This window comes from Mesocricetus auratus, unplaced genomic scaffold, assembly GCF_017639785.1.
Source record: "Mesocricetus auratus isolate SY011 unplaced genomic scaffold, BCM_Maur_2.0 Super-Scaffold_100029, whole genome shotgun sequence".
NCBI classification, from domain to species: domain Eukaryota; kingdom Metazoa; phylum Chordata; class Mammalia; order Rodentia; family Cricetidae; genus Mesocricetus; species Mesocricetus auratus.
In genome coordinates, this window is record NW_024429210.1 from 158,399 (window position 1) to 302,577 (window position 144,179).

Here is a 144,179-nt window from a genome sequence, read left to right on the forward strand (position 1 = left end):
ATGGTGATATGCCTTGTTCAGTCTTGATGTGACAGGGAGGGAGGTCCTGCCTCAGCTTGATATACCATGCTTTATTGAATCCCATGGTAGGCCTTACCCCTTCTGAGATGGAAGAGGAGTGTATGTGGCTAGAAGGGAGGTAGTAGGAGGGAGCAGGAAGAGAAGAGGAAAGGAAAACTGGTTGGTATGTAAAATAAATTTTAAAATGATGGATTGGATTGTTCAACACATCCTGCCAGGCATCAGCAAAAATATCTTATAGTTAAGAACTTGGGGGGTTGGGGGAAGGGCATGGGAGAAGGGGAGGGACCTGGAACTGACTTGTGAAGCAACCTTGTTTCTAATTTAAATTTACATTTAAATAAATAAATAAAAAGAACTTGAACTAGCATTTCTAGTCATTAACTCCTCAGTTGGGTGTGGTGGTGCCTGCCTTTAATGCCAACACTCTGGAGATAGAGGAAGGCAGATGTCTGTGAATTCTACCAGTCTGAGAGGCACCCTCAGAAAAAGAAACAAAAAATGATTGTCTTCTAAATTCCTGTTTGGCAAAGCTTCTGTAAGGCAAATGTTAGCATCTGCAGGAGTTACTTATGAAGCACAATTCTCAGAGCTTCCTAATGATGTGAAAGATTCCTGAGGTGTAAAGTAAAGCCTTCCCTCCAGCCTGGTTTCAGAACCGCATCAGTCCCAAATAAACACACAGGAGACTATATTAATTATGAAGCTGTTGGCCTTGCTTTTTCTTACTGGCTAGCTCTGACTTAAGTATTTAGCCCATAATTGTTAATCTAAGCATTTCTCTTACCGGAGAACTTTCCGGGCTTCTTATCCCTATGGCAGTTACATCTTGACTCCCTGTGTTTCTGCTTCCCAGAGTCCTCCTCGACTCCTAGTCACACCTATCTTGCTTCCCTATTGGCCAACAGTGCTTTATTGACATATACACAGGACTTCCCCAACACTGAGGCCACAGAGGAAGCTTTGCCTGACTTTGTGTTGAGGAGGGGTCAGGATAAAGATAACCAGGCTCTTACTTCAAAGAGATACCAAGAAATGGATTCCAAATGAGTATGACTTCAACGAAGCTTTGATTGCTTACCTTAAAATAGAATATGCCCTACTACAGATTTCAGCAGTTTAGCCTTTAGAAAGTCCCAATCCCTAATTTTTGAAATGTTTGTTTGATAATTTCACAGGTTGCTATCCTTGTGGTTGAAATGTGGAACCACACTACTTGCTTTGTATTTCCTATACATACAGCAAAACAGAATTTGTTTGGATCTTATGGGTGGCAATACCTATCTCAATCACTGCTATCCCAACATGCCAAGTGGCCAGGACTCAGGTGTTCACAAAACTCCAGGGGTATTTCCTGCCTCTTCACACAGAAGACCTTCCTAAGGGTGGAAAACATGGCTGTGTCCACCCTTCTATCAGCTAGACTCTGTATCTTTACCTTGTAGGAACCTTTGAGCACTGAGCAAAGTCCAGCAAACAACACTGACATGTGCTGGTTCCAAAAGGAAAACTCTCCTGCTCAACCCCTCAAGCCCAGATAAAGCTATCTATGAAACAATCGTTGCCAAGCAACACAGGTGCAAGCAAGAATGCCTATTCTTACCTCACACATCACTGATAGGCCTTGTAGAAAACAGTGTCAGTGCAGATATGCAGTGCAGATCTGGTTGTCTTATTTGGCCTTACCTGGTTTTTATTTTGCAAGGTCTTTCTTTCTTAGTCAAATCTGAAGAAGTCAGACTGAACTGCCTAGGAAGATCATAACATAATGCGAGGAGGTTCTTTTCCAGCCATGCCTGTATTAATTCTCATTTCCTCCTCTACCAGTCTGCCTATATATTATGTGAATCTGCAGAAATTTCTATTATTCCATACAATGTGTTTTCTATACTCTGAGATTCTCCCTGTTCTTCAATGACAGAACTTATTTGGTCTCTGTGCTGCTTTTACAGGGAATGCTCCCCACATGCCCAGGAAGTAGAACACTTGCTCCCAAGGGTGTGGTGCCATTTGGGAAGTTGTGGAAGTTTTCAGAGATGGAGCCTTGACAGGTGCAACCCATCCCTGGAGGCCTGCTTGGAGGACATATAGTCTGGCCCCTTGCGGCACTGTTTCTGCCACTGGATTCTGCTTGAGATGGGAGCTATGGGCTTTCTTTTCCTTTTACCTACGCTGTTATGCCTCCCCACAATGACAGATTCATACACAGGAACTGGAAGACCAAATACACTCTTCCTTCTATAGCATGCTCCTGACCATGTTGTTTATCACAGAAACAGAAAAGTAACCCATATAATTTCTGAATGGCATCTAAGAGATCTTGAAAGATGTGGTCATTACTTATTTATTAGTGTGTGAATGTAATAATATAACTACCTTGATTTCCAGTCCTGATGAATCTGCTTCATTCTCTCTACTACTGAGGCTTTCTATAGAATTTTATATTTAATGTAAAGGGCTTTTCATGTAGAAAACTTCGGTAATGTTCACATTCTTTCTCATCCAAATTCTGTGTTGTTCTCATAAATTCAGCTGTTAATTTGTGTCCTCTTTGAAGCAGTAGATATTTTGAGTTCTAATAGGTCTCAATAATAAAAACCTGGAGTCAGATATTGGGGGGAGGGCTAAAGGATCAGAGAAGCAAAGCAACCAGCCACTAGGTTTTACCTCTACCTCAGATCAAAGGAGTGATCCTGTCTGTTGCACCCTTCCCCCATGGGAGTCTGCTGACCAGCTTGTGACTAGGAGCTTCTAACAAAATACCTCTTGTCCCCTCCTCCCAGTATAGCCTGAATGCAAGCTAAGGAAAAAGGTCAAGTAACATATAAAGGCAAACCTATCAGAATTACACCTGACTTCTCCATGGAAACTCTAAAAGTCAGAAGGTCCTGGATAGATATTCTAACAGCACTAAAAGACCATGGATGCCAGTCCAGACTACTATACCCAGCAAAGCTTTCAATCACTATAGATGGATAAAACAAGATATTCCATGACAAAACTAGATTCAAACAATACATATCCACTAACCCAGCCCTACAGAAAGTTCTGGAAGGAAAACTCCAACCCAAGGAAGTTAACTACAACCAGAAAAACATAGGCATTAGATAATCCCACCTTACCAACAGCCAAAAGAGAAAAGGGGTGGAATTCCACACATAATTCCAACAAAAACAACCATTCCAAATCAAAGAAGAATGAGCAATCAATGGTCATTATTATCCCTCAATATTTATGGTCTTAACTCGCCCATAAAAAGACACAGGGTAACAGAATGGATTCAAAGACAGAACCCAATCAAACGGACCCAAGAAACAAGCAGTGGTAGCAATCCTAATATCTAACAAATTAGAAGTAGGTATGAAGAAAGAGATTGCTAGCATTGGGGCACTTAGGGGTGGTATGGAAACATAGTACAGTAGAAACGCCCTGCAATTTATTAATATGGTCCTAATGAGAACTCCTAGTAATGGGGCTAAAGTCTCATCTGGTTATCTCTTGTAGCTAGGCAAAGCTTCCAATGATAGGGTTGTGTTGCATTCAATTGAGTCATTGGTCAAGAGGTCCCATGAAAATTGCCGAACAACACAACCTGTTGATAACACAAATACTTGCTCTTTATAAACTGGCAGTAAGGTTCTACTGCTGAGGACAACACCCACACAACTCACTGAACATGGAAAAATCAAGCTGGTGCCTTCTCCCCTAAGTTCTAATGTCTTTGATGCAGGAAGGTGCTCTGCAATCTACTGAAGAGAAAGATGAACACCATTCCAGCCACAAAACCTTTGACCTACACTTGATCCTGCCTGCAAAATATGCTAGGGAAACGATGGCACAGAACTTGTCAGAGTAGCTAACCAATGTCTGATTTTATCTAAAGCCTACTCCATGAGAAGGAACCTATACCTGACACTGCTTAGGTAACCAAGAACCAGAGCCTAGAAAGCCCAGAGACCCAGGGTAAAACTAAAGACTACTGGTCTAAAGAAACAACAATAAAAATAAAATAAGTAAAAATGTTTCCTAATGATATTCTGCTATACTCATAGATCAGTGCATTTTCCACTCATCATCAGAAAGGATTCCTCTGGCAGGAGATGGAATCAGATGCAGAGACCCACAGCTAGACATTATGTAGTAAAAAGTCTAAATTGGAGATCTCCATCAAATCTCTCACCTCAGAGCTGAGTCTGGGGGGGGGTGGAGGACATCAGGAGAATAAGGCCTTGTGCATTAACTAAGAAAGATGCATATGATTTCACAGAGACCAAAGCAGGAAGCACGGTGTCTATACCAGTCTGTACCTGGTCCTCTGCATATATATTACATCTGTTATCTTAGTATTTTTGTGAGGTTCCTGAGTGTGATAACAAACAAGTGGGTCTCTGATTCTTGTGACTGCTCTTTGGACTCCCTTTTTAAATTAAATTTATTTTCCATTCAATTGCTATTTTCCCCCTCCTCCCACTAGCTCCCCTTCCATTCTCCCCACCCCATTCACTGTTTCTATACAGAAAGGGACAGGCCTCCAATGAGTATCAACAAAGAATGGCATATCAAGTTGAGGTAGGACTAAGCTCCTCCCCTTGTATTAAGGCTGGGCAAGGCAACCATCTTGACTAAAGGTGACCACATAGAGTGGGCCCACCAAGAAGATGTCAGATCTCCAAGATATTTTGGATTAGAATAATTTCTGTCCTGTCCTAAAAACAATGTTTACGAAAGATAGGATTTAAAACAAGGCTGGTTTAATGAAGTATTAAAGCTGCACTTCCATGAGCTCATGTACAGGGACATAGCTTGCTGGCTGCCCAATTTTTTAACATGAGCAATTCCCTTTGTATATTGATTTTAGAAACACTAAATTGTTTATACTGCAAAAAAACTATGCTTTGCCTTCCAGAGATACTAAAGTGCTTATACCTAGCAGATAACAGCCCCGTGATCCTCAAATGCTACAGAGATCTGAGAATATGGAATTTAGCAAAACATAAAAAGCTTTTCATGATAGAGACATGTCAGCTCCTGGCAGCACCCCTATCTCCTCCAAGAAAGATGGATGGGTGCAGAAGAACCTCCACCTTGAGCTTGCTTTAAATGTAACAAATCCAGTCAAGGAGTGGAAAAACTGCTTTTCACCTTGACTGCTGCCAATATTCTGCTCATACTATAGAAAAGCAGGACACTGGGAAATTGTTTACCCAACTTTGCCAAGGCAAGATTGGACAGTCCCTCCAAATTTCTACTCCACACGAAAGCCTATTAGATCTTCTGGCCTGGCAGCTGAAGATTGATACTGCCCTGGGACCTCTGTCCCCAACAACCACAGAGGAACCTGGGGCAGATGTCTAGGTAGCTGGTAAGCTGCTTCACCTTGCTTACTCAGGTGAAATTTATCCTTCTCAGGTCTGATGGGGTTTGATGACTAGGTTACTGATAGATTTGCCAGTTTAACTGCTCTCACTGCTACATCCCAAGGCTACAACCACCTTGGTAGTTCATTAGTTAGATTTCTTGTTAAAAATACAGACAGGCTTGCCTTGTTCACAGGCTTCACAGTAAAGGATAAACATCCTTCAGATTTTTAGCATTGATAAATGGAATTTTGATAAGCTGATAGAGCATTGACTAAAGTTTTCAGAAATTCTTAAATTTCTGTGGAATTTACTGATCAGTTTAGGTTCTTTACGACACTGGCAGGACTTCAGAGAGATTTTTTCAGCATTACTATATTGTCTCCAGCCACATATGATAAAACTCTGCTGAAGTGTTGCTGAAAAGCATGGTGCTGGTAACAGTTCAACAATCCATGACTGCTCATTCTTGCCGACTCCCCCACCTCTGAAACAGGCTGGCACTGAAGATGGTGTGGAAACCTGCATGCATGTTGAACTCTGCTCTTCCTCCCTTGCTCCTCGGCCTCCTTCCCAACTCCTTCTTTGTTTGATCAACCTCTTTTGTTCAGTAAATTTCCTCTGCTTGTCTTCAAAGTACAGAATTAAAGGTATGTTTCATTGGGCTAAAACAAGGCCCTAGGAAAAATGTTCATGTTTTTTTAACCCAAAGCCATAACCTTTGCTATGACACCAACGTATAAATATGTTCCAGCTGTTTTACAGACACCTGCATGTTCCTATGAAAACTAGTATCAGTCTCTAGAGCCTCTCTTCAATCCCACTCATCTTCAAGCCCGTATTTTACAGGTCCACACCTCCTGACATATATGTGCCAAAGCCAACCCACAGGAGACCCTCCAGATACACCAGCCCTTGCAACAGTTCCAAAGACACCAAACCGGTGAGGAAGGCTGACTTTACCCACATGCCCATGCATAAAAAGCTCCTTTATCTCCTAACTCTTGTTAGGGGTGGAAGATGTTGTGGATGGAGACACTTCCCACCTCCAGGGAAACAGCAGATGTAATGGCTCAGGTACTCCTGGAACACAACATTCCCTCAATTTGGCATGCCATACCCCCAACCTCCTGGGTCATCAGTGCTGGTATCACCTATCCAGGCTCAAGTGGCCACATATCCAGGATAAATGGTCTGTCCAACAACTGGGACTGTCCACCAGTTTTTCAAAATGTCCCAATGAAGGGCATATCTGCTGCTGTGTCTTGCTCATTTCCCCTGTGTCATTCACCATTGCCTCTTCCATACAACCAGAGCACATCTCTGTCCTATTTTTTTTCAGGCAGTCTTCATTCTTCCCATGGCTAGTCTCATTCATAGGGCTGGTGTTAATAATCTATTTTTTCCTAGCAACTCACCTACTCTGGTTTCCTCAAGAAACAGATTTCTGAGGTTATGTCAGCTCTGGATGCTTCTTCACCCATACTTCCTGCTGAGCATGAACCCACTGACTCCTGACTCCCCCTCTCCAAGCTGTCCCATGCCAACAGGAAGTAACCAGACTTGAATCAGCACCCATATATCCAAGAAAGTTGGGATATTTGACTGGACCAGCTCACCCTAGCTGAGAAAGCCCCATTCCTGCCTCCCCAAAACCCACCCTCTCAGAGAAACTGCCAAAAGTCGAGTTCCACCCAATTTGTGGAGGACTCATCATTGTTCTGCATATACAACTCACCCCACTCCTCCCTCTCCAAATCCTGCCCTCTTGGAGAAACCATTAAATGCCCAGTTCCAAGGTGGTAGCTGACGGAAACTGATGATGGTAGTTTCTGTTCCACCTGGTCCCACAGCCGTTTAGTTCCAAATAAACACACAGAAGCTTCTATTAATTATAAACTGTTTGGCCAATGGCTCAGGCTTTTTATTCAATAACTCTCTCTTAATTATTAACCCTTATCTATTGGGCTTACCAGTGATGCCCAGTCCCCTTTCTTCCTCAGAAGCTACGTGGCATCTCTCTAGTGGCAAGATTCTTTCTTTCTCTGACCTTCAGACAGGCTTTATTTGTACAAGCAAGATACTACCGCACGCCGGGCGTGGTGGCACATGCCTTTAATTCCAGCACGAGGGAGGCAGAGTCAGGCGGATCTCTGTGAGTTCGAGGCCGGGCTGGACCGACAGCCTCCAAAACAATACAGAGAAACCCTGTCTCGTAAAAACCAAAAAAAAAAAAAAAAAAAAAAGATACCACCACACAAGACCCTGCTCAAAAGTTTACTATAGCGCAAACCCACCTTGGGGCATGTCATTACCTGACACCACTACAGGTACTTAAGCCACCCCCTTTAGAATGGCCATGTGCTCCCTTTTCCAAGAGTCACCTGGGAGTGCTTTGCTTAGATTAAACCTGGTCCTTTACCTGTTAATTCAGCTTCATTTGGCTTACTGCATCAGTAGAGAAACCAACTCTCAGGTTTCCTTCCAAAGCTGCTAACACTTGTAGGTACAGCATGACTTCCTGACAGGTCAGGATATCTTTCCTAACACATTCATTAACTCTAACCAAGCAAGTGAAAGGCCTATGTGTCAAGAACTTCAAGTCTTTGAAGAAACAATATCAGAAGACAGAAAGATCTCCCAGGCTCGTGGATAAGTAGGATTAACATAGTAAAAATGGCCATCTTACCGAAAGCACTCTTGGAACTCCCTGTCTCCTGTTGGGCTGCCTTTTCCAACTTTGATGTGCTAGGTTTTGGTTTATATTATTATATTTTTTGCTATGTTTGGTTGCTACCTCTTAGAAGCATGATCTGGGGGTCAGAGGATGTGGGTAAGTAGGAGGAGTAGAGGGAAGGGAAACTATTAACAAGATATATTGTATGAAAAAATCAAATTTCAATAAAAGAAAATTAATTCCACAGTTAGGTAAATAACCATTTTGGAAAAAGTAGTGAGTGATTAATCTAGATACCTAGTTCCATTATATATTTGTGTTTTAAAGGTTTCAGCTATAACTAGAACAAGCTAGCACTTTAGGTGGCTTGTGGAAATTTACAAAGCTCAACTTGGACTTGTATTTGTCATGACTTGTATGTTCTACCTTCTTCACTGTGTTCATCTTAAGATGGCCTTTGTTGAACACATTCATTTCCCCCTTCTAGCTATTTATAGAGCTTCAGAAGATTTCCAGTTGATTTTAATGTTTTGTAATTCTTAGATCTATACTAGAAACTGATTGGATTATGAAACAGTGGCATCAAAAATCTCCTTTTCAGTATGTAGCTGGATAATTTTATAACTGGAAAGTTCAGGATTCACTGTCTTAATGTTAGGAATACTTTATATATTGCTAAATCTTAATTTATTTTATAACCTGTATATAATAAATGATGTGTATAACAAGTTTAAGTGTCTTGGTTTCTAATTCAAAGCGCAGAACAGAATCCCAAGTCTGAAGTACATAACAAGTAAGTAAATCAAAAATCACTAAAGGAGAATTAATAAATATTTCTTCAGTACCATTGAAAATGTCTCAGGCTGGTTAGAAATTTTTAGGAAACACACTGAATAATAGTGTGATTTTTCTGTGGAATTAAATAAGTAATAAATAATAAATTCTCATTCAAGGGATTGAACATATCACCAGAGACACATCTTGAGTAAAAATGCAGGGTTGTTTTCTTTTTATGAGACTCCTTAGTAAACATTTTATATTTCTGAAAAAAAATCACAAGTTTCTTTGTAAGGATAACAGTCCAAAGTTGGAAAGTAACAGTTCTCATCCACTCAACCTACTCAAAACAGAAATCCTCACAAGATTAAATTCAATAATCAGTGACTAGCTGAGATCCTGGGGTGTGTCAAACAGTGAAATAGGCACTGAGAGGATGCTTATTAGCCCAGCCTGATTTTTACCTTTTATACACATGACACATGCTGACATTTTCTAGTTTATGTCATCAATCAATCAAACAAACAAATACCAAAAACCAGTAGTCTCCCTTACATGGATAAACTGCTCCTAGAACCCATATGTTATTGAATGGGAGTCCTAGTGCCAGGAATGAGCAACATTCCTTTGAGTTGTTGGCCAGAAAGGCCTCTGAGTCCTGCAAAGCAACACAGGAAATGGCCATCGCTATTGGCTGTCTTTAACAAACACATAGAATGCCTCTGGAGTTAAAGATATAACATGTGTTGGTCACAAGACATAGAGAAATCATGCCAGATGAGCTGAAAGTTTCCTTTCTGCTGGCTACCTTTCATAGTACTGGAAGATGGAAACAGAATTGTGAACTATCACAGTCAACTGTGCCTGCAACATCACTGGTGTAACAGTGACAAGTCTGTTATGGAGATAATGTAATTGCTTTCTGGTTGCTCTTGAGGTACACTCCATAAAAGGGAGCCCACATCTGGTAATGTATAACTAGACAAAATTCCATGATTGAGTAGATCATAGGTCCAGGTAAGGAAACTACTGCTCTTGTTCTGTTAAATGGTCATATTGAGTACAATGAATTTTTTTCTAAGGAACTATGCTTATGTTACTGCTGATGCCAGTTTAGGTTAAAGAACCTTCTTTTTTGCAATGGACAGTGGTTATTGCAGAGACACTATCAGAACAAAACTGAGAATAAATGACTGTTAAAGGCTCAGCCATAAAAGGGACATCATCTGCTCCAAGACATAGGGAACATCACAAAAGAAGAATGTTAATCCCAGTTCCTTGGGGTGGGGGGAGAAAAACCTCTAAATTATTGGTAAGAATTTTGTATAGACCCAGCTGAAGTACTCTTTGGGGATAAATTTATTGTTTATTTTCTAAGCAAGAAGAACAGGATAGGTACTTAGGGGTAGGGGAGGGTTCGCTGCTTTTACCATCTCGGGTTAAATGCAGCCACTAATGCCTACTGTGGTTCGACGAGAGGGAAGAGGATCTACTGAGCAAACACATGTGATTTACCTTGAAAGTCAGGTGTGGTAAGCACTTGACAGGCTGAGGAGTCTAAGATACAGAGCAAGCTCCAGACCCGCTGCAGCCACAGTGAGACCCCTGTCCTGTCTCTAAACCAACAAAATCGGCCCAATCATTCTTTAAAGTAACGTTTTTACAACATTGTTATGTAATGAAGAGGAAAATGCTGCTATCACCGCAGCCAACGTCTCTGGACCTTTTCTATCTCCGGTCTCTGAAGTCAAGCGCCAACTGTGCCCGCGCATGCTCACAAGCGGCTCAGGGTTCCTAGGGTTGGGCCGAACTCGGAGGGCGGAGTGCAGGCCACGTGTTGTGTGACGTCATCTCCAGGCGCCGAGGGTCACTGGCCTGGCGGTGGGCTGCAGGCGCTGCGGGTCGGGTTCTCTTTGCTTCGGAGGGCGGAAGTGCGCGCAGGGCTGGGCTCTGACCCCGGTGGCCGCGCTCTGCGGCTGCGCGGGCCCTGGGACTTCTGCTCCTGCGCCTCTGCAGAGCGCTGTGAGTCAGGCAGGCAGAGCGCGGCTGAGCGTCTTCCCCCTGTGGAAGCCGGAGCAGAGCGGGCACTTCAGGTAGGGCTCCTGTGTGTCTGGGGCGCGGAAGTGAGTGGCGGAGGGTGGTGGCCAGGGCTGCGGGCAAGCGGCAGGCAGAAGGAGCGCTCCCGGGGCGATGGCGGGGGAGGCGGTGACGATGGGCGGCGGTGGGGTTGACTAGGCACTGCCCCAGAGCCCTTGGATCAATCAGCCTTGCCTTTCTCTTTGAAGAATGTCAGTTCCTTGCTGAGATAGGAAGTATAATATCGATTCTGAAGCTCAAGTTAAGAACTTGCATTTTGCACGAGAGGTATTTAAATCGTAATTATTTCGATTATATCCAAACGTAGTATTTACTCTAGGCTATTTATCTTCGATGCCAGACTTTCAGTCTTAATTTAATAATAGTACTTAATACTAACAAAGGAATTGCTGTTAGTAAGACACTATCACTTATTTAGTTACTTTCTTTGACTTGCTCTCAAAGCATACTCAAACTTGAGGAATCTATGAAGTCTTGTAGATTTTTTTCCCCAAAGCAAATAGCATTTTCCTGTGGAAGCATAGCATGTCTTCACTAATCAGAACCCCGGGATTTGTCACACAACAGTTAACTATCCAAAGCCATATAAAAACTCACCTGATAAGTCTCTTGGGTCCTTGATACTGAATACTTTGGTCTGATGGGAATATTCTGACTTCATTAGACTTATTGTTTGAATTGAATTTGAGAACCGGGATGTTGGCCTTATGGTAGTAGTTGTGAGAATGTTACACTAAGTTTAAATGTACTTTGAGCCCACACCTTTAATCCCAGCACCGGGGAGGTGGAGGCAGGAGAATCAGGAGTTTAAGACCAGTTGTGGCTATTCAGTGAGTTTGCTGCCACCCTGGAGAGCTTGCAACTGTCAAATGCAAAGTCCCAATCAAGGTCATGCTCAAGGCCCTGCAGTGTATCCTGAGCAGCACAAAGCCAAACTAACTGGAAAACAGAACCTACTGTGGTGGCCCAAGCCTGTTATCATTATGCTTGGGAAGCTGAGGTAGGAAGATTGCCTTGAATTGGAGGCCAGCCTGGGCTACAGAGGGAGATCCTGTCTCAAATAAGAAAACACACACACACACACACACACACACACACACACACACACACAGTGCTCCTCTTTAATCCCAGTACTCAGAGGGCTAATCTGGTCTACATAGTGAGTTCCAGACCAGCCAGGGTGGCACAATGAGCTCCTGTCTCAGGGCACAAAAAGTATATGCCAGGTAATGGAAAGTTCCAGGGAAAGAAAAATCCAGTGAAATGGAATTGATAGGTAGGGTTGATGGTGTGCACACGAGATCTTAATGGTGGGTAGAGAAAGATAATTAAGTGAAGCTAAAAGTACTGAAGGTGCCACAGGGAAAGGCCATTGGGGCATAGTAGCTAGTTCCAGTGGAAAGGAGCAGGCAGAGCAAAAGAGGAGTACTCAAAGAGCTGAGGCAAGGTCCTTATGGGGCTTTGTAAAAGCTTTAGTGGTTGGTTTGGTTTTTTTAATGTGTTTGGGTGTTTTGCCTGCATGAATGTCTACCCACCATATTTATGCATAGTGTTCATTAAGGAATCCTATATGACTAGAATTACCAAAGGTTGTGAGCCACCATGTGGGACTAGAACCCAAACCCGGGTCTTCTGCAAGAGCAGCAGCGCTCTTAACCAGTGAACCATCTCTCCAAACCCACCCCCCTTCTCTTTTCCTTCCTTCCTTCCTTCCTTCCTTCCTTCCTTCCTTCCTTCCTTCCTTCCTTCCTTCCCTCCTTCCCTCCTTCCTGTCTTATCTGTAGCTCTGACTGGACTGGAAATCTCATTGTAGATCATACTTGACTTGAACTCACAGATATGCAACCTGCCACTGCCTTCTGTGGGCTGGGATTAAACATTCTAATTCCCTCCCTATACAGGGTTTCGATGTGTAACCCTGGCTATTCAGGGACTTGCTCTGTAGATCAGGCTAGACTTGAACTCAGAGATCCACTTCTGCCTCCCAAACTCTGGGATTAAAGGTGTTTGCCAACATCACCTTTGATTTTTTTTGTTTTGTTTTGTTTTTACTTTTAATGAAGTAAGCTTGAGTTTGGGGCAAATTGATCCAAGTTGAGTTTGGAAAAGATCTGCTTACCATGTTGACTGCAGAAATAAAGGCAGTGTAGTTTGGGTTTGATGTGGTTGGGAATGATTAGATTACAGATTTGCTTCTAAACTGGAGCAGGTAGAATGGTGAGGGATGATTGTAAGGTGTATGGGCAGAGCTACTTACTGTAACGGAGGAGACTGTTGCTGAGAATGAAGGCGTGAGGTCATTTTTAGTTGTGCAAATGTTAATGCCATTGTGTGGTAAAATACTTATGAAACAAGTTCAGAAGTCTGAGATGAAAATAGAAATGGAAATTGTAAGAAATACACCCGGTATTTAAAGTCCTTTGGAAGATGCATTTTCCTTTAGGAGGGAGAGGCACAGACAAGAGATACAGAGAGAAGATAAGGTAACACCCCAGAGTGGGCCAGCTCAGCAAATCTGCTTAGAATGACTGAACTCCAGAGTTTACACTAGCAACCGTGGTCATGAGCTGAGGAAGCGGAAGGAGTCTGGGAACTTTGATGGGGAAGACGTGGTTGAGTGATATAGGAAAATGGGGACCGGGAAGATACAGGCGAATTATACAGGAAAGCGGATTGGAGGAATTTAGGAGCACTAGCCATTACCTAAGACTCATGTTTGAAGCCATTTGTAAATTTCAGGAGAGACTAGACACTGTTCTTATTGTCTTTCTTTCCGTCCTTGGTAATGAAAACCAAGTCCTTTTATAGCCTCCTCAAGTATGTGCCCTTGTGGCGTACTCACCAGAGAAGACTGCTTGGAAATGAGTTCAAGCCAAAAGAAAGTCCCCATTAGCCAGCCGTGACTACACTGGGTGTTTGTGATCTCCCAAATCCCTGAGCCTTTTTCGGGTGAGCTTTTAAGCACAAAAAACTTGCCCTTGGTTGACACACTGAACATTGAAATACCTCCTAGTATGAGGCTCTGACGTAACTACTGGAGTTTGCTTTAGGGGAATGCTTCCCAAAGAGCATATATTAAGCTAACTCTTACAAGGATTAGAAATTGTCCTAGGATTCTTAGCCCAAAGAGGGTATGTTCAGCAGGGTGTCCATAGGAGCGTGAAAAAAGTACATATTAGGTAGACTGGTTGCAGAGTTGATAAACATGTTAAACTAAACACTTGTGTTGCCATCTGTGCCCTGTGAGTACTGAAGTTGCTTTCATTTTACAGATGGAAGATTCAGAGAGGAGGGGGTTTGTTTAGCCAAACAACTAATTGGTGGAAGTCAGAGTTTAAAATCATGTCTGTGCAAGCCTTGGGCTGAATCAATCAACAACAAAAAAGAGAATAAAGCACCCAAAGACAGTGTCTAGATTAGTTTATATTTTGACTGAACTCTAATGACTCTGGGACCCATAGTTAGTTCAAAACCTGTGATGGTTAACATAGATCAACTTGAAGGATCCAGAATCACCCAGGAAACCAATCTCTGGGCATACCTGCTTCTAAATTAGATTAATTTGGTGGGATACCCTCTGAATTTGAGTTCCATTCCATGGGCTGGGGTCCTGGACTGAATAAAAGGAAGACATGGGCCGAAAAAAGGAAGAAAAAAATCGTGTCTGTGATCTGAATCCCTTACCTGCTGGTATTTGAATGCTATTCAAACACTCCCTGCCCTTATCTTTTATTCCTTGGTCATTTTTTTTCCTATGGTTATTCTTCCTTGGGGAAGTATTTGTCTCCTACCAGCCCACTACAAATATTCTAGGTCTAACACTGCTTTGGTTGCTAAATTGCCTCCCAGTTAAACTCTTAACCTCCAGGTGTGCTCTCCATGCCCAGCTCTGAGATTCTTATTCCATTTCACCCTTCTCAAACTGCACAGGTTCTGTAGGGCTGCTGGATGGAATTGATACCCTCACTGCTTTTTATGGGGCGTGTTTCATGAGCTTGCACAGATTGACAGTAAAGGACTTGCTTGCATTTCCTAGTATTTCCCACATGTCTGTTACTGTATCAGATACCTTGGCTTTACCCTCTGGAACAACATTGTGACACCAGTGTTAATTTCATTCCATAGGAAAAGGAGATTGGGGCTCTTGAAGCACCTAGGATAGGAACATATATGGTTCTGAAACCCTTCCAGCATTAACTCTCACAGAGTATTCCCAGGCAGAAGTTTACTAAAATATTGGCACCTGTTGTTTCTGTAAACTCACTTATATTGTTGTGTTTTTCTTCTATTTGGAATATATACAGTCCCTAATGTCACTTATCAGAGGCAGCTTTAGGTTTGTGATAATTTTGTGATGAGCAGAAGCAAGGCACAATTAGCAGCTACCTGAGTGTTTTTTTTGTTTTTTTGAAATAGGCTCTTGCCATGTAACCCAGGCTGGTCTCATGCTCTTGTTTGTAGGGTACCTTTAGCTTCATCCTGCTGCTGTGATAAAACACCGTGACCAAAGCAACTTAAGGAGGAAAGGGTTATTTCAGCCATGTGTCCTGAAATCATCTTCTGTCTTGAAGGGAAGTCAGGGCAGGACCCCAGCCGGAGTCAGGAACTGAAGCAGAGGCCTTGGAGGAGTGCTGTTTCCTGGCTTACTCCTTTGCTTGTTCAGCCTGCTTTCTGAGATCACTCAGATACATCTGCTCAGGAGTGGCACTGCCTGCCCTAAGCAGAATGGGCCTTCTACTTCAGTTATTAATCTAGAAAATGTCCTATCGGCTTGCCTATAGGCCAGTCTTATGGAGACATTCTCGAAAATAAGATTCCTCCTTCCTAGATATGTCTAGGTTTGTGTCAGGTTGACAAAAACCAACCAGCATAATAACCTGAGTTGACCTCAACTGATCTTTGTGCTTCAGCAGAAGTGTCTGCTAAAGGTGAGGTGTATAGATGAACACCTTTAGTACAAGCTTGTCAGTTCTGTAGTAGAGAGGAAATAAAGGTGCATCCATGGAGAAAAAGGGATGATCTCCAGTTATGCCTAGGAGAAAGGCTCTTTAGAGCTGGTACTGAATGATACTCCAACTTGGAAGGCCAATTCGGAGTGCTGCTTAATAGGGAGGGGCACACTCGCATATGCAAAGGCACAGAAGTGACATTAAAGTGTGTGACACATTCAGTAGATCTACAAACAGTGACTACTGTTTGTGTTTTGTTTTCCTTTTTCTTTTTATGTGCCCGGGTCTCTATATAACTTTGACTGTCCTGGAACTAGATCTGCCTGCCTTTCCCCTCCCAGTTGCTGGGGTTAAAGGTGTCTGCCACCCTGCCCTGCCAATTGCTAATGTTTTAACAGTTGTTTTTTGCAATGCCACATACCTATCAAAGAATCAGGATTTATTGGCTGTATTTAATGTTTTCATTCAAACATGTTATTATGCTTAGTGATCATCTATCAATATGTGTGTATGAGCACTTGTGACCAAGGCCAAAGATGTCAGATCCCTGGGGCTAGAGTTGCAGGCAGTTGTCAGATACCTGATGTTGGTGCTAGGAACTGAACTTAGGTCTTCTCGAAGAGGGATATGTGCTCCTAACTGCAACCTTTTTTTTTTTAGCTCAACTATATTAAATATCATTTTAGCAGGGTTTGATGCACAGTTTTTAGAAGTTAGTTTTCTTTATTGTTATAATTCCTATTTGTTTCAATAGTGACTTTGATTGTTCTTAGTTCTTTAAGCTGTGTGTGTGTGTGTGTGTGTGTGTGTGTGTGTGTGTGTGTGTGTGTGTGTTGGTGCTTGAACCCAGAACCTCATGAATACTGATCAGGTGTTTCACCCCTGGGCCACAGCCCTACTTCCCCTGCTCCCTTACCCCTTGCTTTTGAGATACAATTTTTTTTGATGTAGCCCAGACTGGCTTGAAATTTGTCCTCCTCCTTGTTTCCCATTTGCTGAAATAACAGGTGTATGCTGTATATGCTAATTTGTTCATGGATAATGTGGTAGTGCTGTTTTCCATTTCACAGGTGAGAAAACAGACATGTTAACTAAAGGTCAATAGAAAATGACATCACCAATTTTGCTTATACAGTTAAAGTATATCTATTAGACCAGAGACAGAATTCAGTAGAGGTGAACCTTTTCCCTTTTACTATTACTGATTATGTTTTTGTCTGCATATGGGTATGTGTACCTGTTCCAGTGTCTGTGGAGGTCAGAGGTGTCAGATCTCTTGGAGCTGCAGTTGCAGATAGTTGTGATCTGCCTGATGTGGATGCTGAAATTGAACCTGGGTCCTCTGGAAGAGAGGCAGTGCTCTTAACCACTGAACCTTGCCACAGTCCCTAGATGAACATGTATTAATGTGGAATGTACATTTTGATATAGTAAGTAGTCTTGCTTACATTCCACTAATCTGTTAGGCAGTATGGTTTACAAAATGTGTGTTTCTCAATACCATGTTCTACCTGTCTGACCTTCCTGGACTCAGTTGATTTCTTCCCCTGAAGTATATATTGAACAGCCAAAACGTGGCCAGCAATGGGGAGGCTTCATGGAGACTATGTTCTTCAAATCTGTTAGTTAAGTAACTTACTGTTTTCTCTTGAGCAAGAGGCATAGCTATCAGTTGAATGGCTATATCAAGGTTATACAAACCACTGCTTTCAGATTTCAATATGCCTACTAAATGTCTTAGTTAGATTTTTATTGTTGTGATAAAACATGATGAGCATGCCGGGCGTTGGTGGCGCACGCCTTTAATCCCAGCACTCGGGGGAGGCAGAGACAGGCGGATCTCAGTGAGTTCAAGGCCAGCCTAGTCTGCAAGAGCTAGTTACGGGACAGCCTCCAAAACAATACAGAGAAACCCTATCTCGAAAAACCAAAAAAAAAAAAAAAAAAAAAAAACCATGATGAGCACAAACAGCTCGGAGGGGAAAGGGTTTACTTTATCTTACATTTCTTTCCAGATAACAGTTGATCAGGTAGAGGAAGTCAGGGCAGGAACCTGAAGGGAGGAACGGAAGCAGAGAACATGGAGGAGTGCTTTGTTCCTCCTGGCTTCCTCCATTTGCTTTCTTTTTTGGTTTTTCAAAAACAGGGTTTCTCTATACACCCGTGGCTGTTTTGGAACTCACTATGTAGACCAGACTGGTCTCAAACTCAGAAGTCTACCTGCCTCCGCCTCCCAAGTGCCCAGAATAAAGGCATGTGCCACCACCACCTGGCTTGGGACAACACTGTCCACAGTGGACTAGACCCTTCCATATTAAAAATCAAGAAAATGTCCTACAGACTTGCACATAGGCCAGTGTGATAGAAGCAGTTTTTCAGTTGAAGTTCCATTGTTCTCTTTTTTCATTTTTTTAAAATTTATTTTACATACCAACCACAGTTTCCCCTTCCTCCAGCTCCTCCCCCCACCTCCCCTCTATCCTCCCATCCACTTCTCCTCCTTCTCTACTCAAATGGGGTAAAGCCTCCCATGGGAATCAACAAAGCATGACACATCAAGCTGAGAAAGGACCAAGCCCCTCCCCCCTGCATCAAGGCTGAACAAGGCATCCCACCATAGGGAATAAGGTTCCAAAGAGCCAAGCCATTCATCAGGTACAGATCCTAGTCCCACTTCAAGGTGCCCCCAAAAGCCCAAACTACACAACTGTCACCCAGATGAAGAGAGCCTTGGCTGGTCTCATGCTGCCTTCCTAGCTGTCCCTCCAGAGTCAGTGAGCTCCCACAAGCTCAGGTCTGCTATCTCTGTGAATTTCTCTATCATGATCTTGAACCCCTCCCTGCCCATGCATCCCTCTTCCTCCTCTTCAACTGGATTCCCAGAGCTTGGCCCAGTGTTTGGCTGTGGATCTCTGCATCTGCTTCCATCAGGCACTGGATAAAGGCTCTATGATGACAACTAGGTCAGTCACCAGTCTGATTACAGGGGAAGGCCAGTACAGGCACCCTCTCCACGATTGTTAGGAGCCTTAGCTGGGTTATCCTTGCGGATTCCTAGGGGTTTCACTAGCACCAGGTTTCTCCTTAGCCCCACGATGGCCCCCTCAATCAAAATTATCCATCACTCCCTCTTTCCTATCCACAACTCTACCATCCTGATTCCATGTTCCCATCCCCCACCCCCTCCCCTCAACTTCCTCCCCACATCCAGTTTACCCAGGACATCCCATCTACTTCTTCCCTGGGAGATCCATGCATCCCTCTTAGGGTCCTCCCTGTTACCTAGCTTCTCTGGGCCTGGTTTTTCTTTGCTTTACATCTACTATCTACTTGATGAGTACATACTGTTTGTCTTTCTGGGTCAGGGTTACCTCACTCAGAATGATTTTTTTCTAATGCCATTTGCCTGAAAATTTCATGATGTCATTGTTTTTTCCCCACTGAGTAATACTCCATTGTGTAGATATATCACATTTTCTTATACCATGTCCTTGTGGTATGGTTTGAGCATCCTTTGGGTATATGCCCAAGAGTGCTATTGCTGGATCTTGAAGTAGATTGATTCCCGGTTTTCTGAGAAACTGAAGTACTGATTTCCAAAGTGGCTGTATAAGTTTGTACTTCCATCAGCAGTGGAGGAGTGTTACCCTTACTCCACATCCTCTCCAATATAGGCTGTCATTAACGTTTTTGAACTTTGCCATTCTGACAAGTGTAAGATGGTGTCTCAAAGTTGTTTTGATTTACATTTACATGATAACTAATGATGTTGAACACTTCTTTAAGTGTATCTTGCCATTCAAGATTCTTCTGATGAGAATTCTTTGTTAAAATCTGTACCCCAATTTTTAACTGAATTATGTGGTAATTTGATGTCTGGTTTCTTGGGTTCTTTACATATTTTGGATATCAGTCCTCTGTCAGATATGGAGTTGGTGAAGGTCTTTTCCCATTCTCTAGGCTGCCATTTTTGTCTTTCTTTTTTCTTTTTCTTTTTCTTTTTGTTTGTTTGTTTGTTTGTTTTTGGTTTTTCAAGATACGGTTTCTCTGTGGCTTTGGAAGCTGTCCTGGAACTAGCTCTTGTAGACCAAGCTGGACTCGAACTCACAGAGATCCGCCTGCCTCTGCCTCCCTAGTGCTGGGATTAAAGGCATGCGCCACCACTGCCTGGTGCCATTTTGTCTTATTGACAGTGTCCTTTGCCTTACAGAAGCTTTTCGGTTTCAGGAGGTCCCATTTATTAACTGTTGATCTCAGTGTCTATGCTACTGGTATTATATTCAGGAAGTAGTCTCCCATGACAATGTGTGTAAGGCTATTCCCCACTTCTCTTCTATTGGATTCAGTGTAACTGGATTTATATTGAGGTTTGAGGCACATGGACTTGAGTTTTGTGCATGTCGATAGATATGGATATATTTTCATTCTTCTACATGCCTACATCCAGTTATGTCAGCACCATTTGTTGAAGATGCTTCTTTTTTCCATTGTCTATTTTTTGGCTTCTTTTTCAGAAATCAGGTTTATGTCAGGTTCTTCCATTGATCCACATGTCTGTTTTTGTGACAGTACCTATTGTTTTCATTACTATAGCTTGAAGTTGGGAATGGTGATGCTTCCAGAAGTTCCATTATTGTACAGGGTTGTTTTGGCTATCCTGGATTTTTTTGTTTTTCCATATGAAGTTGAATCTGGGATTTGAGGTCTGGGATTTTGATGGGGATTGCATTGAGTCTGTAGATTGCCATTTTACTATGTTATCCTACCAATCCATGAACATGGGGTATCTTTCCATTTTCTGATCTCTTCCCCAATTTCTTTCTTCAAAGATTTGAAATTCTTGTCATATAGGTCCTTCACTTGTTTGGTTAAAGTTACCCCAAAATATTTTATATTATTTGTGGCTATTGTAAAGGGTGTTGTTTCCCTGATTTTTTTCTTCTCATCCCATTTATTATTTGTATGTAAGAGAGCTACTGATTTATTTATTTATTTTAGTTACTCTCGTATCCAACCACATAACTGAAGGTGTTTATCAGCTGTAGAATTTTTGGGGTCATTTATGTAAACTATCATATCACCTGCAAATAGTGAAAGTTTGGCTTCTTCCTTTCCAATTTGTATCCACTTGATCTCCTTTTGTTGCCTTGTTGCTCTAGCTGGAACCTTAAGTAGATTTATAAAGAGAGGACAGCCTTGTCTTGTGCATGATTTTAGTTTGAGTTTCTCTCCTTTTAATTTGATATTGTCTACTGGCTTGCTGTAGAGGTATGTTTCTTGTATCCCTAGTCTCTCCAGAATGTTTATTATGAAGGGGTGTTGAATTTTTTTCAAAGACTTTTTCAGTATCTAATGAGATGATCATGTAGGTTTTTTTTTTTTTCATTTTGCTTATATGGTGGATTACACTGACAGATTTTTTGTATGTTGAACCATCCCTGAATCTCTGGGGTGAAGCCTACTTTGTCATAGTGGATGATTTTTTTTTCATGTGACCTTGGAATCAGTTTGCCAGTTTTTTGTTAAGTCTTTTTGAATCACTGTTCATGAGAAGTTCCGTCTTTCCAATGACTCTACCTTGTGTCAAGTTGATGGAAAAAATACATAACAACAATAGTTTTTGTCAAGTTTATGAGGAAATACATACCAGCAACAATAATCCCAATTATCAAAACCTGCAAGGAGTCGGTGGTGATGCATGCCTTCAATCTCAGCACTTGGGATACAGAAGCAGGCAGATCTCTGAGTTCAAGGCCAGCCTGGTTTACACAGTGAGTTCCAGGACAGGCTACAGAGGAACCCTGACTTGAACCCCTCCCCCCTCAAAAAAAAAAACCTACAAGGAGGTATGCACATATTTTTAATTCCAGCAGAGATATAGTGATCTTTGTGAGTTCCAGACCAGCCTGATCTGAATATTGAGCTTTTGTCTCAAAATAAAATAAACCCAATAAGGAAATAATCATAACCCATTTTTTCATTAAAATTTATTTTAAACTTTATTATATTTTTAAATGTTGCAAATAAATTCTCCCAAAGATTGTGCAATTCAATGAACTTCTGTACTTTTAATGTAAAGTAGCCATTTGAAATGGAAACTTTGCAGCTTTAGTTTGGGTTTTATAGTTTCACTATTTTATACACCTACTACCACCAAGACCATAAATAATCCCTGACAAAAGTGAAAAACAGGTAACTTTATATCTTTGTGAGTGTGTGTTCATTGCCTGAACTCATTCCTTCTTCCTTTTAATGCCAGCCTGCCTTCTTTTCCTTTGTATGTTACTGTACCTACATCCTACATGTATGTGTATTTACACACACACACACACACACACACACACACACACACACACACACACACACACACAGAAGCCTTTTCCTTGCCAGCCACTTTGGTTTTTCCCCACCAGTCGCCTGGGCCCTGCCAAGTTGTAGTCCCCAAATAACTTACACGACGCTGTATTAATTATGAAGCTGTTGGCCTTGCTTGTTTCTTACTGGCTAGGTCTGACTTAAGTATTTAACCCATAATTGTTAATCTGAGTATTTCTCTTACCTGAGAAAAGTTTTTGGGCTTCTTACCCCTATGGCGGTTACATCTTGACTCCTTGTGTTTATCCTACCCAGAGTCCTCCTGGACTCCTAGTCCCACCTATCTTGCTTCCCTATTGGCCAACAGTGCTTTATTGATGTATACACAGGACTTCCCCATCACATACACACACACACACACACACACACACAGAGGCTACATTCTGCATATGAGACAGAACATGTTTTTTGTTTTCTTTCTGAGATTGTATGACCTCTGTTTATATTCTAAGCCCATCCATCTTCCAGCAAATTTTTTATCTTTTTTGTTTAGAGCTGAACAATATTCCACCTTATATTTACCAAATTTTCATTGTCCATTCATGTGTTGGTGGGCAGTGAGGTTGATTTCAATTTCTTGTTCTAGTGAATAAAGCAGCAATAAAAATGAGGGTGTAGATACTTCTATGAGAGAGTGTGCACAGAAATGAAATAGAAGGGTCATATGCTAATTCTGTTTTAAAGCTTTTGAGAAAAAATCTAAACTGATTTCCACAATATCTGTATTAATTTGCACCCCCACCAACAGTGGCTAAGGCTTCCAGTCCCTATACAGGCTCTCCAACATTTGTTGTCACATTAATAATGATAGCCATTCTAATTGGGTGAGGTGGTATCTGAAAAAAATTTTAATTTGTATTTCCCTGGTTCTTAGGACTATTGAACACTTTTAAAAATAGTTATTGACCATTTTTCATTTTTTAAAAGTGAATGTTCATTTATTATGTCCATTTATTAATTGGCAGTTGTGTTTCCTTAGTTTTTAATTTCCTGCAATTCTTTGTAAGTTCTGGATATTAGCCGCTTGTCTGCCATGTAGCTGGTAAAATTTTCTACCATTCTGTGGGCTGCCTGTTAACTCTACTGATGGTTTCTTTTGCTGTACAAGATCTTCTCATTTCCATGCAGCCCCGCCTGTTAATGCTTGAGGCTGGCCCCTGTGCTGTTGGTGCTCTGCTCAGAAACTTCTTGTCTGCGCTAAGAGTTTGAAAGGCATCCCTTGTATTTTCTTCTAGAAGCTGCAGTGTTTCAGGTTTTAAATTAAGGTCCTTGATCCATTTTGATTGATTTTTATACAAAGTGAAAGATAAGAACCTAATTTCAATCTTCTGCAGGTACAAATGCAGTTTGTCCAGCACTGTTTGCGGGATAGACTGTCTTTTTTCCCAGTGTATGTTTTTGCCTCCTTTCTCAAAGAGAAAGGGGACAGCTTTGCCATTTTATTTCTGGGTCCTCTGTTCTGTTCCATTGGTCTTCCTGTCTATTTTTCTGCCTGCACCAGGCTGTCTTTCTGACTCTAGCCCTGTAGTATAACTTGAGGTCCAGTATTGTGTTGTGACTCCTTGAGGTTGCTTTGGCTATTGGCGATCTTTTGTGTTACCATGTTAGTTCTTGTATTGTTTCTTGTGAACTGTGATAATGGAATTTTGACAAGTAAATCTGTGAAGTAATTTTAGTAGTATAAACATTTTTACAGTATTAATTCTGCCAACCCAGGATGGTGGAACATTTTCTATCATCTAGTGTCTTCTGTGATTCCCTTTCTTGGTGTCTTGAGTTTTTCATTGAGATCTTTTACTTCTTCAGTTAGGTATATTCCTAAACACTTAATTTTTGGGAAGTTATTATGAATGGAATGCCTTTCCTAATTTCTTTCTCTGAGAATACACTGTTGTGTTTAGATTTCTTTTTTTTACATGCTAGCAGTATTTATTGTTATTCATAAGTGATCAAAAGACATACAAGGCTCATAATCATATGTATGAAATATCACTTGGTGACAGAGTGAAAGAGACAGATATGCATTTATATTTAAAAAATACACACATGCACTCTCTCAAGTGTGTGCCACATGGTGTTATGAAGGTGAGGTGTCAGGTTATACAAGTTCTGATATACATAACACATTAAAGAATCAAGCATAAAAACCATACTCAAAGTTGCAAAAATAAAGTTTCCTTTTCTTCAAGCATTTTGATCTGGGCTCAAGCAAAGCAACACCGATGATTTTTATAGGATTCTACACACGCTGAAGCTATCAGTATACAAAAGTAAACAAATAAAACAAAACAACAACAAAAAAGAAAGTCATAGGAATGGACAGTGCATTTCTTTTTTTTTCTTTTTTTTAGTGTCTTTTTTAAATTATTTTAATTATAAATAGTTTGTTTTACATGTCAATCCCAGTTCCCTCTCCCTCCCCTCCTCCCGCACCCTCTCACCATCCCTGCCAGCCTCCCACCCTATCGCCATTTCCTTCAACATAGGGAATATTTCACTCAGGGTAGGGTCCAGGCACTCCCCTAAGAGTCCAGGCTGAGAGAGCATCCCTCTTTGTGTTATGGACACACGAAGTCCATTTGTATGCTAGGGATAAACACTGATCCACTGCCCAGGGCCCCATAGGTTGCCCCGGCCTCCTCACTGACTCTCACATTCAGGGGGTCTGGATCAGTCGCATGCTGGCCTCCCAGCTTGGACAGTGCATTTCATCCAAGGTCTAACAGTCTATTTCATCCCAGCTCTAGGACATTAGGAATCATTTACATAACTTCAACAGCAAGGTAAGCCAGGAAAAAAAAAAAGATCAACAGAAAGTCAAGACTGCAAACAAGGCATGGCTGCCCCCGGTCTGTCCTACGTTCCCCTAGTGCAACAGCATCATTTCCCTGAAAGTTCATGAGTCACAATTAAGGAATACTCATAGAAAACTATTTCCTTTATTCTTGAAAAAGTGCCACACACTATACTTTTCATTTAAAAAATAAACAACACATAAACTAATGTCTCCATCTCTTGTCAATGAGGAAAAGCCAGAGTGACTCTTTGATTCCAATTCGGAATGGCGTCTCCTGGCCAATGCCCAGAGTCTCCAATTTGGAGCAGTCGAGCTGAGCATATTTGGGGCGTTGTCAGTAATAGGTCTTAAGTGACTGCTCGGCAGGTTGAAGGCCTCTGCAATCGCACACGCCATTTTGTTTTTGGTCATCTGCTCATTGCCAGTCTAGTGAATGATCCCCTTAATGGATGGATCCAGCATCGTCTTCTCTGCCAGCTGCCGGCACACACCGGCTACATCCTTCACGTGTGTGGGAACCTCTGCTGCCAGTGGTCCATGATTGCTGACTTGTTGCTGAACTGCACCTTGTCAAACATGACAGTCATAGCACTTTCTTCAAGCTTCTCAACTTCCCCATACAGAACTGGAATTCTCAAAACAGCAGGCCTAAATTATTCTCCAGGACTGCCTTTTCTCCATCTAATTTTGTTTTGCCATAAAGGTTCAGGGGACTTGGTGTATCTTCGTCTGTGTAAGGGGGTTTGTCCCATCAAACATATAATCTGAGCTAATGTAGATGAGAAATGGTCCAGTTGAAGCTGTCTCCTCTGCTAAATTCTCAGAGGCACCCACATTCAGCTGGGAAGCAGCATCTGGCTGACTCTCAACAACATCTGGTCTTCACTACACAGTGCACTATGACGTGAGGCTGAAAATCATGGATGAGGCGATGAACTGCTTCAGAATCCAACAGGTTCACTTGTTCAAATTTTGGTCTTGTTTTTCAGAAGCCACAGCCAACAGTGTGCCAGTTACTTTGCTGAAATTCTTTGCAAAAAGCTCTGCCAAGAAGCCCTGTGTCACCGGTAACTAGAACATGCCTGCTAGGGATGTTTACTTCCTCCTCTACCAGCCAGCAGCTGCGGGGAAGGAAGTGGATAGAGAGCTCTTTCTCCTGGTCCACCATGCGAGCCGTCTTTGCGTTGCGACCACAGCCCACTCCTGCAACAGCATAGCTGGGGGCCACAGCACCCGCACCCTTGGCCCTCCTCCCCTAGGCCCTGGCCTGGACTTCTTTAATATTCATTTACTTAGTATGTGTATGTGTGCCGATATGTGCGTGCGTGCGTGCGTGCGTGCGTGTGTGTGTGTGTGTGTGTGTGTGTGTGTGTGTGTGTGTGTGTGTGTGTGTCAGTCAGGACAGCCAGTATAGTCTGTTCTCTACTTCCACTGTGTAGCTCCCAGTAATCTAACTGAAGTTATTAGGCTCAGCAGCAAGTGCCTTTACCCACTGAACCAGCTAACTAGTTCATAGTCAGCTAAATTGCATAATACTATTTACTTAAATTTTTTGTTTTGTTTTATTTTTGCTTTTTCGAGACAGGGTTTCTCTGTGGCTTTGGAGGCTGTCCTGGAACTAGCTCTTGTAGACCAGGCTGGTCTCGAACTCACAGAGATCTGCCTGCCTCTGCCTCCTGAGTGCTGGGATTAAAGGTGTGCACCACCACCACCTGGCTATTTACTTAAAATTTATTTTGCTTTTGACATTTATTTTATGTGTGTATTTCAGTGTGTGCCCGTGTGAATTTATGACTCGCTCACATTTGTTGGTACTGAAAAAGGCCAGAACAGGGGATTGGATCTCTGGAACTGGACTTACAGGTGCTTGTGAGAAACCCAGTCTGGGTGCTGAAAAGTGAGCTCTGGGCTCCTGAAAGAGCAGTAGGCATTCTGAACTGCTGAGCCATCCCGAAGCCTGGACATGGGTTTTGAAGATCAGATTCTTGGCCTAGTCAGGGAGTGGTGAGGACCTTCCCATTTTTAGCAAGTTTGTTTGAATGATCTGTGCATCCAGAAATTTTATGAGTGTAGAATTGAAGCATGCTTACATTTGAAGTCTTATTGTGGTACTAAGTGAAATTTGTAGGCATTTCAGACGGATCGGGTGGGACAGGTATTCTGACACTCAGGAGTCACAGAATGCTAAGTGTTAAGCTCAGATGGAAAGGTATCCTGGAGCTACCACAGGCCTCAGTAAGCATAGCAGCTTACAGCCCTGCCTGGGGAAGGCTTCCCCAGTGTATCGGCTCTGCTCTGGCAGGAGAGGGTCTTCCAGCTGGGGATGCTTGCCCTGTGTAGCAGTTTTGCTCCTGCAGGGGAGAGTTTCCCTGGCGAAGTTGCTACAGTTTAGCTGTGCTCCTGAGAGAGTGTGGAGAGCTGAGTGTAACAACTCGGCTCTGCCAGGGGAAGGTTTTCCAGGCAAGTGTTACAGCCCTGCTCACTCCCCTCTGCCCAGGGTCATCTCTGCTAGGCCGTATAAGAAGGTCTTCACCCAAAGCTCATCCAAGAGGTTTATTGGGAGGGAAGAATCCAGGAGAGTGGGTAGCACGAACAACCACAAGCTGAACAGACACAGGGTATATATAAGGCTTCCAGGATGGGATTGGTCAGATTTCAATGCTGAGCTCAGATTAGCGAGAGCTTCTGCTCGAGGATTGGTTAATTTTCTGCACAGGATTAGGGTCAGATTTGGCTCTGGTTTCAGGGCTAAAGTGTGTTTCTTTCTCTGGTCCTTTTTAGCCTTTTGGCTCTAGTTTTAGAGCCAGGGTGCATTTCCTTCACTGACTCTGATTCCAGGGACAAAGTGTTTTTTTTTTTTTTTGTTTTGTTTTGTTTTTTGGCACTGGTTTCAGGGTCAGGGTGCATTTCTTTGGTTCTGGTTGCAGGGCCAAAGGGTGTTTCTTTGGCTATGCTCGGGGTGTGTTCCTTTGGCTGGACCTTTTTCCCTACAGAATTTACATATGTGTATTACTTGCTTAAAACACTTGTATATATTTACTAAAAGTTGAGACCCTGCCAGGTACAGAGTCCTTACTCTGAGCTGGCTAGTACCCTTAAGCAGACCCTTTCCCACATCTTGTAGCATGCTGTGTGAGGATGGCTTGCATCTGATGACCTTTAACTTTTTGATTAATTGATAGCAATCCCACTGTATTTGGCACTGGTGGGGAAGAGAAGGATGAAACAAGCTTCTTGATGTTAATAATTGATGTCAGCGCTGGAGAGACAGCTCGGTGATAGGAACGCTCGTTGCTTTTGCTGAGGACCTGAGTTCAATTCCTAGCACTCACATTGTGGCTTACAACTCTAGTGTCAGGGGATCTGACATCCTCTTCTAGATTCTTAAGGGCACCAGGAATGCATGTGGTGCGCATACATACATGTAGACAAAACATTCATAAGCATAAAATAGTAAATCTAAGAAGAATTTTAAATTGATGCCTGTCTTGACCCAAAGTGTTTGGGGGTATCATACAATTATTTAGGCTTTTTCATTGTACATTACAATACATTATGAATTAGCTGCTCATGAAGCTGGTGCAAAAGTGGAACATTATTTTGGAAATATATTGAACCTTAATATGCAGATAGTACTTCTTAGGGTTACTCTAATAATGATCAGCAGTATGTATCTCAGCATGTATGCAGGTGGCCTAGAGTATGAGCAGTGGAAGATGCTGGGATAGCTTAGAGGTCATAGGAATTGTCCTTCCCTGATACTGAGACTGTTCTCATGTGCAGGGATAGTGTTAGCATGTGGAGAAGTATTTCACTGGGACAGCAGGCTGTTAGTTTACTTTACAGAATGGGTAAGAGGTGGAGAAAATAGCAGCATGCTAGGCAGGGTGGGTGAGAGAGACCACAGCAGCTAGACATTGGGGTTATAAAAAGAATTACAATATTGGAAATATCGGTGGAGTTACATTATGGATCTGATGAAATTTAGGAAGAATAGGCTTCCTGGAAGTTTTTCTCATGCGAACAGACATTTTTTTTGTCTTCAGACAAGGCTTAGTTTAGCATAGACTGGGCTGGTGAGGACCACAGGCGTGCACAACCACCCCAGGTCTTGCTTGGTGCACGCCACCAACTGAGCTCATCTGCAGCCCCAAACAAATGTTATGAAGGGCAGGAGAGGTAAAATATATTGGAGGGGGCAAGTGTAATTGTGTTAGTTATCTTTTGAAATTGGATTAAGATCATAGGACATAGGGACAGGGCTGTCCTTCAGGCGAATGATAGACTACTGGGCTTGAAAGGGTAACAGAAGTACAGTTTCTATCTTGATATGGCTCTCATTACATATGACTTGAATGTTTAATATTACAGACGCACGCGCGTGTACACACACACACACACACTGAATAGATCAAGCTTGTCTCTGCTCTTCTTCCTCAGCTTCTCTAGTGTAGATATTAGAGGGGTATACCACCACTCCTGGGGTTTGTCCTTTTGTTTTCTCTCTCTGTTGGAGACCAGGCTGGCCTCATACGTAGAGAAATCTGCCTGCCTCTCCCTCCTAAGTGCTGGAATTAAAGGTGTACCACCCCCACCCCACCTTTTCTTTAGGTGAAGTATTTTGGAGTTCATTTTCTGTCTACGAAGTCTTTTCATTGTAAGTCATTGTAGTCAGTTCTTGTAAGCGTCTGACTAATGCTGTTTATTTTATCTCCAGTTTGGCTTTGGTTGAAGACAGAACTTAGCATATATGTACTGCTTTACCCACTGGAAGAATGACAGATGACAAAGATGTGCTTCGAGATGTCTGGTTTGGACGAATTCCAACTTGCTTTACACTGTATCAGGATGAGATAACTGAAAGGGAAGCAGAGCCATACTATGTAAGTACGTTGGTTGTTGAAATGGCTCTTTAACTTGTCTGTTGTAAATGCGGTTGTTAGAGCCTGAAGGCTGTCACTCAGCCAGCATTTTATATGCAACGGTCCCATGCCATGGGAAAAGTTAGAAGACTGGGTGATCACTAGTAATCAAATGCTTAGTGGCAAGTGTCAGGCGTAAATCCGACTCTCTCGGACTCTCCTAGAAACTGTAGTGTCAGCTCTGGGGAGGCAGAGACAAATAGTCCCTAGGGCTTGCTGGCCAGCCAGGCTAGCCAAACCAGTGTTTCAGATGGAGAGTGTCTGTAAAAATGGCTCATTGCTGTAGAACAGTTGTAGAGGGCCCTGGTTCTACTCTTAAAACCCACATGATGGCTCAACCATCTGTAACTTGGGCTCCAGCGGCTCCGACCCCCTCCTCTGGCCTTGGACGCCAGGCGTTCTTGTCCTAGACATACATACATGCATGCAAAGCACTCATGCACATAAAAGGAATCTTAAAAAAGCAATGTGAGGAGTGATGGAAGAAGATAGCTGACATTGACCATTGGTTTCCACCTGTGTGCACAGGAGCCAGTCATAGCGTGAATAAATAAATACAAATAAATAGGGGCTGGAGAGACAGCGAGTAAGTGCACATGCGCCTCTTGCGAGGAGCCACATTGGCAGCCACAATGCCTGTAATTCTAGCTGCAGAAGGAACTGATGGCTCTGCCCTTCACAGGTACCTGCACAGACATAGACATAGATGCACGCACATAATTACTAATTAAAATAACCAGTCTTTAATTAATACCCTCTAATCATGCTACCCCCCCCCACACACACGAGTCACTGCAGACAGTCTGATACACGTTCTTTTGTGTGTGTATGTATTCATCTATATTATTAGAGTCAGGCTAGGACTGTATCGATGATTGAGCAAAGGCTTAGGATGTCAGTACCTAACACACACATAACAGTGGAATCATAAGTTATGTGCTGTGTTTTAGTAGGAAGCTATTTTTAATAATAGGTTCAGGTTGGACTTTTTAAGCTTTATTTATTTTTTATGTTTGGGTGTTTTCCCTCCTGTACTATGTGATTGCAGTACCTGAGGAAGCCACTAGAGGATGCCTTAACTTTCTGGAACTGCAGTTACAGACACTTGTGATCTGTCATGTGGGGCTGGGAACTGAACCCACATCCTCTGCTCTCAACCACATATTGGATTTTTTAAAAGTATTTAGATGGTTCCAAGCAACTAATCAGACAAATATGTTTATAGTTGCATGAACTTACGAATGCACATGCACAAATCTACATATATTCATTGATCTAAATGTTACATATGACCTAATGATGTAATGTATGATCATAATATAGTATGACCTGGCGTGTTTAATAAAATATAGGGGCTTAGAGTGAAGCAGAGTGGTATAATATCTTCTTAACATTTAGTGGCACTGCCATGGATTCAGTCCCCAGCTTCCAAATACCATATATATACACATATACAAGCATACACATACATACACACCAACCTCAGTCTCCTGAATTTTGGGATTAAAAGCATGTGCTACCACATTCAGTCTACATTCTTTGTTTTAAAAACAAATTTCAAGGTTCTTTTGGTTTTACTGTGCTTTTCTTTATCCATATTTATGTGTCTATCAATCGAGTGGTATTCTTCCTGTTTATCCAGTAGCCCCCAGAGGCAAAGTGAGTTGTTTTATAGCTGTTTCTAATAAAGTTGACAGTGACAAAATAATGGTGACACACATACATACCACAGACACCCCTCCACAGACACACCACAGATACACACACTGCAGACATACATGCATGCCCACAAACACACACACATCAGTCAATGTGCCGGTAAGATGGGTCAGCAGTTAAGAGTGCTTGCTGCTTTTCCAGAGGACCTCACTTCCATTTCTGGCACACATCAGATTGGACAACCACGTGACTCCAGCTCCCAGGAGTTCTACACCCTCTTCTAGCCTCTGGACACATGCACACGGATGACACTCACACATAAATACAAATAAAATGGTTAGTGTCTGTGTGATTGAATTCGTAATGATTTGCTTTGGCCTCACCAGTGCTGGGAATAAAGATGTATATATTCTTCACCACCATGCCCAGTGCTGGAATTTCTTTTTCTAAATTTTTATTTCATTTTATTTTGTGTGTCTGAGTGTATATGTGTGTGTCACTTGCATACAGGAAGCCTTGTAGGTTGGGAAATGGTGTCTTATACCCTGAAACACACAGTTGTGAGCCACCATGTAGGTGTTGGGAACCAAATCCAGGTCTGCAAGATCAATAAAGCACTCTTAACCTCTGGGCTGTTCTCTACTCCTTGGGGAAAAAAATTCTGTTGGCCTAGAGCATGCTGTGTAGCAGAGGGTGATGACTTCATGCAGCCTCTTGGTCCGTTTTCACTCACCTCCCAAGTTTTAGACCTGAGCCCCAACACCAGATGCTTTCCTTATTTCTCTCTCTCCTTCTCTTCTCTTCCCCTCTTCCTCTTTTTGGAGATAAGGTCTCACTGTAAAGTCTCAGGCTGGCTCTGACCTCAAAGAGATCCTCCTGAGTGCTAGGACTAAAGTTGAGTACCACCATGCCTGGCCCCTTTGTGAATTCTTGAGCCTGTTTGAGCCTTAGATGATCGTGTGTGCTCTCCAGAATCAGCAGCTGAGACCCTTGCTCTCTAGTTGTGTCTGTCTTCCTTCTTGCCATTTCTGTAGGTTAATACTGTTTTCTGTAGAATGAACTGTTACTGTGTGTAACAGTAGGTATTTTAAAAATCCCGTTCCCTCCCTCTCACTCTCTCTGTCTCTGTCTCTCTCCTGGATCTTGCTGTGTAGATCAGGAAGGCCTCAAACTCAGATATCCTCCTGTCTCTGCCTCCTGAATACTGGAACTAAAGGTGTACATCTGGTCCTCCAAAATTCTAATTTCCTTTTGGTGAAATAAAACTAAGGAAGAAAGGGTTTGTTTTTAAATAAATAATTTATAATTATTTATTTAATTTCAGGTTATAGTCTGTTATTGTTGGGAAGTCAAGGCATCGGGAAGATGAAGCGTGTGCTTGCACCATATCCACAGTCAAGACAGACAGACACGAATGCACGCATGCTCACTGTCACTTCCCCTTCCCCACTCTTAAGATAGTCCAGAGCCTAAACCCAGGGAATGGTGTCTCCCACAGTGAGCTGTGTTGTCCCACACTGGTTCACATCAAAGCAAAAATCACACATAACCTTACCACAGACCAACTGTGTAGACAGTGCCACATTGACACTCTCCTGCCAAGTGATTCTAGATTGTATGGAGTTGACAATTAAAGTCAATCATCACACAAATTTTTGAAAATGCTTAGTTTGCCATACCTTTTTGATTTCCTATATCCTTCTGTATGCCACCTGTATTGGCTCTATAATTTTTGAAAGAGTAATTTATCTTTGTTATTTATTAACTACATTATTAAAGAATTATAAATATATTTTAATATATTAAATGTTAATTTTTATGTAAAATGTTATACTAGTGTGAATAATTTAATATTTAAGACAAATTTGACAGAATTACTTAATATCTTAATTAATATGGCATGTATTATGTAGTCTATAAAATGGTAAAGAAAATTGTAGATTTGTGTCAGTTATAAGTATATACCCTAAACTCTACTTAGACGATATAATCCAGTTGGAAACATTCACTATTTTAAACTCTAGCTTTTAATTTTTTATACAAAGTAGATGGCTTGCGATTGAGGTAGTCAAAACAATGCAAGGAGTACCACTGTTTTCCTTAAAATTAATAGGCTTACTTAATATATCTTAGTTTTGAAACAATAATGTATAAGTAAATATGGCTTTACCACTTTTCATTTCAGCTGCTTTTACCAAGAGTCAGTTATCTGACGTTGGTAACTGATAAAGTGAAAAAGCACTTTCAGAAGGCTCTGAGACAGGAGGACGTCAGTGAGATATGGTTTGAGTACGAAGGCACACCCCTGAAATGGTGAGTGAAGTTTTCTTCATTGTTAGACAGCAAATATATGCTAGCTTTAAAAAGGTATACTGCCCTGGGTCGGTTGTAAAAAGTTCTACAAAGAAAGAAATGAAGCCAACATGGTAGCACACACCTGTAATCACTGATTCAGAGGCTGAAGCAGGAGATTACCACAATTTGAGGCTGCTCTGGTCGATATATCAAGTACCAGGAAAGCCAAGGCCATATAGCAGGACCTTCTCTCAAACAAAGCAAAACAGGAAAGACACAATTGAGTAGTCTAGCTTAGATGTGAAGGTTAAACCATTATACAATATTTTACAATGTTCTGCCTTGTCTAGCATCTTTCAAACCCTGGATTTAGTCTTTGACCCTTCAGAAACCAGGAGTGATGAGGCACACCTGTAATCCCAGATACCCTGAAGCAGGAGTTACAGGTTGTGAGCTACCCCATATAGGTGCTGGGAACTGATCTTGGGTCCTCTGCAACATCAACTTTGTTTTGTTAATTTTTTAGATGTATGAGTGTTTTGCTGCATGTATTTGTGTACCACATGTATGCCTGTTGTCCGCAGAGATCAGAACAGGGCATTAGATCCCATGGAACTAGAGTTTCAGATGGTTATGAGCCACCTTGTGGGTGTTGGAAATCGAACCTGTGTCTTCTGTAAGAACAACAAGTGGTTTATACTGCGGAGCCATCTTTCAAACGCCTAATGTGTGTCTTAACTGCTGAGCTAGCTCTCCAGTTCCACACCACCCTGGCTGTTATGAAAACAGTCCTAAATTTCAGTTTTTCCATGAGCAGATGAGGTTTTTGTATTTTCTGTTATTGAGAGTTTTATTTATTGTTCTTTCAAAGTATTTAAAGTAGTGAAGCTATGAGCCAAAAGCTATGAAATAGTTCAAGATAGCCCGGGTGCTGTATTAGAATACTCATGTGTGTGTAGTTGATTGCAGACAGATGCTGACTAAGATGACTAAATGGAACTTGAGAAATACAAATAGATTAAAATACTTGTTCTCAGTCTAGAAATATTAAAATGAAGAGGCTTAGAAAGAGAGTTAGGGGATTGGAGCTGGTTCAGCAGTTAAGAGCATTGGCTGTTCTTCCAGAGAGCCCAGCAACCACATGGCTCAAAACCCTCTATAGTGGGATCTGATGCCCTCTTCTGGCATAAAATTGTACATGCAGATAGAGCACTCACATCAAACAAACAAAAAATTTTTGAGAAGATAAAAGAAAGAGACTTAGGAAATAACAGAAAACTTCTTATGTGTAAATAACCTTATTGTGCAGATGACTTATATCTGGAAGGAGCAAACTTCTGCGATTCAGCTTATAAGGTTAATATGTTAATAAGATGTGTCTATTAGATATAACATCAATAATATTTGGACAATTTCTTCTTTACTGCAAAAGAGTGATTTGACTTGTGATTTGACTTAAATATACCATCTTCCTACATTTGACATTTATCCCTTGAGAAAGCCTCACACATCACTGGGGGCTGAACATCTCAGTCTTGAGCTTCCTAGGCAATTACTCTTCCACTCTGCTTCATTCTCAGCTCCCTGGAAAGTCTTTTTTTTTTTTTTTGCCTCCAAATAGGATCTTCCTCTGTAACCCAGGCCAGTGAGAGGCTCAATCTCTATTCCGGGCTGTGTCAAATCATGGCTGTTTCCTCCTGTGGTCTCTAAGCTATTGAGATACCAGGTGTGCTCTGGAATGCTTAGCAGGCAGGACCTGGGCATTGAGAGCTTCGGATCAGAGCCTTTTGTGCCATAACGGCTTACATTCTACTTAACATTTTCCCCTAGTCTTTTCTCTAATTTCCTAGTAACTTCTTAATTTGCCCAAATTACAATAAAAAACTATTTAAGAAAAGTAGTTGACACACTGAATCCCCAATAAGTTAATGATATAAGCCCAGCATGATGTCTCATGCCTTTAATTCCAGCACTCAGGAGGCAGAGGAAGGTGGATCTCTGTGAGTTTAAGGGCAGCCTGGTCTATACATAGTGAGTTCCAGGACAGTCAGAACTCTGTAGAAAGATCCAGACTCCAAAAGAAAAAATGTTATGGATGCACAGACAGATAGGTTCTAAGACACAGTCTCTTGTGGGCTACAAGTGCTTTGTCATGGGGCCCATTGCCAGCCCTAGTACATTGTGTTGCTAACTCTTAAAAATTATCTGAGAAACAGAAGTGTTCATGCACCTCAAAATCTTAAGACTTTTTGGAATGATTGGACTGGACAGTAGAGGGTGCTCCAACACTGTATGTTACTTAGTGAAGTTTCTTATTACTACTCCAGCTTAAGTACTCATCATTTGTATTTGATACTTTCATACTGTAACAGTTCAAGGCTTCTTTTGCAGTAAACCCTGTTAATGGTTAAAATCTGGCTGTGTTTCTTGTTTGGTAGGAGAATTCTTGCCTAGTCTATAAAAGGTCCTGGCTTTGATTCCCTACCACTGCAGAAAAAGATGGTAGAGAGAAGAAAGAAAAATTCATTAGAAATTAGATATTTGACCTTTGAGTGCACAATTACGAAAGGTCTTTTGTTTTGGTATTTTGGGATTTGGGATTCTTAAATGTTATGTAAACTATTTTCAGAGTGGACTATGGAAATAGGAAGTTAAAACTGACTTCTGAATTGAAAAACAAAGGAAATACTGCTGATCTTAAACTTGGATGGAGTACAATGCCTGAGCATCACATGCAATTTCAGAAGCACATTCCAGCAAGATGCCCAGTGCAGACTTTCATAATTCTCTTTAGAATGTAGGATGCTCTTCAGTCTGTAAATACTGTGTACATTTTTCTCTTCTCTTCAGTCATTTTTGAGGTTTTTATCTTTTCTATTCATCTTTTTGTAAGGTTATGGATTTTAAAAATTATTTTGTAAAATGCTTTTTCAGGGCAAGGGTAGTACTGAACATCAGACTCAGGCTTTTGTAACTAGGCAAGTGAGTTAAATTACTTGGGTTTGCAGTTGGAGTTGCCATTGTTTTACTCAATGAAAAATAACTTGTGAATATTCTGTGTGGTGATTTTTCTGGGCAAGAAGATGCATTTCCGTGAAATGACCTGGGCAGTAGTACTCCAGTAATGGATCACCCTTTTTTTGTTTTGGTTTTTTAATTATTATTATTATTTCATGTCTGTGTGTCTGGTGTGTAGGGATTGTTCAATGGAGTGCTTGTGGAGGATAGAGGATGATTTTTTTGGGAGTCTGTTCTCAGTTTAGGATCAGCAGGTTGAATTAAGTAGATAGGCTTGCTTGAACCACCTTTCTAGCATTTTCTTTCTTTTTATTTATATCATCATCATCATCATCATCATCATCATCATCATCATCATCATATGCAGGGTTTCACATAGCCCAGGCTGGTGTGTCAAACTTGCTATGTTGCTGAGGTTGATCATTGAATTCTGGATCCTGCCTTTCCTTCCTGAATGCTGGGATTATAGACATGTGCAACCATGCCCAGAGGGCATGATGTTTTTTGTTAAGGGTATTCTGAATCGGTATTAACATGCTTCATAGTTAAAAGGCTGGATATTTACATACATATGTAATATTCAGTGAAATTATCATAAAACGGGATTTGCATGCTCTTTAGGTATGTATCTTTACACTTAGAAATTTATAAATCTTGAAAATAAAAAGCAGGGCCTGGAGAGATGGCTTATTGATTGAGAACACTGGCTGCTGTTCTAGAGAACTCAGGTTTGATTTCCTGTACCACACAGTGGCTCACAACTGTCTACAATCCAGTCTCAAGAGTTCTGACCCCCCTTTCTGACCTTTGAGGACACTACATGCATATACTTGGAGACAAAGCACCCATGCAACATAAAACTAAATAAATATAAGTTTATTTACTTAGCCAGGCGGTAGGGGCACACACCTTTAGTCCCAGCAGAGGCAGGTGGACCTCTGTGAGTCCGAGGCCAGTCTAGTATACCGAGTGAGTTCCCGGACAGCCTCCAAAAAAAAAAAAGTTTATGTACTTATTTTAGTTTTAAAAAGAAAAAGATGAAAGTGTCTTTAGCAACACATGCTCTTGATGCACCTGGACCAGGAGTTCAAGGCCAGTCTGGGCTACATGAGATACTATCTCAAAAACAGAACAAAACAGTTGCAGTAAAAAGCCAGATGTGATTGTGTACATCTATAATCCCAGCATCCTCCAGGAGGTGGCGGTAGAAGGATTGATTTTGCTATGTGTTTAGGCCAGTCTGGTTAAGATAGTAGCAGGTCAGCCAGAGGTGCGTAATGGGTTCCTCTCAAGAACAAACAAGATATTTTAGTATTTTAATTAACTTACAAAGAATGGTTTCCTCTTATCAGTACCAGATGATAATCAACACTACACTATAGCACTGATGAGAATCCCCTAGAGTATATTAGGCTCTTGTGGGAAACGTAAAGAAGAAAACAGCTAGCAGCTGGATGGAGCACATGTATTAACCCAGGCATGCAGCTGTGCAAAGTTACTTTCCTGTGAGTAACCAGTAAAGCCTATGACAGTGGGTGGTAAAATGTACTGGAAATTTGTTTGGGGTTCTAGTTATAAATTTATGTATTTTCTCTCTTTAAGATATACCTTTCATTTTTAGGCATTATCCAATTGGTTTACTATTTGATCTTCTTGCCTCAAGTTCAGCCCTTCCTTGGAACATCACAGTACATTTCAAGGTATAGTTTAAATAGCAATTCCTATTTGTTTAATTTGTGGTTCCTAATAGTGTAGAGTTTTTTCAAATGAATTTTTTTATTGTTTCTATTATTTTGTTTGTTTCTAAGACATGGTCTCACTCTGTAGCCCATGCTGGCAAGGAACTTACTGTGTGGTCTAGGTTAGCCTCAAATTCAAAGTAGATCTCCTGCTCAGCCAGCTTAGTGCTGGAATCGCAGGCCTGTGCCTCCACAGCTGACTAATCGCCCACTGCAGGACAGTCACTGACTCCCTAGCTCTCCACTGCTGTTCTGTTTGCTCTGAGATACTCTTCAGTTTCTTCCAAATTTTTGGCAAAACCATTTAATATATACATATCTTTTCCTTTTTAGAGTTGAGTAAACCATGTTTTAGATTTACAACAGGTTATAGAGCTTGTTATATATAACATACATATAATATACAGAGTTATATTTCTAAGTTTATATAAAAATTAAATTCTCAGGTATAGAAGTGGCATGAGAGTAGCGATTAGAACAACTTAGTACTGTTGAAAAAGTTTCATAGCTACTTTCACAGAAGTCCAAAGATTTGGTGAGCCTGTTTTGAAACTTTCGTTCCTGTGGTTTTTGAAGCCAGGTCAATTTAATGTTGCCTGATTTGTAAAATATTGGTCATAGATGAGCATAGCAATGCACTGAGTGACCCTTGTGCTCAGGAGGTAGAGACAGAAAGGTTTTGAGTTCAAGCTCAGCTAGGGCTTGGGCTACATAAGGAGTTTGAGTCCAACTTTGACTATATCATAAAACCCTTAAGAAATAAAAATAACATACTGGTCTCCTCCCTCTTTACTTATGTAGTACCCCTCCTACTTCCAATTCATGAACGACTTTATAGGCTTCTGAAGAACATCTTGAGTTATCCCTAGCAAGAGGCTGTCAAATGGCAGTGGACGGTGGGGAAGCATAAGAGAGTCGTTATGTAAGGGCTGCTTATTCAGTCATCTCCTAAACACCACTCTCCATTCTTCTTATGATGCTTTTTCTTCATGCCTGTGCATCTATAGTAAGGTGCTTTGCAAAATAGTGTGTTACTGTAGATCTTACTTATCTCAGAACTGTACAGGTAAACCCTCAGTCCTAATATGCGTGAGTTTCAGTTGCCATAATGTATATGGAATGGGCTTCATATTCATATAACAATTGCAGTTTTCAGTGTCATGAAAATGAAACTACTTCAAACAGATATAGAGGATCAGTGTTGCTCAACAAGCCTTTCCTTTTAGTTTTTGAAATAAAAAATAGGTCTAGTAACTGGATGAAATTTTAAGTTTACTCTAATTTATTTAATCCAATGGTCTGGAAAGTTCATAGCCACCACCATTCCAGTGCACACTCTCATGTGCATATAGGCCATGGTGGATTTTGGTGCAGTTGTTATTGTAATCTCCTTGTAAAATCAGAAGAGGGTATGGGTTCCTTAGAGCCGAAGTTGTAGGATTCTGTGAGCTGTGTGGTGTGGTTGCTGAAATCTGATCTCTGGTCCTCTGACACTGCTCCTAACTGCTGAGCCATCCCTCCAGCCTGTAAGTCGGTTTCAGTCTCAGCAAACTGACCTGGGCTGCTCAACATGATATAAGTTTGGCACACACAGCACCAGCTTTTACAGCCATCATAGGTTTTGTTGTTGTTCCTTGTTGGTTTCCTTTCCATCCATTGTTCTAGTAAGTTTTATGTTGGCTCCGTAGCCACCTCAGTGGTTCTCATCAGCTTCACAGTCACTGCAGCCGTGTTCCTACACACACAGCCCTACAGTCCCTGCTTAGAGGCCTCTGCCTTCCTTCTTCCCTTTATGTTGTCTGAATGCCCCCATGGCTTGTTCAGCAACTGAAAGAAAGGCCTTAGTGGTGTCACCCAGGTACCTAGGTTGTTTAATTGTGTGTGAACATACACCAATTTTTTCTGAATTCTTAGTTAAAATATTACTATTAATTCAGTAAATACTGAGATCCTGCTGTGTGCTAGCCCAACACCGTTCTAGGAGTTTGGGATTTATGCTCAAAGGACACAAAGACACTCAAACACTGAAGACATTTCCCAAGCTGTTTTAGAACCTGCATAACTGATCCCAATACAATTAAGGAAATTGAAAGTAGATTACAGATCAATATCCTTTATGAACATGGATGTAAAAATCTTCAATAAAAGATTAGTAAGTTGAACCCAGCAGTGCCTAGAAAAAGCACAATACAGACTATGCTGAGTTTATCTCACAAATACAAGATTGATTCAAAACTCAGTTATCAGTCAGTATAATTTATTACAATGGCAAAATAAAATAGAAAAGTCACACAGCAAAATCAATAAACACAGAAAAAAATGGACAGAGTTCAATAACCAGTGCCATCAAAACCCTTAGCAAGCTTAGGAATAAAAGAAAATTTACTCAGTTTGACCAAGGGCATAGCAAAAATCATCCTAAGTGATATTTTAAAAATGATTAGATTTACTTTATTTTATGTGTATGAATATTTTGCCTGAATGAATGTATATGTGCCATATGTGTGCTTATTACCTGTGGAGGCCAGAAGAAGAGGTGTCTATCTTTTGGAACTAGACTTACAGGTGGTTGTGAGCTGCCATTGGGTGCTGAGAACCTAACCTTGGGATCACTGCAAGAGCAGCAAGTGCTCATAACCACTGAGCCTTCTCTGCAGACCCCTACATGATAGATTTGAGTCAGGAAGAAAACAAGGATGTCTGACCCTTCCATTCATATAAGCAGTTCTTCTGTAATCCAACATATTTTCCTTAAAACAAAACAAAAAAAAATGGCTTTTTAAGATTGTGTAGTTAAAAACCACAGGGACAAGTTTAAAAGCTTTGATGATGTAGCTAACAAGATAGGAATGTCATAATCCACAGCACAGTTTTACAGGGACAACTGGCTAAGAGGTATGCAAATACTGTACTAAGGATGGCATTTCAAGTTGAAAAAGACTAAAAGTTTGCTTGTGGAGATAGGTGACACATGCCAGCTGTGAAGCTGTGGAAAGGCTATTTGGAATCAGAAGTTGTAGTGGCTGGTGTTTGTGACTGTGACTGCTAACGTCAAGTGTTTCCAATGTGGAGGCTTCAGACTTTCTGCATTCTACTCAGATCTGTCTAGCTGGTACAGATTGGAGTGCACCTGCTGCTTCTCGTGGGCAATATTTGTATAAGTACACACAGAATCCACATTATACTTAGCCTCTTACCTCAGTTGCTTTGGAACAAATGCAAAAGATTAGAACAGAAAGTTTGCAGAGCATATGAAATTACCAATAAATACATGAAAAGGTGCCTACCATGTTTAGTCATCAGGGAAATGTAAATGAAAACCAGAGAGAGATATTACTTTACACTCACTAGAATGACTAAAATGAAAAAGGACTGATAAAAAGTTTAACATGAGTACCCAGAACTGTGAAATGTTGCTGATGAGAGTTTAAAACTGAATGTCACTTCAAGAAAATAGTTTGCCAGCTTTTAGAAGACTTTAATTGCTGTTTGCAGCTGTATATTTAGAAACTTGAAAAAGGTGTCTACTCAGACACTTGAATATTACTGTTCACAATGGCTTTATTAACCAGGTCAAGGTTGGAAATAATGGTGGTAACAACAGGTTTTCAGGATTAAACACATAATGATATATTCATTCACTACAACTAAGTAACAAAAGGAGTCAGTTCAAGAGTATGCTAAGTCAATGGAACACTATTTCATGTGAGATTTTACTATAGGCAAAACTGCTGCAACAGATCATATCAGTGACTGGTGGAGGTAGGAAAAAGAGAGCCTGCTGCCCAGGACACAAAGTAACTTGTGGTAAACTTTTAGTGGAGAATGAGGCTGGAGGGAGGGGTTGTGGTTAACTTTTGGTGAGGAATGAGGGGATGTGATTGTTTATGTGTTGTAATGTTCTCTATCTTGTTTGGTTGGTAGTTGTTCAAAGTCAGAATTCATCTAACTGAAACTTCCTAAGTTTCATTGTGTGTGAACTGCATCTTAGTAATTTGGCTTATTTAAGAAAGAGTTACTGATAGTTGAGGTCATTACCTCTGTTTTATGGACTTCAGAGTACTGTTACCTGTGAACATGTTAACAGCCATTGTAATATTGCCAGTATAACTACAACAGAATCCAGAGTAGGGCCAGAGTGAGCTTAACCTTGGCTTGGGAGAAAGGGAAAGTTTTCCTGGATGGTGTGCCATAGAAGCTGAACCTGAAGTTGAGGAGTCTTTGACCAAATGTATAAGTAGTTAGGCAAGGAGAAGGGAATGTTCTAGGTAGAGGAAAAGAGTGCTGCAAGAGTTGATGTGAAGACAGAGATGAGAGAGTGTTGCTGGAAGAACGGAACGCGCGTTGAGGATTGGAGCTACTCAAGTGCTTGAAGCAGTGAGGTGATGTGTGCAGGGAATAGATAGGGTAGGAGGGTTAGGTGGGTAAGTAAGCAGACCCTGAGGTAATTTAGAATCTTGATGGTTTGATTATGTCCTAAAAGAAGAAAAAGTTGAGGGAGAAGTGTAGGTCTTGGTGTTTGGAAGGTCACTGTGACTCTAAATGCAAAAACATCAAGAGTATAAAATTCTAGGCATGTGTCCTTGGTAGCTTAAACTATCAATTTGACACAGCCTGGAGTCACCTGAGAAGACGCCTCAATTGAAGAATTTGCCCAGATCAGAATGGACTGTGTGCAATTATGTTGGGGATTACCTTGATTGTTAACTAACATTGGAGGGGTCAGTCCCTGTGGGTGGCACCATACCTTGGGCAGGAAGTCCTCGACTGTATAAGAAAGCTGGCTGAGGATAAGCCTCCCAGTTAATGAGCCCACAACCATCATTCCTCATGGTTCCAGCTTCAAGTTCTTGTTTGAATTTCTACTCTGACTTTGCTCATTGATGGTTTGTTACCTAGAAGTGGGAACAGATAAGTCCTTACCTCCCTTGTAAACTTGTTTGGTCAATGTTTTATCACAGAAACAGAACACACTGCATGGGTGTTGTTGCAAGGTTTTTCAGAACTGTGAACAGTTCTTAGCCATTCTTAGCCTGGGGTGTTGCAAGCTGGGAAATTCCAGATCTATTTAGGATATAAAGTATCAGACTAGGTTTGCTCTGGAAAATTCGGAGGGGTGGTGGTAGCATTAGTTTGTTTATCTTTGGATTTGTTGAGTTGCTTATATCTCTAGGACACTTACTAGACTTGTGTGGGCTGAAGGTTCTAGGAAGGATCCTGGCAAGAAAGAATATTGATAATCTTTAGTTCCTAAGTGGTATGGAAATATGTAATCTCACTCAAGGTGAGGATATGGAATGAAAAAGAAAAGGGGTTCTAGGTTATGTACTTTAAACACAATCCACACCAATATTTAAGAATAGCTTTGGAAAAGCAAATAGTGTAGAGAAGGAAGAAAATGGGAAGTGTTGATAGCAGAAACTTGTGTTAGATTTTGGTGAATTCTTACAACAGCAATTTGAAAGATGTTTCTGTGACTAGCCCAAATGGTTAACTGATGGCAGGGAATTGATAAGAACTAAAAGGCCTGGGTGTGAATGTGTGGGGATGCACTTTGAGAGTTGAAGCCAAAGAGAAGCTGGGGATAAGGCTTGTGCTTGGCTCTGGGTAGTGTTTTCAATGGGAAGAATATATGTTAAACAGTACACCAAGGGAGAAATGAGCAAAGCTACTCTTATGGGAGAATCTAAAGATTCAACAAATAGAACCTAGGAGACACAATGAGAAATAAATACCCTATAGGTTGTAGGAAGGAGGACTGATAATTGGCTGTAGCTAAGCTTGTAGGTTACACATTGGTAGAAATACAATTTTTAAAAAATTGAGAAATGTTAGCATTATTTGGTGTCTGGTACACTTATTTTAGCATTGGTTTGTTTTTCCTTTTTTTTTTTTTTTATTTTAAGACAGGGTCTTACAGTTTTGGCTGGTCCCCGAACTGCACATGATTTTGATGCATGTCTTCAAATGATGGATTTTGTGGAATGTGCTACCACATTTGGCATTTAACTTCTGTCAGCTTTAGAATTATGGGTAGGGAGGGCACAGAAGGAGGTGGACTGTGAATCTGTAACCCATGCAGGCCTCAAATTTGTGTCCCTCTGGCCTCCACCTCCTGACTCTGGGAATATAGCAGGCACAGGATTGTTTTTCCCAATATGTTCTTTCTTTTCTTGAAAAATAATATATTAGAAGAAATATCTGGGGGGCTGGAATACCCTCCCTTCCCAACTTTTTGTGTGTGTGCACCAAAGTAATCTTGGGAAACTTTTTTAAGGATTTTTTAAAATTTAAATTTAAATTAGAAACAGGGTTGCTTCACCTGTCAATTCCAGGTCCCTCTCCCTTTCCCTCCCCTCCTCCCACACCCTCCCACCAACCCCTCTAATATCCCCTCATTCCCCCAGGGAAGGGGAGGCCCTCCATGGGGGTGTCCATAGTCTGTCATTTCATCCAGGGCAGGGCCTAGACCCTCCCCCGAGAGTCCAGGGTGAGAGAGCATCTCTCATTGTTGGATGGGCACCCAAAATCCATTTGTATACCCGGGATAAATACTGATCTACTACCCAAGGCCCAATAGATTACCTAGGCCTCCTCACTGACACCCACATTCAGGGGGTCTTTATCAGTCCCATGCTGGATTCCCAGCCATCAGTCTGGGATTCAAGAGCTAACCCTTGTCAGGTCAGCTGTTTCTGGGGGTTAAACCAGCCCAGTCTTAATCCCTTTGCTCATCAGTCCTCCCTCTCTGTCACAGGATTCCTTGAGTTCAAGTAAATTTATAAACTATGGCTTTATACTTTTCATTCCAAATGTGAGTCTAGTACTAGAGGTGAGTTGGTGATAAAACAGTGAAAGCTTATGTTTAATCAAATATTTGATTCCTTATGTATGAGATGAAAATGCATTTTAGAAATGTATTTTTTGATTTGCTTAATTGTTCTAATAAATTACCATCAGTTTTGTGGTATTTCCAATGGGCTCAGGTTTTTTTTCCCCTCATAAAGTAATGCTTTGATTTAATGTTATTAAATTACTTTTAATACATCTAGATACATTGCAGACAGTCGGTGAATATTCTAATTAAATAACAGTTATAATCTCTAGTGGGAGATAGGAGGATTTAGCTCAGTGATAGAACACAGAAAGTCCTGGGTTTGGTCCTTAGATTGTGGTGGGAAGTGTGTGTGCAAAATGACAAAAAAGACACCTCTAAGCAAACTGACACATAAAGGGAAATTTTCAGAGTATTCCTGTAAAAGCGAAGTAAAGTTTATTTTGTCATGCTTCTGATCTGAAAGATAGATGAGAGAGTAAACATTGCATCACACTCTTTATCTTTGAGAATTTGTTTAGATCAGAAAGATAAGCGTGTGTACACAATGGCTAATGCATACATACTGGGAAAAGTTAGAAATGTAATGAGTCAAGGATCTTTTGTAATTTCATTGTGAGGTTTGGAAAACAAATCTTTTTATTCTCACTTGGGTAGATGTGAAAGAGGTGCATTCACAGGTGGGAGCCAGGGGGCTGTGAGGAGGGACCTGTCACTTCTCTCAGCTGCTTTGACTGCATAAGCTCTCTCTTTTACATTACTGCCTCCCATTCCGTTTTTTCCTGAGTTCTTATCATGGAGGATTTCAGAACCTCCCTAGATTGAGGTGGGCCTTTTCTTTTTTTTTTTTAATTCATGTATCTTTATTTGTAAATATCCACTGCAAAGAGTTATTTGGTCTGGTTTGAGGCCTCTGGTTTCTCCTGTACTATCATTGTTGGGCCCTCACTGGGATTCCTCTTGTATATCTTCGTGTTACCCTGTGATCCTACAGTTTTGGGTCTGCAGGACCCGTACCTTTGCATGCTCCAGCAGATCTCAGATGGGGTGGATGTTGGAATGGGCCAACTCATAACCCTGGTTCTGGGCCTGGGTAGTTGCAGGGTTGTCAGCCCACCAGCTGTCCCCTATCCTCACCACCAGGGTGAGCCCTCCTGCCTTGCCCTGGCTCATTCACCCCTTGCTGCAATGAGCAAGGGGCAGGGCCAGTCCTCCTGTTTTCTTGCTCTCCCACACCTGTACCTTCAAAGGACTGTGTTGTCCAGGTGTGGCATTAGGGGCTACTCTCCCAAGTGCTGTGCTGATAAGGGACAGGGACAGCTCTCCTGCTCTTAAGACATCAGGCCAGCTCTTGTACCTGCCTCAGGAGTTGATGGGGGGGAGGGCAGAATCTCTCCCCCTGCCCATGCTGCCACAGAACAATGAGTGATGGGGACACCTCTCCCATGCTCACAGCTTTGGGGCTGGCTCACCCACATCACAAGTGGGGTTGGCTCTGTTGTGCTGCCCAGGTGAGGTGCAGGGCCTGCTCTCCCACCCACCTCAGACATTGATGGGGGAAGGCATCTTTCCTCAGCCCATGGCCATCATATGGCAGATGAGGGGTGGGGCCAGCTTGAGGTGGGCCTTTCTTTGAAGATAGGTGTAGAGGAATGTCAGTGTCCTCTTTTAGATCCCTCTGACTCCAAGGGCCACTCATTCACAAATGGATATTGGTATCAGTTATAGGGGTCATATATGTGTTATGCATAGGAACCTGAAAAAGACCTCACAGATGAGGATTATTTGGGAATAGTACAGATTGTGTCAGACTAGTAATGCTTTTTAAGTTAATTTTTAAAAAGTATTTTTAGTTACTGTGATAATAAAATATGGTATGCTGGGAACATCGGCAAATGGGCTAAGTTCTCTTTAGAAGCTCATTTGTCTCTGCATCCATGTTCTGTGTGTTTCCCTTTGATAGAGTTTTCCAGAAAAGGACCTTCTACACTGTCCATCCAAGGATGCAGTCGAAGCCCATTTTATGTCATGTATGAAAGAAGCTGACGCTCTAAAGCACAAAAGTCAAGTCATCAATGAGATGCAGAAAAAAGACCACAAGCAACTCTGGATGGGACTGCAGAATGGTAACTACATAGCCTGACTTCTGGGTGCTGCGGGCAGTAGCAGTGTAAGCTAGCTCTGGCCTCCAGGCCCATGTCTTGCATTTCATCTTGCTGGTATTGCTGTGTTCCTGGATCATCTCACAGGCCCATCCTTAGCCCATGATTTGAGACAGCATAAACCTTAAGTTCTTCTTCTGAAAAAAGAGTATGGTCCTCATTCCGTAGGTGTGGCCCTTTCTGATCATAGTTGGGAACTGCATGTGTCCTGAAGGGTCTCTGCTCAGATGAGGGCTGCTGCTCCAGCCTCTTCTTTCTCACAGTGGTAGATTGTTTCTGTGCACGAGTGCTCTCTTGCCTTGCTGTGATAGAAACTCCTCCTCCTGAGGATCTAGCTTGGTTGTTAAAGTGTTTGCCTATCACTCAGAAGCCCTGCTTTATCCTCAGCCCAAGCAGGCGTGCTGGTGCATGTACGTAGGAGGTGGAGGCAAGGGGATCAGAAGGGGGAGGTCATCAGCTGCACAGCAAGTTCTAAGCCAGCCTGGAGTACATGAGAGGGGGAGGGGGAGGAACAGAGGGGAAAGAGAGAGGGCTGATGAGGCAAGTGGAGTGAGAGAACAAATACTCCTGATGGAAAATGAGGTCATGTGCATTCCTATCTCTGGGAGACCTGTGGCTTCTTACTCCTGCGTGCATTGTTTGCCTTCTAATACACACAGAAATGTGATTTTAAAGTTCTGGCTTCTTGGGGTCCATTGTGCATGGCTAAGTAATACCTAGTTCTTAATTAAATTGCTCAAATTATAGCTACTGTGGCATATTACCATAAGTAATTAAGTGCAGTAGAATTTTATTGCTTGTTTTTTAAAAGTGTGTGTGTGTGCGCGCGTGCGCACGTGCACATGCCATCTATGTACATGCATTCACGTGTGTGTTGTGGAGGTCAAAGGAACGTGTCAGATCCCAGGAGCTGAAGTTATCAGCAGTTGGGAACTGCTGGGAACTGAGTTGTGGGTGCTGGGTATGAGCTTGGGTCCTTTGAAGTATCGCTCCAGCCTCTACTGCTAGCATGGTATGGACAGCATTCCATCTTGTGTCTACTGATTAATCGCTAAGCATTTGCCATTCTCGACACAAACAGCAAGACATGTGGGGCTGTAGCTTCCTTGTGTACTTTTAGTTGTTGAGTCCACTTAACATTTATGGATGGGGATAAAAGGGTATGGTCCAGAAACTGAAAGTGTAGAAGACAATGAGGACTGTTGACATGCAGCAGAAAAAAACATGTGCAGGTGAACTCATTAACGTAAGTGGAGATAGCAGACAAGATCCCAGGTTAAGTGAGCCTCTTGGTGTCATAGAAAAACAACTCTCAGAGGTATGCAGGAAATAAAAATGCAAATATGAAATATTTATGCTCATTACACAAATATTTTGGTTAGGTAGATATAGCAAAGATGGTTTCTCCTAACTTTGTTATGTTTTTCAAAGAAATTAAATTGTGTTGGGGTGTGTGTGCCAGGTGGCTGCTTGCCCCCTCATGCTTCTGCAGAGGCCAAAGGCTGACTTTGGCTATTGTTTCTGTTGCTTTTCATCTCACTTGCTCAGATAGGGCCTCACTGAATTTAGAGCTCTCCATTTTAGGCACATTGGCTGACTGGCAAGCCTTAGGAGCTGTCTGTCTTTGTGTCCTTAACAATGGAGTTGTAGGCATACATTGTGGGTGCCAGGAGCAGAACTCAGATCCTCATTCTTACATAGCAAGTACCAGAGAGCCATCTCCTGAATAGTTTTTCTCTTCCTCCCTCCCTCCCTCCCTTCCTTCTCACTGTCCTAAATGCATTTTGTGTTTTAAATTCCTTTTAGTTTTGCTGTATATGAAATAATAACAAATAGAATCTCTAATGTTTTGATGCGAAAGTTAGACAAATCATACAATAATGCCATCATGCTCCACCTCCATCCCAGATTGAATCTCTATATAGCCCCGGTCAGCCTTAAACTCATGGCCTTCCTACCTCTACCTCCTAAATGCCCAGATTACAGATGCAGGTGCTATGCCAGCCTTCCCTGTTACTAACATTACATCTTTTGAGCCATGTGTCACTTTTCCAATGCACATGGGCCATTATGACAGTCGCTTGTATTTATCTTTGTGTTTGCCCTTGTCTAAGAAGACATCCGGTATAAGTTCTTTCTCAGTGACACTGAACTGTTGCCCAGTCAGAGTGTGACTGTTTGGTATTTACTGAACTTTATGCAGAGTCAGCGACCTCAGCGTGTAAGGCACATATTTTATGATGTATATGATAATCACATTTCTCATTCTTCTGTTAGATTTGCATTTGATCTGGGTGACATGGAATTGTTCCATAGTTTCATATTTATACATCTGGAATTTTTCAAAACCTGGCAAGCACCACACATTTTTCCCTTCAAAAATTGTTATTCAAATAATTAAAATGTTTTGTAACCTAAAGAAAGTACACTGCGTGCTCAGTTGTGGTTAAATCCAGCACTTAGAAGAGGTGGAGACCTGTCACAAAGATGCTGGGGCTCATACAGAGAGAAGATATTTAAGAAAACGTTGACTTCAAGTCATCTTAGAACTTGAGGATGGATATAGGAAGACCAGGAGTTCAGGACTATCCTAGCTACATAGCTAAATTTCAAGCTAGATTGGACTACATAAGGTCTTGTTTCAATACCACAATCACTACCCACACTATTACACACATAAACACACACACACACACACACACACACACACAGTTGTGGAGTCAAGAAGCCTGACAACCAAAGCTCATTCCCTAAAGCGTGCGCGCACACACACACACACACACACACACACACACACACACACACACACACACACACACACACATGTGGGCTCGCCACCCCTTCCCCCCACACACACGCGTGTAGAGGAAGGAGAGAACCAACTCATGTAATTGTCCTCTGCTCTTCACATGAATGTCAGGATACACACACAGATAGTTGTAAATTGCACCTTAAAATGCTTAAAGTTAACTATGGCATGTTTGTGAAGATGGGTGCTTCATTGTTCTTTCTCTCTTTTTCTGAATGATTAACTTCTCATGTCTTTATACTTTGTCCATCACCCTTTGTGTGAAGCCTTCTATTTGTAGAGTTAACAATGTGTATCTAACTTGTATTGTCATTGTGTCGGAAGGTGTGATCCTCAAGCACCTGGGGACAAGACAGCCAGGCAGGGCTGTGACACTGCATGTTCTGAAACACTGCCATTCAGATGCATTTCTGTTCTTGAGTGTCACTGCACTGGTATGTTTTCTATATTGCACTATGTCATACCTGTGATTAGTGTATATCTTATATTTCTAATCCCCAAAACATAGTGTGATCTTAGAGAGTAAAAATGTTTTGAATTACTTTTTTTTCACATGATCAGGAAGTGATATTAAAGTGTTTTGTAACTAGTATAATAGTCTCTATATTTTTATATTTAAGGGTTTGTTGTTGTTGTTGTTGTTCTTTGACCCAAAGGCAAGGTCCTGATTATTTGTGAAGTCATAGACTTGTCGCCTTTTTGTCAGCGTGGTTGTAAATTTTTCCAGATTCTGACAAAGCAAGTGGTCTGTTTGTTCCATTCAGAGCTGCACCTGGAGAGCACCAAAGTTAAGCACAAGTTTCAACGATTTTTGAATACTTTCAAATGCTAATTTTAATTTTGAAGCCCTCTGAAGGAGAAATAAGAAAAGCTTTTGAAACCAAGAAAACTCATTTAAGGCATAATGTGCCTTTCGGTTTTTTTATAGGCTTTCATTTTAGATAGGATGTGCCACCTCTCTGAAGCAGAGCTAATGGTCACAAACAGAAAGAAAGTAGCATTTTTATTTATGAAGTAGTTGTCAGTCCCTGCAAAGGTTTTCTGTTCAATGTCAAATTGTGTGGGAGATTTGAGGAAGTTACTAAAAGATAACAAGAATAATATAAGACTCAGCTTTTAACAAGTCTTCCCTGAGTACATCTATTGTATCTATTTGGATTTTTGAAGCAGGGTTTCATGTAGTTCAAACTAGACAACCTTTTCATACCCCTCCTCACCTTCCAGGTGATGGGATTATAGGTGTGCATTACCACACTCAGACTGAGTCAGCAGTTTTAAAAAAGAAAATGATAAGAAGTTCCATACACTTACATAAAAGTGAGATTTGACTGGTAAATATGATTAAAATTTCCACTGCTTATAAAGTGTTAGACTTTTTAATTAATTTATGGCACACACACACACACACACACACACACACACACACACACACACACACACACCCTCCCTCTACCTCTGTACTGTTTTCTCCCTTTTTAAGACATGGTTGCAGTATGGTCTGGCTTCAACTTGGGATCCTTCTGCCTCAGTCTCTTGAATGCTGGGATTGTGTCCATATACCAACACACTCAGTCCCAGTTTGCGATTTTTAACATAAAACTGATTTTAGGAGGAAATAGACAGGGCTGGAAAGATGGCTCAGCAGTTAAGAGCACTTTTTGCTCTTCTGAGGACTCAGGCTCAATTCCCAGCACCCACATGGCAGCTCACCGTCTGTAACTCCAGTTCCAAAGTCTCTGGCACCCTCACACAGAACACCAGTGCACATAAAATAAAAATAGTGTGAGGCATATTAGAGACTGATGATAGAGAGATGGTATATTAAAGGCTTATGTGCTAGAGACAGATGTTTTATGTTTTCATCTTGCCGTTTTTGTTTGTCTGAACTGGACTGGGTCTATTCATTCCTGTTATGTAGTTCGTCTTTTACCTGTGAGTCAGTCAGATCACTTTCTCTCTGGAGTTCCTGTATGGATGCAAAGGCAGAATTCTAGCGACTGATTTTTCTTTTCTTTCCCCCATTGATTTGAAAACTGCCTGGATGAAGCAGAGAAAGGCCGTTTTAAATGAGTAAGATGTGAGGTTAGTAAGACCAAGGGGGTTGTAATGGAGTTAGAACTATAAAGTTTGAGGTCTAGGCATCAGAGGAGCTAGAGGAAGTGTTGAGAGCACATACCTGCACACCAGGACACAAGTTATAAGAGTCAACTCCTTAATGCCCTAGTGAAAGGGGGCTCCATTACCTTGGCTACATTGTTTTCTAGTAATTACTTTCACTTTCCAAATGGTCTTTGCTGGAGAGAGAAGACAAGCCTGTCAGGCAATGAAATGAACTCAGTTTCAGGTGAGTGTTTGCTCATCTTAAGACCTCAGTCACCTCCCCATTCATTGTTTCATAAAACTTATGATACTGATTTTATAATTCTACATTTCAGTTCTTTGCTTTTTAATATTTATTTTGCATTATATGTGAGTATATGTCCTGTACATGTCAAGAGTGCAGGTGCCCTTGGAGGCCAGCGATATTGGATCCTCTGGAGCTAGAATTACAGATGGTGGTGAGTGGCCTGATGTGCTTTCTGGGAACCAAGGGACTCATGCCCTCTGGAGGAGCAACAAGTACTCTTACTCACTGAGCCGGCACCACAGTCCATGGTTGTTTGCTTGTTTTTTTAAAGATTTATTTTGGTTTTGATAGTGTATGGGTGTTTGTATATGGGTTTGTGCACTTTAGTAGGGATGCCTACAGAGTACAGAAGAGGGCGTCAGATGGCCTGGAGCTGGAATTATAAGCATCAGTGGGTACCAGAAATTGAACTCTGGTTTTCCATTTGAACTCTGGTCCTCCAGAAGAGCAGTGAACAATCTTAACTCTTGAGCCATTTCTCTATCTTCATCTTTTAATGGGTCTTTCTTTTCTTAAAAAGTGTGCTTTTTATTTTGATTAAGAGACTATGTGCAAACATGTGGATGCTATTACTCTTGGTGGGGAAAGGTGCCAGATCCCTTGGGACCAGAGTTACAACAGTTATGAGCCACTCTTTGTGGGTGCTGGGAACCAAACTTGGATCCTCTGGAAGAGCAGTATGCTCTCTTAATTACTGAGGCATTTCTCCAGCTCTTCTGTAAGTATTAATTTATTTGTATTATTACATTGTGCGTGTGAGTGTGTGTATGGCCGGCACTGCAAGCATCACAGTGCATGCAGAGGTCAGAGGATAACTTGGGAGTTGGTTCTCTCCTTCTACCAAGTAATACAAGAATTAAACTCAGGTTGTCAGCTTGCATGGCAAGTGACTTTGTCCATGAGCTATCTCGCTGGCCCTCATTTTCTGTTTTAAATTCTTTTAGTTTTTTTTCTTCCTCTAATGAAATTCTTGTTTATCTGAAGATTTATGCAAATGTAAAACCATGTGTCTAACAATGGAGAGTGTATATCAGTGTGTCTGACCTCAGTGAAGCCTTGTTTTCATTTGAATTTTTCTTTTAAAGAATTTTCTCCTTTTGTTTTGGTTTTGGTTTTTCAAGACAGTGTTTCACTGTGTAGCCCTGGCTGTCCTGGAACTTGCTCTGTAGACCAGGCTAACCTTGAACTCACAGAGATCTGCCTGCCTCTACCTTCTTGGTGCTGAAATAAAAGGTATACCTGGCCCCTTTTCTATTGTATGACGTTGTCTTCACAATAATGTTGCCTATGTTCCTTTATTCACTGCCAAGTGTAGTTTGTAGAGTTCATTTTGTTTGCCATGTTTCTTTTTGCAAGATCTTCTTGGGTTTTGGCCTTCCTGCCACTCTACTTTGACATGCTTCTCTATAATTTGCTTCATCTTTTATGGGCATTATTTAATGTTGATCACTCAAAAAATAGTTATTGACTGCATATTGTGTGGTTTGTGCTTTAGAAGCTGGAAATAACTAGGGAACAAAACAGACAGAAATTCCCATCCTTGTGATGTTTGAATTCCAGTAGATGATGCAGACAGTCACTAGGCTCTGGTTGTATACATTAGCACGCGTGTGTAGGCAGGCCTGCAAATCTGCACTGATGGCATGCCATTAAATGAAGACCTGTGCAGTATTAATTTTTAAGTTGATTAAATTTTGAAACAGGCTCTCAAAAAATTATTTAGCTCTGACTGGCCTCAAACTCACAAGACCCACCTTCCTCTCTGCCTCCCAAGCACTGCAATTAAGGGATACACCCTCATGTCCAGCCCTCTCTTGATATGTTTTATTTATTTATCTCAAATTAATTTTATTCATGTATGGGTGGCTTACCTGTATGTTTATTTTGTACCATATGTGTACCTGGTGCTCATGGAGACCAGAAAAGTGTGCTGGATCCCCTGGGACTGGAGCTAAAGATAGTTGTGTGGGTACTAGGAATCAAACCCGGGCCATCTACAGGAGCAGCCCGTGCTGAGCCAAATTCTAACTCCTCTCTGTATGTTTTAAGACAGTCATTCGATGTTCTTTTCTGTAGTGCATGCTGAACACACAGGAGGACCAGAGTCCCTGTCCTGGGGCGGGGGGCACTGTGGGAGAGGCTGCCTGTAATAACAGCACCTAGGAGTGGGAAAGCAGAAGTGGTGGGTCTCTTGAGCAAGCTGGCCACCTAGAATAGCTAAATCAGTGTAGGCTTCTGGGCTCTTATTTAAGATACCGGTATATACCTCAGTAAGTAAAATGGAGGGTGTTTGAGAAGTCATCCAGTATGAACCTCTGTCCTCTGCAAGGATGTACATATGGGTACATATGCATATGACCATGCATCCATGCAGAAAGGATGATGTGAATTTTAAAAGTTAATGTATTTGTGTTTTAATGGAAAGAAGTTTGCTAGGCTCGGAAGAAAGAATGCTCATAAAATTTAAATGAATAAATACATGCAATATTTGGATCATAGCCTCTTAGAATACAAACATCATAAACTGAAAAAAAAAGCCTTGCGAAAACACTGAGACAGTTACTTAAGAATACCCAACATATTATACTAGTGTAAGTTTGCCAGAAGGTATCTTGATAGCAGTGGAAGTTTGTTCATCTTAGAGGTTATCTCTAGTTAATGTGTGTGTTTAGACTGATATTCTGATTACTACTGAAGATACATTTCATGGAAATAAAAAGGGTTAGTTTTATAGGAATATAAAGGTTTAGTTTTTGTCATAATCCCTTTGAAATATAGTTTCATACTTGTTATATATTTATCTTACATTTGGTTTGCTTAAAAAGTCTTAAACTTTTTTCGTAAGTTCTAAGATTGGTGTCTTTCATTTTAGTGACTTTGGGAAGGTACATGAAGCATTTTCTTATGAATATATAGATTGATCCATTGTGTAGAAAGGAAATCAGAACACATCTTTTTATTTTATATTGTAGTTTTGTCCCTTCCCTTTCCTCCCCTCCCTTCTCTTTCCCTCTCCTTCTTTCTTCTACCTGACACAGGGGTTTGCTATCTCCAAATATACCCCAGACTGACCTAAATTATTTGTACTAAAATTTCACAAGCTCAGGCCCCTGTGTCTTTATTTTCATTGCACTTTAGCCTTTGTGAGTCTTGATCAATGGCCATGGTGACAGTGAATTCTGATTTCAGAGTTCTACATGTTAAACTGAAGAAATGAACCCTAGTTTCTTGTTTCTCATTGAATCACTTTTCTCCTTTATTACTTTAAAAGCAACTGAAAATTCACAAATCTCTTTATGTATGAATCATATTTACGTATTATAAAGCTATCTATGGCTGTATCAAAGAATTGTCAGGTTTCTGAATACCAGAAATGACAAATATTCAATTATAAAAGATTAAATTTGTGAATCTGAGATGCAGCAGCCCATTGTGTACTAGTTTTGTGGGGTTTTTAAATTTCTGCAGCTCCTGCTACTAATTAAGTACATAATAACTTGAAAGACTACACTCTCCATACTTTGTACAAATTAAAAAACAAATCCAGCCTTCTGTCTCTTGTCTTTAATTCTTTCTGCAGTGGCTGTGTCAGATCTGGACCTGAGTGAGTCCCACGGGTTATCTTCCCCAGTACAGTCCTCTGGGATCCAGACTCTGAGTAAATGCTTGGGCTCTTGCCATTTTGCACATTTGTCATCGTTAGGATGTCAAAATATTCCTCCCTCTTTTGAATTGAATTTCTGCAATTCTAACTCTAAATTTTTGTCATGATTTTATGACAATTCTTACTGTCTTGTTTTTACTTGTTTTACTTAGATCTTGCTCTACAGCCTTTCTTGCCTACATTTACTTTTCACGCATTTTAATGTTGGTTTTTATGTAAAGTGTTAAGTACCTTATAATCTCATCTTTTACATAAGATGAAGCATAAAGATGTGATTGTCCATCTTCAGTAAGGATCAGGACAAAAGAGAGTTGAAGTGCAGGAAAGAGTGTCATCCCTGCCTATAGCTTACTGTTTATTTTCATATGTGCTGTGCTCAAGAGAAATACTATGAGATTCTGATATTTGAATTAGAAATGAATAATGTGGGAAGTAATGGATTTATTTGAGATTTTATTAGCCTAAGTCTTGCAATTAGGATTCTTAGAAGTTCTAATTAAAATATCTTACCTTTTAGGGTTTATTATGTATATCATTTACTAAGATTTACTGAATAGGAAACTAGAGAGATATCTCAGTGGTTTAGAGCACTTGTCGCTCTTGTAGAGGACCTGGGTTCGATTTCCAGCACCTACAGTGGTTTTGCACAACAATCTGTAACTCTGATTCCAGGAGATTTGATGCCCTCTTCTGACCTCCATGGACACCTAAGCATGTGTGTGCTGTACATACATATGTAAAACAAAACAGCTTTACACATGAAATAAGTAAATCTAAAAGAATTTACTGAATCAATTTTTAAGTGTGAGGTAGTGTGTGTGTGCACATGCACACACATGCTTACACAATTGCCTATTTGTATGTGTATCACATACATTCAGATGCCTGTGGAGGTCAGAGGACGTTGAACTCCTCTGGAGTTACAGATAGCTGTGAGCCATGCCACCTGACCTGCTTGTCTCCAGCCCCCATCTGATTTTCCTCTCTGGGGCCACCGTGGTGTGTTTGCTACTGCTTTCCACCATCAAAACATCTGGTGTGTTCTTTTAGTTCAGGACCACTTGACTGAGCATTCTCTGCCATTGGAGGAATGGGTTTGGGTGAGCAGAGAAGACTTGAACCACCAAGCACTACTAGTGAAAGCAGAAAGACGGATGGGACATTTTAGAAATTGTAATTTTATGCTGGTTGGACTTCTCCAGTTACATATGAAGTGAAGGAAAAAGCATATATATGTACTTGTTTATGTTCTTTTTAATTTTAAGTAGTTGTACAGTGTACAGATTGAGAAGCTGTTGAGCCCTACTCTTCCATTATTCTACTGTGTTCTTTCTTTCGTGTTTGTGAATGTAAGGGGTACTTTAAAGGGGTATTTCTTGTACAGCTACCGTTGATAGATTAATAAAATTATATAATGTCCCAGATTTGAATACTCTTACATGAATTTCTTGTGATTCCTTATAAGGGTTAAATAAATGTTATCTTTGCAAATGAGGAAATGAACTTAACCATTAAAGAGATGGGACCAGGAATTTCAGCCTAGATAGCCTCTGATTCCAAAGTGAAGGCATATTGCATCACATCTGGAGGTTGTTAACTCTGGGTACATATTGGAATCATCTGGAGAGCTTTGCAAAAGCACTGGTGCCAGTAAGTCAGGCACTGCCATTGATCTGGGGATGGTCCCCACACTGGTCCTTTTAACCACTTCCTAGGGAACCCAAGGAAGGACCTAACCGAGAAGCGTTCCAGTTCATTCTGTATTTTCACTGGCCACTAGTGTGTTCTTGCTTGGAAACATTTGCCAGTAGGCAGTCATCAGTGTTTCCTAACTGAAATATAAGGATTTTGTCTTAGATAAAGAGAAAATATTTTATATAATAAGCATTGTAAAGATTTTCTTGACCATGGCTATAGAGGTGGCTCAGAGGTTAAGAGTAGAGGTAGCTCTTCCAGAGGATCAGGGTTCATTCCCAGCACCACATGGTGACTCACAACCATCAATAATTCCTGTACTAGGGGACTTTATACTCTTCTGGCCTCTGTGGACATCCAACTTGCATATGGTGTCCAGGCACACATTCAGGCAGATGCCCATACACATAAAATGAAATAAAACAATTTTAAAAAGTTGCAGTGACACTAGCATGGGATTTTTTTGCCTTTAGTACTTATAAAACTTAGCGTAGATTTCTATTTTTGTCTGATTTGCTTCCTGAGTGAAGTGAACTAGGTTTGATTCGTTGTTCGGTTTGTTTCTGGAACTCTGAATCTCTGACAGTGATGCTCTGTCTAAGAGAAAGAACATTTTTCTCAATACACAGGGAATCCGGTTTTGAGATGAATCAGGTTTGAACAGGAACACAGTCAGATAATCAGTCTTGGCATATGCTGCGCTCTAGCTCTAGCTCTGTAAGTCTTTTTAAGAACCTCTAGTAATTTTTTTTTGGCTTGGCATGTGATGGTCCATGCCTCTAATTCCATCATTCATGCACATATCCACATACGTATCCACCATACACTTAGAGAAATATGTTAGCCAGCTGTATTGGCATGTGCTCTTAAACATGCCTTGAGAGGCAGAGGCAGGTGGATCTCTGAGTTTGAGATCAGCCTGGTCTACAGGGCAACCTTGCCTCAAAAACATACATACATACATACATACATACATACATACATACATACATACATACGAACGATAGGGATGATGGTTTTAATGAGAACTTCCTTTGAATAGTTGATTCCCAATTGGTAGCACTGTTTGGGGATTTAGGTGCTGCAGCCTTGCTAGAGGAAGTATGTTACTACTGAGGACAGACTTTAAGAGCATATGACCTCACCTTACTTCCTACTCCCTCTCTCTGCTTCATGCTTGCCTTTGAAGATTGAGCTCCTCCTGCTGCCATGCTGCTACTTGCTGCCATATCTCCCATCATAATGGACTCTTACCCTCTGGAACCATAATCCCATAAACTCTTTATAAAATGTTCCTGGTTATACTGTTTTATTACAGCAACAGAAAAGTTACTAATACGTAAGCTCTCACCATGCAGCCCTGGGGCCTGGAGCTCTGTGTAGACCAGCTGTCTTCCAACTCAGATTGCTTTTTACCTCCCAAGTGCTAGAATTAAAGGCATGCACCACCATGCTTGCAGATTTGTTTTTTAAATTATGTTTATGTTTGTGAATATGAGCATGAGAGTACCAGTGCCTATGGAGGGCAGAAAAGGGTGTTGGATCCCCTGGGCCTCGAATTCAGGTGCTAGGAGTGGAATTCAGGTTCTCTGATAAAACAGGAGGCACTTTTACCATTGAGCCAGCTTTCCAGCCTGTCCAGAAAACTTAAGGGTATCTTTTAGATTAAGGGAAGATGTGATTTTGGGTGAAGATCATTCTTTCACATTTTTTAATGCGAGAACAAAGCATGTTAGCTTTTGATGAAAGTTTTGAAGTTTGAATCTTATGTTATTCGATTTTTCAATAAATTCTTAATAAGAATTTACTAATTGCCTTCTTAAAAGTACAGTTTGGGTGGATTTTGGAAGTACTTTAAAGATATAATATGCAGCTGTAGTTTATTGCCAATGATATGTCCATTAAAATTTAGCCTGGGGACTAGAGAGGTTACTCAGTATTTAAGAGCGCTTGCTGTTCTTCCAGAGAAAGAGCAGGGATTTAGTTCCTAGCAGATGGCCCATCACTATCTGTAACTCCAGCTCCAAGGTATCTAGCGCCTCGTTCAGCCTCACACTTAGACAGAAACTTATTCAGAGAAATAAAAATAATTCTGAAGAAAAACCATAATTAAGATGGGTAGTGGCGACACATTCCTTTAATCTCAGCACAGGGGTTGGGAGACAGAAGCAGGCAGATCTCTGAGTTTGAGGTGAGCCTTACCTACAAAGTGAGTTCCAAAGTAGCCAGGACTACACAGAGAAACCCTGTCTCAAACAAAACAACAAAAGAAAAACCATAGTTAAAATTTAGCCAGATTTTACTTCAGTGCTTAATAAGATTTTAAGTTTTAGTAGTAGTTTTAACTATTTATGAAGTTTTCATAAAAGCTATTTATAGCTGGCCATAGAGACCTATGTTTTAATCAAGCATAGTAATTGTAAAACATCTCACTTTTCCAGATTAACTAAAAATCTTTCCTCCATCATACTAGTTTTTCCTCCATATTTTTTTTCATTGTTGGACATTAAATCTAGATCCTTGCACTTGCCAAGCAAGTTCTCTACCACTGAGTTACAACCCTAGTCTTTCTACGAGTGTGGGTAGAGGGAACTAAACCGTAAGCTTGTACATGGCAGGCAAATGGTCTATCATAGAGCTGCATATAGTCCCCCTCCAATATTTTAGTATGTTAAGAGAAGGAATGGTCGAAAGGCAATGATTATCTGGTGTTAGGCTTACAGTTCAGAGGCTTAGTCCATTATGATCATTGCAGGAAACATGGCAGCATGCAGGCAGACATGGTGCTGGAGAAGGAGCTGAGAGTTCTACATCCTGATCTGCTGACAACAGGAAGTGAACTGTACCACACTGGATGTAGCTTGATCATATGAGACCCCAAAGCCTGCCCACCTCTCGGTGACACAATTTCTCCAACAAGGCCACTACCTATAGGTCAAGCATTCAAATACATGAGTCCATTAAAGCCATACCTATTCAGAAGCCGGGCGTTGGTGGCGCACGCCTTTAATCCCAGCACTCGGGAGGCAGAGGCAGGCGGATCTCTGTGAGTTCGAGGCCAGCCTAGTCTATAAAGTGAGTTCCAGGACAGCCTCCAAAGCTACAGAGAAACCCTGTCTCGAAAAACCAAAAAAAAAAAAAAAAAAAAAAAAAAGCCATACCTATTCAGACCATGACTGGATAGTAATATAGAACTCAGACCAATTTTTCCACACTAGGATCTCCTAAGATTTTGACATTTTTGCATCACTATTCCAGTCCCTGCTACTGTTTCTTGTTATAACTCAAGGCAAATGCAGTTGAAATTGGTATAAAGTTAATGGCAAGTAAATTGTGCCACTTGACTGGCAAGATAGAAGCTGTGATGGCTGAATAGGTTGGAGGAAATGGAATGGTATATAAATTGCCAGCAAGTTGTGATGGCTCTTACTCTCATCATGGCTAGCTAGCAAACGCTGCTGAATTGCACAACTTTAAAAAGCAGCATTCACAGTGCATTTGAAAATACTCTGTCCCTGAGCATGGTGAACACACCAGGAAAAGCCTGTGGTAATGAGGTTTAAACAGAACTACATTTACATAGGATTCCGTGCACTTCCTTAACTTTGTTGCATAATCTGGAAGCCAACCTAAATGATAATGGTGACAGTAAACATGATGTAGCACTTGGTATCTATTCACTTTTTTTTCTTTCAGTACTATCTTGAATATGTGCTTCTACTTTCTCCATTTCGTAGATGAAAAAAAATGAAGTACAGTTTTAAAAAACACTTTGCCCAGGCCTGGGGAGATACTCAGTGGGTAAGAACACTTCCTGTGTAAGCACCAGGACTTGAGTTTACATTCTAAGAGCCCACATAAAAAAAAAATGGCATGCCTGTAACCCCAGTAATATATTCCTAAATGCACTGCATATGTACAGTACCTTAGATAAGAATAGAAACGTATGTACAGTTGGTTCTAACAAAAATAGCCTTAAATTTGTATCAGTATAAAAAAATCCATATCAATGGAAAATATTTGGGGCCAGGAGTTGCTTTTTAAGTTTGAAAGTAGATAAATACCTACTCTTTTATCCTATCATTTCTATATCCCTCTTTTTCTTTTCAGACCAAGACCCCTAAATGTAATTTCCTTTGCTTAGTTTCCTCCCTGACCATGACCATAACAACTTGTGACCAACACTCCCTAAACAATAACAACCATCCTTAACCCACTGAATGTGGGCATTGTGCTCTCTAAACTGCTTGCCTTTGTCTATGGGCCCTGGCATCTTTGCAGGACTCTGAAAAAATTAGGATAATGGTCAAGTCCTGGGTAGAATAGTCTATGAGGCCGAACCATCTCTGCCAACAACCTTGAAGCTGTTCTAGATATATAACTCTAAGGAAACTGCGCAGAGTCACTCTGAGAGGCTGGATCACTTGGGCCACCTGTTTCCATTGGTGTCTGATACCCTTGCTCTGAAAACACGTAAACTTTAAAGGTAACATACATATCTGCATTAGCACGGGTATGGAGCGTGCAGTGTATACAAGCCATCTAAAGATGATTTTGTTTGTTTGTTTGTTGTACGTTTGAGCAGGTAAAATACATGTCACCTGTCTTATAGGTTTTTTTTAGGTTTATTTCTTTATGTCTATAGCCAGGATTTTCGGGGGAAGGGGGTCTTCCCCAGTAAAACCTGATCTCTGTCAGCCTTAAATGAATCCACAGCCTTTCATTTGCTTTGGAAACAAAGATATAAGCTCTTCCCCTAAGTAATACATTATTTGAGCTCCATTTTGAAGTTAAGGCATTCTTGCTGTTTCTAGGTAGTTTATTTCAGCAGTGCTTTTCACAATCCCATGTCTCCTGGTAGCTGTTGTTTGCTGACTAGGAATCATGAAACTCAAAGACAACACAATAACATACAGAATCCAGACGCCCTGTGTATTTGCCATCCCTACATGGTTATTCTTTTTTCCTTTAAAGGCTTTTTCTTATTATTATAAACTTTTTTCTATGATTGTCTATACACATTTTTTGAAGCCTATGTACATTTTTAAAAACACGCTGTAACCTGTTGGTTTTGGTTTTGGTTGTTGTTTTTGTTGTTTTCCCGTCTGGATCTGTTTTACTGCATATCTATTCTTTTCTGTCTGCATGAGGGAAACCTAAACTACTCCACAGCTTAGCTCATGGTGCTCTGGTGACTTAAGCAGTGGTGGGAGACTTGTCTCCATAGGACTGGGAAGCCACATTTGGTTCTGTTTTTGTGTGTTGGGAACCTTCTTTTAAAGATTTTTTTTTTTTATTGTGTTCTGTATGTATGTATCCCTGCAGACCGGAAGAGGACACCAGGTCTCATTACAGATGGTTGTGAGCCATCATGTAGTTGCTGGGAATTGAACTCAGGACCTCTGCAAGACTAGCTAGTGTTCTTAACCACTGAGCCATCTCTCCAGCCCCCTGAAACCTCTTTTTAAAGCTTTCTCAGGTTTTATGTGGAAATATGTAGACAATGGGCGTCACATGTAGTGAGTCTTTCTCTGTCCCACCTGCCAGCTCCCAAATAACCATACGGAAACTTCGTATTAATTATGAAAGCTTGACCAATAGCTTAAGCTTATTTCTAATTAGCCCTTGTAAATTAATTAACCCATTTCTATTAATTATTTGTTTCATGGCTTGTTATCTCATCTCCTACATGCCACGTTTCCTCGGCATCTCGCTGGCAACTCCCTTTCTTCTTCCCTGTGTTCTCTCTTCCCCAAAAATCCTACCTAGCTATTGGCCATTTAGCTTTTTATTAAACCAATCACAGTGACACATCTTCACATAGTGCAAAGGAATAGTCCACATCGATGAGTACTTGAGTTTGATGTCCAGAATCCATGTCAACATGTAGGCGTAGAGGTTTGTGATTAGAATTCCAGCACTGGGCAGGCCCTGACTCCAGCAGTAAAAGACAAAGTGGACAGTGACTGAGGAAGAATGGTGCTTGGGGTTGTCCTCTGGTTTCTACACACATATGCATAGCACCTCACACATCAAGCCCCCCCCTCACATACACACACGCACACACGTGCATACAAACAAAAAATTATGTTTTCAAAAGGGATTCTTATATTTAATTATGTTATTAAAGTGTATCATTACATTTTTATATCCTGTTAGAAAATATTTGAAAAATGGATTCCTGGTTCATATTTACAAACAGCACTCTCAGTGGTGTGTGTTGGGCAAACGTGGAGAGGAAGTAACTAGTTAGGAGGCTGTTGAGTGGGAGAGAAGAGAGATAAAAGTGGTAATACTAAGCACAGAAACAAAGTATACTCTTAGTATGTATTGACTACTGTTCTTGGTGCCCATTTTCCCAAGGTTGTGGTTTTTATTTTATTAGGGCAAAAGAGAATATCTCCAGTCATTGTCCTGTGACTCAGTAGTCTTTATCATCCTTTCCTGTGACTTAGGTTTTACTGCTCTTTTAATTCATTCAAACAAATTCCTTTGGGAACAATTTTTGTTACCAAAATGTGTTAAAGTGCAGACTGAAGGATTGTGCACCTTCAGGCCTGGTACCTTAGCCTTGATCCAGAGTGTGGCCACTGCCCCTGCCTGCTTGTGCATTCAGTGGCTTTTACAACCCATCACAGTGACATTCATTTGCAGTATTGCTCTTAAATCCTAAGATATGCATGCCATGTGCACGAGGAGTCAGTCTTACCTCTAGCTTGTTGCCAGATGTCTGCCAGCTGAAGTGAGCTTCGTGGCTATTGGTCCCTCTAATTTGTTTGTGCTCCATGTTTCCTTTGGGCGATGAAAGACATTTTTTTTTCTGGCATAAGAATAGTGAAAAGTATTTTGCCTGGTATTCCATCTACCTATAAAATATAGGTTGTAAGAATAGCTAAATCCTATAAGTCAACACTACTCTGTGTTGTTTTTATATATGAGGAACAAGGAATACATAGGTAAGCAACCATACCTCGAGTATCCTGCAGAGAGCTGTAATTTGTTTATTGCATATTTTCTAGTGGTACCACTGATGAAGTCTAGGAGATTACACATGCTGAGTTTGAGTCCCAGAACCCAAGTGAGATGAAACAGTCTGACCTCAAGGCATGTGCATGCTCCTTGACACATGCACCTTGTCCCTTATACCCATGCACACAATAAAATGAATAATAAAGAATTGCAATTTTAAAGTTGATATCCTAAGAAAAAATCCTGCCAGTCATCAATCAACATTTCTACATTCTCTGCTGACTTAAGCTTTTACTGGTATTAGAAAATCTCAGATGGGCATAGCTCAGCACTAGAGTTCCCTAGAATGTTTAAAAGTAATTAATACAAATTCTTTGTGGTTTTGATTTTTGTTGCATTTATTTTGTGTGTATTCATGCGTGTGCATCGGAAACTTGAAGAACAATCTGCAGGAGTTGATTTTCTCCACAGTGTGGGTCCCAGGATCAACCTCAGATCGTCAGTCTTGGTGGCAAGTGCCTTTGAGATGGAAACCACACACTGGATTGAGTACATTTTTATGAAGTCTTACTGTTAGGTTTTTTGAAATGAGCACCTTGGCAGATTGATCAGGGCCAAGGAATACCAACCACAAAGATCACACTATGCAACAGATCTCACAAAAGAGAGTTATTGGGCAGATGGGGCAAAAGGTTACCTCTGAGTGTGTGTGTGGAGAGAGAGAGAGAGAGATATCATGGGGGGGTCGTAATGCCAGGGACCTCCTAAAGGGATAGAGTGCATGTGCACAGGGAAGGTGTGTAGCTCATGGCAACAATGGGAATGTGTTGCATTTGATGGCAGGTGGTGGTGTGGCTGCTGACACCAAGTTGCTGAAGGTGAGCTCAGGGGATCACCTAGTTTATGACATTCCCCCCCTTTCATTTATCAAAGGTGAGGGACTAAGGGTGATGGTGAGGCAGGAATTGTGGTGCCATGCTTTTTAGACTGCTTCCTGTTTTCTGTGGACATCAAGTCTTTGGGTACTGTCCTGGAAGAGTAGGCTGTTTCACTGACTGTTCAGGTTCTGGGGCTAAAGATATGCAGGCAGTAATTGGAGTAGTTCCTGAGGCTGGACCACCTGGAGCTAGTCACTTTGCAGCTGTCTGGGATGCAGATTTTGAGAGTATACCTGGAGTTGGCAGCTTATTAGAACTAATATATATTAGGGACAGAAAATAAAGTTAAGGAATCCAGGGGAAAATTTTTTTCTTAGGTTTGCATTTGAAACTTTTAGGCCCATGTTCCTGGTAGTTGTAAGGGGGAAGTCCCAAGACCAGGGAAAAGGGGTTGTAGACTCCCACCCTCAGGAATAAGTGGAATAGGCAGGTGGGGAGGCAGGCTGTTCACTTACAGTACATATCTAGAGTCCATCTGACCTGTGAGAGACAGATTTCCTCAAGCTTGCAAGAATTTTTATTTTTTTCAAGACAGGGTTTCTCTGTGGCTTTGGAGCCTGTCTGGGTCTTGCTTTGTAGACCAGGCTGGCCTTGAACTCACAGAGTTCTGCCTGCCTCTGCCTCCCTTTAATGGCATGGGCCACCACCACCAGTCAAGAATTTTTTTTAATTTATAAAAATAGGCAAAAAAAATTCAGATATGTTAGCATTACCACTATTTGTAATCTGTACTGAAATCCTTTCTGCAGGAAAGGCTGTAGACTAACACCCTGGAGTCATAGTAGAAGTTTGGGGACCCAGAAGACTGAGTGTATATAGATTAGACAGAAGTGTTTAGCACAGTGTGAAGCACTTTTGAGTCTATACTTAAATTTCTTAAAGAAATTTAAAATCTTGAACTTGTAACCATGGTAATACTAGTCAGTGCTTACCAGAGATAGATTTATAGCTTAATAGAACACCATTGATTAATGTTAAAACTGAATTTTTTTGGAGGGGCGGGGGTTCAAGACAGGGTTTCTCTGTGACTTTGGAGGCTGTCCTGGAACTAGCTCTTGTAGACCAGACTAGTCTCGAACTCACAGAGTTCAAACTCACAGCCTGTCTCTGCCTCCAAAGTTCTGGGATTAAAGGCATGTGCCACCACCGCCCAACTCAGAACTTTTGAAGCCTTAATATAACAATAGCATAGACAGGGAAAGAGATCTGAAACCTTTTTTATTTTTATATACCTTACCTTAAGTCACTTCCTTATACTTTTTAAAAATTGTATTTGCACAGCTTAAAACACCTTCTTAGACCATAAAACATTTACTTAGATTCTCACAGGTTAAGCTTCCGTATCCTCAGACCTTAAATAAATTTTACACCTTTTTTTCTATTCAATCATTCACCATGAGACACAAGTGGTTGATTACTGAGAGCAATCATGGTAAAGCGAGTTCCTTTTAAAGGAATAGTAAAATTACACTGAAATCTATTTTGTGAGTGTATCTCTTTTTAGAGTCTGGTAGCAAGGTAAACTGTGTCTAGACCTAGTAGTAGATCTAGGAAAGTAAGACCTGAGGCCTGGTTTTTATACATGTATAGAACTGAATAAACAGCTGAAACCTTGGCTGCTGCTGCTAAGTTGACAGAGCTATCACTAGCCTGTCAACGCCATCAGAGATCTGAGAAGGATAAACTTCACCCGAATAAGCAGGAAGTGCACACCAAGCAGCTTCTGAATCTATTAAAGATGACAGGTTCCTCCATGGTCTTTGGGGGCAGATATCCCAGGGCAGCGTCAGTATTCACCTGCCTGGTCCAGAAGATCCAACAAATTTTCCTGTTGTATAGGAACTTGGGGACCAGCCTACCTTGTCTAAGGAAAGTAGAACAATCAACTCCCTCATGTCCTGCTTGTCCACAGTCTGGACAGGTTCCTGATGGTGGGCAAGGTAGAGAGCTCTTTTTTACCCAGTGGTCTGCTTTGCCACATTTAAAGCAAGCTCCAGGAGGAGTTCTTCTGTGTCCATCTCCTTGGAGGAGATTAGGGATACTGCCACTTCTATCACGAAAAGCTTATTATCATACATCATTATTATACATTTTAAATGCCATATTCAGCAAATCTGAAGAATTTGAGGTCCATCTATCTGTTAAATATATCTACACAGAGAAAACTTTGCTTGTTTCTAGTTATTTCAGGCTTAACTTTGAAAACATATACAGGAGGTTAAATAAACCTTGTTCCTGTAATTAATTACATTAATACTTAGCGTGACTTCAAGTGTAACTCTGAACACATCTGATCATCTATAAGATCCAATTGGATGTCTTAATAATCCTTAGCACTTTACAAGTTAGCAGTTTTCATAAGACTAGGACTTTATATTTCATTCCTGTTAAGGTTAGCCTTAAAAATGACAATATTTGAATTGAAGTTCTTTTAGTATCAAAATAAAACTTTTAGTTATAGATACAGTCCATATAGAGACTGGCAACTTTACTGATCCATTTATAGTGCACATTGTAGATCATTGCAGCTTTTTAAAAAAAAAAGATTTATTTATTATTATAAATACAACATCCTGCCTCCATGTATGCCTGCATGCCAGAAGAGGGCACCAGATCTCATTATGGATGGTTGTGAGCCACCATGTGGTTGCTGAGAATTGAACTCAGGACCTCTGCAAGAGCAGTTGGTGCTCTTAACCTCTGAGCCATCTCTCCAGCCCCCAGTGCAGCTTTTTGTATGCCATAGTTTATCCAAATGACAAAGCTTAAACTGAGCAAAGACAAAGAAGCTAGACAAATATTACTGTGAACCTGAGTAAACCTTAAGAATTTATAAATCTTAATTATCAAATATATCTTATTTATCAAACATGTTGTCACATATCTAAATTTTCTAGCAGCTTGGTATTGAACAGTCAGCAAAGACATAAGTAGTTAGGCATGTGTCTTAAACCAGCTTTTGGTGATCTGAGAAGCACTTTATAACCTTACAATTTTTTCAACATATGTAATATATTTTAAATCAGAGTTCAATCACTTGTATGTTGTAGCAAATATAACCTTAAATTTTTGTCATCATGCAAAAATTCATACAAATCCACAAAATTTTGGAGACTTGTTTCTTCTTTGGTCTAAAAAGAGATACAGTGATAAACAGAGTTCATTGGGACTAAGTTTTATACTTATTGTTCTATGCCATGAGGTCATCTGAAGTTAAGTCACATGCATGTATCCTTTAACCCTTGTAATGATGATTACCAGCCATGTGACTGCTTGCATCCTGATGAGGTCATCAGCCAAGATGGAGGAGAGCCACATGGTTGCTGTTTAAAAACATTTGTTTTCCTAGTCGATCTATTTTTTTAAATGAAAGTTGAATCCAGGTTACACACACACACACACACACACACACACACACACACACACACACACACACACACACACCCTAAACAAGAGTTGAATCACATATATATACCCATGTATAGATTTTTAATTATAAGTCTTTTGTTATAAGTTTAAAGCCATATTTTTCTTAAAGATTTTATGGATTTTTAAAGCATTTCCAGTGAACAACTTGTAAATCCTGAGATAACATCTTATAGCATAGTTCTTAAGAGATATTATGAGAGCAGAGTGCCAAGAAATCATAGGGATAAAAGATTTTAGAGTGGGAAGTAGAACCTTAGAAATCAGAAGTATTTGAAAGTGTAGAGAGAGCAGAGTGAGTTTAGATAAGAGAGATGTGGGGATCATTTGTTTGTGCAGTTAATATAATCTTTGAAAATTTGGAAGTGAAGTATGCCAATTTTTGGCCATTGATCTGTATTGAGGCCAGCTATTGTTGTAATCACATCTGAGTCCATGGAGGAAGAGAGAATATTGCAAAGCAGAAAGCCGCGTAGGTGTGTTTCTATAAGCTCCAAGAAGAAACTGACAGAGCTCCAAGAAGGACTGCATTCTGGAGCCAGACACAGCCAGGAGAGTAAAGAAAAGGGAAAGAGTGAGTTCTTCAGTAGGTGTACAGAAGGCCAGAGCCGAGAGAAAAGGTGGGATCCCCAAAGGTATACAAAAGCTGGATCCAGGAGCCAGAGAGACATGGCACAGGGCAAGGGGAGGAAAGGTTACGGGACCAGGAGGAACAACCATGAACTGAGAAGTAGGTAGGAACCCATGTGGGGAGCACAAGTCAGAGGGAAGCAGCAGCTGAAGAATTAGCAGCTTGTAGGATGATTTTTCTGTCCCTCCTGCCAGCTTCCAAATAACCACATGTAGATGTGTTATTAACTATGAAAGTTCAGCCATAGCTAGCTCTTACAACTTAAATTAACCCACTTTTATCAATCTACTTTTTGTTTTGGGGCTTTATTACCTTTATCCTGTACTGCTGCTTCCCCACCCTGGCAAAGACACATCTTCATAGAGTACAAAACGATTATTGCTTAATAGCAGCAGAAGAATCAGATTCTAGAATTTGGAATCAAATTCACAAATAAATGATCTGTACAGACCTTAGAATTAAATCAGCTTCTTGGTTCTGAGCTGGCGCTACAGGGGGTCGCAAATGTGTGCTGGGTGTGTACATCCCCTGGGACTCGGGGACCAAAGAAGCTGTCCAGTGGATCATCATTGCACTGGGCAGACTTCAGAGCTAAAAGCCCAGAGACTTGATGCCTGGTACCAGGACTTCCTAATGAAGCCAGAAGGCAAAACTGAACTAAAGAAACGAAGCTTCAATTCCTCTAAAATCAGGAACAAGACAAGACTTTCCCCTCTCTCCATGCCTCTTCGATATTGTACTTGAAGTTCTAGCTAGAGCAATAAGACAACAAAAAGAGATCAAGGGGATACAAATTGGAAAGGAAGAGGTCAAACTTTCACTGTTTGCAGACGATATGATAGTTTACATAAGTGATCTAAAAAACTCTACCAGGGAACTCCTACAGCCGATAAATACCTTCAAGCAAAGTGGCAGGATACAAGATCAACTCAAGAAAAATCAGTAGCCCTAGTATATACAGATGATAAAAGGGCTGAGAAAGAAATCAGAGAAATATCACCCTTTACAATTGCCACAAACAACATAAAATACCTTGGGGTAACACTAACCAAACAAGTGAGAGACCTGTATTGCAAGAACTTTGAGTCTTTAAAGAAAGAAATTAAAGAAGACACCAGAAAATGGAAGGATCTCCCATGCTTTTGGATAGGTAGGATCAATGTAGTAAAAATGGCTGTCTTGCCAAAAGCAATCTACAGACTCAATGTAATCCCCATCAAAATTCCAACACATTTCTTCACAGACCTTAAAAGAACACTTCTCAACTTTATATGGAAAAACAAAAGACCCAGGATAGCCAAAACAACCTTATTCAACAAAGCAATGGCCAGAGGCATCACCATCCCTGACTTCAAGCTCTATTATAGAGCTATAGTCCTGAAAACAGCTTGGTATTGGCACAAAAATAGACAGGAAGACCAATGGAATTGAATTGAACACCCCGACATTAACCCATACACGGATGAATGCCTAATCTTTGACAAAGAAGCTAAAATTATACAATGGAAAAAAGAAAGCATCTTCAACAAATGGTGCTGGCAGAACTGGATGCTAGCATGTAGAAGACTGCAGACAGATCAATGTCTATCACCATGCACAAAACTTAAATCCGGATGGATCAAAGACCTCGACATAAATCCAGCCACACTGTACATCTTAGAAGAGAAAGTGGGAGGTACCCTTGAATGAATTAGTACAAGAGACTGCTTCCTGAACATAACTCCAGTAGCACAGACACTGAGATCGACAATTAATAAATGGGACCTCCTGAAACCGAGAAGCTTCTGTAAGGCAAAGTACACAGTCAACAAGACAAAAAGGAAACCCACAGAATGGGAAAAGATATTCACTAATCCCACATCTGACAAAGGGTTGATCTCCAAAATCTACAAAGAACTCAAGAAGAAAGTCTTCAAAACAACAAAGGATCCAATTAAAAAGTGGGGTACAGAGCTAAATAGAGAATTCTCAATAGAGGGGTCTAAAATGACTGAGAGACACTTAAGAAAGTGCTCAAAATCCTTAGCCATTAGTGAAATGCAAATCAAAACAACTCTGAGATATCATCTTACTCTTGTCAGAATGGCTAAAATCAAAAATACCAATGACAGTTTATGCTGAAGAGGATGTGGAGAAAGGGGAATACTCCTCCACTGCTGGTGGGAGAGCCAACTTATACAGCCACTTTGAAAATCAGTTGAAGATTCCCCAGGAAAATGGGACTCAGTCTACCACAAGACCCAGCAATTCCACTCTTAGGCATATCCCCAAATGATGCACATTCACACAACAAGGACGTCTGTTCCACTATGTTCATAGCAGCATTATTTGTAATAGCCAAATCCTGGAAGCAACCTAGATGCCCCACAACTGAAGAGTGGACAGAGAAAATGTGACACATTTACACAATGGAGTACTACTCAGTGGAACAAAACAATGGAATCTTGAAGTTTGCATGCAAATAGATGACACTAGAAGAAACTATCCTGAGTGAGGTAACCCAGTCATGAAAAGACAAACATGATATGTTCTCACTCATATATGAATTTTTAGACATGAATCAGGGGAGTGCCGGCCTACAATCCCACTGCCAAACCTTTATCCAGCGACTGATGGAAGCAGAGGCAGATACCCACAGCTAAACACTGAACTGAACTCCTGGAACTCAGTAACAGAGAGGGAGGAGTGATAAGCAAAGGGGTCAAGACTGTGTTGGTGAAACCCACAGAGACAGCAGACCTGACAGGGGGGATCTCTTAGACCCCAGACTGATGACTGAGAGGCCAGCATGACTGATCCAGACTCCCTGAATGTAGTGTCAGTGAGGAGGCCTCTGCAATCTCTGGGGCCTTGGGTAGTAGATCAATATTTACCAAGGCATACGAACGAACTTTGGGAACCCATTCCATATGGAGGGATGCTCTCAGCCTGGACACATGGGGGAGGGCCTAGGTCCTGCCCTGAATGAAATGACAGACTGATGATCCCCCCCCCCAGGTGGGCCTCACCCTCCCTCAGGAATGGTGTGGGGATTGGGTAGGGAGCTGGTAGAGGGGTAAGGGAGGAGGGGAGGGAGAGGGAGCTGGGATTGACATGTGAAGCAAGCTTGTTTCTAATTTAAATTAAAAAATTATATTAAAAAAAGAAGCCTTACCCAGGAGAGAGGATCAGAGGTGGGGTCAGCAAAGAGGGTCAGCTGAAGCCTTGAAGACCATGGTTAGGGTTACCTCTGCCTCCAAGAAAACAGAGAGGTGCCTGACCCTCAATGGCCCAGGAAAGTGAGCATCCAGGAAACTTACCAATTACCACTATTGGATGAGGTGCCAGCAATCAGTGAGCTGGAATGAGAGCCTGTTGCTTGTAAACTGTAGATAAGGGATAGGGTCCTAGTGTGACTTAAACACCTAAGGGGACAGCACGCAGATACCAGGATATCCTATCAAGTCACACACCAACAGTGTTAGGGCTTCGCAATGGAAGTAAGAGTCACACACACAAAAGAGATTTATTGGGATTTGGGGAAAGCAAAAGGCTGCCTTTGAGTGGGGATGAGAGAGACAGAAACAGAGACTGACAGAGAGACAAAGCAGGGCTGTGGGGTGGGGAGCTTTTAATGGCATAGTGCATGCACATAGGGAGAATACGAGATCCCTGGCAACAGTGGAAATGTGTCTCATTTGGCAGCAGGTGATGGTGCCAAGTCGCTGAAGGCAGACTGGAGGGAACACCTAGTTTCTAACACTTACAAAGGGTGACTGTTGGTTAATTGAAAACTATATACTGCTTAGCACTGGGAGAGGAAAGGCTTATGTGGAACCCTTTCCTGAGTCTGGAGTTCAACCTCAGTTAGGAAGTTAATTAACACCCTGAATTACAGAAGCTTGCTCCTTTGTCCAGGCCAGAGTGAATCTGTAATCCACATATAGCCAGGATAATGTGGAGTGTAGCTGATTACAGCAGATGACAGGGCACATGGAAGCCAGAAGGCGCTGTAGTGCCCCACTTTGGTGCCTCCACCGTGTTTACAGGCAGGAAGTTTTCTGAGCGCTGACTTCTGTGTTCCTAAAAAGAATGTACGACTGGGCATATAAGGGAGTGACATCTCTCTTGATGCCCTTACCCCAATGACACTGACCCATCTTTCAACCATTGGAAACGGTAGAGGAGCCTTTTGCTTTGGAATCTCAGCACACTTTGCTGAGTGTGCTAGCATGCTGAGTAGTTGCCGCTGCAAAGACTTGGCAAGGCTTTGATCCCATACTTTAGTGCACATTTTGCAGGGTGAATTGTGAGCAAGGGTGAGTGTGCTCCTTTGTTTACATATTTATGCCTTGGAGGTCTTCTCCAGAAACTTTTCTCATCCCCTGTCAGTACCTTGTGATTGTCTTCCTTCCATTGGCATTTTGGGTCAACATAGTTGTTTGGCAGAGCTGTCCTGTGTATTGTAGTGTGTAGCAATTTTCCTTCACTAATTGCTAGGCACACAGACAAGTTTTGACAACCAATAATGTCTCCAGACAATTACCCAATCTCCTTAAATTAAATCTCAAATCTTACCTGGTTGAGAATTAGCCTGTTTTCTGGTTGGATGTTTACCCTTCACTCTCCTATTGGAATCCATATAAATCTATTTTAATAGTTTTCTTTGTGACTTATTTTGCATGTCTTGATACAGGATCTTCCTATGAAGTGCTGGTTGGCCTGGACCTTGCTATATAGATTAGGATGGCCATAAACCTGTAGTAACTCTCATGCCTTTGCCTCCCAAGTGCTGGATCACAGCTATGTGACACCAAAGCCCAGCTGTGCCAGAAGGCTTTTTGTTTGTTTGACAGGATCTCAAGTAGCCTAGCCAAGGTCTCCCATGTGTTTTCATTATGAAAGTATGCCATCATGTCTAAGTTTGATCCCTGGAACCCATGGTAGAAGGAGAGAGCATACCCCCAAAAGTTGTCCTCTGACCTCACATGTACAATGTGGCATGTGTGACTGTGCTCACACACAAATCACACACAATAATAAATTAAAACAAATAAGAACTTTGGACATTTCTCCAGAGAAATCTCCACATACATAAATGGCCAGCAAGCAAATGAAAAGATAGTATTAGTCATTAGAGAAATGCAAATAAAAACCACATTGAGTTACTGCCTCATACCAACTAAGACGATTGTATCAAAAAAAAGGCCAGGTGGTGGTGGCATACACCTTAAATCCTAGCACTTGGGTGTCAGAGACAGGTGGATCTCTAAGAGTTTGAACCCAGCCAAGGCTGCATAGTGAGTCTCAAAAGAACAATAAACAGGGCAGAAATGATTAGTTCTGGCAGTGGCAAACATGGATTAGAACTTCTTGACATTGCTGGTAGAAATGGAAAGTGGTTCAGTTACTTGGGAAAATAGTTTGGCAGTTCCTCAAAACAATTGCCATGTATCAGCTAAACAGTTTTGCCATAAGAGGCAGGGATTTCATTCTTATGTTCACCAAGAGAATTGAGAACATACAGTCATACAAAATGTGTACACTGATGTTCTCAGTAATGTGATTTATGATAGCCAAAAGTAGAAATTACTCCAAAATTTATAAGTTAACAAAATCTTATAACTCTACCATTGGGTGTTTATTTGATCATAAAAATAAATGAAACTTTTGGACATAGTACAAGAATGAACTTTGAAAACATTTTGTTCATATACATGCATGCATATATACACAAAGTGCACAAGAGTGCATGATTGCATTTACAATAAGTGTTCTGACCTCTGAATTTATTTACAGACTGTAGATTTTTATTCAAACTTACTAATGTTGTAATTCAACCTGATTTTTTTTAATTCTAATCAGTATGAAATTACACTGCAATTGACAGTACTTCTGTATTTTGTTTCCACCCATCTCTCCCACATACTGTGATTTGAGCCAAGGGCTTTGTACCTGTTAGGCAAGCCAGCTCTACCATGGGGATTACATCCCTTCTTGGTATTTTTCTCTCTCTTTGTGAAGTTCACACGGAGCCCAAAGGACACTCAGTGTCAGGAAAGCCTTTGCCTAGAATAAAGAAAGTACTTCATTGTCTGTAGCCTGCCAGTTAGGCTAGGTGACTGGCCAGGGATTCACTGTCTCTTCCTCTGCAATGCTGGGATTACAAACAGGAACCAACATGCCTGACATTTCTCCTTGGTTCTCATGCTTTCAAGTCATGTGCTATACAGACTTTGCCCCAGCACCAGGTTGCACATTTCTTTCAGAAGCTCTTCTAAACATTGATTTCTCTATATAAGTGCTGGGTAATATTTAAATTATGCAAATTTGTTCTAATACAGATTATCAGCATAAAAATGAAGAGTCATTCTTTCTCTCGGGCTGGTCTTTGCCTTTGTAACACAAGTAGTCACATACCTCTTTAGGGTTTCTCTTGAGAGAAAAACTGTTGTAGAAAGATTAATTTCATATCTTGCTTTATGTTAATATTAAGAGAAATAGTTTGTAAACCACTCTATTTGCTTTTCAGAAACATTTGAGAGAATGTTTAGGACTTTCATGTCTTCTTCTGAGCTAGTCTGTTAACGATGTTCATTCTTAATAACAGAATTTATATCATTTCAGACAGATTTGACCAGTTTTGGGCCATCAACCGGAAACTCATGGAATATCCACCCGAAGAAAATGGATTTCGTTATATCCCTTTTAGAATATATCAGGTAGGAAATAACATTATGAAAAATACCACTTTTTAAAAGCTTTGGACATTGTCTTGAAACACTGTGTCTAAAACTCTTCTGTCTATATGGGAACCTACTAGTATCTGGGTTTGCATCCAGGTTTTTCAGAACCTTCTTTTGCTGGTAATGGAATTGGAGGTTGTGTTGCAATGTCTGACTCATAGTTGCTATTGGTTATATCTAATGTACTTGCTGATTCAGCCATTTGCTTCAATTTATTTGTAACCCCTAAGTTAATACTTGAAGCACATTTGAAGTCTTGTTTGTTTTGCTGAGACAGAGTCTCAGGGAGTACAAACTGACCTGAAACTTACCTGGTAGAGGCTGGCCTTGAACATCTACCTCTGCCTCCCATGGACTGGGACTATAGCCTCCTGTCTGGTTTTAATACTGGGAAGCCAGAACTTTGTGCATGTTAGGCAAATACTCTATCAGCTGAACAGCATCCCAAGCCCCAAGGTCTTTTTTTATTAGATTTTTGGAAATGGTCTCCCACAGCAGCCCGGCACCTTGAACTTGTAGTTCTCCTACCACAGCCTACTCAGTACTGGGATTATATGGGTATGAAGAGTGTTAAAGCTATTTGCCTGGTGTGTATGTCCTTGCATAAAAGGAACAAACATCTACCACGTTGTAAGCAAACATAGCATAGTTCATAGTTGATTTAATACTACTGCTTTTCTTCTTGTTTTTATTGATTTTTGCTGCTTGAGATGGATCCTAGGCACTGTGCTTCCTCTGACAGAAGCGTCAATAAAGCATGGTTTTGTTGGCTGATAAACTGATAAAGGCTCAGAGATCTCCTGCCTCCCCAGGAGCAGTGGCCAGTGTCTGCTACTGCATCTGAGGAGGGTCAGCCTAGATGGGCAGTTCCCCTCGGTGTTGTCAACAGTGCCTTGTGCTCAGTCTCACAGCAAGCTCACATGAAGTCAAGACAAGATTCTGTAGAGTACTTTCAGAATCCTCTATGCTTGCCATATGGCAAATGGGAACTGTGTGTCCCTCGAGGTCTGCAGGTGTAGGTCAGTGCTAGACATACATGAGCCCTCGGGTTCAGTTCCTGCACTGTAAGAAGCTGAGTCTACCGACTCAGAGGCAGGGACCTGCTGTATTGTAGAATCTCTCAATAGCAGAGATTGAAAGCACAAAACAGTACCCGGCAATAGCAATGCAGGTGTTATTCCCAGGGTTCCTGTTTTTCACAAAGGCAGCGCTAAGTTCATGCTTTCAAACCAGTGTCTACAAAAATGCCCTGAGTGTTAACTCTTCTTTTCATTTTTCATATGCCATGACCCCTTAGTAACTTACTAATCAGGTATTTCCCAGCCTCACAAAGTACCTTATTGTGGGACATAATTAGATAAATATTCCATATTCTCTGAAGACATCACCATGAGAAGAGTTCCACAGTGCTTTGAATTGGGGCCCCACAGTGCTGTTGTAAATTGTTTGCTTCTGGCCTGTTTTCTGCATGATACTATAGTTTCTTTGTTGTGAGCACTGGATACTCCTGTAGGGAAAGTTTGTGCTTAGTGTAGGGATATAGTTGTCCCAGTAGTGCAGGGTTATTCTCCTGTGCTTTGGTATCAGAGTATAGAAGAATTCAGTGTGGAGAGGAGTATGAAGTGCATACGTGTGTGGAGAGAAGGGAAGAAGTTGTTGTTTTGGAGACAGAGTTTGCTTTGTAGACTACACTGACCCTGAACTCACAGGCTTTCGTGCAGTGGTGTTTCAGGTGTGTATTACTGCCCCAGCTTGAGAGAATGGTTTTTATAAATTCTGTCATCAGATAGAAAGTGGGAACTTAGAGAGTTCTCAGAACTGACTCCATTAGACCTGGCTGCCAGATGGAGGCTGTGAGAGCCCAGCTTCCTGCAGGCCCTTTCCTGTGTGGGGGCAGGGGAGGAGCAGGAGGCTTCATTGTTTCTGAGTTGCTTTACAAGCTTTTCTTCCTTTCCATTTTGGTTCTGTTATGAGTCTGAATAAACTTGTAGAAGTTTGGTATGTAAGTAAATACCAATATTTTAGACTTACAGTTTTTACTAATTTATTGTGTCTTTGCTTGCCTCATTTCTCTCTTGCATTTTTAAGTTTCCCTTTATTCCCTAACCAAAGGGAAATAGGGCCTCCATTTCTTTTTCCTAATTATGTTCTAGTAGTAGCATCAGATTTTGGCTTCCAATTCCCACGTATCTGTGTGACTGTAATAGTCTGCTTATTTGGTGCAGGTGTTATGTATGCAACATTTAGTTACCACTTAACTAAACATCTCTCTCTCTCTCTCACACACACACACACACACACACACACACACGTGCGCGCGCAGAGGAGACCTTGCATTAGTAAGATCACTAAAGCCCAGAAGCCCATGTTTAATAGACAAATGAAGAATAATTTTTTACTAAATATAGTTCATTCTGAAGAGATTCATGTCACTTCCTTGGAATAGTACAAATGAAATGTAGAATTAGCACCCACACCTAGTTCTGAAATGTCAACAACTTATTTTTTGTTTCTAAATCAAATAATTGTCACAATGAATGAGATAAATGCAGTTTGACCAGATGAGCCAGTAGGAATCTGAACTTCTGTGACTGGTGATAAGTCTTCACATCCTGGGCTTCTGTGAAGATTGTTTAGGTGCTGTTTCTTTTTCATGTGTGATGATGTTCATCACAGACAGAATTTTATGGTAAGTCAGACCATCCAGAATTCTCTAGCGTTGTTACAGACTTTGCTTCTGCATTTACATAGTAGTCAGTTCGTGAGTTTCGGGTCTGTGTTCCTGAACTCCAGGTGCTTCGTGTGAGCCAGTGTTCTAGAAATGAGCTTAATGTCAAGAGATGTTTCCGACATGTAACCGAAATGTTATGTAGAATTGCATACATAAACAGATGGTGACTAATGAGGTTACCCACCAAGAAGCTTTGTAAATGGCCTTGAAGTCCCTGGGTATGGGAGCTTCTGCTGAAACCTTCAGACATCTATGTTCATGCTTTGCAGTTAGGTGTGTTGTGAGGATGCTGTGTCTTCTTCTCAGGAAGCATAGGATATATAATTGTTCCTCTGCCAGTGGAGTTCAGTTAGAACACTCTAACTTGTCTTCTGTGGCATGTTCCATCCTGAGCTGTGCACTGAGAGTCAGGTGGATAGTATTATATTATATTATATTATATTATATTATATTATATTATATATATTGGGCTGATATTACACTACACTGCTTCTAAACTTTTAGTAAAAAGTTTAAAGGAAGCTAATGAGTTAAGTGTACAGCTAAGTATAAAACTACAGGTGTGATTTCTATGAAGAGGAGAAATTCATCCTGTGCTGTAAATCAGAGGCAGTGGGTGGGTTGGTTCTGTCTTCTGGGAGGGCAGAAAAGACCTCCTTAAGGAAGTGATGCATCCCAGAACTGAGCGGAGGTGTTGGACTTAGGATAGGCAAAGGGACACGAGGAGGACTTGTAGGCAAAGGAGAGACACTGACTTATGGAAAGTCTGTCAGGCAAGGAATAAGGCTGCATCGAGGATTTTCCTCTGTCCAATAAAGAATAGGAAGTCTTAAGGGATGTCTAATAATCTGAATAGCTGCTAGTCATGCTTCAGCATCATTTAGTCACTTTGTTCTGCAGGGTGCTTGAGACCCTTCTTAGAAATAATAGAACAATGTTATTTTAAGTTTTAAACAGTAAAGAAAGGTTAATAAATAGTGCCTAGTTTCTAAGGAAATTCCAATGATTTCTGCTTGTCTTTACCAGCTGTTAAAGCAAAGTTTGTCAAGGTTTCATAATATCCAGAACTCTGTTCCCCTCCCACTATTCCAGTATAAAGTCATTTTAATATACCACTAAAGCCTCGTTAGTGTTTTAATTTGATTGAGAGGTTTGCTTGCCAATTTTACTTAGGCAAATCTACTCCCCTTCTCTTGTAGTGCACTGGAGCCTTTAAGAATGCTGCAGTTAAGGGATTTAGGAGAGCATGATTGTAACCAGAAACTAGATTGGCTGGGACTAACCTGTTGCTTCCTAAACTGAGAAGGGGACATATTTCAGACGTCGCTGTATTTTCTGAAGTTTCTAACAGAAATGTGTGACAAATGATAACAGTGCCTTTTAGGATTCTTTTCCTCCAGGGTTATTGCATGGTAGTAAAATGTTACATTCCTGGTCTCTTATATTTCAGTTGGCATTTTGTTATTACCTCAGGCCGAAAAAGCTAGAGACAAAGAAGAGGGGCTTATTGATTAATAAACTGTATAGTTTTTAAACTTGAGTTTTAACCCATTTCCAAAGAATGTATATTATAATTTATAATGTGCTTTTGGGCTATAGTTTGTTTTCTCCTACTATAAAACTATCCTTTTCCCACAAGCCCCTTCTACTTTGTGTTAAAGTAATTTGGCTACTAGAATCTATTTCTGGATGCGCCATATAGTTTTTTTTTCAGTATCCTAGTTCATGGTTATTTTGCTTGCATCGTTTTTTTAAGATTTGTTTTATTGTATGTATTTGTGTGTGTGCCCTGTGTGCATACCTGCTGAGGACAGAAGAGGGCTGGGTCTGGGGCTACAGGCAGTTATAAACCACCATGTGCATGGGAGAGGACACAGGTCCTCTTAAAGAACAGCCATGCTCTAAAGTGCTGAGCCAGCTTTCCAGCCCCTCCCCCCATTGTTTTTATTTAATTTTAGCTTTCAATTTCCAATTAATTGTGACTCAACTTACATTTTCTTTTGCTTGGTGGGTTGGGAGTGGTTCATATAGCCTTGGCTGGCCTTGAACTCACTATGTATTATGTAGGTCAGGCTGCCCTTAAACTCAATCTTCATAAGTGCTGTAATTATAGGCATGAGCCAGTATGCTCAGCTCTGTTTCTTTAGCTTCATTATTTCTGCTATTTAGTAAAATGCATTTTCCTACTTTCCTCTATTTTCACTTTGTTTTCCTTTATTCCTTTGTTTACATTTAAATAGTTCTGCTTAAAGTCCTTATCTAGCACATCCAGTTTCTGGCCTTCTCAAGTCCATTATGTGTTATTTCTCCTTTGTCCACCTATTTCCTTATTTTTCTTGTATGTGATCTAATTTGTGTGATCCTCTGACAATTTCTAAAGATTCTTTAATGTCTGTAATGAGTACACCTCCCTGTCTTTCATGTATGTGTGTGCGTGAGTATGTGTGTGCTTGTGCAAGTGCTCCCGTGTACACCTAAAATGTATGAACAAGCAATGTACAACCTGGCTTTACTTTTTATATGAAGACATCTTCAAAACTAGCCTCAGGATGGAGATTTGGAGTCATCACAGAGCTTTTGTGAGTGCAGTTCTGTTCCATGTCTATTTGTTCTAGATTTCCATTGGATGTTTGGGACTTTGATACTCTTTTATTTCTTGTTTCTAGATTTCCCTATTCAATTTGTTGGTTATCTCATTTGCTCTTACTGCTGTCTTCAATTACCTGTGATGTTTTTAAATGGCCAGTGATGTAGGGTTGTTTTCACTGAGTGAATGCTCTGTCTGACCCAAGAAATCCTAGGACAGGCAAGTCAAATAACAGTTTTCTGAGAAAGAACTTCAGCCACACTCTGGTCCCTCCCTAGGCGACAGGGCTACAATCCTGAGGACATATTCAGTTTATGGTAAAGCTCTTGGCATGAGATAGAATCACAGAAAGCTCAAAAGTGATAAAATTTCTAATTGGAGCAAAGGTTCCCCGAGTTGTTGCAAGCCTTTGGCTCTTTTGCTTGTTTGCTTAAATTAAGTTAATTTTGAGAACTGTTGTCAGTGTTTTAGTTTCTTCTATTGTGTAAAAAGGCCCTGACAAACTCATCCTCTGTAAAGGAGAGCTGAAGTCCTTCCTGGTGGTCAAGTAAAGGCAGCTGATGCCATCACATCCTCACTGAGGAGCAGGGTGGTGAGCACATGCTGATACTCCTGCCTCAGATAGTGTGATCAACAGAACTCCCACAGGCATGCACAGAGGCCTGTCTCCCTGGTGGCAGCTAAACTGACCATCACCGAGTTTCTTCCGGCTTTGTGGAGGAGAGCCTATGAAAGACTGACCATTACTAAAGAGATAAATGGATTTTGTAGAAATTTGGAGAAAACAGTGGACCGAAGTGTTGTTTCCTAGGGCTTTGTTGTTGTTTGATGGAGGGGACGGTTGTTTTGTTTTGTTTAAACAATGTCTTACTGTGTAGTCCTAACTGGCCCGTACTTGCAGTGGACTAGCCTTGAGCTCACAGAGATCCACCTCTTACACCTCCAGAGTTTAAAAGAAAAAGAATGCATGCCTCGCTGCCATTGTTGTTAATTTTGTTGTTGTTTTGTTTTGTTGAGACAGGGTCTCTATGTGACTCTGGCTGTTCTAGAATCACTCTGTAGACCAGGCTGACCTTGAACTCTTGGAGATCCACCTACCTTTGCCTCCTGAATGCTAGGATTAAAGGTGTGTGCCACCACTGCCGGCATTAACTATTTCTAAAATCCAAAAATTTTAACTGAGTATTCTACTTAAGAATAAAAGTCTTGCTATATGAAATGATTAATAGTTGTTTTCCCTACAAAGTGTCTATCTCATAGAATGATCCGCCATGTAGAGAATCTTGGAAATCCTTAAAGGATTAACTCTAGCATGTAGCCATACAGTGGTTAAAATGAAGAGGTTTCATTTTATGTGACCATAATCTCAGGCTTGGGACTGTGACAAGAATGGCAAGTTCCAGGACAGTTTCAGGCACCTCCAAAGTGTACAAGGGGCTTCTGATTTGAGCACTGTGCATCCAGCTAGGCATGTGGCTTGGGGCACACACGTCACATTTCTGAATCTTCACTATCTATATAATATGGATTGGTAATATTTTGTGAAGATTAAATGTGGTTCACAATAAATGTTTGAGAATGTTTGGTATGGATAAGGGGTAAGGTAACGATGAAGGCCCAAGTTCAGACTGCTATCTCATCAGTTGTGCTCTGGGCAAGGGAGTTTTGTGTCGAATTGACTTAAACCATATTTTTGTTTTAAACCACTTTCATGTTTTGTCATGCTTTCTGTATTTTATTTCATGGCCAGTGGAGCACACGTGATGAATCGCTCATCTTTCCATTTGCACTCTTGCTTTTCCTCCTTGCAGAACTTGTGCTGGTTCTCATAGAATTTTCTTACCTGTTTCTTTCCTTCCAGCCCTGGGGGGAGGGTGGTAATGGGGGTTGTTGTTGTGTTTTTTTAGACAGCTTCCTGCTTTGTTGCCAGGGTTGCCTTTGTACCCTCAGCCTCCTTAGTTCTGGGACAAAATGCATGTGTCACCATACCCAGCCAGCACATTGCTGTAAATTTGATGTTACATATAGCTACCCACTACCCAGATAACATCACATGATATTGTTCAAAGCTTTGCTGTTTTATTTTCTTGCCCTGTTTACTTCTCAAAGAAATAGACAGTGCCCATGACCTTACCTCAAACATCACTTCTCTAGCAAGTCTTCCTTAATTTCTCCGCTCTATAGTGAAAAGAGGTGCTCTGTGGTGGTTAGTTCTTTGTTCTCTGTCCTGAATCTTGGGTATCACACCTTTGCCATGGCGGAAGTGATGACCTGATAGCAGGTCTTAACTTGGCCTTGTGATATTGAGTTTACCCCTCTGCATACACTACAGACAGAGGTGTATGTAGTTTTTCTCTATTCAGTAAACAGCTGATAGTTGTTTCAAAAGCTGCATCCTATCATTATGAGTGAGTGAATTATGATCTTAGTGTTTTTTTAACATACGTGAATCCTATATTCTCTATGTTCCTCTTAAAATAAGAAGGTAAATTGAGGCCTGCAGGGGGCAGTCCAACACAGCAAGTTTTTAATGTATTTAATCTCACATGGTTTAGAGTTAAACTACTTCTTATGAAAACATTTTTAAGGAAAGCAAGTTATATATGAATAACAGAAATTGCTAACATTTGTTTTGTATTTTTGAGACCTGGATTCTGTTTTAACTATTCTATATGTGTTTATTCTCTTGTGTGCTCATGTTTTGTACACAGATGAGATCACTGAGAGATCTGGTCATTGACATTCACTGGGTTCATCCATCTGGTGATTAGAAAGCCTGGGCTTCGATGGAGACAGTGGAGCTTCACTCAGTGTGTTCTCTTTCATAGGCTGTTGGGTTCATTTCTTTTGCTTTCTTAGCCTTATTATTACTTCTCATTTGAAATTGTATTCATTGTGTACACACAGGTGTTACTCCCCCATTCTGTAGCTTCTAACCTTCAGTCCATTGTCTTCAATAGAGAAAGGTCACAGAAAAATGTGAAGAAATTAAAACATAGCTAAAATTGTGGGGCCTCTTCTTCATTACAGAAAGATCTTTGTTTACCAATTAGTCAATTTTTATTGATTGCTTTAAGATCAATTTTAGGAATAGATTGAATGTTATTGCTTATACCTATGTGTGAGAGATAATGTGAAGGAACCTTAAAGCCTCAGTCATTAGTATCTCATCTTAAAAGAATTGTGAATAAGCTGGTTTAAACAGTTTCACTGAGAATCTCTTGGTTGGTTGGTAGAAACAGTGTTTGGGAGCAGATGAGGTGATTCAGCTGGTAAAAGCGCTTGCCCTGTAAGCCAGGCACCCAGAGTTTGTTCCCTAGAGCCCACACGAGGTGGAAGTAGAGAACAGACTCCTAAGAGTTGTCCTCCAACCACTACACATATGCCAGATCACACATGTACACATGTACACCTGCATCCACACACATCATGCACACACAACTCACACAATAATAAAGTTTTTAAAAGTAAGAGTATTTTTGCTACTTTCATAAAACACACAGCATACACACCAAGTATCAGCTTCTGGTATTTATTTCCTTCTCTTCCAATAATATGATAACTTTACTTCTCCTTCCTGAGAATTTGAGTAGATACAGTAAGAATAAGTGAGGCTGGAATTGGTCAGTTTTTAAAATTGACTGATGATACTTATATTAAATGTAAGACAGCTTAAAATGTTACTAGAAGTGTGTGATGGGCTGATTGGTAGTATTTAACATCTCAAAACAGTAAGCTGTCCGCATAATCAAATCTGTGAGAGTGTTTATTCCTGATATTATATACTCTGGTAGTAAGTGGCCAGTCTTACTGTTTCAGTGACTAAATTCAGTTCTCCTGCTTTCACAGACATCTGATGGCCCAGGTTCCTGATTTGCCACTACCCTAAATATGATCTTAGCAACTCTGTTTTAGTCAGTGTAGAGAATTTTCATTCTTTAACCTTAATATTCATAATCATCCCTACTGACCAGTTAATTTCTTGGTTTCTTTGTCACTGTTGGACTCCATCACTGTCTTTAAAAGCTATACATAATGTCAACATCTGAAATGACATTTCTCAGACAGTCATTCAACCTGCTGACAGCTCTGTGCTGTTGGAAATCTGCTTAATCACTTACTTGTTTCAATAGGGAAAACTACCTTCTAATTTTTTCCTGTTCTTCTCATAAATGATTTTCATATAGCATACTGAGCACACACCTGTCTGTTGAGAACAGAATTACCAGGCTTTGATTCTTAGGAGTGGTTCCTTCTTTTGGGCAAATATGAGAGTTGCTTTTGGTAGAATTACTCAGACTTTAAAAATAACTACTTGCTAATACTTTTAAGTAGGTTAAACATAAGGTAATTGTTTAGGAATATAAGAAAAAATGAATTTTAAAAGAGCAAGTCAGGCTAGAAGTATAGATCAGTTATAGAACATGTGCCTAGCATACCCAAGGCCCAAGTTAAGGCCCTACCAGCACCTGCGTGCACACTCTCTCTCTCTCTCTCTCTCTCTCTCTCTCTCTCTCTCTCTCTCTCTCTCTCTCTCTCTCTCTCTCTCTCTCTCTCTCTCTCTGTCTCACTCACACAATTTGTATTTTTTCTGATTGGAGCCTGGACAGATTTCTTTGATGTATTTTTATAAGTGTATCTTACAAAGTATATGACAGAGTTGTTGAGTCACGCCAGTTAGAAATATTTTATTCTTGAACAATTTCATACAATTATACAGTGTGCCTTGATCATATCCACCCAGTCTCTCCTCCCATCCCATCATTGTGTCCTCCTCTTGTTTTCTAACCCACTGAGTCCAACTTGTGCTGGCAGCGTCAGCATGGGCAACCTACCGTCTGCCACACACCATAGGAAAAATGACCCCCATCCTAGTTTACTTTGTCCTGTGGTCCACCTAGATCTCTTATAATACATACATATGTGCAACGTGCACTGATGTGTGCGTAGATTATATCGGCCATGAATTGATTTTGACAGGTATACAGGAGCCATTGCCTAAGCAGACTGCTTCTTTGTTAATGTTTAATCCTTAGTTAATAATATAGTCTGATGCAAATATTCTGTTGTACTATCTGAGTCTGGTGACTTGGAACATTTTACAGACTGTTCTGCTTTGAACGGGGTGAATTTCTTAATGGTCTGCTAGAAAGAGTGTACCAGCCGAGGGTCTGGTCAAGGGACACGTGCTAGGGGAGTGTGAGGGGAGTGGGGTAGGAGGAGAGACTGGGTGGATATGATCAAGGCACACTGTATAATTGTATGAAATTGTTCAAGAATAAAATATTTCTAACTGGTGTGACTCAGCAACTCTATCATATATTTTATAAGATACAGTGATTTAAAAAAAAATCAAAGAAAACTGTCCAGGCTTCAATCAGAACAGTGCTGATTCAGGAAGCCACTAATGGAGAATAGTGCCCTGAGTTGAAGGTTAGGGAAAGCTCTATCATTGAAAGCAAGAATGATTACAATCCAACAGACTTGGAGTCAAAATTGAGTTTACCACGTGTGTACCTTGGATGTGATACTTTCATTAAAGTCACTTGCTTCAGTCACATGTTGTGACACAAATATGAATAAAACAGGTCAAATTGAACTAGTTGTGAAATTGTGTTAAATTCTTATTTTGAATGCCTGTTGAGTTCACTGATGTACTTGTGTATTAGAGGTGGGTAAGTTAATACTTGTGTGTATATGAGAAGGCATATTATTTTTTCAACTTGATTTAGATAGAAAGTATATTCAAAATGTAGAAAATTAACGTGTGTTAAGAAATAGCATGCTGTCAAAGTTAAAGACCTGGAAACAAGGTGTGGATGAACTATGCCTGTACTCTGGAAGCAACCGCTAGATGAGCAGACATTGAAGGTGATATCCAGCTATGTAGTGAGATGGAGGCTCTCCTGAGCTGTAGTAGACCCTGCCTTGAAAGGAATAAAAGCCTAATGTGGATACCTAATGCAGCAATTATTCTTAATGTTTTACCTAGATTTTTCAAAGTACAGGTAAGAGACTCATTGGTTATGTCACATATACAAAAGTAAACAATTTATTCTACTTGTTTAAAAACACATTTCTAATAATGTTTTTCCTTGGTCTTTGGGTCTTTATTTTTTGTTTTTTCTCCTTTTCTTCTGTTTTCCAACTTTCCCATTTTCCCTCTTTTGTGGATCTGTTTCATGAATCTGAAGTATCTTTACTAAATAGTAAACCGTTTCCTATTTTAATGAAAGTCTTGAAGTTTGCTTTTTAAAGGAGTGGGTTGCTGAAGAAAACTGCCTCCCTTACCTTACACCAAGACCTTTTCATCATGATGAAGGTAATTGTTACTGTAAGCCACAGCTAATTTCTGACTGTGCATGTTTAAAGCAATGTCAGACCAGCAATGCTCTTCAGTGGGCGCTCATTGTAGCTGTAGATGCTTCATATAAAACAGGGCACAAGAGCTCCCAAAGGACCTGCACATCAAAGTGTAGTTTGAACTCTGGTTTTTGTGTTGCTTGAGGAATGCTTAATAGAAAAGAACTAACAAATTTACTTTCTTCTCAAGTACACTGTTATTTTTAAGTTTTTTACATTTTTTACTTCTATGCCTTCTGTGTGTTATATATCATGGATTAGTTTTATTGCTTTGGAATGTTCTAACAACGTTCATATTAAAAACTGTAGTTGTAGTTCATGTTTTGTGTGATCGGGAGCACTTTTCCCTTAACTCAGTTAATTCTAGAACAATCAAATTTTTTTGAATGAAACATTATCTCTTAAGTTATATCATCATGCTCTTCAACTCATCTCTAGTTTGGTGATTATTCATGAAGCCATACTTACCTTCTTAGCCACAGTATATCCTCTTTTGCGAGTCTTTGATAACATATAGCTTCACTGAATCTTTGATTACAGAATGCATTTTGTTCAGCTCACTACCACAATCTCCATTTCTTAGTTTGGGCAAATTGTTATTAAATTATGTAAGAGTTATATCAGTCTTTCTTATTTTGTTTTGTTTTTAGAAACTGGGTCTCTCTACATTGTATTATCCTGGCACTATGCAGACCAAGGTGGGCCTCGAACTCAGAGAGAGAGATCTGCCTGCCTCAGAGAGGTATCTGCCTGCCTATGCCTCTCCAGTACTGGGAATAAAGGTGTGCGTCACTACAGCTAGCTTATATCTATCTTTGGTGGACATGATTCTCCCAGAATCCTGTTTAAAGGTCACAATGCCCTAGATCGGTCCTGGAGGTACTGCCTTAGCCTCACCAGTGTTGCTTATAAATGCTTCTTCAGTGTTGTCATGAGTACTACAAAGAGTAGTTCTACATGTGAGGCAAGGAGATGACTAGTTATAATGAGTCATTTATTGGGGTGTGGTGGAATATGCCTGTAATCCTAGTACTCAGGAGGCTGAGGCAGGAGGATTCTAAGAAGCCAGCCAGAGCTACATAGCAAGAGCCTATCTTTTTTTTTTTTTAACTCCTTCCGGGTCCTGGTTTATTGTTTCCCAGCAAAGTGCCTTCCCTAGAACATAATTATAATTTTAGCAGCACCACAGAGGACCAAGTGCTTCATAACAAACAGGAATGTGTGAGCGTCTGCTTAGACACAGGGCTAGCCCCAAGAGCAGCTGAATTCTAAGTCTGCCTGCTGGCTTGTGGACCTGAGATGCTGTGGTGAGACCTTTTGTGGGCTAGACTGGTTCAACATGATTTTAAGAATGAGCCTCTCTCCACCTCTTCTGAGGGGTGATTAATCAGGCATTGGCAGTTACCAGCAGCAGTTAAGAGACTCTCCCAGTAATTTCTTGCAACATCACTTTGCGATGTACAACAGAGTTCATTGAAGATAACCATCATGAAGCCCTTACCTCTTCCACAGAGAACACTGGATTAGGCCCCCTTGAAGAAAACCTTTCCATCTTTGTCCTTGAAGATATTCCTACAGCAATACAGCCTACCTGTACATGATATCGGCTACTTTCCTTCTAGACTGCAGCATTGTGTGTGTCTGCACAATGTCGAAGGGGTGGGGCACAACTTGGACTGCAGCAGTCACCACCTGCATATGTAGTATACATGTTCTTAGGATCTGGGAGCATGCCCTTTGGTATCACACACCCTAAAGAGAATGACATCATAGATGCTAATGCCCTAGATGGATACATTGAAGCCCTGCTATAGGTTACAGATGCTGTCTGGCGAGCAAATCCAGAAGCAATTGCCTATGTCAACCTATAGGCAGGTGCAGGTGAAGTCCAGCAAGTAGTTGATGCACCGGGAGGTGGCTCTAGACTACAGATTTCATTGCAGCCACGGAACTCCAGCTTCTATTTATCCTTGGATGCTAAACTGAGAGCTTTTGCATGGGGAAGCAACCGAATGAGATTGTCTGGGTTTCTGTATCAGGAGGATAAGCTTGACCTGTGTTGGGCTCTGTGTGTTGTCAGCCTTGATCAGCTTGCTGGTGTATTCCACCCAACAATAGTGGTGTTGTTGGGTATTAGGACACCTGGAGACAGAGGTGTCCTCAGCACCCACCTAGAAATGACCCCACAACTCACTTGTTCAAGTTCAGTGACCATATCTTTAGAAAATTCATAGTGCCTGGATTTTATAAAAATACTTTTGTTGAGAAGAAAGACATTAATAAAGTGGATAGACTGCATGAGATGTGTGGCTCTGGGAGTTAGAAGTTAACTCTTGCAGCAAGGTCCTGAGTTAGGTTGCCAGCACTCATTGGGGAAGCTTATAACCATCTCTAATTGTAGTTCCAGGGGAATCTTGCCTTTTCCTGTCGCCTGTGAGTTTGCACACTCATATTATCCCTTATTAACAGCATGTATTTTAGTAAACTTGCATCTTAAAACTAACATCATGGCCAGGCAGTGGTGGTCCGTGCCTTTAATCCGCACTCTATGAGTTGGAGGCCAGCCGGGTTCTAGAGTGAGATCCACAACAGCTGGAACTACATAGAGAAACCCTTTCTCAGAAAACAAACAGCATCCTGTACTTTGAAATTTTTTCAGGCGCATTTTAATTACCAGGTCATAAAATTTCAAATAACTTTTGGCAAACAGTCAAAATTTCCTCTATTCTCATTCAGAATGAGAAGATGTTATAAATTGATAAAAGATAAGAATAGTTCTCTAACCTTTGGAGTCTGTCACCTTCTTTGACTGTATTTTAATATAACAATTGTTTTGAAGTAACTCATTTGCAAAGCTTAAGTAAGTCATGTACAAAGCTTAAGTTCTTCCCCAAGAAGATTCATCACTCTTATCAAGTCATATGAGTAAAAAATAAAATGGGGCTGGGGGGCCTTTGTGTGTGTGTGTGTGGTAGGGAACAGTGTCTTGTTCTTTCTTAAAGGTCTTGTACTAACCACACCTGAGTATTCAACAGTTTTGTTAAGTTGTTATTTCTAGTAGCATACGTGTCCCTCATACAACAGTACTACTATTCAGTGGGTTTTTCAGAACATCACGAATTCATGCCGCTGTCAAAACTAAACAATTTCACATTTTCATCTCCCAAAGAGGAAACCCCAGACTCAACTCCCTACTTACTCCAACCACTAACTTATTTCTGTGTCTGTGCTTTTGCCTGTTCTGGACATAGTAAGAAATTAGGGTGATATGCTACACAGGTCTTTGTATGGAGTCTTTTCACTTGCATGATATCCCAGGCTCATGCTTGCTGTGGATCATCTAGAGCAACAGGGTCTTTGTATGATCCAGGATATGGCTGTTGCCCACTGATAGACATTTGGATTGTATTCACTTCAAGCTATTATGAATGTAATAATGAGTGATAATTCGTAATTTTTATGGTAATCATTTATGTTCCTTTTTCTGCTGTAGGTATTTAAAGAGTACCATTGAATGCTGATTGTTTGGTGTTTTGAAGTATTGTTGATGTATTTCCCAAAGCATCTTCGCTGTATTCCTACTCATACTAAATGAAGGTGTCAGCAGCTTGCCAGTGCTTAGACTCTGTCATTTTCATCTCAGCCCTGCTCCATGGCCACAATGTAGTTTTGATCTGCGTTTCTCTGATGACTAATGGCACTGCCTAGAATCTTCCCATGTGCTTAGTATCTTCTTCTGAGAAATATCTTTAAATTACTGGCTTTTGTGTGTTTCTGGGTTTTGTTTGTTTATTTAGTTAGTTATGGGGGGAGGACATGTTTAGAGGCAGGCTTTGAGTCCAGTGGCCTTGGCCCTAACCCCAACCCTGCTTTGTAGTTGAGGAATGACTGTGAACTCTACCTCTACTTCCCAAGTGCTAAGATTATAGGTGTGATTATAGGTGTATACCATTATACCCATCTGCCTTTGTTCTTTTTAGTTAGTTAGCTATTATTTTTACTTTGTGTATTCATACGAGACTGTGGTGGTTGACGGGCATACATGCCACAGTGCGTATGTGGAGGTTAGAAGAAAACTTTGTGGAGTCTCTTCTCTCTTAGCTTCTGTGGGTTCTGGAGATCAAACTCAGGTCATTAGGACTGTGCAGCAAGCAACTTTACCTGTCAAGCCCTTTGATCATTTTTAAGTGAGATTGTCTTTCTATTGCTTTGAAAATTCTTTATATATTCTAAATACTAGTCTTATCAAAAGTAGGAGTTGCAAAATATTACCTTTTACTCCGGATTTTCTTTCTTTTTTCTTTTTTCTTTTTTTCCTTGATGGTGTCATTTGAAGCCCAAACTTTTCAGTTTTTGGTGAAGTTCTGCTGTTTCTCATGCTTTTAGGTTTTTCATGGCTAAGAAAATCTGATCTGACCTTGTTGATCCAAGGTCTCAGGTGTCTTCCTTAGTTTTCTTCTAAGAGTTTTGTGCTTTTATTTCATTACTTTTCTCTAATGCTTCATAATAATCAGGTGCTTTATTTTTAAACTTGCTGATCTGGAGATTATATCAGCAGCCAAATCTCTGAAATACCACTTTTATTTGCCTCTTCAAAAAATTGAATAGGAATTTTCATATAATTTCATTGAGAAACATTGAAAAAGTATATACATCATCAAAAAAATAATATCCCCCTATGGTAAGCTTCAGCATTCATTGTAAAACTATTGGAGCATGTATGGAGGGGCAAGCGTAGGAGATGTTCTGTTTCTGTGCAGAGTCACGGGTTCTTGGCTGGGTTTAGACTCGTCTGTCTCCTGGGGAAGACAGTTGACTGGCCTTCAGAGCACTCCCACTTCTGAGGTCACAGCTGCTTTTACTCAGGCGTTTCCTCTCACTACTTTATTTGTACAAATTGAAAGTGTTTCTAATTTACTTTATGGTAATATCCATAAAGATAAAAACGTCATGCAAAACTACCTTTTGACTTTCCAGAAGAAAATAACTAAGATATTAGTTACGTCATTCTTATATTCACCTAACATTTTAGTTTGGCTTTCAATAAAATTAGCAAAAAATGTTAAACATCAGCTATGATTCTCTTAGTATGACTGAATTCTTTTGGAGAGAGATCTTAATGTATTAAGATAACTTTGTAGAATCATTAATAGTACTGTCTTATATGAATCTTCTCTGACCATGCTACTAAAAATTCATATAAAAAGTTAAAATAGGGCTAGGGAGCTGGCCCTGCTGAGAAAGTCCTTGATGTATTAATGTGAGAACCTGAGTTCAGATTCCTAGGACCCATGTAAAGCGGACTGCGTGCTGCTGTCTACCTACTGCAGAGTGCCCCTGAGGTCACTGGCCAGCCATGCTAGCTGAAACAGGGACTCAGTGCTTTTCCAGAGGGCCTGAGTTTGTTCCCAGCATACCTGTGGTAGCTCACAACCATCTTTAACTCCAGTCTCAAGGGATCTAAAGCCCTCTTCTGGCCTCCAGGGGAACCAGACATGTCTGTGATACACAGACATTCATGCAGGCAAAATAGATATAAAAGTAAATGAATACAATTTTAAAGAGTGGAGACGTGATTTTAAAAATCCCTAGATGTCAGCCTCTGACCAATGTGTACACACAAATACCTCACACATACATACACAATAAAAAGCATAAATCCAGACAACTGTCTCTTCTGTCAGAGGGCTCAGCATCAAATTCAGTCCTCAGTAGTTAACCGTGCTACCCTGTACCACATACTCCTTAGTGAAAGGATGTAAAGAGGGCACAAACTGTTATCTGTATTTGCTTTAACTACTATGTGACAAAATACATTTGGCATTGTCTAGACAGAATTATAATAAATATAATAATTTCAATGAGACAAAATTACCTTTAAGCCAGATGTGACGATGGATTGGAATGTATGCTTTAAATTGAATCATCATCTCAATTAAGACTCTGCTGCTTTGGAGATTAAATGTTCTTGACTGTAACAATGACAGCTTTTCAAATCCTAATTATTATTTCTTGGTGGTGTTAGGAGTATTGAAGGTAGACTCCAGACTCTTTTAGCAGGACCACTCAGCATGCTCATTTTCAGGTCTCCGTTTCCCTCCATAACAGATAAAGGAATCCCTCTGCTCCTCTTCCTGGTTTCCTACCAGAGATTGTTTAATATAAAGTCTTAAGCATTGATTTAAACGGCTCTGTTACTTGTATTTAGTGGATCTTGTAATTGTGTATATTCTTAAGTTAATTTAAATATGAGCCTGCTTCTGAAAATCATGTGATGCAAAATTGGACATGCATGAGTCTATCTTGAGCCACATGTGGCTGTGACGGTTTGAAGCCTCTGTCACGTTGCTGTTGGGAAAGTCTAGCAGCATGTCCCGTGTAAGCTTTGACTTTGTGCCATGAGCACTTATTCGAATTAATAAAGTATCAAAGGAAGCTGAAGGTAGACTGTTAATTACTTTTGATTCTCCCTGTAATTGGTTCTGTAAAAAATGATTCCTTTCATTTAATAGTGGTTTAAAAGTCAGGATGAAAAGAATTAGCCTTTGTTACCACCTAGTGCATTATTTATTTTACATTTTAATTATTATCTGTCTTATTTTATCATAATAATTTATAGATAACATTTCCCAGCTTATCAGACTGAGAAACAGACTTCCAGTGTTGGATGACACTTGGAGTCAGTACATTGTGCTAGATGTTGGGATTCCAGTCACACTTGCTTATTCTGCTGCAGTCTGCGCTCTAGCCCTTAGCTGGGTTTTGTTATTCACGAATTTCTAACAAGTACTGTTATTCCAGGTCCCCATGAATGTTGAAATGTCGTTATCTCTTTCTTCATTAAAAGATCAGTACGATTCTAAGTTGGGAAGTTGACGGCTATCTATGTTTCACTTGGTTTCTATTGTCTTTTGAAATGGTGTGTTTTAAAATTTCCATTCATTGTACTAAGCAGTGGCTGCTTTACTTTACCTGCTCGGGCATCTTCCACCCTGAGAACTTAAACTTACATAACTTGTTAGGGGTTTTCCTTGTTGTTTTTGTTGTTATTGTTGTTATATTTTTGTTCTTGTTGGTAAGGAGTCCCGGTTTGGTTTGTTTTAATCTAATTGTCTTGGATTTTTATTTAAAGCACAGTTATTCTAATACCTTCCAATTAAATTTATTTTGTTGGTAATATAAAAGTAGTTTTTGTCAAAAAAGAAAACTGTTGGTCCCTTGAGCATGCTTCTGTAAGTCCTAGATGCAGTTCTTACCATATAGTACTTGTTACCAAATTAAGAAAGTCTAATTACATTTTCAATCAGTAGACATTGCTACTTTCAATTCTAGTTCAATATAGCTTGATTTTTTTTCCTCTAAATCTTGTAAATACCTGTAATCCATAACAAATCCTCTGCAATAATTGAACAACAAGTCCCCATCTAGTCTGTGTAGTTTGGGTTTTCCTTTCTATTTTCTTTCTTATTTTCCATGCTTTGTCACTATCCAGCCTAGTTTAGCCTCAAATTTTGATCTCCTTGCCTCAGCTTCCTGAGTGTTGAGATTATAGGTTTGCACCACCTATAATTGTTACATTTTGTTTTTTATCAGTTAGAATCATTGTACAAAATAATGTGTTTCATTGAGACATTTTGGGGTATACATATAATATAACTTGATATCATTCACTCCATTAGAGCAATCCTTCTAAATCATGTAAATATTACTGATAAATGTCCCTCTATTCAACCACTCTATTTAAAGGGACTTAAAACCAGCACATGTAAAATAGCTGATGACATGTATAAGCTGTCAGTATCTGTTTCTTCAGCCTAACCAAGGGTCCTAGAGAATACATCTAAAGCTCCTAGAGCAAAAGATTTGGGCCTTTGCTTGTATTTGTGGTGCTGGGGTTGAACCAAAACACTCAAATGCCAGGTGAGCACTATATACCATGGTGGTATACTGACAGCAACACAAGAGATTGCCTGTTCATTTGTGATTCATGTCACTGGGAGATGTTAAACCTTTGAGGGAGTACTGTTAGCAAATTCTGTGCAGACTTTAATAAATCAGGCCCCTCTCATCGTTAAGTTCTCAAGTAGAAGTCTCTCTAAGATACTGTTCTTTTGCTTGCTTGCTTGCTTGCTTGCTTGCTTGCTTGCTTGCTTGCTTTTTGTGATCTTTCAAGGCAGGCTTTCTCTGTGCAGCTCTGTAGACCAGGCTGGCCTAGAACTCACAGAGATCTTCCTGCCTCTGCCTCCTAAGTGCTGGGATTAAAGGCATGTGCCACCACCGGCAATACTGTTCTTTCTTATCTTTGAACTAAAACTGTTTCTAACTTGTGCTGGTCTGAGCATTGTTGTTATGTGACAAAACTTTTTCTTTTTGGTTTTTTTGTTGTTGTTGTTGTTGTTGTTTTGTTTGTTTTTACGAGACAGGGTTTCTCTGTATTGTTTTGGAGGCTGTCAGTCCAGCCCAGCCTCGAATTCACAGAGTTTAATCCCAAGTGCTGGGATTAAAGGCATGCGCCACCACCGCTGGGCTGTGACAAAACTTTTTCTGGGGAGACACAACACACCCCAGATAGGGATCCAATGGAGGACCAAAGTATGAACACCATCAAAGTCCAAGTTCCTGAACCAACAAGCTTTATTGGGGTTATTTGCAGGAGTATGGGTGAGGGGTTACTTACAGGAGCAGAAGTGACTCAAAGACAGCTGGATCCCCATTGCCAGCCCCATCATGAATGACAGCTCATAAAAGCTGGGAACCTGAAGCACACAGCACATCCTGCATGCAAGTGATAGAATGCCCCTTCCAGGTGTCTCTCTTTCAGGTAGCTGGTCTGCTCAGAATTATCTTTGCAGTTCAGCTTGTCTGGGAGTCTATAGCTCAGTTTTCCTTCAACAGAGAGGTACTTCTACTGCTTGGGGAGGGGTAGTGCTTGTGAATCTGGTCAGTTTCAGGGACTTCTGAAGCTATTTTAAATTGTTTACCTTCCTACATGGGCTTTTCTGCAGAATGGAATGTTTTTAGGCTCATCTGTGTACGTGTGTGTGTGCGTGTGCGCGCGAGTGATTTCAGAAAATTTGGGTCATTGTGCTTTCAGGAAATTTGGGTCATTGTGTCCGTGGTTCTATAATGAATGACAGAACTGCCTGCTAACTCTATTTCATCAGAGTCTGCACTCTTTGTCAATACCTTAAATTTTTGTTGCATGTAGTTTAATAAATGCCTGAAACTCAGACTTTGTTTGTTTGTGAGAATGTGCCTCTTTCACAGTCTATATGTTTTCTAATTTCTAATTTACTAGAATAGGTGTATTAAGTTGACTGAAGCAAGCTAGAGTTGTTCTGTCAACAGTGATGCAGTATTAGTTATCTACTTGGCTGTGTTTGGTAGGCTGTTTCTTTTGCATTTTATTTGTAATGGATGGAAACAGAACTTTGGAGAGTTATCTTGGTTACCATTATATGGTATTGAGTTAAGGTGTGTTACTGCAGGAAGTTTTACCTTTGTTGTAATTGGAAAAGTGAAAACAAGAGCTATTCCGAGATATAATGGGGCATTTTTTTCAATAATGGAATTAGAATTTCTTTTTTAACTTGCTAACATAACTATTTGGCTTTTTCTCTTTATTTAACCTGTTGTTTTTAAGTATTTTTATGGTCACTCAGCCACCTCACATTGCTGCTGCTGATGAGGTATGAGTGAGAACCAAACCCTCTAGGGTTCCCGTGATGTTGCTGGCTTCAGAGGTACGCTCTCCGTGCCTCTCTTAGGTGGGAATACGTTGCTGCCCTCCCGCACCCTTCCTCCGCCCTCCCACCCTGGCCTTGCTGTCTCACCAAGGCTTGCTTTAGGCAGTCACCTCTTGCCACCTGTCTTCATTTCATCCCCTGCCGAGGCTGACCCCATGCTGCTTCCCATTAGTCTGGAGGAAAAGCCTCTTTTCCTCGCATCACTTCCACTCCTAAAACGTCTTAAGCCTCTTGGTGACCCGAAAGGTAGACAACCCAAAGTGGGTGGTGGCGATTTAAGTGATTACCTTCGTCCCTTTTCCTTTTCCTTCTGGGACTCCGCTGACTTTATTATCTTTGTTACCTGGACATGATAGTTTTTATTTAATGTGTGTAGTAAACTATAGGCTTTATAAAGAAGTGAAGGGAACTGAACTATTTCTAAGCTTTTGTTTTGCACAGTCTATTTTTATGATGGCCACAAATTCTCAGTTATATTGTTCACATACCATTTTAACATTTATTATATATTCACTGAATTGCTAACATTTATATGTTTTTCACATGTTTTTAGTTTCTATTAGTTTTTTAAATGATAGGAGTTTCAAAAAGACTGAGAACTTCCTCTGATTAAAAGCGTGTGTGTGTGTGTATGTGTGTATTATTTTCACCCAAAGATTTGTCTTTTTGTAAGTATTTGAAGTCATATTTTTAGGTTAGGCGTATTTTGTTCTTAGGCATATTTTGTGATTTTTTTTTATACCAAGAGGCTTTAAATTAAAGCTTAACATCACAAAATGGACTAACAGTTGAGGTGAAAAGAAATATTTTCCATTCTCTTAATTTACCTGTTTGTGCTTGGCACAGTCCTCTAACAACAGATGAGAAACTGAGATGTTGAGCTGGTGTGGGGACCATCTGCAGACCCAGCATTCATGTGGTAAACTGGAGGCGGGCTGGTAGGTCCCAGGCCAGCCTCAGGTGCTTGATTCCAGAATGGTCTTTTAGGAGTGGATCGGATATGCAGCTATTAGGAATAAATCCTGTTGTGATTATCCTGATAATTCTGTCAAACCTTAGAAGTTTGGTGAGAATGCTGTTAGCGGATGTCTGTTACCAGGGTGCAGCACTCTTACAGAAACTCTTCTAAGAAGAGTGTTCCTTTTCAGTGCAGTAGTCAGCTGGGTTCTTTTGTGTAGGCTGTTTGTTTTTGAAAAAATATTTTTACTTATTCTTGGACAGTTTTATGTGAATGCAGATTACCTTGATCATACCCAGTTTCCTTCTGTGTCTTCTTTTTCTTTTCTTCTATTTTTTCAAGTAACTCACTCATTCACTCCAGTTAGTGCTGCTGTGCACATAACTGGGAGCATCACTGGGGCATGAGCAACTTAGCATCAACTACACACCTGAAGAATAATGACCATCCTTCAGCAGCCAGCAGCTGCCAATAGCTCCTTAGCTCAGGGTGGGTCCTGCTGTGCCCCTCCCCCATCCGTGCTGTACCATTTGATCTTGTGCAGGTGACCACAGTTGCTGTGAGTTCATGAGTGCCGAAGCCATGTCATGACAGCATTTCGCAGTCCTCGTTGTCTGCCCTATGATGCTCCCTGAGCCTGGGGGTAGGAGGGTTGATGTAGACTTCCTATTTAGGGACGAATACTCAGTGACTCACTCTCCTGTTTTGACCAGTTATAAGTCTCTGTATTACTGCCACTGCAAGAAGTTTCTCTGACCAGTTTAGAGCAACACTTATCCACAGATATAAATGTAAACATGTAGAAACCAGTTCAACAGCATGGCCATTTAAAAAACAACAGTAGTGGGTTCCCACTAGGGCCAGTGACTCCCCCAGGTGGGAGGCTTGACCCTGTTTTACATTCAGGCCTGAATTCCTCCCTGTAGGGTAGGCCTCAGGTCTAATCAGAAAGCATTTGGTTACCCCTGCCCCCCAAGAGTCACACCATTATTTCATGATTTCTTCGGTATGTCTCATCTGGCAGGTCAGTATTGTTGCAAGCAGGGACCACCACTGGGTAATATTGTTGATGGTTTTTCTCCCCCAGTGGCCTGTGTAGCACCTTCCAGCACTATGAAAGCTAGCCAGCAGGGAGAAATTTCCAGGTCAGTTCTAAATTGATTTCTATATGTCCTGCAACCAAAGTGTGTGGTGTCTTTAGCAATAAGGCCTTACTATCTAGTTATGGTAGGCAACCAAGTGCAATGGCAATAATAGCCTGTTGTTTTGGTGGTCTCTAGGGCCTTCTTGACCTTTAACTCTCAGGGAAGTATCCCACATCTGGCACTGAAATCCTATCTCTATCAAACCTTGGATACTTGATCTGAATTCATTGTTATCAAATGTCTTGCTCCCCGCAACCAATAACTCTTACAATATATTCTTTTAAAAGCTTCTTTTTAAATATTAAAATTAAAAAGTGTGTGAGTGTTTTGCCTGTGTGTATGTATATGCACCACATGCATGCCTGATACCCATGGATGCCAGAAAAGATGTTGAATCCCCAGGAATTGGAGTGACATGGTTGTGAGCCAACTTATGGGTGCTGTGAACCAAGCCATGGTCCTCTGCAAGAGCAGTCAGTGCTCTTAACCCCTGAGCCATCCCTCCAGCCCCTTAAAAAAATTTTACTTTTTAATGCAGTCATCAGCCATGGTGTGTTTCTGTATTTGGTGACTTTATGGTATCACTTTTAGAGTTATTGACACTGCCTTTTGTCTCTATTGAGGAAGGGGGATTTGCTACTTGAAGTCTAGCTAGTTGATTTTTAAGAGTGTCTGACATTCCATATTTGCATGAATCTGATTCACGTGAGTTTATTATGTTAACCTTTTTCCCCAGTGATATTGCATCAGTGATACTTATTATTATGTGTATTTATGATTAAGTCACATCAGAAGACACTAGTGCCAGGACCATGCTTATGATCTGTGTGTGTGTGGTAAGTAGCAACAGCAACAAAGACTTACTTGCTTGCATTATTTTCCTTTTTCAAACAGACGACGACTGAACGACCTTTCATTCAGAAGCTCTTCCGTCCTGTGGCTGCAGATGGACAGCTGCATACACTTGGAGATCTTCTCAAAGAAGTCTGTCCTTCTGCAATCACCCCAGAAGGTAAGGCCCTTAGCAACCCAAGGACTAGGAACCCTGGTCCTAGTCCAGCCATCAAAGTACATTTCTTAGCTCAATGCTCATATTACCCAATAAACACTGGTTTACTCTTACTCAGTACCCACAGCTTCTTGATTTCTAGTGGTGCTGCTTCTTCATTTCTGTATCCAGACATCTTTTAGACAGCACCTTTCTGAAAGTTTTTGTGAAAACATTTTTTAATTCAAATCTGATCACTAGCATCTAGCTGGTGGGCTGGTATGTAACTTTCCTAATGGCTCTGAATGTAACACATCTTCTGTTTGTCAATTCATGTTTCCTATCTTTTATAAAGAATTTTCCATACTACCTTTGGTTGCTGGGGTTAAGTGGATATTCTATATTGATAAATCTTAGGAAAGTATCTTTTATTACCTTTTAAGGGGAAATCTTCTGCTTTATAACATTTGTAATAAAACAAGAAATCAGTTGTCTTTGGCAAAATAAAATACACCTCTCATGCTTTGAGGTTTGTACGTACCACTGTAATGAGTTTATATATCTGAAAATCAGTGCACATGTACATGTGTTGGAGATTCTTGGCACCAAAGATGCTTCAGATTTCTTTAGGAAAGTGAAATAATTTGCATACATGTAATGAATTATTTTGGGGATAGAATGCAAGCTTAAGCACCAAGTTAATTTGTACACTCACACACATACGCCAACCTATCTACGCACAAAACCTAAAGATGATTTCCATGGTGTTTTTAGTGTGCCTACATTTTTATGGTAGCTGTCACGTGTGCTCAGCTGTAAAGGTTTCCATATATGCTGTTACATCAGCACTGCTAAAATCTGAGAGCATTTCTGTAAATATGCACATGTACACATGTATGCATGTATGAGGACATATAGGCGGGTGTCCTGTTGCCTTTCTCACCCAGCCATTGGGTAAGAAATTAAACAGTTTGCAGTCTCAGCCCCATGATCTATTACAATGCTCATCACTGACTAGTTTTTAAGAGGAATTTTCAGCGATGTATGATCATGTTCGTAATACCCTGAGCATCCTTACTCTTGGACCTAGTAGGAAGGAGGTAGGAATTGCTAATCGTGAAAGCATTTCTTTAGTAGTTTCTTATGAAAGAATCTAAGGAAGTGGTTTTGCTAAGAAATAGAATTAGAACTGGTGGGGGTGGTGGGACACTATATCCGAAAGGCTTAAGAAAACAACACAGAATTACTGATCGAGATTTACTGGTTTTAGAGGTTATATGTTTTATGAAGTCTTAGTGTGTGACTTGCCTTACCTGAACTCCTAAACTACACATTACGTATCAGCATGTCTCATGGTTTCCTATAAGCCTTGTATCTCTAGGGTAGGGTAAGTGTTCCCCTGACCATTAAATTACTGAATTCTTTGTATAGGGCTAACCCCAAATCATATTAGTTATGATAACTACATGTGAAGTAACACTAAGCTGTTTTATGTCCTTGGACACCATCCCTCTTTACTGTCTTATAATTTTAACTTTCATTAAAGCTTGCTTCCATTCAATTTTTTTGATATCTCAGTAGCTTTTTAAAAATAAACTCTGTAGAGCTGTATAGCTGCTGTTATGATTTGCAATTAGAATATTTTGTCCCCTCAGAATGTTAACTTCTACACACCTACAACTGACCTCTTTCCTGACTATTAGCCATGAGCAACCATTTGTTTGCTTAATGTCGGGGGGGGGGGTGCCTGGAGAGATGACTTAGTGGTTCCAGCACTGGCTGCTCTCTAGAAGATCTAGGTTTGATTTCCAGCACCTGCATGATGACTGTAACTGTTAGAGTCACAATTGTCTATAACTGATGCCTTCTTCTGACCTTCAAAGACAAGGCACACACATGGTGCACAGATATAATGCAGACAGACAAAACACCTGTATGTGTAAAACGAATAAAAAATAACAAAAAACCTTTAACCTGAAGATCTGCTTCAGATTGTTCAGGTGTTGTGGGTGAATTAACAGGCGTCTTCTCCTCAAATCAGCAAGCGCTAGTTGATTGAAAGACTCATACTTTGCTGGTATGACATACATAGTACCAATACACAGCATTAAATTTCATATCATGCATGAAATTGGACACATCCTTAACTCTGTGTCTTTCTTTTGGAAAACTTTTATCCTTGCCTCTTTTTATTTCATATTTATAATTAGGAAAAATAGCATTTAAAATCTATGGGTGGTATTTAGAAGCTTCAAGTCTCTGAGTAGAAAAACTGCAGTGCACAGTTCAGGGTACCTGTCCACTGTCAGAGTGGAGATGCAGTGTGTGGTTCAGGGTGCCTGTCCGCTGTCAGAGTGGGGATGCAGTGTGTGATTCAGGACACCTGTCCACTGTCAGAGTGGAGATGCAGTGTGTGGTTCAGGGTGCCTGTCTGCTGTCAGAGTGGAGATGCAGAGTGTGGTTCAGGGTGCCTGTCCGCTGTCAGAGTGGAGATGCAGAGTGTGGTTCAGGGTGCCTGTCCGCTGTCAGAGTGGAGATGCGGAGTGTGGTTCAGGGTGCCTGTCCGCTGTCAGAGTGGAGATGCAGTGTGTGGTTCAGGGTACCTGTCCGCTGTCAGAGTGGAGATGCAGTGTGTGGTTCAGGGTGCCTGTCCGCTGTCAGAGTGGAGATGCAGTGTGTGGTTCAGGGCGCCTGTCCGCTGTCAGAGTGGAGATGCAGAGTGTGGTTCAGGGTGCCTGTCTGCTGTCAGAGTGGAGATGCAGTGTGTGGTTCAGGGTGCCTGTCCACTGTCAGAGTGGAGATGCAGTGTGTGGTTCAGGGTACCTGTCCACTGTCAGAGTGGAGATGCAGAGTGTGGTTCAGGGTGCCTGTCCGCTGTCAGAGTGGAGATGCAGAGTGTGGTTCAGGGTGCCTGTCCGCTGTCAGAGTGGAGATGCAGAGTGTGGTTCAGGGTGCCTGTCCGCTGTCAGAGTGGAGATGCAGTGTGTGGTTCAGGGTGCCTGTCCGCTGTCAGAGTGGAGATGCAGTGTGTGGTTCAGGGTACCTGTCCGCTGTCAGAGTGGAGATGCAGAGTGTGGTTCAGGGTGCCTGTCCGCTGTCAGAGTGGAGATGCAGTGTGTGGTTCAGGGTGCCTGTCCGCTGTCAGAGATGCAGTGTGTGGTTCAGGGTACCTGTCCGCTGTCAGAGTGGAGCATTTTGGCACACCTGAACTCAAGCTGAAAGTGAAAGACTTGAAATTTGGGTGTGTGTGGATAAGACCTAGCTGTCATCACATGATAAAAAGAGAAAGTGCTTACAGAACCCATTTGGCAGGCACCATTGCAAGCCCCTCCCTGTGATTCAGCGTGGAAGAATTCAGTCTTAGTTCATCGTGACAGCAGAATGTGCTGAGCTTGGGTCATTGGAGTACCTCGATGATCTGCTTTGTGTTCTTTTCCTTTTGATCTGTAAGTTACTAGGGAAATTAGCCAAGACAGAAGGAACAGGAAACAAGCAAAGGTGAGCACAGGTACATGGTGTCTGTGGCTTCAGTGGGTAAAATGACTCAGAGATGAATGCCTTCTGCACTGGGCTCCAATCACGTATCTTCCTGTTTCAGTACTACAGTGTCAGGGTCAGAAACCAGGCCACCCGCCACCAAACTGTCAATCTGAGTTCAGTCCCTGGGATCCACATAGTAGCAGTGACCCCCTAAAAGTTGTCATCTGACACAAAATGAATAAATTAAATGTTAATATTTAAAAATCAAAAGTCATATGCTTAATTTTTATTTAGGATAATATAAAAAGCCTATAAACTTTACTGACTCATACTTTATTTTCCATTGTTCCAATATAATTATAAAAATTGGTAAGCTACATAGCTTAACAAACCTCCACTCTTGTTTCTATAAGTTTCTTTTAAGATTTCATTGATTAGTTCTCTGTGTTGGGCTATTTTTTCCTGATTTTGTCTTTGATATTACACAGACAGCACGGTGTAAAGAAAGACTTAGTTCATGACAGGTTAGTCCTAGCATCCTGTAGCTCTCTCCCCTGAGGGATGTTGTTCAGTAAGCTTGCGTGTTTTCCCTTTCCAGTTCCCTTCCAACTTCTGTGCTCTTATTTAACTCCTTGCTATCCTTCCTTGACAACGTTAACTTCTTGGGTCCATTTGATGCTATAAATTTTCATTTTCTTTGTATTGTACATGTTGTCTTGTTGTTCTAAGATACAAAAGATAGAGTAATGTTCTATGAAGAAAGCTTTGGTCCAGTTTGAATGGACAGCAAAATACACAGCTGTGGGATGATCGGGACTGAAGATGCAGTGAGTATCGCCCTCATCAGTTCTGACGAGAGAGTAAAAATTGAGTTATAATGAAGATGGGCAGAAGTGAAGCAATTGGAAAGGGAAAAGGGGGACGGTCACATAGTGCATGTGCCTACCATAGAACCCTCACCAGCTGCCTTTGCATGACATGTAGTGTCAACTGTCCTGCCCATTCTGTTTGCTGAGTTTGTCTGCCTTTTCTTTGTACATGCCTGAAGTTGTCGGTAACCTTGGAAATGTTGGAGAGTTATTAAAACTCACTGAGATTGAGGCTGGGGACTTGGAATATTGAGTTTAGGTGATCTGACTTCAAAATTACTTTTCTCTGTGTGTGTGTGTGTGTGTGTGTGTGTGTGTGTGTGTGCGTGTGTGTGTGTGTGAGTGTGCATACGTATATATGTATGTACATGTGTCAGAGTCTTACTAGTTATTGAGCCTGGTGGACTGGAACTTACTATGTAGATCATGCTACCTGGAACTCAAGAATTCAACTGCCTCTGCCTCACAGAGTATGTGCCATCATGTCTGGCAGTTATCTTATCTTTAATATGCTTTATAAAACCACAGGAGTCACAAAAATAAAATTTTAGTAAATTCATCTTTTTCCTTGTTCTATATGGTTCTGTATGGTAAATTCTTCATATGGTGTGGTATGTTATTCTCAGACACAACAGCTGGGGGTGGGTGACAAAAACACTCAGAGGCAGGTCTTTCAGGTGCTGGAAAGGGTTAAAGTTGGTTGTTGATATCTAAGAGTGTGCATTGTTACTACAGCCACTGCTCCCAGAGGAGTTAGCATTTGAATTTGTGACCACATGTCAAAACTGAAGTATGCCCTCCTCCTTTCCCTCCCCCCACCGCGCAACCTAAGATGAGTGAAGAATGAGGTAATGGTTGTATAACTCTAGTCATTGTCTGCATTACATTAGAATGTAAACTAGTATCTCTCTGTACCCTCCTGCTATTTGAATTGGGAAACCATTGAATTTTTTTAATGAGTCCAGGTTTCTTAGTTTATGCAATAATAATAATAATTTCCTATTACAGTATGCTTGTAGAACATGAGACAACTTTTTCCCATGTGAGACTTCATAGTCTTATATTTGTAAAATTTTACAACTAGCCTAGTTGTTCTTTTTATTGATACATGTATTTTATGTACATTAGTGTTTTGCCCACATGTATGTCTGTGTAAGGGAGTCAGATCACCTGGAACAGGAATTACTAACACCTGTAGGCTGTCATGTGGGTACTGGATATTGGACCTAGGTCCTCTGGAAGAGCACAAAGTGCTCTTAACCACTCCGCCATCTCCCTGTTAACATATTTTTACAAACAAAAGTTCATAGGAAATTCATAAAGGCCTATTACACCTCACTTATGGCAAGACTTCTATGCCACTGATTAACATGTTGAGGAATCAGCTTCTGGACAGGAGTAGAAATGCCAGAAATGTACTTGTGGTAAAGAAGGAACTGCAGCATCTCCACAGTCGCTGCTTATAGTGTAGCAGGCTTGATTGTCACTTAACTTGTTAAAACAGGTTAAAGAGGTTGAGAAGTAGGCTGCCGGTGCTGTTGATGCTAATGGAATGTTTGCATGCAGGAAGACTACCGTAGTGACCCACCCAGAAGTGGGAGCCTTGTCTTTTAGTCTCTTCTAGCTGAGTTTGCTTTTATTGTTCCCTGCTCTTGATTGCATTTATATGTTATGGAAGAAACACTGTGCAGTGGAAAGTCTAAAAACATTTTAAATGTTGGGCCTTTGTGAGCAAAGATCTGCTGAACCATTGATAAGGTTCGGCCTCCACTTAGTAGTGATAGTTAGGTATTTGTCATACACTCTGCCTTGATTGCTTGCCTCTCCTTCCAGCCCTCTGCTTTGTGCGTCACGCAGGCACTGCTAACCACCCTGCTGCTATGGAGTCTCTTTAGACCCAAGTCCATTCATATGTATCTTGTCTAAAATCAGAGAACTAAAATGATTGCGTTCTTTCTCTAGCAATGGATCCAACAAAAGATGCCTCTAATTTCCCCTCCTCAATTATTTTTATCTTAATCTCAGGAAACTAAGTGAGTTAACCTGGCTTTCCCCCAAAGTAGAAGGCATAGGCTTATACTGTGCTTACTGTGTTGGTGGCATTAGGAAATGAAATGATATGTACATACCATTCAGTAAAGCAAACCAGGTTCTGTGTCCCTGCCTTGACACATGGTGCAACTGCTCCATTGGTCACCATGTAAGAAAGCTAAGAACTGCTTGGTCACTCAATGGGTAAAGGTTCCTGGTGATGTGAGTTCAGAATCCATAGTGGTAAGAGAAGTAATTCTACTCATGAACACATAATACAAAAACAGTAATAACAACATTTTTAAATATTTTTGAAATCTCCCTTTTTAAAATTGTATCTTTTTTAAAGGCGAGCAAGGCTTAATATTTAACTTTTGCCTTAATTTTTCAATTTAAGAGCTCTTAATAAGTTTATTTAAATGGTCTAAACAGTCACTAACTACAGTTTCCATGAAGTATGTGGTTTTAATTTAAATTTTGGTTTATGCCTTCTAACCAATAGTGCAGTAGTCAAGAGAATGCACGTGTTCAGAAATTCATGAAACTATCAAGAGCCAAAGCTCCGGAAACATTTTAAGAATAAAATAAAATATATAATAGACAGCTTATATATGAAAGAAAGATACACGGACTGGCCTTAGGACGCCCTGAGTGAGCCTAGACCCGGAAGGTGTTAATGGAGTGCTGTAAAAGGCTTGTGGCTCTGATAAACAGCACTCTCTCTCCTTCTGTTTGTGATCACGGGATAAAAGCCCTGTGCTCGTGTGTGCGTGTTCATTTACAGCATATAGTGTGCTCTTAAGATGGAGATCTCATTCCCCAGGAAGCATTTCTGGGTAAGATTAATTGCCCTTTTAAAATCAGTGTTTGATGTATTCCTTTGCCCATATCCTGGCTTGCTTTGACCCCCTTTGACCTGACCTCACTGACTGTTACCACTGCAGCTGATCAGAGCCCTTCAGCATGATGTATGCCCTTCAGACTTAGGGTGTGCTTTCTCCTGTCACTGCGTCCAGTCAGTCGGCATCTTGTTCTTGACTATAACAGAGGTTGGAGAGTTCATCAGATAGAGCAACACTTATCTCCTTGTTGGTTTTAAAACATCTTCAGAATTATTAAATGTTTCTTTAAAAATTTGTTCTTGAATCATAAAATAACCTTAAAAACCTGCAATCAGTCCATTTGTCCTTAGCTTTCTCTTCCTCCATACATAGAGGTGTGAACCTCAAAGGGAATTAATTCAATTGAAATTTTCTCATGAAAGGCTGTGTTTCTTTGTCTTCCCTCCCTTTAGCTTCCTTTTTAAACTGAGAGAGTCCATTGCATTTGCCAATTAGAAAGAAACTGCAGGATACCCCTAGAAGCTTGTTTTACAGACCCTAGTTACACCCCTTGGTTCAGTTGGCTGAGACCTGAGTCTCCAGGAGACCAACGTTGTCCCGTGTGAGCCCCCAGCACCAGTGTGTGGAGAGGTGTAGCGATAGCTTGAATGGCGTTGTTTGGTTTTGTTCTACTTGAGTGTTTTTATCTTTTATTTTTCTTTAGTTTTTTTGTTTTTCAAGACAGAGTTTCTCTGTGTAGTCCTGGTTGTCATGAACTCACTCAGTAGACCAGGCTTTCCTTGAACTTAGATCTGCCTACCATGAGAGTACTGCGGTTAAAGGCAGGCTGTGCAGCCTGACTGTATCTTCTTAAAAAGAATCTTCAGATCTTTTAAACAGTGTAGTCCTAATATGTTAGGGCTCCTTTGACTGTAAGGTGAGTTGCTTCACCAGATTTTATGTGAATACATTTTATGACTTTTTACTATTTTTTTGAATGTCACTTAATTTATATAATACTGAGTCTGGGTTGTTGCTGCCCCATTTTTTTTTAAATGCTGCCACTGATTAATTAGGCTAAGATCTTATAACCTTTTGCTTACCAGTCACATAATTAATCCCATATTTTTATGTATATTGCTGGATATCTAGTACCAAAATAATTAACTTATTACCATACTTTACAGCATATGCCTCCCCTTTTCTTGATCTCCTTTCTCTGCCTGCTCTCCCAGTGACTCTCCTCACCCTTGTGGTCTTAGCTGCTTAGCCTAGAATTTTTCTGGCTGGGCTTGAACTTGTCTCTTCCCCCTGACTTGCTGGGATTCCAGGTGTGTGCCATGCCCTTCCGCTGGGGATCGAACCAAAGGCTGTGTGCGCAGTAAGAAGCCTCTTCCATTTGAGCTATATTCCAGACTCATTTTCTTTTTCATTTTTTATTTTCAAGACAGGGTTTCTCAGTGTAACAGGCTTCGATATCCTGGAACTCTCTCTGTAGACCAGGTTGGCCTCAGACTTCTCACAGAGATCTGCCTGCCTCTGCCTCCCAAGTGATGGGATTAAAGGAGTGCTCCACCAATGTCCTACCAATGCCTGGCTGAGCTTTCTTCTTAAATATTTCATTTCATTCTCTTAGGATCCCTAGGGATGAGTCTTTGTTCTCACTTCTAACAAAGGGTTCAAAGATAGTAAATGTTGATGGCTAATGTCTATAGGAAAGATTTTTGGTGTTTTGACATAAAAGAGTAAGAGACTGACTAGAACTGAAAGGTCTATTAGGACTCTGTAGACAAGAGGGTCTCAGTCTGGCCCGTAAATTAGGTGAGAAGCAACCTTGAGTTCTACACAGCAAGCAGGACCTGAGATATGTCTTAGTCACACATCAGGCTTCACAGCATTACCAACTGAGGAAATGTAATGGTTGGATTGGTTCTACAGAACATCTAAAGCAGACTTTCCTGCAGAGATTCATGAAGAAAGAACACAGTTTATGTGTTTGTTTTTCGTTATCCTCTCTCCTGCTGCTGATGGTCTATCAGAATGTGAACTATGACTTTGTGTGACACCTTTGCTTCGTTCGTTCCCGGGGATTCAAGTGTCTGAACTTCCAGTGTCAATAGCACTGGTCCACATGATTGGCCTTTTATGTTTGATTTATACTATTGTGTGCATTTGTATTTGCTGTTCATGTGTCTGTATGCAGACAACATTTTTTATAGATGCATCATGTGTTATCATTGTTTTAAGCCTTTACTTCTTATTAACAACTAATTAGGCAATAGGATTTTTCCTGTTTTGAATTTTTGTTTGTTTCAGTATACTGCTACCATTTTCACATAGCCAAAATGTGCTTGAATATGCATGTGTTTTATTTCATTTTGTGTGTATGTGTGTGTGCGCGTGCGCAATCATCGTGGGATGATATGTACACCATGCTGGGAACCAAACCCAGGCCCTCTGCTGCAAGAGCAAAACCAGTCCTTAGCCATGGTGGTCTTTCCAAACTGTAAATATATTTTCCTTAAAAGACACCTGTTGTAACACTATTCACTTTAAAGTAGATACTGATTTTTACCTTGTGAAATAATATTGTATACTTTTCAAAATGGAAAATCTAAACCCTATTGCAGATGGAAGTGTCCCTCAGATCCCTGGCTTAGAAGGTTCCTAATGGAGCAATGTTGGAGTTGGAACCTTTGAAAGGGCTGCTGCGGCTGTGGACCTTCCCCCTTGCCTGTCCATTGTCTTGGGACATCAGATGAAGGCCCACACTACTTGCTTGTTAGTATCTGGACCTTCACTAGGCTACAGAACTGTGACTGTTCTTTAGAAATGCTCCCCTTGCTGGGTAGTGGTGGCTCACACCTTTAATCCCAGCACAAGGGAGGCAAAGGCAAGTGGATCTCTGTGAGTTTGAGGCCAGCCTGGTGTACAGAGTGAGTTACAGGACAGGCTCCAAAGCTACAGAGAAACCCTGTCTCAAAAAAAAAAAAAAAAAAAAGAAGGAAGGAAGGAATGTCCCTCTCTGAGAAATTGTCCAAGAGTCGCACAGCGTAAGACTGGACTGGACTTAAGCACCAGGCTGGGGACAAAAATATTGGGACTGTTTAAGCATCTATTTGTTAGAAAATGCTCATCACAAATGGAAAGTTATGGCAGAGTCAGAGTCACCCTGCAAAAGTGACATATGAATGACGACAATCACCTCTCTTGATTACTGTCTTAAACGTTGGCTAACTTAAAGCTTCTATTGTGTGAACTTTTTCTGGGGGAGCAGCTGTCATCAGATAGGACCAGGGACAGATCCAAGAAAAGATAACATCCAAGTCTAGCTTGGTGACCAGTGTGAGGGAACATTGTGTATAAATGCTCAGAATGCTCCCCATCTCCACAGTGGAAAGCTAATGAACCCAGTCTAGTGCAGATTATCTGGTAATCTCAGATACTCACAGTTCCAGAAGGCTACAGCCAGAGGACAGCACGCGACAGACTTCCATATACTGTTTTAGAAACTCCAGTGGAGGCTGAGGTAAAGCTTGCTAGTAGAGGCCTTGCCTTGCAAGCCCAAGGCCCTGGGTTAGTCTTGTATCACCCAACAGACAAAAGGCAAAATCACAAGTAAGAAGTATATAGTGGAGTCCTGAGTCATCTGTTTTGAGTGATGTTTCCAATTTCAAGTATTAAGTCTACAGTCTCATTTAGAAGCACAGACATGTTTACTAAACGTGTTTAGTTTAGCAATCTCATCAAGGGCTTCCTCTCTCTTGTTAGAGGAAAGTAGGAATTAATTTGTCAGTATTCTTTTTGTTCATGTAGGTAATTGCCAAATTACCCAGCCATGCTTTGTTGTTGTTTATGAAAGCATAAATTTAGGTGACAACGTACATACTTGTTATTATCAGGGACTACTTTTGGCCTTTACCTCACTAGCTCCAGCAGTTCTGCAGTCACACACTGCCCAGTGGCGGGGTGACCATCACACCAGTTCTGAAGATGCTTTGGCAGCCCACCCCACCTGCAGCTGTAAAACTCCACTGCATAATCACAGTGTGTCAGTACCATGCTAGCTGCTGGGGACATCCATGAACAACAGGAGTTCTGATTACAGTCAAGGGAAACTCTGTCCCATCCCAAGAATTCTCTGTTTACAGTTGCTTTTGGAGGGAAGTCATAAAGTAAACAAAAGAATAAATACCCATAAAGTGTTTGGATTAATGCATGCAATGGCAAAATGTTTCACATCTTTGTCTTATTTTGCTTTCCTTTTCTTTGTTTTGAAATGGGATCTTAGTCTGTATACTAGGCTGGCTTTGAATTTATACTGTCCTTGTGACTCTGCCCCATGTGCTCAGGTTGCAAACATGAGCCACTGGCCCTGATCATATCTCACATCCTCAGTTGTTCAATGATGGGTAAGGCAGAGAGAGATCCAACTTAGTTTAAGTGCAGTTCAAGCAAAGAACTAAGATGACCCCAACCTGAGGCCAGAGAACTGGTATCTGCCTACCTAGTGCCATGATGGCATGATATGGCAGATTTGATGCAGAGCTGGAATGGTTCTTATGTTCTCTGGCTTGCACGGTGGGACTGTTGTGTCAGTCTCAGGCATGTGTGCATCAGTGGATGGGGCACTCAGCGTTATTCACTCTCGGTTAAATGCTGCTTTAAGAACTGTGTTGAAAAGTGAGGAGTGACTTGTTAGTTTTGCTGTCTCGGAAAAAGATGGCTCTGGCTTGAGAACCTGTATACAAAAGGAACTTTTACTCTCACCACGCTTTCGTTTTTTGACTCAGTTCTAAGAAGGAGGAAATTCTGAGAATATTTAAAATAGCTCAAAGAAATATATAATAAGAATATTAAGAGAATCATACTGGAAATGTTTCCAGATATTCTAAGAAAGATTTAATATGGTAAGACCTTGGCAATCGGCAATCTAGAACTTAGAAAGATGAATAATTCTAGAGAACTTTAGTGTTCATCCATCTTACACCAATTCTTCAAAGTCTTCCCCAAGAGCAGATGTACAGTCTTCGGGTTCTGTTTGTTGATGATTCTGACCAGTGTCATGAAGTTAGTCATTGTATCAACTCTGTGATTATAGCTATGTAAAAAAAAAAAAAAAGTTATATAGATGCAACAAAGATGGCTAGCCAGGCTGGAGGGATAACTCAGCTGTTAGGAGTGCAGGAGTGCAGTGCTCCTTCAGAGGACCCCAACTCGGATCCCATCACCCATGTTGGACAGCTCACAACTGCCTGTAACTCTAGGTCCAGAAGATCCAACATCCTCATCTGGCTGCAGTGGGCACTACACTTACTGCATACACAAATTCACACTCAGACACACATACATTTAACTAAATAATAATAATAATAGTAATAATAATAATAAGATCGCTAGAGAAATGAAAGCAATAGAGGCCTGAGGCAGTAGTCTGCCCCCAAAGTTGTATTGTGTACTGAACTGTGACAGAGATGTGGGAAACTTTCGTTTGCTCTCGCGCGCGTTCTCTCTCTCTCTCTCTCTCTCTCTCTCTCTCTCTCTCTCTCTCTCTCTCTCTCTCTCTCTCTCTCTCTCTCTCTCTCTCTCTCTCTCGTCTATCTATCTCTATCTCCCCCCACCACCATTTCTTTAAAGGTTCTGCTGCCAGGTGCAAACCAGGCCCTCCTGTACCTTGCCACAATGGGGACTGAAAGGCACTTGGAATACAGCAGCAAGGACTGCAGCAGCTAGAGTACTCCTGTCCCATCGGAGAATTGGGCCCCATTGTCTTTTGTTTCCAAAGATGTGAGGGGATTGCCGTTGTATTTTGAAGACATTGTAAAGGAATTCTTTTCCTTTCTGAGTAATTTTTGTTTGGTCTGGAGTGGTTGTTTTGGGGAGGGGTGCCCAATACATAAGGGGTTTTGTTTTGCTTTTAACTAGTTTCAATGTAGGGGTGATTGGGATGGTTGCCCATGTATCATGTGTATGTGTAGAAGTCAGAAGACAACCTGGGGACTAGGTTCTCTCCTATCCTATGGGTGTCATGGATCAAACTCAGACCACAGGCTTGCCAGTAAATGCTTTTATCTGCTGAGCCCAGCAGCAGGCACTATAGTACAGTTTTAATTAGCAATTGAGATTAGCAAAAATCCATCAGATTTGGTGACTCTTAAGACAGACTGCCAATTCTCTGTGATAATAGTTTTGATTGTGCTCCTGTTACTTCCAACACTTGAGCACATTGCTGATAATCAGCAAAGCTCCCATCTGTTAAGTATCCTCTCAGATTCACAGGGTGTGTGACCTGCCTCCATGAGGTTACCATTTTTAACAGACTTCTACAGTGGTTTTAAATGTGTACTAGAATACTTTTGGTCAGTGGGTTCACCCTGCTGTTTTCTCCAGGATAGTTTCACTAACGTCAATCTTGGGCAAGCACAGTAATTAAGAAAGAACAAATACTTTCATATAGCAACAGAATTTTTATCAGAATTCATTGCAACCTCAGGTTTCTGTTCAGGATGAGACATTTTGCAACATTTAAACTTTCTCCTCATCTTCACTTCCTGTTGAGGGGATAAAACAAGTTTGAAATCTATTTAATTCACTAAGGAATCTGAAAAGGCAATGGATTATCTTTTCTTTGTGGTTTTCATTTCTATTGATTACTCTTGGATTTCTTTCTTGGAACAGATGGAGAAAAAAAGAACCAAGTGATGATTCATGGAATTGAGCCAATGCTGGAAACCCCTCTGCAGTGGCTGAGTGAACATCTGAGCTACCCAGATAACTTTCTTCATATTAGCATTGTCCCCCAGCCAACAGATTGATGGAGCAGCTCCTCGCTAGATGGTGGAATCACCTTGAGTCAGCATGTCACCCTCGCTCCAGTCAGGTTCAGTGGAAGCGACACGTGGCGGCCTGCAAGCCTAAGAGGAAGAAGATTCCATGAGAGATAGGGCAGCCGGGCAGGTCTGACTGGGCACCACCACTGCTTTGCTACACTGCCATCATTAAACTGAGCTGAAACACAACAGGACCACTGGAGTGTCTTTCCCTCTCATGAGATACAATGCAGCCGAAGCCTTTGCTCTAGGAAAAAAAATGGAAACGTGCCACAGTTTGTATTTCTGACTAACAAATAAGCGGGGTATTTCCTGAGGTGACCATGGTTGAACCTTAGTGAAGAAAGTGGAAACATTGGTTGAATTTTCAAGAGAATTAGACCTAAGAAAGCAAAAGAGAAATTCTGTTATCAATAACTTGCAGTAATTTTTTGTAAAAGATCAAATTACAGTAAACCTATCTTTCCTTAATGAGAATTTCCTGTTTACAGTCAGTCTATTGGTATGCAAACAATCTTGTAACTTTGATAATGAACAGTGAGAGATTTTTAAATAAAGCCTCTAACTATGTTTTATCATTTAATAAGACAGTTGTCACTTTTCAAGGACACCCTGAATCCCATATAGTAAGTCACTTTTCTGTGTTCCATTTCTCACTGGTATGGTAAGGGTGCAGGGTGTAGGGTAACTTGTCTCAGGAGTTATCATGGGTTTTAGTACTGCAACTTGAAAATCTGTCTTCTACACTAAGGGTAGAAATAATATGAACTGTCTTTGCTGTTTTGTTGGTCATTGTAACCCTGTTGGATCATAGTATGCCAAGTACTCATCTAAGGTAATCTCACATATTCTGAAACTCCCATTCCTCTCCTTTGGTTTCTGGTTGGCTGGTTGGTTGGTTTGGGTTTGTTTGTTTGTTTGTTTGTTTGTTTGTTTGTTTGTTTGTTTGTTGGCTCCAGGACTACTGTGTCAATGTGGTCCCCTGGCAGCCAGTTTTTAAATCCTGAAGGTGACCTATCTCTAGACTGCAGTAGCTTTTCCTTATCTCCTCCCACTCTGAGGGAAGCTTGCTGCACTCTGTGGCCAGCTGCTTGGAGGCTCCTACAGTTCATTTGTGAGCTAGCTTTATGTCCACATTGAATGTCAACCCATCTAAGTATGCAAAAAGACAGTATCTAAAATAGTGGTTTTAGATTCTATAATAAAAATGAATGTTTTCATATAAACTTTGTGATGACTCAAGTGAGATCCTGTTAGTGCTCCTTAACTCCCCACCCTACCCCCAGACTTTGTGATTTTTCACGATTAACCAGATTTATCCACAAAAAGAGATAAAGTGGCTCAAAGAACAAATATCCCAGAATGGAGGTTATAATAGTAAAAGAAGTAACATTGGGTACCAATCACAGAAAAGTAGAAGAAAATTGGCTGACAAAACTAAGTGCCCTTTTAGAAAGGCAGGAAAAAATAGTAATGCTTGAGTTACATAAGGAAAAATCCACTGACTTGTATTTTTGCAAGACATTGGTCTAAATATGATTGTTCATGTTACAAGTGTTTATTCGTCTGCCGAGTTTGGGGATTTTCCCCTTGGTGTTTTGACAGACTGACAAGAGCATCACTGAGCAGAAGGGTCATATGCCAGGGAGCCCTCTGTGTGAGGCGTGGTCAGAAGGTAACCATGGTGATTTTACAGGTGACACTGGGCGGGGGCTGGATTCCTGGGGTATTTTAGAGCTCCTGGCCTCCCCTTCCAGATTAACAAAATAAATACCACCAAGCCACAGGAGCACCATAGACAAACACCTGTAAAACCAGGTGAGCCAAGGGTCCAGTGGCCAGAGGAATGTCTGTCATCATTCCTAGAAGTTGGAGGTGAAATACTTATAGAGCAATATCAGGACTTCCCTCATCTTCAGACTGTAAGCTTCTCAGGAAAAGGGTGAGGGCTAAGTCTCAATAAGTGGCTCATTCTGGGGGGAGGGGGATTCAGACCATAGTGAGTTATCACTTACCCTTCATCACATTACTCAGTGCTTAGATGACCTCAGCTCTGAGCATAGATGGGGTTTAATTGATAATCACTATGATTTCTTGTGGTATCTAAATACCCCTCGTAATCTATTGGGGTTTAGCATAAACGCTGATGCACAGAACATGTTCCTATCTAAGTGCGAGGGAGGAATGGCCCTGGCCTATGTTACGATTTTCTCATCAGAAAAACTGAGTGGATTATTTGGGAGGGGGAGCACAAATGCATGCACCAGCATGAGTGTAGAAGTCAGAGGAGAACGTATGGGAGTTAATTCTCTCCTTCCACCTTGTGGGTTCTGGGGATTGAACTCACATTGTCAATCTTGGCAGCAAGTGCCCTTAACCACTGAGCCATCTTGCTGGCCCATCAACTTGTAATGGTTGTTTTTCTGTGCCATGTTTGCTTAAAAGTATATTTTCAGATAACCTGTCTTTTCATTTTAAAAAAAAATGGTGCATCTGGCTCATGCTGGAGAACGCAGATCACTTTTTATCCTACTGTTGATGCTTAGGTCTGAGAGAAGTTAGGATGCCTGTTAACCTATGCCAGCATAATTCAAATAACAGGATAAAATCCTTGGATGTGATTGGAGGAAAGGCAGAATAATTTGGGCTCATTTGAACACAACCACCGTGACAAGGGTTCACAGTACCTGTCTCTGAGTTCTGTTCCTCTTTGTATTTTCTGAACATACTCATCTGGCCTGAGAATACCCCACGGAAGGAGGAAGGAAAGGCATGCATCTTGTTCATGTTATTGGAGATTAAATGGCACTCTGTAATTGCCAGCTGTCCTTTTCAATACAGAAGTGGCAGGCAGGCAGTATAAGCTGCACGTCGGAGCTTTGATGACTTTAGGCTGGCACTTGTGGTCGGGGTGCTCTCTTAAGATGGGCAGCAGTGGGAATCCCCAGGTCAGGTAGTCCTGAAAGCAATACTCTTCAGTGTGCTGTATTATAAAGCTACCAGGTTCACAGGTATGTGAATCAAATGTGTTGCTCTTGAGTCAAGGTCTCATATCCTAAACTAGCCTTGGCTCACTGTAGCCAAGGATGCCCTTGAACTTCCCTGCCTCTACCTCCCAGCTCTGGGATTAAGGAGTGTGAATGTCATATCAGATGCATTTTTTTCTATTGGATATGCCCATCTGAATCAGGGAGAAGCTATAGGAAGCTCTTCACCGTGCACCTTTGTATGACAAAAGGATCCTTCTCAAGTACTAGCAAATGTACTAATGTCTAGTATTATAGGCCTGACCCTGTAATCACAGAATCAAACTTTCTGTGCTTAGATCCTAGAGATACTCACTAGATACTTAGGTTTTAATACTGGAACATTTAAATTTCAAAATGTTAGAATGATACAGATAAAATTAAGTCGGGGAATTTAGGAATATTCAGTGTGCTCTGAAACATCATCTGACCCCTAAAAATGCTTGTTACATGGCTTTTTCCTATCTCTAATCACAAGGCCAAAAAAAAAAAAAAAGGCCTGTCTACAAAATGGCAAAATTGATGGTTAATAGCATTTTTAAGTAGGTCTTGCATTCCTGTCAGAGTTACCAGCTATAAAAATAGGACAGACCTTGTCATTTAGAAATCATTGTACAAAGTTCAGTTGGTTGGGGTTGGCATCACCAATGAAGACATGCTTACTCAAATCTGCTCTCAGTAGGAACCACTGTAGACCAGGTCCTTGCGTCAGCCTACATTCGTTTTAGCTGTAGCGTTGACCACAGCACAGGCCTGTTTCAACCTCACCCTGAGCAGCCCCTAAGTTGCTATTCTGAGCCAGCATCTGGAGGTCTTCATTAGTCCTGACCTTTTCATAGACGGTTGGTTTGTGTCATGCTTGTGCTTGCGGCTCTCCTTCTGAAAATGAGAGTTGTTGAATCCAGCATTTCCTTAGCTCTTGAATAGAACCTTCGCCTCCCAGTCTCCCAGCAGCCATTAAACTAGGGCTGTAGGAAGTCATTGGTTCAGCTGACTCAGGGTTTGGAGCATGACTCTTAAAACGCCTCAACCCCCACACCTTTGCGGCTTTAAGGCGACTCTAGCTGTTTAAAAAGAACTCAAGCTAACTCATCTCCAAGCCAGCTATTTCTAGTTGCTCAGTCCTTCATTGGATATGTCCCATTTTGGATATCTGGTATCTGCCAAGTACTCAATAATTTAGAGAAAACCCCTCAATCTGTGACCATGAGGAAGGGAATCAGATGTGAGCACTGGCTCTTAGGTCCTGGCATGTGCGTGCAGCAGGTACCTTTGACTTCTGGCTGGCTCTGGACTTGCCTGAGGTAGCAGTGACTGTCCTGTGTTCTGTGTCACTGGAGGCTTTTGTCTTTACCAGGCTCTGGTGTTGATGCTGTTAATCTGTTGATGGCCAGCTCTTCTGCAGAGATAATTGATGTGTGGATCTATGTCTGCTCCCTCTCATGTTGTGAAGATTTAGGGAAGCTTTATCCCATAGCTACCAGCCTTTTCCTGATTTCTCTTAATCACATCTCCCTTTAAAATGTCATCCTGGTGCCTACAATTCTCTTAACTCTTCCCGACACATGAAATACTACCATCTCAAGTCTCTGATAGAGCTTCAGTGATACTGGTTATCACCAAGGCCTGGAGCAAACTTTAAAAGGTTGGGGAACCAATCAGCTTGAGATAAACAAATGACTAGGGGGCAAGGCAGTACTTGAGACATTAAATATGAGACAAAGAAAATGCCAGGTGAACGTAATTAGCAGCAGGCCGCCTCAGACACCTGCAAAACCTATAGGCTAGTTGTATTATTTTCTTTCTTTCTTAGTGAGGGTCTCATGAGATGATACTTGAAATCATGATTCCTGCCCTGACCTTAGAGGCAGCACACACCACATTCAACAGCCACATACGAAGTAAGGCCATCGCTGCAGCGGTATGTTAATTGCCCTTATGTGCTAGACATACTCTGGGTTTTATAGAAATCCATGTAACATACTTACTTAGAGATACAGGAAAAAATGGTAGCAAATGTTCTGGGATGAATAAGTGTCTGTGAAAAGGCAGCAGACAGAATTTAGCTGCAAGGAAGTACAAGAAAAGGCAATGAGAAGAATTACAAGTGAGGCCTTGGCCAAGACTAGCTTTGGGCTGTGGTAGATGACACTGACTTGATTTGACTCTGGCACACTTGACAATTGACCACGCCTTGTTTCATTCTTCACTTTCTTCACTGGTCACCACGCCCTGCTGCTTTTCTTATCTCAGCCTTCTCAGTTTCCTTCCCTTCTCACCTTGATTGTGGTGTCCCAGCATTCACCTCGGGGCCTCTTCCTCTATGTACTTGAAGTCATCCCAAGACTTTTTTTTTCTTCTTTGATGTGTATGTGTGAGCATGGTGGCTCATGCATTTAATCCCTGGAAGACAGAGGCTGGTAGATCTCTGTGAGTTCAAGGGTAGCCTGGACTACATAGTGAGTTCCAGGAGAGCCAGGGATGTGTAGAGAGACCCTGTCTCAAAAAAAAAAAAAAAAAAAGTGTGTGTAGGCTTTTGTGAAGATGCCAGAGCCCACAGTCACCAGATAGTGTCAGATTCTCCTCCCCCCCCCCCCCAGCCCTGTTGTTAGAGGTGGCTGGGCACCACCCTGTGGGTGCTGGGAACTGAATCCAGGTCTTCTATAAGAGCAGCCAACGTTCTTAACTGCTGAGCTGTCTTCCCAGACCCACATTTTGGAACATTTAACACCCTCGTTATCACCAAAAACTGACCTCTAAGCTCCAAATAGCACTCAGCCACCTACTTGGCATCTGTGTCAGGTATATAGCAATTCCACTTTGAGCGTCATAGCAGAATTATTGACTCCCCTGTCTCATACCACCACCTGTCCCCATTCTTCCCCATCCTAAATGCTACTCACCTCTCTGGTCCTAAAATGTGTGAGTCAACATTACCACCACACTTGCCCTTCTGGCCCACCCTGTGTCCATCAGTAAGCCTTGGAGAGTCTGTCTACCTTAAAATATAACACAGCTACGGCAGCTGTCACCCTCACTGCTCTTGCATAAGTGAGCCAACATCTCATCCAGTCTACTGCAGGAGGTCTCCCTACCTCCCTTCTCAGTGAAAGCTCAATCACCTGCAGGTGAGCTGGAAACTCTACTCTCAAGTGTATCCTGTGCTGTTGCTACCCCGTGTGCTGTCCAAGACGCGTGAATATGAAACAGCGCTGGTCGTCTGTCGGAAACTACCTAGGTGCTCGGCTCTTTATGCGAAGCCCTCCCCTAGCACATTCCCATTTGTGTTAACGGCACCGCAGCTGTTCTTGCTGGGCTATAAAGCTCTGTGAGGGCTGGCGCTGTGTGTGTTGTCCACTAGTGCATAACAATGCTGTGAAAGATCCATGAGGTGGCACTCGGTTGGCAGAAGCAGACAGATAGATCTCTTGAGTCTGAGGACGGTCGGGGTTACACAAAGAAATACTGTCTTAAAAAGATTCATTAGGTGAATAAAGACAGTACTTTTAAGGAGGGCCGGTACTGAAGGTACTGAGTTTTCTGCATGGAGGGGACCTTGTAGTTGAGGTAGCAGTACATAGCAAAGGGGGAGGGAAAAGGAGAGATCAGATGCTGAGAAGATAGAGTCCCCCCCCCTCAAAAAAAAATCACAGACTTCTTAGGGACCCAGGATGATAATGGACCAGACCTTGGGATTTGGCAAGTAAATACTTGGGACCCTCATAAGAGCTGTTTTGAATTGAAAACTGTCTGATTATGCAGATTTAGGAAATGAAATACGATTAAGTGACGGAAAAAAGACGTTCAACTACAGCTGAACCTCACATGGGAGAGTTTTACTCTCCAGGAGTCCCAGTGCAATATGCACAGGTTTAGGAACCAGTGAGATACAAGAGTAATGACCGTCCCCACAGGGTAGTTTGGTCTGGGAAGAGGAAGGAATGGACAAGTTTCACAGTGACGATGTAAACAATGATTCCTGCTGTCATTTCTAACTAGTGAGACCCGTGGTAAAAAAAAAAAAAAAAAAAAAAAGAAGACATATTGGAGGTGTGTGCCTTTAGTCCCAGGGCTCAGGACACAGAGGCAGGCAGATCTCCGAGTTCAAGGACAGCCTATAGAGAGAAACCTTGTCTCAAAAAGAAAGGGACATTGGCCTTTGTCACTGAAAATGGCACCCAGTCTTCACCAGGAAGCATGGCCTCAGTGGGACCAGGCAGTGTCTTGTCAGCAGGCAGAGGCGTGGCCATGTATTTGAATGCAGCTTTTGATGGATGGGGGGAGCAGGCTTTGGGTTCAGCACTCTGACCCACACCCGGATGATGCTGGTGCTGCTGGCCTTAGATCTCACCCTCTTGGTTCCACGAGACATCCCCTCTCTGAAACAGCATCAAGATACGTTTCACCTTTGGCTTCACCCCACAGTGAGATCTGTGTAAGAAAAATTGAGCACCCTTTCCTATGAAGTGAGGTGGCATGTCATTGCAGTGTACTCTTGCTTTAAGTCCTTCAGAATTTCCTCCAGCTTCCCTCCCAGCACTAAGCACAGCGCTGTCTTTGGAATGTGAATCTGTATTGCTCTGGAAGAAGAAAATAGGAAACTTCTGAGAGCAGCTTGGGATCTTAATAAAGTATTTACCTCAAGTGAATACTTACTGGTCAGTTATTTGTGGGAGTTCCTGTTAGTTGATTCAAAAAGACTTGAGACATTCTCTTAAAATACCTCATATTGTATTATGCATTAGTAAAGGTAAGAGATGTTTTAAAATAGGTACATCTGACAAGGAAATGCTTGTTTTGTTGACAGAGTCTCACTATGTAGCTCTGGCTGGCTTGGATATGTAACTCCAAGTAATCTTGAACCCATGGCAACTTTTTCGCCTCAGTCTGAGTGCTGCTGGTACAGGTATACACTACCATGCCTAGCAAGAAATGCTTTTTAATAGAAAATGACTATGTGTGCTACTTACAAATCTACTTATTTTAAAACTGATTTCCTAGCCGCGTTGGTGGCACACGCCTTTAATCCCAGCACTTGGGAGGCAGAGGCAGGAGGGTCTCTGTGAGTTCGAGACCAGCCTGGACTACCAAGTGAGTTCCAGGACAGTCTCCAAAGCCACAGAGAAACCCTGTCTCAAAAAACCAAAAAAAAAAAAAAAAAAAAAAAAAAAAAAACTGATTTCCTAAAATAGAACTTAAGAACTCCAATGATGCAGAACAGTGGTGGTGCAAGCCTTTAATCCCAGCACTCCAGAGGGAGGTGGATCTCTCTGAGTTCAAGGCCAGCCTGGTCTACAGAGCAAGTTTCAGAACAGCCAGAGCTGTTATACAGAGAAACCCTGTCTTGAAAGAAAGAAAAAAAAATACACCGAGTGTGGGGTTCCCACTGCCTCTCACATCACAAATCACTGCTGTCAGTTTATCATAACTAACAAGTATTTATACATCGTTGTTAACTAAAAGGCCATATTTTATTCTGATTTATTTGGGTCTACAGTACTAAGATGCCGCATTACATGGGAGTGGTTTTCTCCTTAATGTTTTTTATTATTTGGAAATTTCATAAGTGTATACAATGTATTGTAATCATATCCCCACCACCACTTTCCCCAGGTCCCCCAGCATCTCTTAACCCACTTCCCTCCTGACTTAATGTTCTCTTTGTTATTTGTGTTGTTATGACCTTCTGAGTCCATGGGTATGGAGCCATGTCCTGGAGTGTGGACAACCTACCAGTGGCCACGTCCTCAAACACTGATCCCCCTTCAGCAGCCCTCAACTGCCGGTAGCTCCTCAACAAGGACTCTTCCCCCATCTGCGTAGGTTTATTGCCGCCTTCGTCCTCTTGTTGTGTGAGTTTCTAGTTTTCCGTGTTTTCGTTGACGGGAGCAATACTAAGCAATACTGCTGGGTGTGGCTGCCACTGCTTTCTTGTTAGAGTGCGGTTCCGGAAGGAAGGCCACTGCAGCACGTGCCCTTCTTACCCTGTGCATCGGGCTACCTGCTGTCATGACATCACCGTGCTGGCAGCCTCCACCGCGACCAGGGTTCTGTCTGCCAGCTCTCTCCACTGGGTAGTTACTTTGTGTTATCTGCCTCCCCTGCCTCTTGCTTAGAAGCCAACTGGAGGCCAGCGTTTCCTCCTTTCAAGGGGATAGAGTGGGATGGGCAGAAGTAACTCCACCTCCTTGACGGTGGTATCTGGAATAGATCATTGGAAATTCATTTGTAAGGAAAATTTGACTTCTGCATTCATTTATTAAGAAGGCCATTTATGTATATGAATATAAACTCAAATATTTACTGCTTCGTCTAGTGGTCTGATAGGTTTCTGTATCTTACTGCTCCTGTTGGCAGCTGGCAGCTTTTCAGATGGCCTCTGTGGTCCTGTGACGTGCCCCCATACTTTTGTTTGTGAACACTTTTTGTAATTTCTGGCATTTAAGTGTATTTCTTACCTTATCCCTAAAATCCAGTATTTCTCCAAAGGATGCTGATTCCTTTTATTGAGAAGGCTTGACTTATTTTAGTTTGGTTGGTTATTTTTGTTTGTTTGATTGTTTAGTTTTGTTTTTTTAATATTTATTTTATGTGCATTTGTGTTTTTGCCTCCATATATGTCTGTGTGAGGATGATCAGATCCTTTGGAACTGGAGTTACAGATAGTTGTGAGCTGCCACATGGGTGCTGGAAATTGAACCTAGGTCCTCTGGAAGAGCAGCCAGGACTCTTAACCACTGAACCATCTCTCTAGTCCCTAGTTTTGTTTTTTGAGACAGGGTTTCTCTATGTAATGACCCTGGCTGTCCTGGAACTTGTTCTGTAGACCAGGCTGGCCTCAAACTCACAGAGATCTGCCGGCCTCTGCCTCCTGAGTGCTGGGATTAAAGGTATGTGCTTAGAAGGCTCATTTTTTAAATCCAGGCCACTCACCCATCCACTCATTTGGTGACTGCTATATTCTACTCTGAGGCTACATCAGACCAGAAACTGGACATACAGTAGGGAAGAAAGCAGATAAAATCCCAGCATTGGAAAGCTAATCTGGGGGCTGTGAAATAGACAAGGAACAACTCTCAACTAATGAATCGTAACTATGATAAATTCTCTGAAGGGAAGGGAAAACTGGCAGAGATTTGAAATAACTCTGTGGTCTAAGTTCATGTGGTTGGAGAAAGTCTCTGTGAGTGCCTGACACTTAGGGAGCAGCCGGAAGATGAGAAAACGTATTCCAAGAGCAAATTGAGGATTTCCAGACTGTAGGTTAGTGGATCAGGATTTGCTTTTCAAAGAAAAGAATGAAGTTGGCAAGATAGCTCAGTAGGTAAGGCACTTGCTGCCAAGCCTGAGTTTGATCTCTGAGACTTACATGTTGGAAAGAGAGAACCAGTCTCCGCAAGTTGTCCTCTTAGCTGTCCATGCCCGCCTACAGGCATAAACGTTTGAGTATGCCCAGATATACACACAAACAATACAGTTTATGTATAGTCACTTTCTTATAATGAACTCACAAGTGAAAGCATCGCACAGCCAGCTTCAGATAGCCAAGCAAACACCCAGTCCAGATCAGCGCGTCTCAGTGAACTCTATACTGTTAGCATGTCCACTTGGAAGCCGTGGAGCTTCAGTAAGATTTTACACTTTCACTATCAGTTACATTTTTATGGACTTACACCATGAAGAAAAATCTAGAACAGTTGAGACTAGCAAAACAATTAGCCTTACACCTGCTTTCACAACTCACATGTGCTGTAGCCTGCATTCCAACCTTCCTTGTCACCTAGCGCTGCCCTTCCTTTCACCTCCTTCTTAAATGTCCCGCTCTGCCCACGCAGCTCTTTACAAAAGTACATTATAGCCTGGGTCACATACGAAGAAGAATGTGCTGTTTTTCTTTGTCTAGGTAGCCTTACCTAATGTTATACACTCTAAGTCCATCCATTTTCCTGCAAGTTTCATTTTTGCTTCACAGACAAATTGTATTTCATTTTGTGTTTGTACCACTATTGAAAATTTAAGTAAATTTTCAGAAGGAATAAAAATACCCAAAGTATTATAAAAAGTCTATTCTCTGTATGTCCAATGTGTTATAGTTAAGGATGGGGAAGTTCGTTGTTGTTTTGTTTTGTTCTTAATGGAGATGGTGCTCAAAAGAAGAGTGAAAGCTACTCTTTAGGCAGCAGTTAGACTAAATGGAATGTTCTGAAAAGAGAAAACAGCTGGACAGGCTAAGGATCTGAAAACATGTCTTTACGCTTCTAAGGAAGGAACATCAATAGAGAAAAGTCAAAGTTGGAGGGAGACAGTGGCCACAAGCACCTAGGAGGTCACAACAGTGTTTAAGTAGAGAAATAAGGAAAGCCATTGGACTGTCTTTATTATTGTTGTTTGTTGTTATTGCTGTTCTGAGATAGGGTCTTTCTGTTTTGTAGTCAGCCCTGGCTGTCCTGGAACTCACCATGTAGACTTGTCTTCCCTTGAGCTCACAGAGATTCACCAGTCTCTGTCTTCTGAGTGGTAGGATTAAAGGCATCACCATATCCAGCCATTTTAAAAGAGAGTTTATTTCTTTTCAAACTACATTTAAGAATGTGTGTGTGGGGGGGGTGTGGGTGTGTTGGTTGGACTGCAGGGATGGAGGGAAGAAGCATGTCCTTTACACATGTAACCCTCACACTCATCTATGCTTTCTCGCTGTGGAGCAAAGGGTGGGTGCCTTTAACCGTGCTTAGTCAGTCATATTGCCCAGAAGTGGAAATAGCAGAATTTTCAAGAGAAACTGAGATTGAGTAAAATCTCAAACCAGTTCTCTTCACATGTTTTCAAACCTATGTGACTTATAAATTATGATCTCAACTGTCTGAACTTCGAGGAGAGTCCTCTACCCACAAATAAGAGTCCTAAACTCCTTGGGATCACGGCTCCATCTGGGATCTGGTAAAGAGATAATCTTTGTTCTACAGGGCCTTCTGCCTGACTTTCATGAAGAAAGGGCTGTGGCAGTGGTCTTGTTACTGTGATACCCAATGCCTGTAGCTGGCTGTCCATTCTCCTGTTAGGTTTTTTGTTTTGTTGTTGTGTTTTGTTTTGTTTTGTTTACAGAGGACAGTTATTTGTCACTGTTGTAGGATTTGGAAGAGCATTGCCTTTGAAGTGGGCTGAGATGGGGCAGAAAGCTGAAGAAGCCAGATCTCAGATATAGAAAGGTAGGGATCTCTGAGAATGTGAAGTAGGATGGGGGTGCATCCTAATGATAGGTTTTGAGGGACACTTTCAGGCTGACTGAGTAGATGTTACTGGGCTCAGGCAGTGTTCTCACTGGTTGTCAGTTTTTGTGTGACACAAATTCAAACTGAGCAAACTAAGGGATTGCTTTTACTTGTATTCCAATAACTTGATATTGCTCTACTGCTTGAGTCTCTAGATGATTTGGGCACCATATCTGTTTTATTCATGAGCACTGTCTATTTTGTGTGCTAGCTTGGTTCACAGGCTGGCATTTTTGGCACTTAGTTTAGGGAATGCAGACTTCAAGTTCTCTGCTAGGCCATCAAGAAAAGAGAGATTGCCTTCTCTAGTAATACAACTGAGAACCAAGGGTGCTTTTTCTCAGAAGGGCTAACAGATGTTTCCTCAAACCCCTTTGGCCAGAACTGAGCCAATCACCTGCCCTGATACATACTCTGATGGGCATCAGTGTAGGTCCCCAAGAAAGGAAGTAGAGAGGAGCCTCCCTAGCAACTGAGGGAGAAGTTGAGGAGGCAATTTAGGAATGCTTATGGCAGACCTTCCTTAATGTACAGGTCAGGGTAGCTCAGGGTGATGCAGGCATCTATGAGATGTCTTCCCGCTTTTGGGGTCTTGCTGTGTGGTGTACACTGACCTTGACCTTGTGATCTTCTCTCCCACATACTACTGGCCAACACTCCTAGCTGTAGATGAAAATCTGTTCCGAATGCCAGCTTTGCTTGCTTCTAACTAATCTGAAAGACTGTGGAAGATTGAGGCAGGAGGGTTGGCATGAGTCCCAGACCAGCCTGGACCACAGAGTGAGTGCTTACTGAAAAATAAAATGTAAATGGCAACCCCTCAGATCAAATTCATATATCAAAATATATGTTTGGCACAGCACTTATGTGGCAGAAGCAGGCAGATCTCTTGAGTTTCAAGACCACCCTGGTCTATATAGGGAGTTCCAGCTCAGCTAGAGCTATATTGAGACCCCGTCTACGAACAAATAAACAAAATTACATGTGGAAAGGGTATAAGTTTATATATTTGAAAAAATAAAAATCAGATGTGAAGTACTTTTGTTTCTCTTTAGAGTATCACATACAGTTGTTGAGGCCAGCAATGAGGTTCATTTCCACCCAGCAGTACAGTGAGCATGAGGAGGATGGCCCTGGCAGCGTCAGGCAAGTCAGGGCACATCTGGTGTCTTCATGGCAAGAAAGAGGGCTCACTGGCTCATAACCAACCTTGGGCAGCAGGTGTTCAGGGCTGGGGTGGTAGAGTTTCAGCTTTGATTTTTCTATGAAGTCGTCCGGGTTATTAAAATGGTGACCCTGTTCTCTTGTTTGAGAACCGGTTTCATTTCTAATGACACAGCACCATCCTGCCATTCCTTGATTTAGTCACTAGAACCAAAACTGAAGTGTGGCTGGTTTCATGTTGTTTTTATAGCAGTTAGTACAGAGAACAACAGGCTCATGTGAAAACAGATGTATTTGCTATCTATTTCTTCATCTGCTGCCTCCTAGACTCACAGCCCATCTCTGCCAGAGCAGCTTGCGCCTCAGCTTCGGTTCTTGTAGAAGAGGCTACCTTGAGAGCAAGAACCTGGGTGCCATTTCCAGGGCTGAGGGCACCTTTTATTTCTTCCTTCTTTCTTTCATTTTTCTCCTTTCCTTTGTTGTTTTCTTTTTTTGCTTAAGGAGAAAAAATCCTGCCATCCCCCCCCCAATGTTTTCACAGTTTGGAAGGGAGTATCAGAGAGCAATGCTATTATGAGCACTCAGAAGGGCTCTTTGTTTGATGGGCCTCTTTAATATGAAGGCCTCAGCATCCTGAACTAGAACAAGAGAACGTACCTAGTTCTCTGGGCAAAGCATCATCTTAATAACAGTGTGAAGGTTCTCATTGTAAATCATAGTCTCCTCGAAGAATGCTATCTTTGGCAGTGGTTCTATAATCAGGTTTAAAAGTGAATGTTTACAAATGAAACAGAAATGGGCTCAGACTGCCGCTAAATTAGCAAAGTGTTTACCCACTCGTGCATAGCCAAGCATGGTGGCAAAAGCCTGTCATCTTAGTGTTTGGTTTGAGAAGATCAGAAGTAAAGAAGTTTAAGGTCATCCTTGACTACATACTGAGTTTGAGGTCAGCATCTACTGCATAAAATCCTCTTTAAACACACACACAACACACAAAACCATAAAGAGTGATTTTTCGAGACAGTATTTCTCTGTATAACAGCTCTGGCTTCCTGGAACTCACTCTATAGACCAGGCTGGCCTTGAACTCACAGATATTTGCCTGCCTCTGCCTCCCGAGTGCTGGAATTAAAGGCATATGCCGCCATCGCCGCCGCCACTACCACCACTGCCCAGAATGTCTTCAGATTTAAGAATTGCAGAACAAAGAGCCCTGAGCTAACTTCTATGTAATTGTTCTTTCTGTGTTCAGGTTCCCTTGTTCATAAAATGCAACTAATAGGAAATGCCTAATAGGGTGAGGAAGAGCTTATGTGAACAAATAAATGCATATAACATGCTTAGAAAGCACTAGGCACATCCTTAAATGTCAGTTGTCCTTGGCTGGTGATGTAGACATGCTTGCCTGGCATTCATGAAACCCTAGTTCCATCCCCAGCACCACAAAACACAAGGTACTATGGCTCATGCCTGCAATACCGTTTTGGAATATGGAAGGATCAGAACTTCAGAGTCATCCTTGGCTACATAGGTTGAGGCCAACCTAGGATGAGTGAGACCCTGTCTTGAAAAACAAATCAAACCAATAATTTCATTGTCCTCACTGGTTATTTTTGTCAACTGCAAGTTGAATTTCCTCTCTCTCTCTCTCTCTCTCTCTCTCTCTCTCTCTCTCTCTCTCTCTCTCACACACACACACACACACACACACACACACACACACACGCATCGCCCATCTCCCTCAATACCTGCCTACCCTCCCTCAACTTCAGTCATTTCTGTGACCTCAGCTTTTGATCTCAAGTGACAGATGAAGGTAAGCCTTGCTTCCATGGTAACAACTGGTCTCTTCCAGAACTGTCTACTAACCAGTGTTTGTTGCTTTTTAATGATCTCAAATATCATATCCTATTTATATGTTGAGCCAGCACACCAGGAGATCGAGTTTGGTGACTACGCTTCTCCATTTTGGCTTTGCTATGCTGTTGTCAAGACTCCGTACTGGACCTTCTTGTCCCGTTGTCAATATTTCCATAGTTGACTAAATTTTTTGTTATCTTAATCTCCACATTTAAGAAAATTCTGTGCTATTGTGAAGAAAGCCATTCTTCATTTAATTTTTTTTCTTATTTCATCTTCCATCAATATTTTCTTATTGTGTTCACTGTCTGAGGAGTCCAAATACCAGTATTCTAGAATTTCTTGATGAAAAAGCCAGTGTTTGGCAGCACTCCTGAGGTTATGGGCAGAACACAGTCTGTTAGGGGAGTCCTGAGAAGGCTCTTCTGAGCATGTGGCTCTCCTCTCTTTCCCCTCCGTTATCTCTCTGAATTTAGTCAGGCCTTAGTAATCAGAGACAGACTTTAAGGTGAGGGACTTGGGACCCTGGAGCCAGAGTCTGAAGGTAATGCATTCAAGAGTGAACCTGGCCTGCACCCTCTGCTAGAGTAGGACATTTGCACAAGCAGAGGTCTTCTCTCTATAATTACCTCATCGTGTCCTCTTCAGTCTGGCTTCTCCCTCATACCCAATCTCTTTTGCCTGCTGTCCCCTTTCCCCGCTGCGCTTCCAGGCCGCTCCCCTCGCCTGTCTCCATGCCTTCCCTCTCACTCTTGCCTGATCCTCTGTGTGTATCACATCGGTTTCTCTTCCCTCTCGCTCTTTCTCTTTCACTTTCCCCCGCCCACCAGTCATTTTTAACAGTGTCATCATGACTTACAGTGTGGGAACATGGAACTCGTTGTCTCCCACATTACACTGCCAACTCTGGATTCCATGTGACCAGCATTCCTTCCTCAGCTACTGGGCCACAATCAGTGCTCCACCACTCCCAGCTGCAACTCTAAATCCTGCTTCCTGCCCCCTGCAATGGACAAAGCTAGGGCAGAAGTGGGAGGCCCAAGAAAGCACCCACAGGGCCTGGCAGGACTGTTGGCCAGTGTGAAGTGGCTATGACCCCAGACATCCCTCAGGTCAGCTTCCCCTGAAAGCCCAGGGGTTGGCCCGGGAATCTGAAAGGAATAGCATGGCCTTTGGGGAAGATGTGGGGCTTCTTGTACAAATGAGAGCGGAGAGGTCTCTCTAGTCCTGACACATATGCCCATCTTTATAATCTACAGAACTCAGCTGAAACCCAAGTCAATCAATAGTAAGGTCCCAGTCACATGCAAGGAACACCCTTCCCTTTTCCTCCCTCAGCCCACAAGCGCAGGCTTGTGCAATCTGTTCTTATATAAAGGTTTGCAAACAGTCCCAGCAGAAGTTAGGTCTGGGACCTCTCGGAGGCATTCTACCTCCCTTTCAAAGGTCAGCTGCCACCCACAGTAGCTAGAGCAACCTGGATATTAGCGGGGGGGGCGCAGGCTGCTGGGAATGGAACTGCCTTAGACTCAGTTTCACAATGCAAGGAATGTTTTGTATATCTTACATGTAAACCAGATTTGGTGACTCCGAGTGGCAGTGTCCCTTTGCAGCTGTGGCCAAGGATGGAAATAAAGCCTCTCCCTGTCTTAGAGGATGCGTTTTCCGTTTCCTGCTGGTTTGCTACCTTGGCCCTTGGCAGCAGCCTGGGACGCCTGCTCTAGCCAGCACCCAGCCAACACAGTGAAAGTGATCATTGCTCTGGCTGCCTACAAGCCTCTGCAGGCATCTTCTGCCCTGGCCTGCTTGCAAGGCCTATCAGAGCCAGACCCAAGAGGCTGGCAGAGGGAAAAAAGTGGGCCAGGTCTCTTGGCATCTTTTCAAGTCCCAGAAAGGAGCTAGACCTAATCCAGCATCCTCGTCCCTTTTGTTCAGATTGCAGGCAGTTCAGCCCACCTGCCATGGTTCCACTGTATTGGAACACTTCATCCTCATTCTCTATGCACCAGTGCCGAGGAGTGGGGCCTGATTAAAGGCGGTTGAACTTGAGAGCAGAGTGGATTCTCCGAAAAGGGAGTGTTCAGCCACCCTTACTCTCTTTGTTCTGCTGTAGGATGTTAGACACAAAGGCCCTTGGCAGCTGGCACTCACTCAGTCTCGAACTTGCCAGTCCCGAGAACCAAGAGCTGAGACATTCTGTTCATTATCAAGTACCACATCTGGTATTCTGAGACAGCAGCATAAGGAAACAAAGGCACCTGCCATGGTGTACCCTCCCATGACACCTGCAGGGAAGCAGGCACAGACTAAGTGACTGCAGGTCTGCAAATATGTGGCTATTACCCATGAAGCCCAGTCCTGGTGCTAAGAATATACTTAATGCTTATGGACTCTGTGCACATATAAAGGGAAAGGAAACTTTGGTGAGGTATAATGCATTTTTTAACACAATTCTTAAAGAACTGGGTCCATAAAACCATAGCTTTCATTGGTATTCACCAGGGTACCACTCCAGGCTGTGCTATGTCAGAACTGAATGTGTAATGTCTGGACGGAGAGTATTTTTATCTCGGGGTTCCATTTAACTGGTTCTGAAAGTTTTCAGAGCTGAACTTCCTACAGGCTTTGTCCAGGACCTATGGGTATACCTTGAAATGCAAGAAAAAAGTCTTTTAACCTTTTATATTTATATTTTATGAAAAAATAAGAAACTGAGCTTTTCAGTAGTAGCAGGAACATCAATAAATGTGTCTAATATTTACTATATGTGGCCACAATTGCACATATATGCAGCTTATAAGTAAGTAGAAACGTGATGGGAATGCAGGCTCGATTTTTGATTAGATTGTATGACCAAAAGCGTTGGGTGGGGCCGCTTCTTCTAACTTGTCTGGGGTAATAGACCAAATTTGTCTTCCTTCCTGCAACAACCTCCATGAGAAAAGCAGACAGGACACAAGAGTACCTGCTTTCACAACACTAGACCTGAGGTGGTAAAGAGCAGTGCTCACTGAGAACCAGGAACAGACGAGGTACCCTGAGCTTGCCTTCACTTGTTATACAATGCTCTCATTGCTTAATAAGGGGCGTGTGCGTTTTCTTCTTAAAGTCTGGCGTCTTTTTTACCAACTGGACTGTAAAGCCTTTGGGAGAGAGGCTGCCTCTCCTGGACAACATACCCCTAGACTACAGTGCAGTTGCCATGTGTAGGTTGCCAAATAGACATTCACTGGACGCACACCTGCGGCCCTCCTCGGATGCAGCATGACGAGATCAGAACTGATGGTATGCTGGAGCTATGTACACCATAGACTGTGTAGTCTGTTGCCTCATTACACAGATGAAGGGACATGGCCAAGCAATGCATTGTCTTGCCAAAGCTGCACCGCCCCTCGGTGGTAATAATTAATGGAAATTTCCTTCTCTAAAACAGTACTCAAAAAGTCAGCAAGGCAGAGCCTCAGTCTGATTGCACCCTTCGCAGAACAGGGGTATGATGGAGTGCAAGAGGTTAATGGTAGTGTATTCAGGAGTAAAGACAGGTGCTAAGAACTACTGTGGACAGGGTCCCTGGTAGCTGTTAGACCTGGGCTGCTGAAGGATTGGTCCCCAGGTTGTGCTATTGGGTGGTAGTGTCTGTGGCAGGCATCTGAGAAGCAGGGCCTTGTGTGGGATCCTCGGATCACTGGGGGCATGTCTTCAAAGAGGATGGCGAGATGTAGCTCCTTCTACCTTCTCACTTCCCTGCCGTGAGTGAACAGCTTTGTTGAGCATGCCGTGCCATGATATGCTTTCTTGCCACAAAAACAGCAGGGCCAGTGGGTTACAGACTGAAACTTGAAAACTTTGAGCTAAAATAAGCCTTTCTCTTTCGAAGTCAATTACTTCAGGCATACGTTTCTATGACAGAAAGCTGACCGTCCCGGCCACCTAGGGTTGAAGGGGTGGCCGACCACTGCTCAGTTCCAGAAAGATGCTGAAGGAACTTGTAGGCTGAGTGCCGAAGCAAAAGGGAGTCATCTCTAAAATGAGCCCAGAGATCCTGGGGGATTTTGCCGGAGATGCTGGGCTCTAGATCAAGGCAAGCTTCTCCTAGAAACCTTAGAAGAGCCAAGGCTGGGCAGAGTGATCATAGGCTAACAGGCCTGTCCTTCACCAATTATTGGACTGCATGGTCATTCCGAAGTCTGGGAAGGGTGGGGTTATACGGAGAAGTAAGTCCATGTGGCAGCTCTACCCACTGTCTTAACACTTGACGGGGCTGTCTCTGGAGGTCCACATAGAGAAGATGTAGTAGCCCAGGGCCTCCTGCTTGTCAGATGTGGAGCACCCTCAGACCATAAAATGTGCTAAGGTCCAGAAAGACCTGCCTCCTGGAACCCTGACTTTATTCCCATGAGGTTAAAGCAAAATCTGGAATCCATTTGGACTGCTCTCTGAGACCTGGTTCACATTCAGGCAGTCCCAGCTCCATCACTTCTCAAAATGGTTTGTCCTGGTGTTTGCTGGGTAGTAGAAGCTGTCATCAAACCTTTATCTTTGGGTTTTTGTTTTGTCCTTTTTTTTTTTTTTTTTTTTTTTTTTTACTGGATTCAAACTGTTACCAGCTCCTCAAAGTCCTCGAAGTCTTTCAAAAGGCAGCCTGGTTCCTTCTGAGCACTTTGTCACCGACCCAGAACTTCTAAGACATGTCAGTTAGTCTTGATAGACTCACTCTACCCTGGCCAGAGTAAGGAGCAGCACAATGCCATGGTGACCACCCAGCACAGGTGTGTGGGACTTAGGGATGAAGTTTCATGCTTTCCTGTTGTTTCACAGTTTGTATTTTTTACAGTGGACATTTGGGCTTTGTCTCACAGAATAACAGAGTCTGAAAGCAAATGGTAATTTAAATGTGACTGTGGCAGCCCCTGTATCCTGGAAACCCCATAAAATCCCTCTAGGAAGAATCAAAGGAGAGACCCTACAGCTTAAAGGGGGGGGATCCCCTGAATTAGAATTGTTCTTTGAATCATACTCCATGTTGGTTGAATCTCAGGCTCAGAGCCCAGGTTGGCAAGAGGTCTTTGGACAAACTTGACACCCAGGATTGGGCACAACAGGCTGTGCTCCCTTGGCCTTTGCTCCCCTGTACCAGCAAGACACCACTGAGCAGAAGCCACAATGCAGGGAGAAAGGCAGGTTGCAGGCAGCAAAGGGGACTTTCTGTGCGCTGACTAGGCTGCTGTGGGTCTCTGATTGATATACGAGGAAAGGGTGGCATAGAGTCACTGTTGTTTGCTTGTTTTATTTTGTTTTGATGTTTTATTTGTTTTGTTTTAATTTGAAGTATTCAGAACTGAACACCGGGTTTGATCCAGAGTACTGAAAAACAAATAAAATAGTTATTAATTATAAGGGAGAGTAAATTACTGTGAGATTCTCTCGGGTGCTGGCAGTCACATGGCCAGTCATAAATACTCAGGGCTCAAAATGCAAACGTGATGTCCCCTAGGTCAACATTGAGCTGGACTCTGTGCTCTGGGGGCAAATAAACCCTGCTTTCTCCATGGCAACTCTTTGTAAGTTGTTGTTTCTTACTAGTCTGCTCAACAGTCAAAACCCTAGGCGGCTTCAGTCTCCCTACACAGCAGTTTCAGCCCTCCTGGGGACTACACAGCCTGTGTATTCCTCCCAGCACACTCTGCATGGCCACATTTCCACACACACACACAGTGGTCAGAAACACAGCACAGCCAAGGGTTACAGGTGCCTTCTTCCCCAGACTCATCTTTGGTTTGCCCAGCTTCTTCATCCACTCCCCAAGTCTTCATCATCTCCCTACCTCCCCTTACTGGAAAAATCTCTTTCAGGAATTCTAGGCTCCTCCCCATTGTACAAGAATCTCTAAGCTTTCCCTAGCCACAGGACAGTCTCTGTCTCCTGGAGGAATGCAGTAGCCTTTTCACTAGTCCTGGGTAGGACTGGCTTGTCCACTACTCTCGCACAATGCCTTAGTTGATATATAAGTTCATATGGCAGCAGAATTTAAAGATGAGCCATGTCTTCCCCGTGGGCATACCATGTGATGGTTTATGTTTTACAGGACAGCTGACCAACCCTAACTATAAGAAAGAGATACTGTTCTGATGGGACTGACCTGACAACACCAAGGACCTCAGACCTGGGAAGGCAGGGACCGGGATCCTACCAACAAGAACTAAAAATGGGTTTCCCCTAACACCTCCAAATACTCCGGACAGTTTTATCGAAGGGAGTAGAAGGTCAATCCATACTGTTTCAGACTTTGGACTTCATAGGACTGAGAAGTAACAAAATGTGTTGTTTTTAGCCAACTGGGTTGTTGGTAATGTCGGCACATATTTAATCATGTGGAGTTATGAGTTGTTTCCTTTTGGACAGAGTCTCACTGTATAGCCCAGGCTGACTTCTGCCTGGAAATTCTCTCACTTCAGTCTTCTGAGGACTGAGATTATAGGCATGTATCACCGTATCCAAATGATTTTTAAAATGTTTGTCATGGTCCCTGAGTCTTAGGTGATAGGCTATGGCCTTGGTAGGCTGCAGGTTTCTAGCAAGTTGGAAGAAGTTGTCCTCCTGGTTCACTGTGGGTGTCACTCAGCAGCACACGGGGGTTGGACTGAGGCAGAGATGAGCTTGGCCTTTCTGGACCTGCTGCTTTCTCCTCACCTGCAGATAGAGAGATGCATAAAGGGCCTCGCAGAGGCACAGAGGAGGAGAAGGAGGAAGAGAAGAGAATGCCGGTAAAGATCAAGAGAAAGGAAATCACACCATTCGATGGAGCCAGATCCCACAGGGGTTGCTCCCGTGCTCCTCAAAGGCTGTCTCAGGCTGGCTTCAGGGAAGAAGCTAGAAGATGAGAGGTGATCTACAGGGGCTGTGGGTCTGAGTTATACAGGGTGTCAGCCATTTGACAACATCAGGAGTAGCATGAGTTAGCATAGAAATATGTCCTGGGGCCATGGTGTGCAGGTTCCTGAATGAGGCAGCGTGAAGTTTGGAGTGATTTGGTAAACAATGAGGGGCCATGGCAAACCCGGGAGCTGGGAGGACAGACCCAAAGTGGGCTGAGTATACACAGTGACTTTAGTGAAGGCAGCAGTAGAGGAGGCTGTTGTCTGATGTTCTGATGGTATTCTGACAACAAAGCTTGCTTGGAGTCAGAGGGCGGAGCTAGCCATTAGCTGACCAAAATTAACCATAGAGGTTTTGGAGGACAGGACAGATAGGATAAGGGAAGTGGTAAGGAGGCTCTTAGAGAGGATCTCAGCCTTTAGGCTTGAGAAACAGAAGAGAGACGAGTTGACTGGTGGCTTCTCCACTTCTCTGATCAATCAGGTACTTACCCTGATATCTGACTCTTCATTTTTTATTGATAAAGAATAATTAGATAAACACTTCAGGGGGCTTCTTTGTAGACAGAGGATAGAATGAGAACCATCACAGTAGCTTTGGCTGAGGGGACAAATAAAAACAAAAACCACACAGCTTCTAGCACCATTCTATGCTCATTCCTGTCTTCCTCCATTCATCTCAGTGCTCTTGTCACCACCCATGTGCAAAAGGCATGTGCCTCATTCTGTGTATGCACAAACACACACTCAACTACAGCCTGTAGTCTCCAGTTCAGACAGCTTTTCCTGCTATGGACAGAGATTCGGTTATACAGCCTGTGTCCCTTGGTTGGGTGGTTGTAGCCATCTCGGTTGCCATGGAGCAGTCCTTTGGGCTCTTCCTTAGGCACTGGTTCCTGTTGCCTCACTCCCTGCCTGGCTAAATGATGGTTGATACTTCCTAGCCATGACTTTATAGGCTAAAAGACACACAATGTCGCCTATTGTTCACCACCAGACCAGTCAAGGCCAGACCAGGCCAGCAGGCTGCTCTTCCTCCCCACTCGGCTCTGGGCGAGCACGCGTCCTCCACCAGGCACTTTAAAGGCAGATGATTCGTTTTTATCATTTGCCAACACAGCTGAGGGTGATTAGTAATTAATCAAAAACACTGACTTTTAACTTCCCACGCTCTCTCCAGAGATGCTCAGTGACAGCTTGCATCTGGACTTCAGAGCTGTGCAGATAGAAGTGGGCACCATGCAGCAAAGACTTGTTTTTTCTGGTTTATTCTTCTTAAAACACAACTCTAGCTTAATCCCATTTAGGCAGTAAACTTGATTTTAAGGTGGTCCCATGTTGTGGGGTTTCTCTTGGTTCCTTTATACAGCTTCCTTTGAAACCAGAATGCTGTGTCAGGGTTTCATGGAAAGAAAAATGAGTTCAGACCACATTTTCTGTTCATCAAAAGCTTGAACTGAAGCACACACACAAGCAGTGTGTTCCAGGAATAATGAGACACCATAGTCTTCTCTGCTTCCAAGCAACTCTCTGGTGTTACCAAGTTCAAGGTCTCCGGCATGACCACCTACAGGTTTCCAAGAGTAAATGTGCAACGTTACCCATGAGAGGATCGTGACAAGGATGGTCTGAGGCCGTGCTGAGGTTTGAGCCAGAGAGCACATGCCTGTATCTAAGCTGGTGCTACACCATCTTCGTGACCATACTGTGGTTTTCAGTGCAGAAAAGGAAAGAGAAGGCAGAAAGCAACTCACCTCAAAGAACACCTCAGAGCACAATGGCTACTCTCTACAGCACAGTATTTGTTGTTGGTTTCGGCAGAGGCTAGGAAAAACAAAAATCCCACGCCTTCGGGAGCAACACAGATTGACAAAGGATTTCAAACAAAAGCGTGGCATGCTTCCTTTCTCCGAGGCTTCCTTTCGTGTGTTGTGGATGCTCCAGAAGAGCAGCTTACTGTAGTGTCTACCCATGATCCCCAGTGCCAGTACTACTCTTGGAATTCTTTAGCTGGTGCTCTTCACCCTCCAGCTACCTGCCCTTTTTTTATTATTTTATTTTATTTTTAGCTTATCATTCATTTGCATTTTTCCTGGAGGAGTGTAGACAAAACAAAAGGAGATTAAAACAAAACAAAAACCACCTCCACTTGTAACAAGCCCTTTGCTACTTGCCACAGCTCTGGTAAAAGACAGAAGAGGAAGCTATTGCCCAAGATAAGACCTAAGACAAGATCTGCGGATCACCTATAAAATTCATTCATTCACTGTTGCTCTTCCAGTCACCTGAGAATAATGGAGCTAAGTGCTGACTGCCCTGCACTGTTCTGTTCTGTTTTGTTTTTCAGAAAGACTAAAAGCCTTATGTCATGTCTAAGAATTGACCAAAATAACTCGGGAGATAAACCTAATGGAACTACATTGTGTCTTGATGACATTAAACCAGTGTAGCAGTTCAAACTAGCGAAGCTCCGCCCACTGTTTGGCACCTGGAGCTGGCTGCCTGCAGAACTGGTGAATCCGCCTACCTCTGGTTGGTCAGGTAAAAAAGTGAACTCATTCTCGGGCTAGTCAGCTTCCCTGGGCATTTCTGCAGTTCTTCTGAATGGGTGGGAAGAAGAAACTGCAGTGGATGAGTTCAGGTTCTGGATTATGAGCAATAGAACAACGATGGAAACCGGCAAGCCCGGAAGTCAGCTTTCCGGTGGGACCAGTCCAAAGGCCCAAACTCTCCTTCCGCTTCATGCAAGCACCAGCTCTCTCTCCTGACCTGCTTTTGCCCTCTAGACATAGGGCAGAGGAGACACCAGACTCAGGGTCCCAGAGTCCCATGTTGGCAGGATTATCTTAGTTAGGGTTTCTATTGCTGCAATTAACACCATGATCAAAATTTAGAGGGAAATGGGCTCGTTTCACCTTACTGCTTATACTCCATCATGAAGGGAAGTCGGGACAGTGCCTCAAGGCACAACCCTGTAAGCCGGAACTGACGCAAAGGCCATGGAGGGGTGCTGCTTACTGGCTTGTTCTCCATGACTCGCTGAGCCTGCTTTCTTATAGCATGTAGGACCGAGCACCCAGGTTGGGTGCTGCTCACAGTGAACCGGACCCTCCCGTGTCAATCATCAAAGCAATGCATCATGGGCATGCTAATCTGGTGGGACATTTTCTCAACTGATGTTTCCTCCCTGAAAATGACTCTACCTGTGTCAAGTTGACATAAAATGACAAAGAAGCAGGTGGGGTTTTAAATTTCAAGGAAAGTATTTGATTGGCATAGATTAGATGGGCTGCCATCCCACCAGCTCTGATCCGAGAGTGGAATTGTTGCTGGAGTTACTGGGGTGAAAGTCTGGACTCTGGCAGCCACAGCTCTTCTTAGCTACCTGTCCTCAGTATGCCTACTATGGGGACAAAACAAAAACAAAAACATTGGGAAGAAGGGCAAAATAAAGGGGTCCAGTGACCCTCAAGGCTATCTTTGGGGTACTGACATGAGTCAGACATACCCAACCTTTTGAGATTGAGACACAACATTGACGTTTACCAAAAGACAAGCAAAATAGCAAAAACCATAAGACCAACTCCTTCAAGTTTTAAATAAGCTTACAATGTTGTGTTAAATTGCTTTCCTGATACGCTTGGCTCCACGCTACCTGTGAGGTAGTCCTGTGCTCGTGCGAGGCCTAGAGAACCACATAAAGAAGCAGTGCTGGTCAAGGTGTGGTCCCCACCCATCAGTGACCCACCCTTGTCTGGGCTAGAATCTCTCCAGCAAGGTGGTCTAACAAGTTGTCAGAACTGTGTGAAATCTCTTCCTGGGAAGCGAGTTCTTCCTCCGACTGGCACCTGCTTTCAGCCTTTCCCTCCCTTACGTTAGGATTCCTGCCCACATTTTAATCCTTTGGGGTCTATTGTTTTAACAGTCTTTAACAAGAGTGCCTTGGCTCCTGCCAGGGTGGTACAGGATCAGGAGTCCAGACTTGGCTATTAGGCATGGAGAAGTGCTCCGAAGAGTGTTTATTATCCCAAGAGAACGGGGCACCTGCCATCCTCTTGCTGGCAGCCTGAAAGCTAAATCTCTTGTGTTAGAAAAATGACCATTAAAATAGTTTAGCGCCAGTTGCTATAGGGGAGGGGGGCGGACACCCAGTTAGAATGACTCTTAGGAAATAACCAGAGTGTCCCAGTTTCAGAAGTTTAGGAGACATATTAAAGGAGTATAAAAAAGCAACCCACAGCAGTGAAAACAAACTGCACTTACTCAGTTTGGAATGGAAGTCACAGAATCCCAGTGATGTGTGAACAAAAGCAAGTCATGGAAAAATAAACACATTTTATTTATAGAAACTTTCAAAACATGCAAAAATGGATAATATACATTGGAACACATGCCTATTATAACACAACTATGAAAAGAAAATGGCTGGCCAGATTCAGGAGAGTACTCATACGTATGATGACAGGATCAGAAATTGACTTTCAGAGAACTATCATACTGTCATGGTTCTGTTGAGCTGAACAATGGCTCTGGCGTTCGCTTTATTATTATTTAAGCTATATGCACTTTACGTGTTTATACCAAACACGAAGAGAAGGCTGTTAGGCGAGCATCCTGCCTCATGAGAGGCAGGCACAAGCTGCCTGTGCTGTGCTCATGTGCTGTGGTGCGGCAGAGAGCGGCGAGCAGCTCTGTTATTTGTCAGGTGGTTTTCTGTCCATGCAATAACCACCCAACAAGGAGAGTGATTGGAGAACCCTGCCAGAACGTGAGGACGGAGTGCCTGGGGCACAGCGTTTTCTATGTTCTTTGGCCTAACATCAAGAAGCTACTTGTCTCTGCTCCCAGCTCAACCATCCCAACAGTAGATCTGCATTTCCACCAACTGTTTGACACTTTCTTCAAAAGCTAGGCATGGAAGCACCATCTGATCCAGGAATTCTAACCCTAGGCATATATCCAGGAAAACTGAAGATAGAGATTTGAACAGAGAGGCCTTATTTGTATTCCATGGTTTATGGCAATAGACAAAAGATAGAAGCAGCTCCCATGGCTGCCAATAGATGAACAGTTGAACAAAATGTAGGGTAGCCATAACCCATGGACTGTTACCCATATAAAAAAAAGAAATGAAATTCTAAGTAAAAACATGGATAGACCTTCTTGGAAACATTATACTAAGTAAAGTGAGTCACATACCAAAAGACATATCTTGTTTGATACCATATACATCAGGTATGTAGAGCAGGCAAATAAACAGATAAAAAAATAGTATAGGTATAGGAGAAGGAAAGTTATTATTTAGGAGGTAGGGACTCTGGCATAGTGTTATAGTTCTACAATAAAGTGAGCATATTTGATACTGTTCAAATACACACTTACAAATTGTTCAAATGATAAATATAGCGTAGACTTTACCACAATTAAGGAGAAACACAATCACAGAGCACCATGAAGGCTACACGTCTGATTGAAAGAAATGGCCATGGGAAGCAACCCCTGCACAGAATCCTGTTCCCTTCTTTGTTTTCCTTGCTAATTTCCCAAAGGTCATCAGCAGTTAGGTCCCTGAAGGTCATCTCCACATCAGTTTATTCCCAGGCAGCGCTGTAGACTAGTCATGACATTTGTATGTTTTCAACACAACAGAGTGAAAACATCTTGAGCTCATGGAGTATGGTATTGTGGCTCCTGACTGTAGTGACAGCAGTCCATGGAGCAGGACTAAATGCTACTGAAGTGAACCAGCCAGGGTCCACAGTGGGCTTCTGAGCAGGGTGAATCCATAAGAGGACTGATTGTGGTCACACTTCAGAGTGTGACACTTCTTTGTCAATGGAGACAAGGACATAGAGAGAACTCATTCCATCACATATATCTTCTGATTATTGCTGTTGTTAGTTTTTGTTTACTGACCCTAACTGCTAGGAAGATGTGATTTATCTATTTACTTGTTTATTTTCATGGTTCTGGAAGTTAAACACCAAGCCTTGTTCATATTGTGCAAGTGTTTCACCGAGTTGTACCCCTACACTTCTTTTAATTATTATGCTGAGATAGGGCCTCGTTGGGTTGCTCAGGCTGGCCTTGAACTCACTCATCATCGCCTGTGTGGGCCTTGCACTTGTGAGCCTGCATCCTCAGCTGGGATTACAGGCATGGCTTCTCCACTGAAACGGGCAATGATCACCCCCAGACCCACCAAATGGGTGGGAGGAAAAAGAGGACCAGAAGCCTGTGAGGGAGGTGACATCCGCTTGAACTTGCTCATTCTGCTCTGCGGCCCCTTTTGTTGTGCTGCAGCCTTGAGGAGATGCTCCCCAACCACCGCTTTAAGGGGCCTCGGAGAAAGCCATGTCCAGACTTCTCCTGGGACGATAACTAGAAGAGGCTGGACTAAGGACAGTAGGAACAAGCAGCATGGTTTTGGGAAACAAAGACTTCCTCCTGGGGAGTTCCTGGAAGTAAACAGGGAAAAGGGAGAGGTGGATA

At 41.6% G+C, this 144,179-nt stretch overlaps 1 protein-coding gene and 1 pseudogene across 9 annotated transcripts; one reads left to right on the plus strand and one right to left on the minus strand.

Annotated features, from left to right (window-relative positions):
• The first annotated feature begins 10,678 nt into the window (after positions 1–10,678).
• Atg5 (autophagy related 5) lies at positions 10,679–116,076 on the plus strand. Of its 9 annotated transcripts, XM_040733177.1 has the most exons (10): positions 10,683–10,925; positions 26,040–26,117; positions 29,768–29,933; positions 33,817–33,944; positions 38,566–38,644; positions 47,482–47,644; positions 76,826–76,920; positions 89,276–89,407; positions 101,369–101,486; positions 115,342–116,076. In XM_040733177.1, the coding sequence occupies exons 3-10, from the start codon at positions 29,826–29,828 to the stop codon at positions 115,476–115,478; spliced, it is 960 nt and encodes a 319-aa protein (XP_040589111.1). In that variant the 5' UTR covers positions 10,683–10,925; positions 26,040–26,117; positions 29,768–29,825; the 3' UTR covers positions 115,479–116,076. The 9 variants fall into 9 exon arrangements, with proteins under 9 accessions (XP_040589114.1, XP_040589115.1, XP_040589116.1 ...); XM_040733180.1 differs by lacking the exons at positions 26,040–26,117; positions 47,482–47,644 and adding an exon at positions 100,417–100,474 and having other exon boundaries at positions 10,679–10,925; positions 89,276–89,367; XM_040733176.1 differs by lacking the exon at positions 26,040–26,117.
• LOC110340947 lies at positions 25,253–26,218 on the minus strand (annotated as a pseudogene).
• Positions 116,077–144,179: the final 28,103 nt, after the last annotated feature.

Excerpts from the sequence above, each read along its gene's own strand:
- Atg5 (XM_040733177.1), top strand. The coding sequence starts at position 29,826 with ATGACAGATGACAAAGATGTGCTTCGAGATGTCTGGTTTGGACGAATT. Across the intron at positions 29,934-33,816 it reads GGGAAGCAGAGCCATACTAT|CTGCTTTTACCAAGAGTCAG; the intron begins GTAAGTACGTTG and ends TTTTCATTTCAG. Across the intron at positions 89,408-101,368 it reads CTCCAGTACTGGGAATAAAG|ACGACGACTGAACGACCTTT; the intron begins GTGTGCGTCACT and ends TTTTTCAAACAG.